General features: G+C 37.4%; 10 protein-coding genes across 36 annotated transcripts in view; 5 read left to right on the forward strand and 5 right to left on the reverse strand.

Moving 5' to 3' along the window:
• The window catches only part of mef2d (myocyte enhancer factor 2d), a 54,613-nt gene extending 54,025 nt beyond the window's left edge, over positions 1–588 (forward strand). For all 21 annotated transcript variants that reach the window (XM_079895616.1, XM_079895603.1, XM_079895608.1 and 18 more), the window contains one exon: positions 1–588. This exon is cut by the window's left edge and continues 3,490 nt beyond it. The gene's annotated coding sequence lies outside the window, so the exon portion shown is untranslated.
• Positions 589–4,969: 4,381 nt separating this feature from the next.
• nes (nestin) lies at positions 4,970–11,721 on the reverse strand. Its single transcript, XM_079893920.1, has 4 exons — positions 10,764–11,721; positions 10,274–10,398; positions 9,264–9,337; positions 4,970–8,279 (listed from the first exon to the last, which is right to left on the reverse strand). The coding sequence occupies exons 1-4, from the start codon at positions 11,574–11,576 to the stop codon at positions 5,431–5,433; spliced, it is 3,861 nt and encodes a 1,286-aa protein (XP_079750046.1). The 5' UTR covers positions 11,577–11,721; the 3' UTR covers positions 4,970–5,430.
• Positions 11,722–13,289: 1,568 nt separating this feature from the next.
• LOC307172026 (C-type lectin domain family 12 member A-like) lies at positions 13,290–17,706 on the forward strand. Of its 3 annotated transcripts, none has more exons than XM_079894032.1 (8): positions 13,290–13,433; positions 13,604–13,678; positions 14,768–14,869; positions 16,182–16,216; positions 16,334–16,508; positions 16,592–16,755; positions 17,067–17,191; positions 17,398–17,705. In XM_079894032.1, exons 1-8 carry the CDS (start codon positions 13,370–13,372, stop codon positions 17,582–17,584), a joined length of 927 nt encoding a protein of 308 aa, XP_079750158.1. In that variant the 5' UTR covers positions 13,290–13,369; the 3' UTR covers positions 17,585–17,705. The 3 variants fall into 3 exon arrangements, with proteins under 3 accessions (XP_079750158.1, XP_079750157.1, XP_079750159.1); XM_079894031.1 differs by having other exon boundaries at positions 14,762–14,869; positions 17,398–17,620; XM_079894033.1 differs by lacking the exon at positions 14,768–14,869 and having other exon boundaries at positions 17,398–17,706.
• On the reverse strand, positions 17,612–22,759 carry gpatch4 (G patch domain containing 4). Of its 2 annotated transcripts, none has more exons than XM_079894028.1 (8): positions 22,681–22,759; positions 22,475–22,575; positions 22,312–22,385; positions 21,721–21,813; positions 21,518–21,628; positions 21,289–21,395; positions 20,122–20,172; positions 17,612–18,927 (listed from the first exon to the last, which is right to left on the reverse strand). In XM_079894028.1, exons 2-8 carry the CDS (start codon positions 22,551–22,553, stop codon positions 18,075–18,077), a joined length of 1,368 nt encoding a protein of 455 aa, XP_079750154.1. In that variant the 5' UTR covers positions 22,554–22,575; positions 22,681–22,759; the 3' UTR covers positions 17,612–18,074. The 2 variants fall into 2 exon arrangements, with proteins under 2 accessions (XP_079750154.1, XP_079750155.1); XM_079894029.1 differs by having other exon boundaries at positions 22,661–22,729.
• Positions 22,760–23,221: 462 nt separating this feature from the next.
• On the reverse strand, positions 23,222–44,172 carry gon4lb (gon-4 like b). 2 transcript variants are annotated; one of them, XM_079894082.1, is made up of 31 exons: positions 44,067–44,172; positions 43,466–43,686; positions 43,281–43,382; positions 42,925–43,166; positions 41,664–41,738; positions 41,523–41,573; positions 41,372–41,422; positions 41,188–41,286; positions 39,261–39,371; positions 38,975–39,151; positions 38,671–38,890; positions 36,953–37,054; positions 36,829–36,869; positions 36,642–36,754; positions 34,517–34,718; positions 34,215–34,301; positions 32,808–32,982; positions 32,546–32,696; positions 31,773–31,923; positions 31,461–31,577; positions 29,459–31,273; positions 28,333–28,627; positions 28,044–28,207; positions 27,751–27,948; positions 27,476–27,619; positions 25,705–26,016; positions 25,513–25,623; positions 25,197–25,353; positions 24,209–24,482; positions 24,017–24,119; positions 23,222–23,921 (listed from the first exon to the last, which is right to left on the reverse strand). In XM_079894082.1, the coding sequence occupies exons 2-31, from the start codon at positions 43,665–43,667 to the stop codon at positions 23,808–23,810; spliced, it is 6,156 nt and encodes a 2,051-aa protein (XP_079750208.1). In that variant the 5' UTR covers positions 43,668–43,686; positions 44,067–44,172; the 3' UTR covers positions 23,222–23,807. The 2 variants fall into 2 exon arrangements, with proteins under 2 accessions (XP_079750208.1, XP_079750207.1); XM_079894081.1 differs by having other exon boundaries at positions 25,197–25,371.
• Positions 44,173–48,022: 3,850 nt separating this feature from the next.
• npr1b (natriuretic peptide receptor 1b) lies at positions 48,023–92,733 on the reverse strand. Of its 2 annotated transcripts, none has more exons than XM_079894741.1 (22): positions 92,517–92,733; positions 89,890–90,685; positions 78,609–78,796; positions 76,856–76,969; positions 74,370–74,505; positions 63,384–63,478; positions 60,023–60,158; positions 59,859–59,943; positions 59,618–59,738; positions 59,396–59,470; positions 58,962–59,039; positions 58,334–58,438; positions 57,539–57,610; positions 56,486–56,645; positions 56,169–56,324; positions 52,593–52,761; positions 52,294–52,440; positions 52,059–52,182; positions 51,915–51,983; positions 50,899–51,073; positions 50,589–50,687; positions 48,023–49,092 (listed from the first exon to the last, which is right to left on the reverse strand). In XM_079894741.1, the coding sequence occupies exons 2-22, from the start codon at positions 90,647–90,649 to the stop codon at positions 48,944–48,946; spliced, it is 3,213 nt and encodes a 1,070-aa protein (XP_079750867.1). In that variant the 5' UTR covers positions 90,650–90,685; positions 92,517–92,733; the 3' UTR covers positions 48,023–48,943. The 2 variants fall into 2 exon arrangements, with proteins under 2 accessions (XP_079750867.1, XP_079750868.1); XM_079894742.1 differs by having other exon boundaries at positions 92,512–92,733.
• An 8,138-nt stretch (positions 92,734–100,871) lies between these two features.
• chtopb (chromatin target of PRMT1b) lies at positions 100,872–103,758 on the reverse strand. Of its 2 annotated transcripts, none has more exons than XM_079893967.1 (7): positions 103,640–103,758; positions 103,297–103,411; positions 103,035–103,179; positions 102,780–102,933; positions 102,561–102,707; positions 101,667–101,708; positions 100,872–101,065 (listed from the first exon to the last, which is right to left on the reverse strand). In XM_079893967.1, exons 2-7 carry the CDS (start codon positions 103,371–103,373, stop codon positions 100,878–100,880), a joined length of 753 nt encoding a protein of 250 aa, XP_079750093.1. In that variant the 5' UTR covers positions 103,374–103,411; positions 103,640–103,758; the 3' UTR covers positions 100,872–100,877. The 2 variants fall into 2 exon arrangements, with proteins under 2 accessions (XP_079750093.1, XP_079750092.1); XM_079893966.1 differs by having other exon boundaries at positions 103,029–103,179.
• Positions 103,759–105,026: 1,268 nt separating this feature from the next.
• On the forward strand, positions 105,027–119,585 carry smad10b (SMAD family member 10b). The gene is made up of 12 exons (XM_079894558.1): positions 105,027–105,138; positions 106,661–106,907; positions 110,285–110,459; positions 110,637–110,660; positions 110,929–111,120; positions 113,194–113,409; positions 113,596–113,700; positions 114,115–114,168; positions 114,251–114,434; positions 114,530–114,698; positions 114,959–115,097; positions 115,957–119,585. Exons 1-12 carry the CDS (start codon positions 105,065–105,067, stop codon positions 116,166–116,168), a joined length of 1,791 nt encoding a protein of 596 aa, XP_079750684.1. The 5' UTR covers positions 105,027–105,064; the 3' UTR covers positions 116,169–119,585.
• Positions 119,586–121,306: 1,721 nt separating this feature from the next.
• syt11b (synaptotagmin XIb) lies at positions 121,307–132,698 on the forward strand. Its single transcript, XM_079895892.1, has 4 exons — positions 121,307–121,618; positions 126,679–127,595; positions 128,867–128,987; positions 129,564–132,698. Exons 1-4 carry the CDS (start codon positions 121,585–121,587, stop codon positions 129,872–129,874), a joined length of 1,383 nt encoding a protein of 460 aa, XP_079752018.1. The 5' UTR covers positions 121,307–121,584; the 3' UTR covers positions 129,875–132,698.
• Positions 132,699–134,042: 1,344 nt separating this feature from the next.
• plin6 (perilipin 6) overlaps positions 134,043–144,179 on the forward strand; it is a 12,226-nt gene continuing 2,089 nt past the window's right edge. The window contains exons 1-8 of the mRNA XM_079895891.1: positions 134,043–134,278; positions 134,949–135,006; positions 135,804–135,839; positions 136,404–136,602; positions 136,748–136,830; positions 138,119–138,356; positions 138,914–139,110; positions 143,871–144,137. Coding sequence (XP_079752017.1) covers positions 135,816–135,839; positions 136,404–136,602; positions 136,748–136,830; positions 138,119–138,356; positions 138,914–139,110; positions 143,871–144,137 — 1,008 coding nt within the window. The 5' untranslated portion in view covers positions 134,043–134,278; positions 134,949–135,006; positions 135,804–135,815. The remainder of the gene's footprint in view (positions 134,279–134,948; positions 135,007–135,803; positions 135,840–136,403; positions 136,603–136,747; positions 136,831–138,118; positions 138,357–138,913; positions 139,111–143,870; positions 144,138–144,179) is intronic.

Below are 144,179 nucleotides of genomic sequence, written 5' to 3' on the forward strand. Positions count from 1 at the left end.
ACGATTTATTAAGTAAAACAAAACCGTTGTAGTAATATTAGTACTTATTGCTAATTGAGGGAAGCGATAAAACAGGTTCGATAGAATGACCAGTTCAATGCTGCAATTTTTAGTCAATTGTACTATAGTATCTACACATAGTTAAGGTGGGACATCCACACATTTAATTTATTCTGATCAGACACAATGCATGGGCGTCAGACAAGCAAAGAATGAGTCATATTATAAATAAACTGAAATGTAATTTCAATAAGAATATACAACACACAAAACTAGAATAGAAATTGAAGAAAAAAGTTTAAAAAAGAAAAATTATAGCTAATATATTGTGTTCGGCTAGTCTGCTTTGAGTTTTGTTGTAAAAAAAAAAAAGGAAAAAAAATATGTTGTTTTCGGAGAATGATATACAGTTTGTGTATATTTTCATAAACAAAGTATGCACTGATATGTTATTACAAATTCTATACTGCTTTTACAAAAGAGTGTTTGTTATTGTACCAAAGTATCCATTGTCCTTTATGACCCTCCCCTTTTGCGTATGTTTTATTGTATTTTATATATTAAATAGACAAGTTGACCTACACACAAGTATGAGTCTGTCTGTATTACAAGTTTCTGTGTGGGTTGCTTTGTTCTGTTGTCAGTGCACTCATTAGACTTCTATTTGCATGTTCATTTAGCAGATGCTATTATCTAAAGTAACTTTCAAATTTGGAAAATGATTTGTAATGATAAAGTAATCAGCAATATTTGCAAATATACATATATTCTCACCGAGGCTGTATTTATTTGATCAGAAATACAGTAACAACAACAATATTGTAGTAAGTAATAAGTAGTTGTAATAAGTAGTTGATTTGGTGCTCAAGAAATATTTCTTGTCAGTTTAACAGTTGTGCTGCTTAATATGTGTAAATTGATTAATAGAAAGTTCAAACAAATAGCATTTATTTGAAATAGTCACATTTTTATCAATGTTAAAGGTCTTTACTTTAAACCAATTTAATGCATCCTTGCTGAAAATAAATATTAATACATCTTAACTTATTGACCCCACATATACAGGTGCTGGTCATAAAATTAGAATATCATCAAAAAGTTGATTTATTTCAGTAATTCCGTTAAAAAAGTGAAACTTGTATATTATATAGACTCATTACATGCAAAGTGAGATATCTCAAGCCTTTATTTGTTATAATTTTGATGATTATGGCTTACAGCTTATGAAAACCACAAAATCAAAATCTCAGAAAATTTGAATATTACATGAAATCACACAGTAATTACACAGTAATACCATGGTCATTGAACCAGGTTTTGGTTATTTTGGCAGTGTGGGCAGGTGCAAATCCTGCTGGAAAATGAAGGAAGCATGAAGTGCTCTGAACATGTCCTGGTAGACGGCTGCGTTGACTCTGGATTTAATAAAGCACAGTGGACCAAAGTCCTCTTTTCTGATGAGAGCAAATTTTGCATCTCATTTGGAAACCAAGGTCCCAGAGTCTGGAGGAAGAATGGAGAGACACACAATCCAAGATGCTTGAAGTCCAGTGTGAAGTTTCCACAGTCTGTGTTGGTTTGGGGAGCCATGTCATCGGCTGGTGTTGGTCCACTGTGCTGTCCACTCAACGCAGCCGTCCACCAGGACATTTCCAGAGCACTTCATGCTTCCTCCAGCAGACAAGCTTTATGGAGATGCTGACTTCATTTTCCAGCAGGATTTGCACCTGCCCACACTGCCAAAATAACCAAAACCTGGTTCAATGACCATGGGATTACTGTGTAATTACTGTGTGATTTCATGTAATATTCTAATTTTCTGAGATTTTGATTTTGTGGTTTTCACAAGCTGTAAGCCATAATCATCAAAATTATAACAAATAAAGGCTTGAGATATCTCACTTTGCATGTAATGAGTCTATATAATATACAAGTTTCACTTTTTTAAAGGAATTACTGAAATAAATCAACTTTTTGATGATATTCTAATTATATGACCAGCACCTGTATATATATATATATATATATATATATATATATATATATATATATATATATATATATATATATATATATATATATATATATATATATATATATATATATACACACTATATATAATATCCTACTTTGTTTGATACTCTAGAGGACAGTAAGGCTTTTTATTATATGATCTTTCCGATTAAATCTTTCTAAGTGTTGCAGCATTAACTTTCAAGTGATTTTCATATCTGGCCACAAGATGTCAGCCTTTCGCTTATCTGATAAGTAGCTATTCTGCTTGTAGCTACTAAAATTGTAAATTTGAAACAACCAGTTGTAATGTTTCTTCCTCAAATTAATTTTATAATCTTGTTCAGAAGAAGTCCAGGTCTTTATTTTAACCCAGTTAACCCAACTGAGGCAGAAAGACCGCTGTGATGTGAATATGTAGCTAAGAATGTTTTTTCCTCAGAGACATCGTGTCTGTTGTTGTTTAGCAACAGATCATGATGATTCAGCCACAATGGCATGACTTTGAGTGTGAGTGTCTTGTGCATGTGTCTTTTGGTGGTGGGGGCATTGAATGCAGACCATTCCTTAATGACATTCTGTTCATCTGAGCTCTGTGTCAGCTGAGTTTGTCAGTTTGCCCGTCTGGTGCAACCATTGAGCTTCTGTTTGTAACAGGTCCACTCCCCACTTATTGTTTGTCTGGATGACAAAGTTGACCTATTTTTCCTAATGCGCTGAGACACAAGGATCATTTCATCCTACAAACACCCCTGCCATCCTTAAAGGGGTTTGATTATGCTTTTTCAACTTTAGTTAGTCTGTAATGTTGCTGTTTGAGCATAAAAAGATCAAAGTCCACTCCAAAGGGAAATATTCCACAGATGTTCAATCAATATCTTTGTCTTTTGCTGGGAATCTCTTCCTTCAGGCAGTGGGATAAATTAAATGTGTTTTGTCTCTTGATATATATAAATTTAGGTTTCAGTTTTAAATTATTATTTTTCTTCTTCATAATTGTATATGGGTCATTCTTGTTATGCAATTCATTTGCATTTACATGTCTTAAATTAGTAAATGAACAGAAAATATTAAACTCACAATTTCTAAACATGGTAATTAATCATATTGTTCAGATTTGTTTTATTGGTAACACTTTACAATAAGATCTCATTTGTTAACATTAGTTAATGCATTAACTAACATTAAAATTAAGCAATATATTTTTACAGCATTTATTAACCTTTGTTAATGTTATTAATAAAAAATGTCATGTTAGTTCACAGTGCATTAACTAATGTTAACAGATGCACTTTTAATCTTAAAAAATGTATTAGTAAATGCTGAGATTAACATTAACTAAGATTAATAAATGCTGTTGAAGAGTTGTTCATTGTTAGTTTGTTAACTAACTAATGAAACCTTATTGTAAAGTGTTACGGTTTTATCACATCACAATAAAGAACATGAACATGGGTAAATTTTACATAATTTTATTAGTTCTACTACTTCCAACATGAATTTTTTATTTTTTTATTTTATTAAGAGCATTTCCAGTTTTTTTCTTAATGATTTTCCTTTCCTCCTCAAAAATGTTTAATGCTTTTTAGCTGTAATTGGTGTAATTTCCTGTGTCTTCAATATCACTTGTCACGTTACATCCTGTTTTGTACTATTCACTGACCTAACCAAAGTTTTTTAATGACATCATTCTCCAGGAAAAGGACATTTTTGAGAAAGAAACAGCATGAACATTACGTAATAGCCATGGTTTGATGACGTTAGCTGGTTTGTTACACATTTGCATTAGATTGTGAAAGTTAAAAGAAAGATGATGAATGTTGGGTCCTGTCTAATTTGAAAAATAATCAGTCACTCAGTATCTGGCATTGATAATCAATAGCAATCAATAACAGCGGCAGATGGTAAAGGGAGCAGAGAGAGCTGAATGTCACTCTGCCCCTGAACACATTTGGGGTTTATCGAGATTTATTTGAAGCACTGTGGTCTCGGGATTCTGTGGTCATTCACTCAAATAGCTCCTACACTTGTGAATGAGGTCGAGATCAGATTGAAATAACCTCTGTCATTTCAACAGGATCAGATCTTCAGTTCAATGGGTTAGTAATAGAGTTGCTTGCTGTTGCATCAGGCGTGATTGTGTGGCATCATCTTACACAGGAAGCAGGTGTTGAAGCATCTGACCACCCAGCTGTTGCCCTGCCTCACTTTTGTTTAAGCTCTCAAAAGACCCTGTAAATCCTGCTTTGAGTATTTGTATGTGTGGGTCATCAGACTAGCTGTTTGATTTGGTCCAAAAATAGAAGCTTGAACCTTTTGGAGAATTATTTTTATTTTATTTATATATATATATATATATATATATATATATATATATATATATATATATATATATATATATATATATATTTATTATTATTATTATTATTATTATTATTATTATTATTATATTTATTTATTTATTTATTTATTTATTTTTTTCTACAGGATATTTATCCACAGGTTTTTATCTGACTATGTCTTCTGGTAAAAGGGTGTTGGCTAAAGTGCAGACTGTGTCCAGTCATTGTCCCCCAACACCCCCATCAGTGGCACCAGAGAGCCAGCATGCATACAGAGGGAAATGAGGCGGTGATGTCATCTATTATTCATTGTTCCTTACTCTTTTTTTCTTCTAGTGTGGCCTCTTTCTCTCAGATCAGTATTGTGTGCTTACCAGAGCCGGGCTCCAAATCAGAGTGTGATTCGCTGCCGTAATGAGTGAATTCAGCGTTCTAAATTCATTGCAAACTGAAATGGTTGGAGAAATAAAACTTAAGAATCATATTTACATTTATCTGAATAAATAAAAAGTGTTACATGTCTATGTTGATGAGGGAAAATATGTTCATGAAATGATTGATCAAAATTGGACGAATAAAAATAACGATAAAAGAAAACACCAACTCAATGTATTCACTGTTGTACTTTTTAGTCTTTATTCTTTTTTCAGAATTTTGAACAAGTTTTATCTATTTTCCATCGTAATAGTGCAAATTCACAAAATTTGTTAACACTGACTTATGAAGGTCATTGGATAGCTGGTCTGATTAGTGCAGAAACAACAAAGATGAAGTAAGGCTTCATAGTAAGTCTTCAAGAATCCTCTCTGCCCGCGGCTGTCATGGAGTACAACACTTTTTATCCTGAGAGGACAGCTGGTACATTATGCCAGGCTGTTGACTCGCATTACAGAAATCACATTGTACCATTATACACACTACGCTCTGCAATCTTGTTTAATTTCTGTGAATGCATGAAGGTGTTTTTTGTGCACTTCGTGTTTAATGTTGCTGTTCATCTATTTATATGGCATCACTACTTTTTTATGTTTTTGGTTTAGTCTTACATGGTCTAAAACATCATTGGACAAAGCTGTTACTCATCACCAGAGGACCAGGAATCCCCTTCATCAACAGAGTCATCAGACGGGACCATCTCGCCTCGCTTTGGCTGTTCATCTTTACGTTTCTCATCCCGGCCTTTGAGGATGTCCATCTCTTCTGTAGGATTTCCATTTGCTGCTGGCATTCCCTCCATATCTTTCCACTCCTCTCCAAAGACCATGGCCTGGTTGAAGTCTACATTCTTGGCAGTGTTATAGGTAGCTGCCATCTCAACTTTCCCTTTGCTCCAGAAATCCTCCTTCAAACTAGTGCTGAATAAGCTATGAATCTCACTTTTCTTTTCCTTTGACTGAAATTCCTCCTCCTCTCCTGAATTGTTGCTCTCAAAGTCCATCACAGGCATCACTTTTTCAGAAAAGCTCTCTTCTGTCATCCTCTGATGTTCCTCAAATTTTCCAAAGATATTTTCCGCTACACTTGGCATTTTGTTTGGACTTCCCAAATTCTCAATCTCATTCACCGGGAAAACGCCTGCATTTTCATCCATATTTGCTGCTTCTGGAATACTCATGCTTTTGCCCCAGATGTTAGAATTGTCCCAGTCATAAATCTGAGAGGCTTTAGCTTCTTCAGTGCTCTTCTCCTTGCTGAGCACTTCTTCAGGCACATCGTTGTTGACAGAGACAGAATCAGCCTTAAAGACTCCATTAGTAAAGGTTAATGGCTGCTCAGTGAGAGTAGCAGCTGCTGAAAGGCTTGTATTCTGAAAGCACTGGCTGGCATTTGGAGATTCATCTTCTGAGCTATTGCACTCTTCCTGGTCAGAGTTTGGCATGTCTGATGTCATGATATTTGGCTGACTGTTTATCTCGCTTTCCAAAGAATGACTGTCCATCAGATCTATGTTGGTGTGCATGGAAACATCCAGAAGATTTTCTGGTTCTTTGGTTGTAGCTGCATCTTGGAACATGGTCAGAGTTGGTGAAGTTTCAAATGAGCTTTCAAGCTGTTCGACCTGAGATGTTTCGGAAAATGAGGGTGGATGGTCTACGTCGACATGTTCTTGACTTTCATATGAATGGACTGTTTCATACTCAAGCTGTTCAGTGTGTATATGCTGGTTTTCAGTCAGTTGTGGATTCTCATTTTGCTCATAAACCTTGACATCATGATCTTCATCTCTCCTCATCTCTCTAATATCATCATCAGTATCTTCTTTCGGGTTTCCCCTGGGCTCAATTCTTGGCCTTTCTTTCTCCAAATCCAAACTTTCATGGACTTCAGAGCCACTCTGTAGCATCATGCATGCCCTATCATCATCTAGTGCATCTTTAGAAACAACGTCTTCTGTCATCATCTCTCCAATGACGTCCATGTCTGGTTCTTCTGTGAGATCCTCCATAGTGTTGAAGCGTTTTGAGGCGCTTTCATTCAAATGGCCTCCGTCCACTCTTTCCTTCTCGTCCTCGCTGTCGCTGGTCTCACCAATGAGGTGTGAGGCTTGCACATTCCCATCTGTTTCCTCATCGCTCTTATACTGGATCAAGGGCCGAGGGTCTGCTAGCGTGTTCTCCTGACTATAGCTGTCACACTCACCAGGATCAGTTCTCCATGAGGCTGATATGTTTGGGGAGTCGTCGTCATCATCACCTTGGTTCTCAGGTAACTCAGATTCCTCAGGTAAAGGACAGCCATCATTTACTGTCTGAACTGAATGGGCTTCAGCTGGCAGTACAGTCTTCTCTATACTCTCCTGATGATCAATGTTCTTGGGAGAATCTACACCTCCATCCTGTACAGAACTGTCTCTCTCAATCACTTCTATCTCTTCTTCTTCTCTTTCAGTCACATTTTCATCTTCTGTTTTATTCTTCAGTTCAGTTCCAATGCTCATTTCACCCTCTTCCTCTACCTCAGACTTAGGGCTTGTCACATTCATCTCATTCTCTGGTTCAATTTCTTCCTGTCTATCCCACTCATTGATTGAATCAATCTCTGCCTCAGTTTCACTGTTCATTTGCTCTGTCACTTCCTCGCTAATATTGCTCACAATGTCCTGTTCATCTACCCTCATCAGATCTTCATTTGCTTCTTCCTGATAGCTAAAATCATGCAAAGCTCCTTGCTTGAGGAACGATGAAGCCAGTATATTGGAGTTTGGACTGATATGGCTGGATGTTAATGTATCATTATCATCTGTATCTCCATATGCAACTGCATAGCTTTCACTAATGTTCTCTGATCTTACATCCATCTCAGAGGCATCCTCTTTTTCATCCTCTGCCACGGTTTTATTTTCTTCCCAAGTAACCTTAGGTGCGTGTGAGATCCGGGCCATTTCGACAGACACTTCCTCATCCTTCCCTTCTTCTGAAACTCCTGCAGGATCTGTGAATGGACCGGCCCAGCTTTCTGTCTCTGGCGTTTGGGACAAGCTACTTGGTTGGTCAGCTGACACACTTATCAATGCAGATTCATCAGTTTTAGACTCAACCATCTGAGCTTTCTGGAACTGTTTTGGTTCGTCCTCCTCCTTGATATCTTCTGGCTTGAACTGTGGTTCTGGTTCTGCAGTTGTTTTGGAGAGAGTTGATGCGATAGCCATGTCTTCACATACATTCTCTCGCTGTAAATAATCCACAGACTCCTCGGCAGCTTTCTTAGACTCCTCTGAGATTTGAACCGCTGTCTTTTCAGGCACTGAGGTTTTGGTTGGTGTTCTCTGTGGAGTCCCTTGAGTCCATGACGGAGTCGCACTGGTCAGCAGAGTGCTAGAGGAGGTGATTGATCTGTGACTTGTAGACACAGTATTGCTGAAATGGCAGGAAGCAGCATTGGTCTGTAAGGTTTGGTGGGTCCCAATGGGCTTTGAGATTGCATCTGTAACAAGAAACAAGAAGATGGTGAGACAGGCTTTGTCACATAGACAGGGAACAAGCTCTTTAAGAAGACTATTTGATTAAGTCTACCTTTGACAGATCATCATATATATTTTCTGAATCCCAAATGTTCTTAATTTAATGTTTTACAACAACAATAAGGTTCCATTTGTTAACATTAGTTAACTGCATTAGTTAACGTGAACTAACAATGAAAAATACTTTTAAAGCACTTAAAAATCTTAATGTTAATTTCAACATTTACTAATTATTATCAACAGTTGTATCTGTTCATATTATTTAATAATATTATTACAGGAAGCACCGTCAAAGTATTTTAGTCATGAATCTGTAGTCGAAGCGCATTGAGCACTACTATTCATTCATCAAACATGAGCAGAAATACAACAGAGTGGCTCATGCCCCTATTATGTCCCATCCCCTGATAACTATGATGCTACTGAAACAAGTGTGGTTGACTGGAACAGATAAAGCTCCAGATGGATGGAGATAGTCTGAAACAGACATAGACCCTTGATCTGCCTCTCAGGGGAGTTATCAGACTACACACTAGTCCTGAACTGTGAGTGAGTCGTAATGGAGAGGTATTGATCTTCATTATGCTTTTCCAGGCCTGCATTACTGGAAAGTGGAGCCATCTGTTACAGTGACCTATGGGACTAACACAGGAAGCTAGTTTTACTGGCTTCAACAGATACCCCACTATGCAATCAGTACTAATCATTTAAACAGCCCAAAGCACAGCAATATTTAGAGAGACGGGATCTGTGTTCCAAAATCCAAAATTTGTATAGGCTGAATTTTATTCACTGTAGTATATAGTATATTGTGTAACCAGTCGTTATACTTAAAACATTTTTTTAAATGACTATTTTTTTTTTTCATTTCAATTGACCATTGCTCAAATAGCCCTCATTATTGAAGAAAAAAAATTCATTTATAAAAAAAAAAAAAAAAAAATTACCTAAAAACACAGCAGAGTTGGTCTTGTTTGTTGTTGGTCTGTCGATTCTCAGGCCCTCGCTGTCCAGCAAAGCTCTGGAAAGAAGCAACAGAACAGCACTTTCTTTAATGTGAGGGGTGGGCTAAATGAGATGGAGTCATGTTCTTGAGCTGCAGTCCTGTGCCTTCTTCCTTTGTTATGCAAATAGTATGTCAGATTTGTCATTGTCAGCCCATCTGCAGGATTCACTCATGCATCGATTCATTTACCTCCTGCACGCAGCATTAAACAATTGCAAGGGTTGGACTTTACTAAATGTAAAGCACACTGTCAGTGTAACAGGTGATCCTGCAACAAAAGCATCAAACAAATGTGGATCTTAAATGTATTCATATGTAAAAACAAACATGTCTCTTAAAGTCTTTTGGGAGATTTGCACAACATATTGTAATAATATACAATAAAAAACTAATGTATACATTTCTCTGTACATATTTCTAATATTTAAAACCCATCCCCATCCTTCCAAAGTATCTGCATGTAATGCAACACACCTTCATTAAATGGAGGACCATAAAATGAGCAACAGCTAAAATGCTGTCAAAATGTATTTCTGGCCGCCCTCAACAGACATAAATCGGACCGATCTGAAGGATGTTTTTGAATGAATTACCCACCCCCCTGTTTCCCTGCCCCTCCTCCAAGCAGATGGATCAGGGTCAGTGCCGGGTGGGAAATGGAGAGGGTCTATTTGGATTGACTGATCTAAAGTTACCCCTCTCAGGGTGCCTCAAATGCTTTTTAGAGCCACTGATGCATGATCATATTAGTTGGGCCTCCATAAACTACAAATCCCACAGTGCATAGGAGAGGCTTTCCACTCTGGCATCCCATTAGGGAGGAAGTGGGACTTCTTTTCAAAAGCTACATGCATATTTTACTTCATGTAAAGATGGTTCTTAAGATGATAATAATAAGGGAAGGTTGTGTGTTTTGGTGTTGATGATGATCTGGATGACATTGACATGTACCTGTATGTGGCCACCTCCAGTCCAAGAGACATCTTCACCTGCAGCAGATTTTGTCTGTCCACCATCATGCTGTCTATCTGCTGCCCCAGGCTGTCTTTCTCCAACTCCAGAGCATCTACTTGAGCCTGCACAAAGTCATGAGACATATTTTCTTAAAAATCTGATTAAAGTGAAGAGATTGTGGAAAATGGCATCATTAATATCATGTTGTTAAAGAAACCCATATAAAATCAGATGGCTCAGCTATACTGTTCCAAACCTGTATGACCTTCTATCTTCGGTGGAACACAAAAGAAGATATTTTTTAAAAAATGTCTTAATGATTTTTGTTCAAACAGTGAAAGCGTAGTTTAGTGTTGTTTAGACTTAAATTGTATGAACAAAAACATTCTTCAAAATATCTTGACAGATTTGAACTATATGAGGGTGAGTAAATGATGACAGAAGTTGAACTGGTTAAGCAACAAAGTCCATAAATTTCTCTTCTTACCTGAAGATGTTGAAGCTCCCGCATCTGTTCTTCTCTCTGCTGCACTACATGTTTCTCCAGCATCTCTCTCTTAGTCTTCGTACTTTCAAGCTCCTTGGCCAGATGCTGAACCTGATGCTGTTTCTCTCTCTTCTCCTGGTGAATCTTTGCCATGTTAGCTTTGGCCTGGTTCAGACTTTCCTCCAGACGTCCAAGCTGTCTCTGATAGTTGCTGGTTGCCTCCTGCCAGGCTTGAGCTGCTCTGTGGCTGTACTCCTGTCCCAGGTCTGGGATGCTGGTAGTTTGAGTGTGCTGTGGGGCAATTAGGACTGGCTTTGTCTGTTTCAGAGATGCCTGTAAGGTTTCCATGTTCTCCTGGTGGACTTGCATCTGTAGCAAGAGGTCTTTCTCAAGTTGTCCAACCTTCTCTCTAAGCCAAATCTGAGCCCTACGCTCCTCTTCCAGCTCCTTCTTGCTCTCCATGAGTTTTCTCTGTGCTTCAGCCTGTGTGGTCTTCGCCTTCTGCCTTTGAATACTCACCATCTCCATATCCTCCATCAAGTTCTCCACTTCCAGCTTCACATGGTCTTTCTTCCTCCAGGCCTCCTCCATCATCCTCCTGGCCTGGCTGAGAGCCTCCTCTTGAGCTTTGCGCTGGCCTGGTGGGTCCCTGCTGCTCTTGAGAGTGTGGATCTCATCTCGCAGTAGCTTGTTCTCCTCCTCCAGAAGCTTCACACGGCCCAAGTACGATTCGAGACGCTGGTTCAGCTCCAGCATCTGGTACTTTTCCTCCTGAAAATGTGTGAAGGGCTGTCGGACACCCAGAAGCTCCATCTCAGAGTGGGGTAAAGTGTTAAATCACACTAGAACTGTGCACAGAGGCTGTGAAGGGATGCAGGTCTTTGTGGCTGCTAAGTGATTCTAATGACAGGCTCGAGGGTGAGGTCTGGACCACAGTCCCAGTGCCCAGCGGCTGAATGGACAGGGGAGGGTAAGACCCTCCTTTCATAGACAATGAGAAGGGGGAGGGTGAAGGAATAGAGGAGGAGGGGTGGATGGACAGAATGTGCAAAAGCAGTGATGTAATTTGAGGAGTTAACTCTCCCACTGCTGGATTACATCCAAACCAGTACAACTTTCTTTCTCCTGTGGAACGCAAAAAAGAGATGTTATAGAGACTTGATAATCTGAGTCAACATGCAGTGCATCTTTTTTTTTCCATACAATGAAAATGAATGATGACTAAGACTGTCAGCATGAAGGTAAATAATGACAGAATTTTTATTTTGCTGAACAATACCTATAAATCTTGTAGTTTCAGATATGATCATTCATTTGCTGCCCCCTCTTGTGGCAAAATGATCACAATACATCAGACCAAAGTAGTCCTTTTTTGCATCTTAAAGGGATAGTTCAACCAAAAATGAAAATTCTGTCATCATTTACTCACCCTCAACTGTATCAATTTCAAAGGAAGATATTTTGAAGAATGTTTGTAACTAAACAGTTGTGGGGCACCATTTAACAGACATTCTTTTGATTTAAAAAAATATTTTCAACTAAAGATACAATCCTCATTCTTTCATGTTTACATTTTATTTTCAAAGCCAACATGAAATAAGCAATATTTGCTTCTTAAAACTAGTGGCAGACACGTTACCCTGTCATTATAAATTAAATCCAACAGCTTTGAGATGCACATATGCCTCTACACACAAATCTCAAACACAGTGATGAAATCTGTCTGAACCATATGACAGCTAACTAACATATTTTATTCATGCTGGAATGCCTGCTGAGGACTTGCACAACATTGTAAACTTTTTCAGATGACTCAATTTGATAAGTTGGGACAACATGCATTTTGGACCAGTTTTGAACACATATTTGAGCATCTAATTAAGGTCATCAAAGCAACTTTTGTTAGAAATATGGTTAGAGTACTCTTGATCAATAAACTGATTAAAAAAGTTCAAGCTACTTATTTACATTTGTTAGAGGAACTTTTGGCAAGCTGGATTTTGACAGTGTAAATTTATAGTTTAGACATTTGTAAAAGATTAACCTCAAAACATGCGCAAAATTCATGACATTTCTGACAGAATAAATTCCTTTAAAAAGGCAACCCTGAGATTAATTGAATAATTGTTTAATAGTTTAAAACACAACGGTGTGCTTCATGTAAAATAATTCATTATTGAGTTATAAACAAAAACAATTTTCAAATGTAAATGAATACCACTAAAATTCACATGACCAGACAAAATTCCATTGCCATTTAAATTTAAATGTTTTGTCCAAGACAGAAACCGATTTCCACTGAAATGTTTGAATCTCAACAAGTTACATAAAATTGGTTAGTATCTCATCTTGAATAAAGTCTGGTTAGGCATTTTGTACTTACTGAACTCTAACTCACATTTTTGCATAGTGAAAGTGATGCCATTATAATAATATACCAAACTTCCTCTGACAACTCAAACCACACACCGTTTCTGTTATTTCCTAATTCTGAACATCATATACTTCTCTGTGCAGTCTGGCTGACAGATTTATCATACTGCTGTTTTCTGCCTTAAAGCACTGTGTCCTGATCGAGGAGTAGATTGTGAAGGTGAGCAGGTGCAATGGAAGACGAGTTATGCTATTCATCAGTTATATTCAAGCCATTTGACAAAGAGAAATCTAAAGGTATGTTCAGATGGTTTTTTTTATTTTATTAATTAATTTTTTTTTTTTTTTTTTTTTACATTTAACCATTGTGGTAACAACTTTCCCCCTGTTTACTGGAATACTTTTAAGAGTAGTTGTTCTCTTTTTGGATGATCAGAATATGAGTGAATTAATGCTTGTCTGATTAGTGCGAAAGTCAGAGGAGCCTGTACTGTATGCAGAGGTGAAAAGAAAACAATCGACTTCACATATTGAAACTCCAGGTTAGAGATCATTCCCCCACAAAAAATATATATTTATACAAAACTGATATAAACTGTTGCAGTATATCACAGTTTTCTAATAGTTTTTTTATGTTTTTAACTATAATATTTTTATATATTTACAATAACTATAACTATAACTATATATATATATATATATATATATATATATATATATATAAAATAAAAAATATATATATATATATTAAAAATACAAACAAACAAAAAACAGTAATATTGTCAAATATTATTACAATTTAAAATAACTGTTTTCGGTGTTAATATACTTTAAAATGTAATTTATTCCTGTGATGGCAAACCTGAATTTTCAGCATCATTACTCCAGTCTTCAGTGTCACATGATCCGTCAGAAATCATTCTAATATTCTGATTTGCTGCTCAAGAAACGTTTATTATTATTTTTATCAATTGTAAAGTTATGTAAAAAAAAAAAAAATTCATACGATTCTTTGATGAATGGAAAGTTCAAAAGAAGAGCATTTATCTGAAATAGAAAGCTTAATGTTCAAAGGTTTGGGGTCAGCAAGATTTTTTTTTGGGGGGGGGGGGGTAAAATAAATCAATACTTTTATTCATTAAGGATGCATTAAATTGATCAAAAGTTACAGTAAAGAAATGTATAATGTTACAAAAGATTATATTTCAAATAAATGAAATTGTCTGTTTTCTGTTTTCAACATTGATAATAATAATGAATGTTTTTTGAGCAACAAATCAGCATTTCTGAAGGATCATGTGACACTGAAAACCGGAGTAATGATGCTGAAAATTCAGCTTTGCATCACAGGAAAACATTATTTTTATTAAATATATTCAAATAGAATTTTTTTTTTTTTTTTGGTGAGCAGAAGAGACTTCTTTTAAAACCATAAAAAATCGTACCAATACCACACTTTTCTCATTATAAAATAAAAGTTTTTCTCCAAAACAGATTGGCCACAATAATTATTATTGGCAACCCTAGAAATTCTTATGAGTAAAGTATATTCCCATTCATATTTTAAAAAATGTACTGTCATATGCTCGCACTCTTGGACTCAAACTTTTCTCATTCTGGTACAGAAAAAGGAGCTTCCACCCCAATCTCTCCGGTGTATAGAGGAGCTTCAGTGTTTCTGGGGCTGCTTTGTTTCCTCCTGCTCGCTGCATTAACAGCTGTCAGCATTTTCTGTAAGCATTAGCACTGTTTCATTCATACACACAATACCAAACATACCATTCTATCTGACTTTTGGATGTCGACATTTCAGTTTAGTTCCAACCCTGTGCAAGAAAGCTCAAAGACCTTAACAGGTCTGATCTCACAGACAGGGTTTAGATTAAGCCAGGATTAGGCCTTAGGTCAATTAGGGCATTTAAGTAGCTTTTACACGTGGCTTAGAAAACAATATTACAGGTGTGTGTGCACCTTGAGACAAAACAATGGCAATGACATATTTTAAGATATGTCAGTGCAAGTTGCTTTCAGTTAAAACAGCTCAAACATGCAGTTTAGTCTGGGACTAGGTTTAAAGGTATAGTTCACTTTGAAATTAAATTTGATGTAACTAGATGTAGGTGTCTTTGTTTCCGCAGTAGTTTCAATTTTGATATTTTTAGGTCAAACCGTTCTTGTCTGTCAGTCGTATAATGCAGGTCTATGGTCACTATCTGAAAGAGCATGCACAGAGAAGTCCAAATTAAACAATTCCCCATCGTAAGTACACATTGATGGCCTAAGACACGAAACGAGCGGTTTGTGTGAGAAAACAAACAGTATTTATATCGTTTTTACCTCTTGTACACTTTCCGGCGCTTGCGCAGACTAAGCCAGAACATGCACACCAGGAAGCACGCGCGCCCTCAGATCACTTGGACGTGATTGTGTAGAGGTAAAACCGATATAAATACTGTTCGTTTTCTCACACAAACCGCTCGTTTCGTGTCTTAGGCCATCAATGTGTACTTACGATGGGGAATTGTTTAATTTGGACTTCTCTGTGAATGCTCTTTCAGATAGTGACCATAGACCTGCATTATACGACTGACAGATAAGAACGGTTTGACCTAAATATATAAAAGTTTAAACTACTGCGGAAACAAAGAAACCTACATCTTGGATGCCCTTGAGGTAAGCTAAAACATACCAAAATTTAATTTCAAAGTGAACTATCTCTTTAAGCCAGGTTTGTGAAACTGCCATAAGCGTATTTGTTTAGAACTAGAACTAAAATAAAAAAGGGGAACCTTGAAGAAGTCATTGTCGTAACCTCAAAAATAACCAGGAGGAAAGTACATGTGTCCTGCTGTTGTAAATCAGTTGCATAATTTCATTCTTTCTTACAAAACTGATGAGGTCAATATGAGCCAATGGGGTCAATTAGAATTAAATATGGCATAATGACTAAAATATCATAGAAACATTGCATTGCAGTTGAAAAATTGTCTACAAGTACTGTAGATTTTACTAACAGTTTGCCTTTTTTGTTCATCCGCTTTGCAGACTACATTCACATGTCTAAACACAACAATATTCTGGTAAGAGTGAAGCCTGAAACAACATAAAATACTGAAATACTCAGAAATTGCCCACATCTGCTAAACAAAATGCAGAGCCCGAAGCATATCTCAACCAGAGTAAATCTCTTCATACAGGCCCAGTACACTAAAGAGAGAGCCGCCAACCAGCAGTTACTGGCAGAGAAGGAAGTGCTGGAGCAAGAGAGAGCAAGGCTGGTGACACAGGGTCAACAGATGAACAACACACTGGACTTCATAATTCATAAAAGCAGCTTTTCAGGGGATAAATACTGTCAGTTCACTGAGAATGGTAAGCTGTTTTACTGAATCTGGAGTCTGATGTGTAATATTTGTTTGTTTTATCCAGCTAATCTGAGCTATTCTCCATCACAGGGGTCCAGTGTACATCCTGCCCTCAAAACTGGATTCAAAATGGCTCCAGCTGTTACTATTTCCATAAAGGAAATAGTAATAGCTGGGGTACATGGACAGAGAGTCAAAAATACTGCGAGAAATACGGAGCTAAGCTGGCCATAATAGACAGCGTGGGTGAACAGGTATATAAAACAAAATAATAGTTTTTTCTCTCTTTCCAAAGCTTTATGATCAAACAAATTAAAAAAAGATTTGCAGTGTTGTACACCATTTCTACAGCTAACAAATCAAACTTGAACTGGAAAGTTCTTCAAAGAACTGTTAACAGTGAAAAGTGCACCAAAGTATATACTGTAAACATGTACATTAGGCATAGCTTAAGCTCTTAAACATGAGACCATTGTGATCAACAGCACTGAAAAAGAATGTAAATATGAATGATTTCTGTATGATTATAGCATTGTATTTATCTTATTGTATTATGCAAATTAAGGAATTCATCAATCAGCATACTGAATTTTATTATGATATACATCACGGCTACTGGATTGGACTCTCTGAAAAAAGGGGAAATGTTTGGGTCTGGACCTGGACCAATGGCGCTCAGCTTGAGAAAGGGTGAGTTTAGAAAAAGGCAACAGAAGAGCTTTTGATTTTTCAAACTATTAAGTAAACTTCATTTATTTTTTATGTATTTTATTATTAATGTAAATAATACATTTTAAAAGGAATTTATTTCAAAACAGTTTCCTTTTGATAAATCATAAAAAAGCTATTAAAAATTCAAAAGCAATTACCTGACGCTTTCCATATTTCCCTTTCAGATTCTGGATCAATAGGCCCTATGAAGGATACACGTACTGTGTTTTGTCAATGCCCAGCGAAAGCCCACTGAGAAGCTGGAAAGCAGAACACTGTTACATGAAAAGCAGATGGATCTGCGAAGTGGAAGTTTTAACATGGCCAACCTTCCTTCAAGCCCAACGAAACCACAGTGACCCCTCAACATGAACAGAAGTCAATGCAAAAGACAACTATCTCAGAAATCATTTTATTTTCCAGTTCAGTTTGATTTGTTAGCAATGTTTCAAGGTACTGACAGACTGACATTTCAGCTGGATTAATGACATCTTATTGCACCCTAGCTTTAGTGAGTGAAAAAACCCCACTTCATCCACACACATCATGCCACGCTATTTTTAAAACAATTCATATAATCACAATTTTTATCACTGTGAATAATATTCTATGTAATTATGCATAATACAAATGTATTACAAATCAGACCAGTAAAAAGCTTATTTCATGTCACCCTGTTGGTCTCAAGCTTAAAAGTTTGATCATGATTTATAAAAATAAATATGAGTGCTGTGTAACAAACACACGTCTCACAACTAATAGTCTGAAACTTAACAGCTGCTAGAGAATTGATCCTTGTGTTTCAGCAGCACAGATTCTGATCATCAACTGCCACCCTTGTGTTTGTAGTGTGTTTGTGCGTTCACTTTTTGCTCTTTTTTTTCTTTGGCACAGAAGACTCCTCACATTGAACATTCTCTACCACCTCCTCCTGCTCCTTTTTGCTTCGTTTCTTTTTCTTGTTCCTCTTCTTGTTGTTCTCCTGTCCTTCTGTTATCTGTGCTTCATTGCCAGTGTCCTCTGTCACTGTCATCACACTAGTTGAGTTTTCCACATCTGCGGATGGAGAGGTTTCATAGAGGACCGTGACGGATTTCTTTTTCTTCTTCGAGACACTGTCAGAGGCTTGTTGATGCTCAATACTGCCCTCCTGTGGTTGTTTGCGGTGTGCGTCTGTGGAATCCTCACTGATCTCATCTGTGCCAGCTGTCTCAGCAACTACCTTGGACCGTTTCTTCTTTTTCTTCTTCTTGTGAATGCTGTCATCCATCGGCAGGTGTGTGTCTCGTTCCTCTGATGCGGGTGCGAACGCTTCATTCACGTCTACGCTGCATTCTCCATTAAGACCATCCTCAGGTGCTTCTTTTTCTTTGTGATTTTTCTTTCTCTTCTTCTTTGGCTCAACATCTGTGATAATATCAGAGTCTTTCCTCTTTTTGGGTTTGCTGTCCTCAGTGTCATTACTTGAAACAAGGACCTGTGTTGTCATCTTATCTTCATGGATATTATTCTCTGAAAGTCCATCCTGCCTTTTTGACTTCTTGCGTTTTGTTTTCTCTTTAATATCTGGATGTCCCGCAGGGTTTAGACAATCTGTGCTGCTTGTGGATGTTTCAGCAGTGTGGTTCTTCTTACCATACTTGTTCAAGAACTCCTGCTCCTGCTGCTCAAGCCGAGCCAGTTTGGCACTCATATTAAGTCCATGTCTGGCTCCTCTATTCACACAAACAAACAAATAAACACATATATTAGAGCTGTACGGTTAATTGTTAAAAGGTCGCGATCTCGGTTCAAACACCCATCTCATTCCTAAATTCCCAACGATTCGCTTGCGTCTATTAAATCTGAGACAAAATCACACCAGAACATTTAAATTTGTGTTTGTGCAGCCTCTGCTGACCCACAAAAAGCAGTTATGTATAGGCATGACACAGCTTCAACTCTCTTTACAACCATAAAGTATTGTTATTTCTGTGTTACAAATATTCATATAATCACAGAAGTACTAGGATAAAAGTTTATAGCTAGGATATAAACACTGATGTCTACAGATGAGACAAAAAAAGAGCAAATCACCTTTTAAAAATGTGGCACTTCAAAAAATGATTGAATCGATTACATCGCTACGCCACCAGGTGGCGACAGGTGACTAGTAAAAAAATTATTTGTCATTGAATCATTAATTCAAGAGATTCGTTCATGAAACAATTCAAGTATATATGAGTGAATCATTGGATAAAAGTTCCTTCAAAATTCATTCAAACTTTTTTTTTTAATAAATCATCAAACATTTTAAACAGACTGCAGAAATGTTGTCAGAACATCTAGTAAATTACATGTTTTATTTAGTTGTCTGTTCAGAATTTTGGGAGAATCACAATCTTTGTTTAAAAAAAACAAACAAACAAACATGATTCTACATTTATCCAGAATCGTGCAGCCCTAACGTATAGAAACCAACATATCTGACAGTGTCATTGTTTACTAACACTAAAACTACACTAAAATTTTTTTTAAAGATTTAAATAAAATATAAATATTTGATGAAAAACATAATATTAATTAACAGTTACCAAGGCAAAATTAGGTTAAGATGAATTACTAAAATAACCTGAAAAAAAAAAAAAAAAAAAAAACTAATAAAAATGAAAAAAGCACATATCAACATTACTAAAATTTAAATAAAAACTGAAAATATGAAAAAAAGCTAATTCAAAATATTAGTAGATAAATAATACCACGATAACACTGACACTGTTACGCTATCTATGATTCTTATGACTTGTGTGTCCTGCTCAAATGTGGGGCAATGCTACGAGTTCTTGTATTATTTATATTGGTTTGACTAACAAATTATTGTAAGGATACTGTGGATGCATCAGTGTAAACTTTATGAGATCAGAGCTTACTTGTGTGCTGTTCGTCCTCCACAAGCTTTTAGCAGATCTGCGTCAGATAGCCTTGAAACAGACAGACAAAACCAAGACAATTGAGCCGGCTGAAAGCATAAATGATCTTGAAATCTACCCAGTACCATTGTGGGACATTTTAAATGGATCTTCAGTGCCTCTAAATGCCACATACAGAAACATCTGAAAGGACATGCTTCGTGCAGCAGAATATTATATATAATTATAATATATCACAGAAATTAAAGGGGGGGGTGAAATGCTCATTTTCACTCAATCTCCTGTTAATCTTGAGTACCTATAGAGTAGTATTGCATCCTTCATATCTCCAAAAAGTCTTTAGTTTTATTATATTTATAAAAGAAAGATAGGCTGTACCGAGTCTTTCCGGAAAAAAACGAGCGGCTGAAGGCGGGCCGTGTGGGCAGAGCTAAAGCTGTGCTTACCCGTCGAGCTAACAACACACAGAGACATTTGTTCAACAGTTTTACTCACCGCCTGCGGTTCCAACGCACGACCGCGAACCTTTATCATTGTGACTGCTCGATCCTTAAGCATTAGACGATCTGCAAATCCGTCGATCTGGGCTTTGTTTATAAAACAATCATCGTCGAAATGCAGGGAACAAACAGTCTTTACACAACTCCCTTGATGCTCTGAAAAAACAAACTCCATCCACTGGTCCCTTAACGCTGGGAATCTTTGGGAATCTGTGCAGGGTTGTCTTGCCCTGGCAACCAAAAACCCACTTCTTTGGTGACACTGACTTTCCTAAAGCCGAGCAAAGCGCTTTGATGAGGTACTGCTTTCGCTCTCTCGCTCTGGTCTACGAGTGCGCGCGCGCTATTCATGGAGAAGTGCCCTTAAGGACCCATATAAGGAAATTCCGCCCAAGCTGACGTCACGAAGACCCATACTCGAAAAAAACTTTCCGAAACTTATGACAAACCGGAAGGACAATTTTTGGCACAGAAGTACTCCTTCAAACGTACAATTTAATTTTTTAAACTTTGTCCATGTTTAGCATGGGAATCCAACTCTTTAACAGTGTAAAAAACTCAGTATGCATGAAATAGCATTTCACCCCCCCTTTAAAGTATTTAATGCAAAAGTATTTTTAAAGGAATGCGTCACAAATCATGATTTTGTTCTACTGGCAGCTCATACTTGGTAGTGGTGGAAAGGTCCAGTTTCTGGTCCTCATCTTCAGAACTGCTGCTATCATCTGAATCAGAGGTCTTTTCTGGCTGCTCACCTGACAGCAGTGTAGCTGACTGAGAATGGAGAAAGATGACTTTAAAACAATTACACAATCCAAATACTCAATTATCGCTCCATAAATGCTTGTGGTATTGTGAAAATATATTGATCGTGTGTGCCGTTTATGGTTTTGCACCTTGACAAAGCATCCATAGAGCATGGACTTGGCTTGCTGAGCCTTGCGTGGCTTTTTGTTAGAGATCAATCCATCACTGCTGTCGTCTGACTTCTTCACCACCACACCAGCCTAAACCACAATGACAGCATCAGATGACTAAAACATGCCCTCATTCACTGCTATCATTTTCTTTTATTGAGTTTTTTTTATATATTATTTACCTGCGCTGTTTCCACAACCAGACTGGATGAGGCTTTGTTAAAAACATGGTCCCACCAGTGAAAACTGAACTGCTCACCTTCCTTATGGCCCATCTGAAGACAAATGATCAAATATAAATACAAACATAAGGGCTACAACAGCTAGAGAATTAAAAAAGATAACCTAAAACCACAAGGGTAGTTTACGTGACCTGCAGTAAGATATGCTATACTTTATCTACAACTGTTTTTGACAGCATGTCTAATTTCTGTATAATTATTATACATGTAGATTCTAACTACTGTATAATTATACAATATTATTATATAATCTCATATTAAAAAAACTTGCATTTAAGAGATTGTAAACTGCAAGAGCTAAAGTGTGGGTTAGGATGATATACCAGATGGTAAGGATAGAGCACCATAATCATAATTATTGTTAACAAACACACATATATATATATATATATATATATATATATATATAGCCAGTTCATGATAAACTTTATGCCCATGTTGTCAACTACCCACAATGCTTCATTGTAATTTTCAAAAACAAACAAACAAACAAACAAACAAAAAAAACATAAGAATAAATCTCTCACTCACCCCTCCTTTACCATATTTAATTTTGACTTTAATAGCCTCTGAGATGCCATTCTCTGATCTTCCCAGACCTTTACCTACAACACAACAGTCCAAACATTATACATCAGTCAGGTGTCATTACATGGATATGCCAAAAAAGCCCTAAAATCTGTTCTGAATTCACCTTTTTCCCATCCGTGTCGCAGAAGCTGCTCCTCCGCGAATTTTAGTCCTGTACTCTTTTCTTTGACCATTTCTGCCATTTCCAGAACAACTTCTCAGAATCTGAAAATGTAAACAGATTAGGCAATATTAAATATGCGTTAATACAGTGTAATATTTCAATCGGTCAAAGAACTGTAAACACTACCACTAATTTTAGGCTCGTACCACAAAAATAAGTAAATTAGCAATAATCGCTAGCACGCGTTCAGCAAGGGAGCAGACATGACACCAGCTAAGTAACTATGGAAAGCGAAAAGGGTCATTGCTCTCGATTAACGGAACGCGTTCTCTGAAAAAGGCATTTTGAATGCACACTTTAGAGAGAGATAGTAAGATATATGATAGACCCATAATGACAGACTCATTATAGATTTCAGAAGCAGTTCTGCCCGGCCAAAACAAACAAACTAAACAAAACAACAAAATCGCTGTTTGGTCATAATCCAGGATGACGATGTCAAGATTCATTAGGCTCAAATTGGGAGAATGGTTGGAAGGGAACATGAATAATCATTTTCATACATGAATTGGCACATCTGTGTCCAGACCTTAAATTCATTGAAAGTCTTTGGGGTGTGCTGGCGTAGACTTTACAGAGTGCTCGACTCTTGCATTGTCAATTTCTTATATATATATATATATATATATATATATATATATATATATATACACACACATTTTAATAATTCTGTCTCACACAAAGCTTGGTATAAATAGTCATTTTTATTATTTGTTTGCCAGATTTCCTACAACTTTGTGCATCTTTCTCAAAACATCTGAAGCAAAATAAAAAGAACAAAATCACTCTTATATAAAAATACTGTACATGCCCCCCCCCCCCCACATTTGTTCATATATTCACAGAATATACAGTCAATCTGTCAAAAACAATGTTGGTGAGAATCTGCTGGTTAGTGCTTTACAATGAAAAATTGTTTTCTTTTGACTAATCAAATGTTTCATTTCGTGCTCAGGAAGGCCCGCCAATGGTAATACAATAATCAGGCCATATCAGAACCTGAGGTGTTTTTGTGCTACAATTCTTCAATAATAATGTTGAGTTGGTTTTGTGTGTTTAGCATATGTCTGATAACATCTTCATATTTAATGGATTTAATACTTCATATGTTACAGAGAGACCTTCAGACCCTTTGTCACCATGCTTAAAATACGTCTTTGGCTGGTGTTAGTGCACGACATGGGGTTTCTGTGCATGACTAGGCTCCAACTAGAAGAACTGCATCGGTGTTTTATTGCACAAAGACAACAGTTCATATGGATGAAGTAAAGTCTCAATCCTGCTCCTCATCAGTGGCAGATTGCTGCTCAGCAGCCTCGTCCTCTGAGCTGGCCTGACAAGCTGACGTATGGAAGAGACGCATCAGGTCCCGAAATCTCCTTGAAACCTGCAGAGACAGTGATGTTGAAAAAGGCACAGAAAGGAATGCTAAAATTGCTTTTCAAGGATCAAAAGTCAGAGCAGTGGAAATGGATCTGGTACCTCACTGGCTGTTTTGTTTCCAAGCTGCTCTGCCACAGACTGAAAGGTGCTCTGATTGGCTCCTTGCTGCTGACAGGCAGTAAGGATCACTCGATCAGCCTCTCTATGAACCACATGATAAGAGGGCCATGTAAAACACAAGCACCATTAAACGATCCTCAAAAACAGATCATGATTTGTGGCTGTACTCACCTGGTCCAGAGAATGACCCTCTCTCCACTGGGAGTGAGGGAGATGTTTTTGGCACACACAGGTGTGTCTAAGGCCGGGCTCAGTGTGCTCTGCTGAGTGGCATCTCTCTCTTCTAATTCATCATCTACATCCCTACTGTGCTTCTGTGGAGACGTGTGATGCTTATGCTTATCCTCTTCGGTTTTCTCGTTGCCTTCTTCATTCTGTATTTTTTGCTCCTCTGGGATGGGGGAAGGGGGTCTCTCTCCTCCCTCCCACACAGGCCCATCACCTTCTGCAGGAGCAGGTACAGAATGTAGTTTCAGTTGAACTGTCAGTACAAATTAGATTCAGTAATTTAAATGACATATTTTAGAGTTGTAACAACACCAATACCAACTAATATGTGAATGAACACTCCTGCATTTTAAAAAATATTAATGTAAATATTAGCAAATATAAAAAGTACCGTGAACATGTACAGTGCCATTCAAAAAGTTTAGTCAGTAAGATCTCTAATGCTCTAAGTCTCTAATGCTCACTGTAGGCTGTATTTATTTGATCAAAAATACAACAAGAACTTTTTATTTTATTTTAAAATGTCATTTATTCCTGTGTTGGCAAAGCAGAATTTTCAGCATCATTACTCCTTCAGAAATCATTCTAATATGATTTGGTGCTCAAGAATAATTTCTTATCAATTTTGAAAACAGTTGTGCTGCTTATTTTTGTGGAAGCCATGATTATTTGATTGGAAAGATTTATTTAAAATGGAAATTATTTTGTAGCATTATAATTGTCTTTACTGTAGCTTGTGATCAATTTAATGCATCCTTGCTTTATAAAATCATTATTTTTTTACTGACCCCAAAATTTTGAACAGTAGTGTAAATTATAAGTAATAATTAAAGTAAATGTAGTAATAAAAAGTATCTTTAGAGGCTCTGTAGGAATACATGAAGTTGCGTAAAAACTTGTGTAAATTAATAAGCATTTGAAAAGACTTTACCATGATGTGGACTGTTTTCTCCACTGCCAGTCTCATCTTTAACCTCTTTCTCTGCCTCTCCATCCTCCCCTTGTCCTTTTTCCTCTTCCTTTTCTTCCCCTCCCCTCTCAGATTGCGCATCAGCAGACGGAAACACAGAATCACGACTCTTCAGCACCTTTGAGCCATTAGTGGCCTGTTAACCAAAAAAACAACCGTAGTTGTAGAACTCAATGCGAGAAAATAAAATATGAGTAAACAGTCTCCTTAATAATAATGGTGGCAATTACACATATTTTAAGATATGGTATAGCAAACACACAAATAAAGCGAGCACCTTGTTGCTATGACAACGCAAGCATCCCTTTCTCTTATGCCTGCGATGTTTGGCATCATGGCTGGAGTCATGACAGGGACAGGAGCAATCTTTCTCAGGCCAATCACAGTCCTGAACAAAAGCACGAGATTAAAAACTAAACAAGAATGGGAAAAACAACTGAATTCACTGGGATGTACAACATGAAGACACCTTGTAGTTGTCATGCGTGTGCATTTCTTTCCTCCTCTTGCTCCTGCTGCTGATCTGTCGAACCTTGTGCGACTCTTCATCCTCCTCTAGATCAGGGAGTGTGACCTCCTCAAACCCTCCCCATACACCTCCTCTAGAGTCCACACTCATCCCTGCCTCTCCATCTGTCCCAGTGCACATGTCCTCTGGCCAAACTGCCTCTTCAAACTGGCCAGGACGTGCTGGAGGTGGACGCATCTCATCAAAAAACATCCAGAATTCTCCCTGTAGGTGTGTGTGGCCCTTAAGAAGGGTGACCATCTGTGCTTTGAGCTGAGTTACAAAAGCAGAAATAAAGGGATTTTAGATGACAAGTCTGGACAATAAACAGTCAGTGGTTCCCAAACTTTTTCTGCCAGGCACCCCTCCTGTAAAGAAAAATATTTAGAAGCAGACCCACATAAAGACACTATTAGACATGACCTTCCTTGAAAAATCCTATTGGATTTATTTGAAATATAATTGTAATTAATACTGTACTACAACCAATCAACTTCATCTAGCTTCTCCTTGTTTTTGTGATGTTAAGTCTCTAAGTGGAGTCTTAACTTGTTCAGCTTCATACTGTCAGAATCTAATATTTTGAGGAACACAACACACTGATGTCTCTCTTCATTACCCACCATTGTACTGATGAATCCGAGGGCGAGATACGCCTCGCTATATTTTCTTGTCTTTAAAACAACGTGTCTACACGCACTGCAATAGGTTGGTGAGGCTGTCTACACTGACATTCTACACATTAGTCTACTGTCAAAAATTTGTTGCATCGCATCCTTAGAGAGCATCCCTGATTATTATGGACTCTACATGCTTTTGTTGCATCACATTGCGCTTCTCATCTGGTGTAGACACTGTTATGGCAGTTATGATGTTTGAAGTAGATTCATCTGCTTTACGTTTACCTGACACTGTCAGTCCTTTCACAAACTTGTCTATACTTAGTGCAGAACCATGCTCTGTTCAATGTTCAATTCTGTTATTTCACGACAACCACTACAACAGATTACAGACAGCTCAAGCAGGTACTGATAATCATCTTGAGGTAATAAAATGTAATTTATATTTGATGTTCATTCATTTACTTGCGTGGTAAGTAGCCGCATAAGCGGGATAATTTCACAGTAGGGTCTTGTATCACCCTAAAGAGGTCTCTTTTGCATAAACCGCTGACTGTACACTTTCACTTAGCCTTTCCTTTTTTACAATTCCGCACCGCACTCAGCTACAACTTCAGTGTTTGAGGAAGTGTCAAAGAAGACGTTCGCTGGCAGCCAATGAAAACCATAAGCTGGCATTATGCAAATTTGTTACATTGTTAAGTAAGTATGAAAAGGAAGTGAGACTGAAATTGCTGATGACTCGTTTCAGCAGTTCAGACTCTATCCTTTCAAAAATTTCAGCCATTTTACATTCACAAACAGCTATATTACACACTGCATAAAGGTAATATTCGACAAACCAGAATGGGGCACTTTAATGTTAACAACTGCTGAAAAGTTTGGGGTTGGTAGGATTTTTTTGTTTCTGAAAGAAGACTCATTTTTTTTCAGGAGTCTTTGACGAATACAAAGTTAAAAAAAATAATAGCATTTACTTGAAATATAAATAATGTTACAAATGTTTTACGGTCACTTTTGATAAGTTTAATGCATCCTTGCTGAAAAAAAAACAAACATCTTTCTGACTGCGGAAAACCTTTCAATTTAGTCATCAATCCATCTATCCATACCTCTTCAACACCAGCAGGACTGAGAGGACTTCCACTCTGCAGAGCTCTCACTATCTTCTGGTAATGAGAAGGATTCTCCCCAAAGCTGATCTCCAACTGACGCAGGAACCGACGACTCCTCTCAAAGGCCTGCTGCTCCTCAAACTGGGGATGGGAGAGAGAGGTTGGGAGATATAAATAAAGTTTTGTTCTCTTTTTAGCACTGGCATTTATCAAATGAATAGTTATTTGCCGGGAAAAAATAATTTTTTTGTCTATAAAATGATTGTAAGTACCAGTCCACACTCCAGCGCTTGTTCGGGTAAAAGGAAAGCTGCAAAGTCCTTGAGGAGCTCAGGCCAATCTTTGAGAAGTTGTTTCAGCTGGGAGAACAGCTCTACAACACTGCGGCTCTCTCCTGACTGGTCGAACTCATAAAGCAGTCCTAAAAACTCCTCCACCTTACCAGGGATGTCTTGCAAGACCTCACGCACCTATAACAGCACAAGAAATGGAAAAAGATGACAGTGTTTCTCTAATCATTGGTGTAAAGGAGATACTAGTGCGTCAAAGATACAAGTGGTCTGACCCTGTTGAGATAAGCCTGGGCAAAAGCCATGTCTTTGCTCTCTCTCAATGGATCGTTGTCCAAAATGTGGTCATCATACAGTAGCAGCAGCTTTGAGGCATCTTTACTGCCTCGTTCCTGACGTCGACTACGCTTCAGACTACGAGGGGGTGGGCGACCGCGGCCTGTAAAAGTAAATAAACGATATCCAGTGATACATTTCATATTGGAAAACCAACCAGGACAGTAGGCTCATTTTAACTTGACATCACTCAAAACAACATAATCAGGTATTAACAATTGTACTGACCTCTTCCACGGCCTCCTCCTCTCCCGGTGATCTGTGGGGGGTCGTCGCCCAGTGGCGCATCTCCCTCAGGAAGCTTTTCACCTTCTCCCTCCCCTGCTTCCATCTCATCACCCTTTATCACCCCATCATCCTCATCCTCGGAGTTCTCCTCCTGCGAATTCTGGGAAGCAGGGGAGTTTTGAGAGTTTGGGGAGGTGGGGGATGTTGGGGACGTGGGCGAATTGTCCTCCTCAGAGTCTCCCTCTCTGCACAGTCTCCTCTCTGATGCCAACCAGGTCAACTTTTCCATTGTCTCCTACCGAGGGAACACAGCAGGAACAATTTGATAAAAATTGTTTTGTTAAAATAAATACACATATCGGATAATAGTTGACGTTAGATTTTTCTATTTTTTTATTTATTGGTATCAGCTGTATATAATATAATTGTGCATGCTCATTTAATCTATTTTCTACATTTCAATAATCTTTGCATCCATGCTAAAACTCAATCACTAAAAACTAGGGCTGTCAAACGATTAATCGCATCCAAAATAAAAGTTTGTTTTTACATAATATATGTGTGTATTATTTTCTATATATAAATACACACACATGCATGTATATATTTAAGAAATATTTGCATGTATACACTGTGTATATATATTTATATTATATATAATTTAAATTATATATAAATATTTTATATATAAATAACATTTTTCTTAAATATATATGCATGTGTGTGTATTTATATATAGAAAATAATTATACTCCATACACACACATATATTATGTAAACACAAACTTTTATTTTGGATGCGATTAATCGTTTGACAGCCCTACTAAAAACACAAATTTAATAACACAGTTAAATGTAATCTTGCAAATCTCAAAATGAGAATACAATGTTTTTCATACGGCACATAATGCTGTGATGCCTAAATTTCCTGACTAAAGACTGACTTTAGTTTTAGGGTTTTGTTCTTAATTTATTTAGACAATAATATCGAATTTCAATATCTGCTATAACATTTAACATTAAAATCTAAAACCTATGCCTGGTCGGCGTGTGCCTAATATTTTAAATATCATAAACAGATTCATTTGCAATTTTTTTGTGTGACATTTTCTAAAAACAAACAAACCTGAAGTTCTGGAACAGACAGCACAGATTCCTCTGATGCCGAAGACATCACTTCCTCCTCATCTTCATCCTGTGTGAGGTCATCAAAATCCTCCTCTTCCTCATCCCGCTCTCCATCTCCATCTTTTTCTCCATCTCCATCCTTCTCTTCTCTTCCTTTATCGCCACTTCCACCCCCATCTCTTTTTCTGCCATCTTCTCCATCACCGTTCTTCTCTCCTTCTTTATCTTCATCACGCTCTCCATCTCCCCCACTCTCCCTCTCCTCGGCCGGTCCAACATCCTCATTCCCACTGCTCTGTTTCTCTCCCCCACCGGACTGTTGCTCCTTCCCATCTCCAGTGCTGTGTTTGTGCACTCCGTGTGTTTCCTGACTGCCAGAGCCCGACCGGACAGGAGGACAATCTCCAGTATCCGTCTTCACCCTCACGGAGGCTTCAGCATCACTGTCCGTGCTTGCATCCATGCTGGTCAAACTGGAGTCAGGGCTGCAAGAGGACTCTGAGAGTGCCAGGAGAGGACTACCAAACAGAGCACCAGCCATTTCCTCTTCCCAGCTGTCTCCAGTCATTTCCTCACCTTCTTCCTTTCTTTCTTTATCTTCTGTGGATGGTGTTATGATGTTTAAAGGCACCTCAGTCCTCTCTGTGTTCTTTATTACCATGGAGCCAGCAGGAATGTCAGAGCAGGCAGTCTGCTGGGGTAAACTCCCTGGTGCATCTTCAGCATGAAGTGGAGCAGGTTGGTTCAGAATGAATGGGTCTTGGGGTAAAAGTAGGAACTGAGGAACTCCAGTAGGTGAAATGGTCTGAACCAGTACAAACTGAGAACTGTCTGCTGCTGGTGATGTCATAGGAGAAAAAACAGTCCTTTGACCATTTTGAACACTATCGTGAGAAGGAGTGATGTCCTTCATGGTTTGCAAAAAGTCACATTCTGACCTCTGTGTCGTCTTTTCAAAATAGGGACTTGAGGCGTTTTCCATGGCCTGTGTACCAGGGACTAACTGTATGACAAGATCCTGAGAGGGAGATGTGACCAATCTCTGTGTGGTGCTAGTCAGGTGAGGAGCATTTTCATGGGCTTTGATAACAACGTTATCTAATGGAAAATTCTGTGTAACATTTAAGGATATTGGCTGGTCCATTACAACAGCAGGATTGCTTACGTTTCCCATTGTCCTAGAGGACAGGGGAAATAGCTGGGGGGCTGGTTTCAAAGGAGCAAGTTTTCTAGGCATGGTCCGTTTCTTGTGCTTATCGGACATCTGCTGCATGCCACACGTCCTGACTGTCCCAGTACTATGTAGAGGCATGTCATCTTGGGGTATCTGAACTACAGTGGGGGGCAAGTTGGCAGAAGGGTGTGCCGGATTACAAGCCCCCAATTCTGGAGTAACATACTGGAAATTAATAGGATAAGATGCGCTCAGTGGGATGGTCCCATGTGCAGGAGTCAAAAAGGGCTGACCCAATGGGAACACCCCATTTATAGGAGTGCTAGGTGTTTGGGCCAATAATATTACACCATGTGCTGGAAGTGGTGTGGAGACATTGGATAGTGCATTTCCTGCACCTGTGGGACACGGAGGAGCTTTCGCCAATGGTGTGAGAGTAGGGTGGGCAAAACCGAACCGACGCTGAGATTTGGGCTGTGGAGGGCGACTTACACTTGGATGTAGACGAAGAGAAACACCTTTAGGGAGGAATTGTGGGTAGCGTGTTCCTTTTGGGAAGGACAGGGTAAGAGATTTGGTGGTGGAGGTCACCTGTAAACTGCTCTGACAAACTCCCCTATGGATGTATGGCAAGCTTTTCTGTAAAGGCACATTTTAAACCATTAGGATTTTACTTGATATCAGATTGACTTTTTTCTTTTTAATGTAGAATTTCTCTTCAATAGGTTTTAGTGAAAAAGTCTAGGGTAGTTGTTCTGAACTAAGGTAAACTTTCAGGTGGCCTGGTGGGGAGGTTGAGAACCACTGGTCTACGGGGTTGTAATACCTTCAGCCAGACTGGCATGATGTCCTGCTCTCTCTCCACAGGAGGGCGCTCCTCTCCAGGTACCACAGGTCTGCACATCACCGGCAAAGGAGGAACCACACTATTCTGGCAGTAAAACTAAGACATACATAACATTAGATTGTCATAATAAACTTGAACCCACATTAAACATGACAGAATATTATGATTTCAATTTTCGGCTTCAGAAAGTGTAGAAATTAATTGAGGAAACTGGGGAGCAAATGTGCACCACAACAAATAACAGTGTATATGAAGATGGGCAGATGAACCAATAGATGATCGACGAATTACCTTGATTATGTTGTGTGGGGCTTTGGCGGACGCCATTTCCTTCACACGTGCACGCAGCTGCTCTTGAGCCTTGGGGCGGATCAGGTAGCGGCTCATCAGGTGGTATGGAAACTCTGTTTGAGCGAAGTGCTTTAACCCCAATACTAACAGTCTATAGAGAGGTGAGAGCAGGGGAAGAGAGAAAGGCAGAGGGTAAACTGGGTGAAGGTATGGCTCACTGCTTCTTCAAGTGTTTGCTAGCTGGTGTCAGTTGTGCAGACTGAATGAGGTGCTTGTTTTGATACATGCTGCAAAAAGCCCATATTGACGTTTCTTCCTTCACGGACCAATTGCATTATGAATTTGACATTTGCAGTCAAAAGGTGAACTGTAACTTCTCAAAAAAGGTACTTATTTCCACCTTAGAAACAGACGTTAACAGGTATTAGTATACCTTGTGAAATTCAGAGAATGTATATTTCTTTCCCACATTAATGAGGTTTTCTCTTTAATTCTCACATTTTTTTAAAGTACTTGTATGACTATATATAAGCAATGCAATTTCCTTAAATATGGATTTATAGCACCACTATACAGCAAAATATAGATCTAAATGAACTAATTAAAAGTGGTTCTTTAGTAATTGCTTCATTTTTCCATGGCAAGGATGAAATATGCATGTAAATGCCCCACTACATTCACAGACTGTTAAAGGGTGAATAAAAAACATTTCTATAAAACATTCATTCCCATGACTGAAACTAGATGGAATAGACAGTCAGAGCCATTTGTACCCGTCTTCTCCTTTGGTGTAATAATATTTGCTGCGTGTGCGATGCAGGACTGGATCCAGACTGCACTGTGGTAGAAGCTCTGGGTACAGAAACACAGAGCGTGTGGCGAACAACCATGCAAGACCAGCTGGGAGCAATGGGTACGAAAAAACTACAGAAACACAAAAAACATACTGCCATCAGATATATACACACACACATCCATGCATGTGCTCTTCACTTGATTTATTGGATCATATGAATTCATTATGAGATGCCTGACCTGAGTGACGGCGAATGGGTTTGGGAGGAAGATACAGAGGAGACGGACATTGTTTTAACTCCTCCAGCAGCTTGAGGGAGGACTGCAAGTTACACACCCTAAACATGCTTCTAAACCCAGAATTAACTGCTGACCTCCCCTCCTCAGCCCGCTCAGCAAATGACAGCAACTCCCCCTACCAACACAGGACAGGAAACAGTTTGTAGTATCATTGTAATGTCACTATAATTATCTTTTTTGTTGAAAAAGTACTAAAATTTGCTGACTCAAATTTCTTTGATTTTGAGATATACAAAAATAAAATGTAGCATTCTGAACAACATTTTGGCATAAAGCTATGTATATATATATATTTTTTTTTTCCCTAGATCTGTGGCTTTTAAAATGCTGTGTTAAAAGTGTTAAATCTCCTCTTTCTTATCACACTGTCTGTAAAAAATATTTTTTTAAACAAGATAAGGGTAAAATGGCATTTAGGGATAAAGGAGGGGGAAAATTAGCTTGGAAATCCAGACCCAAATCTGAAAATCCAGACCCAAGTCTGGCATCGAGTAATGAAAATCGCGGGCGGCACCGAGCATGCATTTGAAAATCTCAGTGCACGCAATTGGACAACACGACGACCAATCACAACAATAAGCCCCATATTTTAGTTACCATCAGCTAACTGGTAGATTAGACTCTTGCCGTATCCGGTCGGCAAAACAGCAAAAACGTCCTTCTTGCAAAGGAACTATTCGACCGCCTTCTTCTGTTCCTCTTTTAGATAAAAAGCCAAGTCTAACTCGTTCATTGTAGCGGCCAAATCTGTTTCAAACAACTGGTGTTCATCCATAGCATTAGCCATCTTGCAATGTTTACTAATGACTTCGACGTCACAGCGCTGTCGTCATCTATTTAGCTCACCTCTGTCCCGCCTATATCAGATAACCTGATGTGATTGGTGCAGCTCGGATACAAGGGCATATTTAATGAGCATCATTACTCGACGCCAGAGTAAACTCGCTGAGCAAATTCAATTTGTGCTCTCGCGAGAACTCTGGATTTCCAGGGTAGGGGAAAATAACATTTTAATACACAAAGGGAAGCAAGCAGGAAAGGGGGGAGTAGAAGAAAATGCATTTGTACTTATTGCAATAATACTGGTTTTCTTGTAATTTTCCTAGTTATAAAAAATAATTTGTCAAACAACAAAAGCAGAAGAGAATTATTTCTTCACTTTAAGATTGAAAAAATAATAAATTGAACAATCTAGGTTTATCACACAGGAGAAGCAACAGGCTTTTCAACCATGCAAAGCACTTTTCCTTTACATTGGTCACTTTTGAACCATGTTCATTCATTTTTTCATTCAGTCTTTTCTTAAAGCCTTAAAGAAAATGTGTGTTTAATCCCCAATTTTCTTACCAGGAAATGTTTGGTGGTTTGAGCTTCACTCTGTAGCGCCTCCACTGGGTTGCACAGCATATTGACCTGTGTTAGTAACTGGACATGCTGCAAGAAAAAAGAAAAAGTTAAATCATAAATCAAATTTAAATCATATCAGCATAAAACAAGAACTTTGAAAAGATGTTTTGCCAGTGCATTACATGAATCACATTCAACAAACAGCTCTGTGGTAAAAGATTAGATCCTTGTGACCAGGTAACCCTTTCAGGGTAAATTAAGTGTGTTTAGTGTGTAAGGTGGTGTTTAAAACAGTCTCTTACTTGCTGTATTTGCTGCTGCAGCTGTATTCTCTGAGGAGACGTGACCACCAGAGGACAGCTGGGCTGCAAAAGAACCAAGCCAGGCCCAGGTGCATGCTGGGTGGTCCGAACCTGGTTTTCCCGTCGCTGCTGCAAAGCATCCAGCTGCTCTCTAACGGTCCGCCTGCATGCTGTCAACATGTGAGCCAGTGGCTCCTCAAACCTGATGACAGACAAACTGAAACATACTGAATCTGAAGAGAGTGAGGGATGTTTTAAAATGTGTACTAGAAGCACTAATTATTGCAAAGCAAATATGCCATCTTGATAAGACATAATTTGAATTGTCATCATAATTTGAAACTAGTGATACATGACATATCAGTACCTTATTTATTATTAAAGATTTCTTTTAATTTACCATATGAGGCAACATTGGATATTGAATTGTATATGCTAATTGTATCCTCAATGTATCCATTTTAAAAACATTTGTAGTCATTGAATACTAACTAATCAAATTTCAAAATGAACAGCCATTTTCCATGCATTATCATGTTGTGATGCCTACATTCACTTTTAGCATGTAATACAATTTAGAAAAAACAGAATAGAATTTTAATATAAGCCATTTATTGCTTATATGCCATAAAATGACAATTATCAGCTTAGTCATCCAGACTTTAATAATAAATAAATAAATAAACAAACAATTAGCAAACCAGTTTAATTCCATATTGTAATGTTTTTCCAAGAGAAACTGAAAAAGTGAGTGTGGGAGTTGTCTACTAGGAATTTACGGAATCTAGAAAAATCGGCATTCCACACCAAATGGAGTTAGACCTAAATGAAAATGGGAAATGTTGACAGTTGCATACATATTAATGGTATAATAAAAACAGCATTATCAATAGGCAATATAATTATTTTGTATATTTTCATTAAAATGCAAAAATGCTGATGCTTATGTTCCTCTGATCTAGTGGCATAATGTTTAGTAAAATCATTAAGTTACGGTCACTAATTAAGCAGACCGACTTATACTCTCTGTAGCCTAGTTACTGAACATTACAGGCACAAGTCCTTGGCATTTATACACACACACACACACTCACAGTGTGGAAGAGACAGCACAGACGTCAATGTACCTCGTTAACATTTAAAAAAAAACATCAGCCACATCTCTGTCTGTACCCAGAACACAGTGACGCACAGAAGTCACATTCACACAGTGCAAGCTGTAATGACCCCTTCACTAGGCAAATAATAAGCTGTAACACTGTGTGACATGTCCATCTCTTGACAGTTTTGTGCTGATTGACACTATCCTATTTCCGTAACAAAGTTAATTACACGTATCCTTAAAGAACAAAGATGTGACAAGCCTGATGTGACGGGTTTTAAATAAGGGCTCAGACAGGGACAGCTGATGACTGTTATACATCAGAAAAAGGGCCATATGTTTTAAGGGAAGCCCTTTGAGTAGATGTCAGAGGTTTGTTTGTGTGTGCGCGAACGTGCATGTAGCGGTTATCTGTTCCAGTAAAAGAGCTCTATTTAAAGCCTCTGTGCCTGGATTCTGCACGTAGCACAGGCATACAGTGAAATCTTTTCAGCACGTTCGCAGTGACGTATAGACCTGCACCTGTATAGCACTCAGCAGTGGGGGATGCGATTTGTGTGCATGTGTTCAGTCTATACTGAATGTTTACATGTAGCTCCGCAGTGTCCATACTTTGTCCCGGGTCAACAGCGAAACAATCGGACACATTAGAGCATTTCTCTACCTCCCTACCCAAACAGATACAGCACTCCTCTGCTGCTCTGTCCCATAGGGAGGACGCATCTTGAGGGTGTTTTAACATGTCCCCTTGCTTTGTACTGTTAGAAATACCGTTTTACATGTTAGAAAGCGAATGCATTTAGTTTTCTTTACTGCAAAAAGGACATAAACACACATTATATATATTTTATATATATATATATATATATATATATATATATGTTATAAATATAAAATTGTTTATTTGGGCCAGTTGAAATGTGAAAAGGCCACAGAAATCTACTGACATGACTGGGGAAGCAGGAAAAAAATCATTGTTGAGCCTTGGACTAGGTGGTGTGTGCGTCTGCGTGTGTGTGTTACCTAATGGCTTGAGGAACATTAAATTGTGGAGTGTCATTGGCCTCCTCATCACGTTCCTCATCTTCTTCATGACCTTCCTCGTCTTGTTCATTGGCTGCCAACTCATCATGGAACTGGAGAAGAGTAGAGAAAATGAGTGAGGAATGACTGGCTTTAGTTTATTCCTGTTAGTGTTAAGTCCTTTTACCGTCTCAAACAGCTCTTCCATGAGCTCATTCACTTCCTTCTCTGCAAGAGAGAGAGAAAAAATTACTAAAAGCAAACACTTTAAACTGAGGGGTTTATTCAATCTAAAACTCATAAAAACCCACTTGTGATTCGAACAGCACGATCATTTCGATAATCCTCCAAATCTGGCTCATCTAGATCATCTAAAAAGTTATATTCAGGGTCGTCATCTTCATCAGCCTCTTCTAAAATACAGAGAGAATCATCAGAAGAACTGTATTTTTCACGTGTGAGAACACACACAGAGCAGTGATGCTGAAAAGGACTTGGGGAAAAGGTCAGGGGAAGAAAAACATGAGTGGAAAAAAACAGAGGTAGGTACTTAATCGCTGACGCGCACACACATTAAACTAGTCACACACAGAGAAAGCCATTTAAACATTTAAGAAAAGTGCTTTGACAGCATCTATCTGAGTGCAACGGGCATGACAGTGATTTGTTTAAAAGACATGATTACATTTGCGGGTTCACTGGTTCAGCCAAGGCCAGGAAACAAATGATAGAAGTCAAAAAGAGCCCTAAATAATATCAACAGTTTGGGGTAAGATTTTTTTTTGATGTTTTTGAAAGTCTCTTATGTTCTGCAAGACTGCATTTATTTTAATAAAAAAAAAAAAATACAGTAAAAACAGTTACATGTGAAATATTATTACAATTTAAAGTTTTTTCTAATTCTTTGTTATGCATTTTAAAATGTAATTTAATCCTGTGTTTAAGTCAAATCTGAATTTCCATCAGCCATCACTCCAGTCTTCAGTGTCACATGAATGTTCTAAAATTTATTCTAATATTCTGATTTGGTGCTCAAGAAACATTTTTTGTTATGATAAATGTTGAGAGCACCGGTGGTGGTACGCCAAAACACATTTTTTTGAATGTGAATGCTGTTTTACATGAATATTATGACACGAGTGAACCACAAAGCTTTGTTTACAAAAGACATAATAAGTGGAAATATTTGAACTCATGACGAACAAGAGAGTTGTGCGTGAGCTCATAAATTTAAGCTTTGTCTGCTTTGTATTCTGTTTTGCGATCTGGTCACCCCCGATTATCAGCGAATTTAACAATATTCCATTAGTTATTCCACTTGACATGGGATGTCGTTTCTTTTCCCAAATCTTCACTCACGTCTCACCCATTTTTGCAGGGGATTATAAATGTTTCTTCCTTTGGTTCGCTGTTAATAAGGCCTATTATATTCGCATTCTTTACTGTGGTAAAGTAGAAAAACGCTGTAGGACAGATAGCCTACCTTTATAGTTGCACGTCAAATTCTTTTTAACACAAAATCAAAAATCTAATCAAACACAGCCTAAATGTCTTGCACTTGTGGAAGATAAAATTCGCTCTTCAGACCTTTAACAAGTAGAAAACATGAAGATATTAGAAAAGCGATAGGCGTAGGCTATATCACGCATCTTTGTGTGGAAATATTAAACGAATGTTTTGTAAATATTAAACTTTATTATGTTTTTTAAGTTACCATTTTTTACTGATATTTATTTCAATGCTTTACAGGCTTTAGTGTCGTTTCATTGACAGAAGTGCTCAAATAAACACGCATTTATGTTACGAAATGGATGTTTGAGCCTCGTTTATTATAATTTTTTATTTCAAAATGTATTTAATTGAGGTGTGTGTATGTGCATATATTATATTATATTATATTATATTATATTATATATATATATATATATATATATATATATATATATATATATAGTTGGTCCAGTAGGTGGGCCATTACCACCGCGGTGTAAAAAACTGCCACCGTCACAGCTCTACATTACACACTGACCATCATTGTCCAGGTGAGAGGTCATGAGTCCCTGCAGCCACTGGGTCCATTCACGGTCCTCCGGTGTGGAGACATTATCGTACATATCTGGTGTGATGTCTGGTGCACGGAGCTCTGCCTCCAGCTGATCCAGAGGGACGTCCCTCAGTGGACGCTTTGACCGAGTACGGCAGGCTACCAGACTGCCATTCGGCTCCCCTCCACTGCCATTGCTCAGAGCCTTTCAACAGACAGACACACTAAATTTAGAGAGAACCATATATAGTAGGCAGAGAGATTTTTTTGTGTGTATGTGATGCAGTACCTGGTAAGGCTCCATGCAGAGAGGACTGAGTTCAAGTTCTTTATCCACAGCATGGAGTTTCTCAATGAAGGGGTCAGGGGCCCTGAGGGATCGTGAGGGGCCACAGGACTGAGGAGGTGGGGCAGGCGGACCCATCGGCACTGCCTCAACACTCAAGTGCCTGGAGAGCCTGGGCTTCTGTGATAGAGTTGGAGGGGGACAAAGAGAGACAAAGAGACTTAAAACCTTGAAAAATGTGCAGAAAGAATGAAATATGTGTATGTGATCATAATACTGTGTAAAGTACCAGTCTGGGGCTTTTGCTGGCATCATCACAATGGGAGGGCGTATGAGAGGAAGAACGTCTGCTGCCACGTGGTGAGGAGGCCGTACTCTCCACATCACTCTCCAAAAATGTCTGAGATAAAATTTAAATATTGCAAAAGCATTTAAATGCACAATTGAATCTGACTGACAGTGATAACCATAGCAATAGCAAAAGATGGAACAAAACTGTCAATTGATCTGTGCATTAAGTCTTGGAGTGTAAATGCAAAATAATAGACCTGCCCCTTTTTACGTGTTACTTTGTTGTTCATTTTATTATTAACTTTACAAAACAGTCACTCAGTAGATATGTTTCCATTCAAAGTTGTGAACTTAAAGCTGCAGTCTGCAGTTTTTCCTCTTTGTCGCCATCTCTGTTCGAAATCTGCAATTGCAGTTATTCGCGGAATTATCAACTTTACGTGCGCCTCGGCATGGCACAGCGTGGATGAATCCAATGTTTTGAGGAGAATGTACGGCTGTCAATCACCACGCTGGTGGTGTGGATACTGTCATTCGCAATCACAGATTCTACTTTTTGGAAGTATGACCAACATAAAAATTTTCCCCGGAAAATGTCGTCTGAACAAGTAACATCCACTTTTGATCTGACCAAGTAAGGGGAAAAAAGCATTGCAGTATATCACGCAGATTATATCTAACGATCGCTTATATCACATCAAACTGTGCAAATTATACTTTGTTCTCAAATTGTTAATGTTAACAACATCAGCATTACGTGACTACATTTAATGCCCATCCGATATTTGTCCTTGTTTTCGCATGGGCCCGGTTGCAGTCTCTTTTTTCTCCCAAGCCCCTTAGTCTTTCGCGTTTTACAACGGGTGAATCTCCAGTTGTCACTCCACCACCAACATCCTCACACTCAATATAGCCTAAGAGCCGGGACACCTTCTTTATGTGTACAAATGTGACTTAATGACGCAAAGACATGCTCGAATTTCTTGCGGAAATCCACCAGTACCACTGGAATTAAAAACATTATTACAAGCTTACCATTTTGAATCGAGCTACGGCAAGCAGATAGTTTTGAACACTGGCTGGTTATGTACTTGCTCAAAAAATTATTTTGGATCATTTTTAACCCCAAAAAGCTACGGACTGCAGCTTTAACTTAAGTGCAAAATTGGAATCAGAACTTTCTAGGACTGAACTTTCTTTCTCTCCTATACACACACATATTGGAGAGAGGGACAGAGAGAGAGGGAGCTTTATGAGCAATTGACTCAACTTGATACTTTCATTTACAAATTTCAATTCATTCTTCCATTATTTTGACTTCTATAGAAATGATTCACTCCTTTCTTCCTTTGATTTCTGCTCCAAGAAACAGGTACCGTCCAATAATTTGCATTTGGAGTGGCATTCTGCACTTTTCTTCTAGTGAAGATTATTCTAAAAAGGCACACTTCCTATTCTTCTATGTGATTGCTGACATCTCACTAGATTATTGGTCCAGATAGCCTTGTTCTTCTGTAAGGTAGTATCACTTATCTTGTGTGACATTATATATTGCTACTGAAATAAATATCAAAAAGTATAAAGTTGAGTTGTTTACTCATAAAGCTTCCTCTCTCTCTCTCTCTCTCTCTCTCTGTCCCTCTCGCCCATGTATATGTATACCAAGATTTGGATTGTTGTAGAAAAACAGTTCTAGAAAATTCCAGAAAGTTCTCAACAGTCCTAGAAAGTTCCAGAAAATTCTAAACAGTTCTAGAATGTTTTAGAAAGTGCAGTAACATTTGTTATTGTTTTTGAACAGTTCAAAAGAACCAAATTTATTTGAAATATAAGTCTTTTGTCAAAACCCCAACATTTTGTACCATAGTATTTGAATAATATATTTTTTTAAAAAGTCAAGTATGATGTGAGTGTGGTATATGCACCTCCTCAGCTGTTTCATCTTCCTCATCTTCATCAGGACAATACTCTTCATCAGAGGAGTCCTCCTCCTCTTGCAGGGGAATGTCCACAAACTGGGGTGGCTAAGAAAAGAGTCCAAATAGCAAGGAACATCAACCAAAAAACAAAACGAACTCTCACAGGTGATACATCACAACCATTTTATACCTTAATCTCACATGGCCTTTTTATTGGAGAGATGTTCCAGTTGCACATTCCCTAAAATATATAAAAATAAAAAAAAATCAGCAATTATTTCAACACTCACATAAAAGAGCTAACATTCTCAAAGCTTCCTGATAAGAAAAACAACACTCACCACCCCTTTCTCAACAACTTCTTTGAGCTTAGAACGGGTCATTTTAGGCTCCTACATTAAACAGAAAATAAATATAATCAACTAAAATGATCATGTTCAAATAGACATCCACTGTAAGAGTTAAATAAAGGAGGAACTTACAAACATGGGCATATCTTGTGTGTCTCTTATAGCTGCTTTCATCATGGCCACAACATGCTCATTGGTTATCACCTCCTGAGGTCAAACACACAAAAAATATGTTGTTAAATAGTTTGTAATTGATTTTCAAATTACTACCGATTTGATGGTAGCGTTTCCTTACAATTATGTTATTTTCTTAAAGATTCAGAGAATAAGATCAGATCATAGTGATTTAGTGACAGGGCAGGGAGAAAAAAAAACTATTCACCTAGCTATCGTGATTTAAACTTTTTTTTTAACAATTTTAAAATAGATTTTTTTATTTATTACAGAATCGATATTAATTCAAATTAAATTGCTTTATTTTTGTCCTTGTTTATATATGAGGTTGACAGAAGTTAACCACTTTTGTTCCAACAGAGGATGAAATGTGTTATTATCTATGAGTGTTAAGTGTCGTGTCATAATGTCAAGTGGACGCATGGAAGCGACGTGAGACTGAATGCACTGAAAAGCCCTCACGCAACTCATATGCTGAGAGAGAGATAAGACAATAGAGCTGCACGATTCATCTTTAAAAGACTGTGATCTTGGTTCAAAGTTCAAACACCTACACGATCTTCTTCCATTTCGTCTGTCTATTAAACCTTTGACAAAATTATAACGCAACATTCAAATCTGTGTTGGTGCTCCCGCTGACCCGGAAAGAGTAGTCATGAAACAGCAGTCTTTTCAACCTCAGTGTCATTGTGTATGTGATACAATAGTTCACATTATAATAGAAGTACTTGGATAAAAGTTTAAAGTTCAAATATAAATACTGATATCATCATAGCGATCAAAATAGAGTAAATCAGCTTTTGAAAGAAACTTGGCGCTTGTTACATTGTTTCGCCACTAGGTGGCGACAAGTGACTTAAATAATTTATTTGTTATTGAATAATTTATTCAAGACAATGTAGTACTGTATGATGCTTCTGAAATAAAAGTCAGAAAGATGTGATGAATTGTTTTTGTAAATATGACTCATCTTATACATCATGTACAGTCTGTACAAGTGTATGATTTAGCTTTTCCAAATAGTCTAGTGTTAAAAAAAATCTCAATATTTTGCAATATCGAATCGCAATACTTGTAGAATCGCAATTCTTAAAAGAAAAATCACAATAAATATCGTATCAGCACTCAAGTATTATGATAGTATTGAATCGGGAGATAGGTGTATAGTCCCAGCCCTATTTTGTAATGTGACAGCATTTGTTAAAAATATCAGACTCACATGAATGATGTTACGAACGTTGACAGAGGAGAGCTTGAGTTTTTTAGATTTGAGCGTTAAATCTCTGTCCAGCTTCCTCAACTCTTCCTCACTCTCATCCTCTTCCTCAAGCTCTTCTGAGGACGTATCCATCTCTCCATTCTTCTCAGGGAACTCTCCTTCCACCCGAGTCATTCCACTCTTCTTTACATTCAATCTATTTAGTTTCTTCAGCCACTCCTCTCCTTCACACCTGTCCTCATCTAAGGATTGGCAAGCAATGAGACTTTATTCAGATTTTGGAAAACTCCTTGACTTGACAAGTAACATTACAAAGTCAAGTGTGGTTAATAACAAGGCCAAATGTGCTGACTCACCCGCAGTGATGACCAGATCCAGCTCTGCATCCACCTCCGACTGCAGGGGGGATGAAACTGGAGTGGAGTCATGGACACTGTCAGCATCATCCTCACCATGGTCTGCCCACACACAGAAAAAAAAATATATATCGCAAGTTCTGCTATTAACTTCCCTCAAGGAATACTGCTAATTTCTGCATTACCTGGGCTGGAGTTCTGCTCCTGGCAATTGAATTGAACTGGAGTCTGTATTGACCTCGTCTTAGTGGGGGTGGAGACCTTCCATCTCAAGGAACTAGGAGACAGTTTGAGAGAGAAAGGAGATCTGCTGATAGATTCCCTCTTAGGTGCTTTGGCAGGATTAGGTTGTAGTTCTGGAGATGACGACTTGCGTTTCCACCCCATGTTCAATCAATCTCTGAGCCTGAAATCACAGGATAAGAAAAAGATCCAAACCGATGTCTTCCAGCTAACCATTAACAGTCTTTATTCAAGCAATTATATATATATAAAAAAAGTATCAGTCAGATAAGGAAGACTATAACAGGACAACATTATTTCTGGTTGTGTATCAAAACCCAGTGAGTCGCCTACCTAGACAGCTCACTAGTATGAAACACAGAGCAATAAATTATAAAGACAGTGAATCTGTAGGATTGTATCTTCTGCTGCTAGCTTATTTGCTAACTGAAGTTAGCATTGCGCCTCTAAGCAAAACACGGCACTCGTAAATAGTTTATATTTGTGCCACGCAAGGATGATATTATTTCTGTTCACATTTCATAATGTAAAAATCTATCTTACCCACGAACAAGTGTTTGCAGCCATCGGTAGATTTATACACACTAGCCCGCCGCTTCACAACAAACGGCGGGTGTTGCGGTCATTTCCTTCCCTCACAAACAGAGGCGATGACAAACCGTTCCCACACCTCATTAGCGCTGACTGCCACTGTACAAAACCACGAGTCTTTCAACAATATTTTTAAATATTTTTTAATAAAAACTTTTTTTTTTTTTAAATATCGTTTTGCAACAAAATAATATTAAAATTGTGACACTTTGGAAACAAAAATAGAGCACTCCTGCAGCAGACTAGGAGTCTATTATAAATTTTTAAACGTATTAATATTATTATTATTATTATTATTATTATTCAACTAATAGTGTATAAATAAAGCAAGGGAGGTGAAAGAGCCATACAAATAAAAAATAAATACATACATACATACATACATACAAATTCAGATTTTTTTTAACAGATCTTAAAAAGAGAACATGCAGTGGGTCTTCCCTACTGGAAAAAAAAAAATCATATTGGGAGGAGTCAATTATAGTTGGGACTGTATATTTACCTTCAGTTGCCACTTGAGTTTTATGTTTTTGTTCTGCACTGCAGCAGAGCAAGACTTCACCTAGACTTACATAAGCTGTTAAAAGTTTTATGAAAGTTGCAGAGAAAATACCACCAACAACCAGAAAGCTCAGATAGGGGGGAAAATATTTAGCTCAACGTAAAATATTCTTTACAAACAATTACTCTGAAAGTTATGCCATATGTGAACAATGGGCAGAAATCGACCAGTTCGTGATTTTGCACCTCCTAAGCGAGAAAAATCGTGGCAATCAAGTTCTCGGGAGATTCAACCGGCCGCAACGAGGCAGATGCCTCTTAGGAACATGGTGGTGACACCTGCAAGTGTACCGGAGTTCACCATCCCCTCACTATGCCCGGCTAGGCTGCAGGGATGCGGCAGGGAGAAGGCTGGAGTCGGGCACGGACGGCGGCACACATTCCCTCGGTCCACGCACCCATCATCATTAGTCCGAGCACTCGCGCGCTGCTGCCCGTTCTCAGAGGAGCGCGACCTGGTCTTCATGGATGATCTCCAGACTTACGTTCTGTCAGACCCGACCACCAGCGCAGCAATGTCCTTACCTCACCTCAGCAAAATCACCACTCCGTATGGCTTTCTGACACTTGCTGAAAGTCCGTGCGTACGCAGAAGGGAATCGTTGTTTTTCGAGGAAAATGGATTTGAGGAATGTCTCAACAATGCAGAACATGCACACGGTCCTGTGAAATCAAAGAATCAATCTTATTATTCTTTCTCACAGGTTAGAAACGTGAAAACTGCTGGTGATGCAGCTCATCTGCAGCTGCTGCATGATTCATGTGACTGTTCAGAACTGAGACCTGCTCGTCACCTCAGCTATGGATTTTTACGTAAAGGATGGATAAAATGTCTACCTAAGTTTCCCTGGTCTCGGTGAAGTCATTTCCTAAAGAAACTGGGCATAGGCTAAATAACAATCACATCTGTGTATCTCAGACGCAGAACCTGAAAGGTCACAGATTGGACAATCCAACACATCTGGTGTGACTTTAAATCTACTATAGCATTTTCCAAAAAAAAAACAAAAAAAAAAACATCTGTTAAAACTGTAAAAGAAACATTGTGGTTGTAAACTATTTTTTTGAATGGACATCAGAAAACAACAATTTTTTGTGCCATAGAATAACATTTCAGTGAACAGTTCTTAAAAAAAAAACTTTTTTTTCTTAGTATGAAGAACATTTTAATAATTTTAAGAACCTTTTGCATTTGAAAGGTTCCATGGATGCCAAAGGCTCTTCATGGATGTCAATAAAGAATCGAATTATTTTTAAGAGTGTTGGTCTTGTCTGGTCTAATTTAATAAATGCTTCATTTTAAATGCTGCCCAATATGTTTATGAATGACCAATACACTATTATCATATTCAAATACATAAATGAGTAGCCTATATTGATGTATAGGCTATGTATTCAATAACACACAACTCATTATGTATACTGTTATGTATTGAGGAATAAATATTGTTCCCTTATCATTCTTGTGTCATATGATTTTAGTGCAAACTGATGAGAAATGATTCATTAAAATATATAGCTAATGTTTATTTTTTTCTTCTTCTATGTCTGCAGTTTATATGTGCTAAAATGAAATAAATAAATAAATAATCTCATATGTGGGCTAACCATGGAATGCTGAATATAGCACAGCAGTGGGAATCAGAGGAAAAACATTAAGCAGAAATCGAACTTGAGTCTTTCCTTCCATAACAGTGCTTCTTAATATCAACAATGAAGTTTTTAATATCATTAGTGCTTCTAAAAGTATAATGAAATCACTGGGTTTTATATGGGGTTTACAGGGGTGGTATAATGCCCCTTTTTACAAGATGTAAAATAAGTCTATGATGTCCCCAGAGTGTGTATGAGAAATTTTAGCTCAAAATACACCACAGATAACAAAAAAAAAAAAAAAAAAAACATGTTAAAATTGTCCCTTTTTGAGGGTAAGCAAAACGCATCATTTTGTGTGTGAGCTGGCACAGAGGGCGGAGCAACAACAGCTCATCTTAGCAGCTTGCAGACACGCACTAAAATGTCAGAAACTGTTCTGCCTTTTATGTTCATACCGGAATCAGACAATGATGGAGAGACTCAAGAAGAAGTGACATGTAGAATGCAACAGGACGTTTCTGAATGGTTAGTTGATGAATTTATAGCTGATGTTGAGTTAACTATCTTCAAGTCATTGATTAGCTGCATATTCTGTCATGATAACCTATAAAATCGCTCCTGTGGGAATTCTGTTAAGATGCATACAGAGTGATGCTATTGTGTTTATGTTGCGTACTGTATTGCATGTGCGACAGCTTGAGCAGACTCACAAATGTGCTGTACTACAACAACTCTTCCTCTTCTCAACACTGTCTCTCCCCCTTTTTTGCGTGTTTCCGGGGGCGGGGTTTATGTACATTTACGGTTTGTGATGTCACTAACCCGGGAGGAAGCTCGTGTAGTCCCTATCAGTCATTTGTTGTAGTCCTTAAAAAGCGATTTCTATAAAAGAAAATATCTCCCTTTGCTTTGAACTTTGAGCGTCGTAGCTTTGCAGATGTTGTAAACAGAACAGCAACAATACACACTAACTAAAGTTAGAAAAGTGAAATCATAATCATCAACCAATTTAAAGTACATGATGTGGAAATATTTGTTGTTATAATATGTGTTCAAAGACTTCAAAAATACCACATTCTGTCATGAAACTATAGATGGCGCAGGCTGAAAGGTCCTTAACTCAATAGCAGTCACAACATTATCTAGATAGCACAGCTGATTGGTTGCTGCTGCATCAGCTGCGACTCAACATTCAAATACTGGTAGTGTTTGCTGTTAGCAGTCTGCAGCGTGCTTTCAGAAGCCCTCCACCTTCCCCAGCTCCACCTGTGTAGATCTGCTACAGGGTTATTTCATGGATTTGTGCGGCAACAGAATGTCTGTAAATATATTGGCAGTAGCAAGTCTTTGTACTTGCTCTGCAGCAGCAGCAGATCTATTCCGCCAAGACAGAATACATTAGCATTGCCATATCAATTACCATGCCAATCTCTCCGAGAATTCTCATGACTGAACTGAGATGTTAAAGGAGCAGTTATTAAGAGTCTCTCTGCACTCTCAAAAGTGTCACCTTTAAGTGCCCATGGGAATGACAATCTGAAATTAAATAAGTGAGAGAATCCACTCAAGTTGGTTGTAAGTAATTGCAGTTTCAGGCAGGTACTTATATAGACTCAAGAGAATATAAGAAATTAAAAGATGATTTTAAAATGATACAGATCTTGATTGCAGTCAGAAATGAATGTCAGCCTTCTATATGAATGTGGTGCATTATAATCACGACCTTAAGATCATTTGGAGATAGACTCTATGCCATTAGAACCATTTCACTTTACTGACTATGAAACAAATATAAAGGCATAAAAAGTAAGTAAACATTCAAGCATGCAAAATAATACAAAGGCAAAGTGCTTCTCATAGATGATATTTGATAAAGAATAAATTCTGTTTCAATCTCCAAGTCTCCCATGTAGACTCTGCATGTATAATGAAAAAGCTGGGAAAATGATCTAAAATCAAACTGAGTGATGTTACGGATCTGTTAGCAGGTTGATTCTATTTATGCTTTATTTAAGCTGCTGTAGCTCTGCTTGGCTCACGAAATTGCATCAATTACACCAAAAACTCTCAAAACGAGGACCATAAACCAGAGAGCAATGCGTCTAAATGGCTTAAGGAAGAATGTTTATGTGCGCAAGAGTCCGACTGGGTGATACAAATTATTTGGAATATAAGAATCTAGAAATATTACTTCAATGAAATAAATGACAAAATAGTAAATTATTTGTCTTCAAAAGATTTGAATTATGAAAGCCAAGTGATTTTTTGGGGGTGGGGGTGGGTGAGTTAAATTATGAGTAATAACATCATCATCTTTAATATTTTCATGTTTTTTCTCACACACACCCTGGCTGGAAGTAATCATATTTATTTAGCCTACTATATTTTAAGCCAGCAGTGCTGCTACTTATCCACCAGGGGGCGATATTCAATCACACTCAAACTTCACTCCATTTACAGCTGCAGCTGGTGCTCTTACAAAAGAAACATCTTAAAGTACATATATACAAGGTCAGACATCATCTAGTGCTGTACAGGATTACATGCGTGTGCATTTGGCCAACAGAACCGGCGCCCAACAGTCTTGGCTTGGTTCCCCTGGGTGCATTTGACTATAGTCAGTGTGTCTCTGCTGATCCCGTTGGGGCTTTACACTCTCACTCCCCACCATCTCAATCACTGTCCTTCATTTCCCCCAGAAGCCAGTAGGTCGTCATCTTCCCTTTTCCCTTCATCTCCACTTCTCCTCTCAGCTCCAGCTGGAAACAGTTGAACTCCTGCAGCACATCTCGAGTGGCTGACGACACATGAATCTTCAGTGCTGCGGGATAACAGCGTGTAAATGATTACAGTGTTACTGTATATACACTGATTAGTTGAGTTTACACAGCTCACTTCATCGTGTTGACTTAAGTGTGTTGGCAAACATTATTTACTCATGTAATTTCCAGCAGCAGGTAATTAAAAGAGCCAATTATTTTTGATTGGCTTATTTATTTTTGTATTATTTATATAATATTACTATATTTATGAATATTTTGAATTAGCTTTTATTTTAATTTTAGTTAAAATTTTCGTTGCTTGCTTGTCATTTTTATAATTTTTTTAGTTTTAGTCAATTTACTACTTCACTTTAAAATTATTTAAATTCAGTTCAGGAACATGTGGAATCGGGTTTGTTGGGTCTTGGAATGTCTAAGTTCATCTGGTGACTGTCATCATTGGTCGATACCTGTCGGTGCAGTGTAAATTAGCCTTTAGATACCAAGGAAACATTTTTAATTTTCATAGTATTTTCATGTTAAGTTTGTCATTTAATATTTATATATCAGCTTTATTTCAATTAACAATAATAATAATAAAAAAGTTTAAGTTAACAATAGTTTTTTTTTTTAATTAGGGACATGCTAAACAGTTGAGCACGTCCTGATACTGGAAATGCACATAAATGGCGTAAAACCCCCAGTAAAACCCAGTGTGCAGTAAAACCCCCACAGTAAAAAGTATCAATCAGGATTATGATGATCGAGGCAGGCGTGATGTATGGATTGTGATATATGCCAATCTACTCAAAATTAATGTCTTTCCTGATTGCAATTTGTTTTGCTTTTGTCAAGTGTTATCTAAAGCCGGCTGATATTTCTCATTTATCTGGCAGCGTTTATGTGGGGAAACAGGTGGTGGGGGAAATAATTAAATCGGAATTACAATCAAATCTTTTCATCAACTTTTTTTGTTTAGGCTTCTTGAATGATTGATAATTTCATTATGGAATATTGGTGTTGAAAATTAAATACGTCTGGTAACCTAAGGCTAATACTAAAAATGCTAATTTTTAATGTCTTGGTTACACAAACAGGGCTTAGATTAAGCCAGGATTAGGGCATTTAAGTAGCTTTTATAAATGTTCCTTAGAAAAAAAACATTACTGGTGTGCATCTTGAGACAAAACAATGCCGCTGCCATATTTGAAGATATATCAGTGCAAATTGCTTTCAGTTAAAACAGCTCAAACATGGATTTTAATCTGGGACTAGGTTAAAGCCTTGTCTCTGAAACCAGGGGAATATGTAGTTATCTCAACCTCAGTGTGGTCTGCAGAAATGAATTGAACAGATTCTATACAATTTACAATCCTATACTTCAAATCTATTATAGAAATTAAACACACTCAATATGTCTTCAGTTCTTGTCTCATACCCTTCGTATAAAGTCATGGCTCAAACCACTAACCCTGACCTAACTGACCTGAACTCTTGCTCTTGCTACTCTTGCACAAGTTGCTATTTGGTGGGAATGGGAACAGTAAGTCCTTACGTTCTCCATTTGACTCCATGCGAGAGGATGTGTTTACTGTGTCTCCAAAGAGACAGTACCGAGGCATCTTCAGCCCAACTACTCCTGCACAGACAGGGCCTGAAACACACATACACATGGAAATGCTGTTCAAAACTATGCATGCTAAAGTAAAAGTTCTCTAGTCTATGGGTGAATTTGAGAAATATGTCTGTAATAGATAGCAATTATATGTTAACAAAACTTATTACAACCAGAAGAATCCCTGTCAGTTTTCTGCTAATTTAAAAGACTAGTTCAACCTAATTGAGAGTGATGCATTCATTCTAACCACTGTGAAGGCCGATTCGTAATTTGAGCTGCTCATCAGGTCGGTGGCGAATCTTAAATGTTTTAACAGCCTCCAGCAGAGCAAGCGACATGCGTGCGATCTCATGACCGTGCAGTTTCCCGTTCCGTACTGGCAATCCTGAAACCACCATGTAGGCATCTCCTATTGTCTCCACCTAAGGAACAATTAGAAACAAAACCACCACATCAGACAGAGATCCACATCAGCACAAAACACAAGACTAATACACGTAGGCCCGGTTTTACAGACAGGGTTTAGATTAAGCCAGGATTAGGTGAATAGACATTAGTAAGAGTAGCACCATATTTAATTTTTGACAGGAATGAAAATAAGGCTGTGAGGGATAGAAGTATAGTGTGTTCAATAAATTATAGTGTTGTTGATCAAATAATTGCAGCATTGGTGAGCATAAGAAACTTCTTTCAAAAACCAACAGCAAACATTTGAACGACAGTGTACCCTGACTAAGGTCTACAGGCTATATTTTTTATTTATTTTAATGACAAACTTTGCAATATGAAAATACACACATTTTCTATTAGGATGCATCCAATATTTATTTAAAATATGCTAATTAAGTATTGTCTCCCTTTTCAAAGAAAAAATATCCCTTAAGATTTTAATACAAAAAGAATGAAATAAAACCCTTTTAAAATGACCAGATATATATATTTTTTAAAGCAAAAGGTAAAATGAATTCATATTTCCATATGAACAAAATGTCACTTCAATAAAATGGCCATTAAAAGATTATTTATTTACTTGATTATTTATTTACTCATTTAGTTGCCAAAAAAGTGATAAACAGTCAACAAACATTTAATTTTTTATGATTTTACGTTTTTATTTTGTTATTAAGCTTGGAAAGATAAAATTGTTAAATGCAAGAAGAAAATGAAAATGAGGAATAAATAAAGACATTATTTGTTGACAAAAGTTACAGATGTATACAGCTGTTTAGGGCAAATATGTGGTCAGGTATGAGGTGGTGATACCTTGTAAACATCAAAATTGTCTATAATGGCATCAAAGCAGGTGTAAAGGTCATTGAGGAGGGTGACGATCTATGAGAGAAACACAATTAAAATCTTAAACGGGTCAAATACTAAAAAAAACAGGATTGTTTTAGTGTAAGATACCTGCAAAGGTGTGCTCTCTGCTGACAGGGCCGTGAAACCCACAATATCACTAAAGTAAATGGTGACAGAGTCAAAAGCTTCAGCCTGCACTGTCTCACCCTTCTTCAGCTGGTCTGCCACTGAACTACCACACACAACAGAAATCAGAAATCAAGTCCTATGAGAGTCAACCAAGTGTGTATAGGATTATTTTATAGTTGATTTATTATTTGTGCAGTATGTCAAGTGAACTGACTGAGGGAGGATTTGGTACAGTAAAGCTTCAGCCTTGCGTTTCTCCTCCAGGTAGGCTTGAGTCCTCTCCTCTACCAGCTCCTCCAGATTATTAGCATACTGCTCCATTCGAGACAAAAGATTATCCAAGATATTACTTCTGTGCTCCCTGAGAAAGAGAATGCGAGACAAAGAAAGAGACAGAATCGGGTGAGCAATAAGACGCATTTTATAAAATTGTTCAGAACGAAATGTTACAGAAATAAGTAAACAAGTGAGGCAGTATAGATGGCGATAACTAGAGGGTAAAAAGGGACAGACCTATTCTGTTTGCGGAGTAACACACTAATATGGTTGAACTCTGGTCTGTCTGATGATTCTTCAGCCCAACAGCGCTGCATCAGCTGACCCAGCTCTTCACTGTGGGCCTGAGGGTTCACTGATGGCCGTAGATACGGCCATTCACCCAGAGCTAGGCGGTCCACAATCTCTATACACAACCAAAGAAAGCGGGAGAGCAAGAAAAATAGAGAGAGGGGAACGTTTGAGCACAGAAAACCCCCAAAACAATTATACAGTAATCATTTACTCACCCTCAAAATCATATTTTTACATTTATATTACCTTTGTCGTCATCTCTCACACAAAGTTAATCTTTAAAAACACTAATAATTTAACCCTGTAAATGTTATCTTTAGCAAATATCAAAATGAATATTCATTTTTCATACTGTACAACATTATAATTTGTGAAATTCACTTGTATCAATTAAAACAGCTGATTTTAGTTTTTAGTAATTAAGACAAAATAAAACAGAATTTAAATATGAGGCCATTTTATTGGTTATGAGTCCTGATTTTAAATTTAGAAATTTACCCTGTTTATTTTCTAAATACATGTTTTTGATCTTATTATGAACGATTGATCCATGCAAGCAATTACATTTTTTTTTGTACCTTATCATTTTTAATTAAAATGTGATAATTTGCATTCAGATCTGCCTCCATCCAATTAACAACTGTGAGATTGAACCCATGAACCCAAGCCCTAATGTTTTTTTATTTTCGATCTTTTTCACTTGTATGTCCTTCAAAAATATGGAAGAAATGATTGGTCATATCACATCTTCCATTACGTTGTAACTTCAATAAGGCGTACATAAAATGATTGTGTTTTTTGGGGGGATGAACTGTTCCTTTAACTTCAACAGTATCAGTAGTCTTTAGACATTTTGCCTGTCAATGCGCCTTCCTTCCTTTTCTCTCTATTATCTGTTGCATCATGGCATTTTCCATCTGCCTTATTCCCACAAACTCCCACAATGTTTTATCTCCGTTTTCCATCCTCTGCCTGATCTCTCTCAGCTCTATTCATCAGGCTCTTACAGCTCTGAAAGCCTGGCAGAAACGGCTGTGGGTTGTAGCACTCTAGTAAAAACACCATTTCTCAGCTCCGTCTGAGAGGCTTTTCACGGACAATCTGTCCTGATAAGAAACAGCTCTTCAGAGCTCAGGTCATCTTTACTGCTGCACAATTTCTTTGTGTTTGTGTTTTGTATTTATGTGTGCTGGTGGTGCCAGGTTGATTGGTTGGCCAAGTATACACTAGGTTGATTGATTCACCAGTCTACAACCATAATCTTTGCCAACAGTAATCTCATTACCAAGGTGCCCAAGTGCATATGTGTGCCGCCCGGTGAAGATTGATATGATCTCCTCTTCTATGTCAGTTCTGATTATAGTGCTGAGATCACGAGCTCCAGATATGCTGACAGCACATTATCTCTGTTTGTATGTGTACCAGAAGTCTGTTCTTCACATAAAACACACATACATACATCGCTTTGTGGGCTGTAATCTGAATCACATGATTAAATCCATAAATTAGATAAGAGAGGGAAAGAGAGTGAAAGAGACAAGTGTGGATGGATATGCGTGTATGTGTTTGTGTGACAAAGAACAAACAAACCTTTGAGTGTCTCTGAAAGTGATATAAAAAGACAGTGATTTATACAGCTTTTCTTTCATTCAGTGTGGATTGAAATTATAGATGCAATGGAGACGATTCGGAACGTTACTTTAGCAACATTTTAGTACGTCGTGATTTTTATATTTTATGGCAATTAGCAACTCTGTAAAATCATACAAATGCAAAAGTCTGACACTATGACTGACTTCTATGTACGAATGAGAGAGCTCTTCACCACCTAAGGGTTGTTCTCTGCAGAAAAAAAAGAGAACTATATACAGGGGATGCAATTTGTGAGTATTTTGGCGAAATGACAAGATAATGTCAAGTGTCTTCCTCTTCAGACAAACTCACTGACAGCGGACTGAGAGGGGTAGTGGACTGCCAAATTAAGAGCTTGTGAGGGTGTTCTTATGCATACATACAGTACGTGTAAAAGATCATCTTTGATGTGTCTGTTGTAAAGTGAGAATATGCATATGTGTGTGTGTGAGCACAATTGTGAATGCCGTCTGGTTGTGTATTTGTTGACCTCTCTGAAGAACCTGGTTCATTAGCGTCTTTCATTCCTGTCACTGTGAAGGCTCTCGAGAGTAATTTGCGTGAGTGCAGAGCCGTGCATCAATATTTTGAAGCGTTTTAGAAAGAGGCAGAAAACCATGTTTTTCATCCTCCTCAAATTGTTCTCATGCCCCAAGTATTTCAGACCCCAAATCTCATGGAGAATCAAAATGAATGATATTAAAGGAATAAAAATGAATGACATTAATTTATTAATTAAAAGGAGAAGACATAAAACCAGACTTTTACCATTGGCAATTGAATGGGAACTAAGGCTTTCAAGCTTCAAAAAGAACATGAAAGTACTACAAAATCATCAGTCCAGTTCGACTTGTGAGCAATATTTCAGATGTTCTGAAGCCATATGAAACAGAAACGTAATGTGAAATTAAACTCTAAACTTAATTATATAAAAATTATAATGCTAGACATCATACACTTGCAGACTGGGCAAAACTGGGCATCATATAAACGACTGAGGATCACACACTACTTTCAAGCTTTTCCAAACTCAACAAACAGGCATCTTGTTGCTAGGATACGCATGACAAATGAAAACAATCTGTTCTAAAAATTGGCTCAAAAATCAAACATTTTTAAATTCCCTCCGACTGGATGGAATCATATTCTAAATGCTGAAACCAAAGTGGGTGCACTAATACACTATGCAATTTTCTGTCAAATCAGTCAACTCTGACTGGCCATTATCTGTAACTGGCTCTGACTTTTGGCAAATAGTGTTGACTCCTCTACTATAAATCTAGGCAAAAAATTTATAAAAAACTGACATTTGCTCTAGATCTCCTTGGCATGTTCATGAGAAAAGCACTAATGCCTGATTCATTAACAAAATGTTCTTTTAAATCAGATGTTTTCAATGAATCGCTTCATCCAGTTCACAAAAATTCATTCATGAATCGGTCTGATCTGGTGTACTGACTTAATTATCTGGTTAACAGTTTACAGGAGGGAAGAATTATCAGTGAATAACAATTAAAATTTCAGTCTATTCTTCACATAAAACTATAAAATGACCAGAGGACTTGGAATATAGTCATATGGATGAGTCAAATTGATTGCTTTTATGATGCTTTTATGATTACATCCTATATGAAGCTTTAAAGAATTGTTCCAGACCTGTATGACTTTCTTCTGTGAGGAAAACAACACTGACTTTCATTTTATGGGTTAAAAAAAAACATTTTTCAAAATGTCTCCTTTTTTGCTCCACTGAAAGTCATAAAGGTTTGAAACAAAATGAGAGTACATACATGTTTAAGGTTTAGGATTTAATATCAAAAACAGGATAGAGACTTAGGCTAATTGTGAAATTTATGACACGTGTATTGGCAAGATTTGATCTCTGACCTTTGGGGCTTAGCGAGTCTCCCTCCAGGTAAAAGACTCCTCTGCGCAGAGCCACTTCCTGAAGTATGATGCCAAAACTGTAGACGTCGCCCTTTTGCGTGCCTCCTGGAGGAAAGCACTCCAATCTCAACAGCTCTGGAGCCGTCCACAGCTTACCTACACACAGGCATATGCAAATGCACACAGACAGACAGGGGACTGACAGTGAACAACAGAGACCGTGACTGAGGTTTGCATGCATGCGTGTCGTGGAAATTGTAGGCATGTGAGTAAATTTGACACATGAATTGACAAAGAAGAAAGGTCACATGACTGACGTGCATAATAAGAGTGGGCATCCTCCGTGTCTGACTCTTTCCTGATGCTGGACAGCCCATAGTCAGTGATCTTTAGCACAAAACGATTGTCAACCACACAGTTGGATGACTTCAGGTTGCCATGGGATACAATCACACTGTTATGGAGGAAAGCCATGCCCTGAGGGGAGAGGAAGATTGGATAGCATGAAAGAAAGCAAGAGGGCAGGAACGGAGTAAAATGAGAGAAAATAGAAAGTTATCATGGAAAATAAATGCATGAACACTTAAAGGGATAGTTCCTCCAAAAATGAAAATTCTGTCATTTACTTAACTTCATGTCGTTCCAAACCTGTAAGACTTTCGTTCATCTTCGAAACACAAATGAAGATATTTTAAATGAAATCTGTCATTTTTCCACACAACTACAACTTTGTCGCTTCAAAAAGTTCATAAAAAGATCGTAAAACTAATCCGTATGGATTTAGTCAGAATTTTCTGAAGAGATTTGATCGCTTTATATGATGAACAGATTGAATTTTGGCTTTTATTCACATATAAACATTTATCAACCCAAACATCAGTTATGATGAACGGTAGCTCAAGCATGCTTGCTTGACGTGCGGGAACCAATGAGGTTCATTCTTGTGTGAACGTTTGAGCTTCCGCAAGAGCTTTATTGTCGTGCATCAAGCAAGTACGGTTGAGCTTCTCTTTATGTTCGCTGATCAATGTTTGTATGTGAAAAAAACTAAAAAATAATCTGTTCATCATATAAAGTGATCGAGTCTCTTCAGAAAATTTGGACTAAACCACTCAATTGATATGGATTAGTTTTACAATCTCTTTATGAACTTTTTGAAGCTACAAGGTTCTAGTTGCGTGGACTGTCAATGGAGGGATAGAAAGCTCTCAGATTTCATCAAAATATCTTCATTTGTGTTTCGAAGATGAACAAAAGTCTTATGGCTTTGGAACAACATGAGGATGAGTAATTGATGACAATTTTTTCATTTCTGGGTAAACTAACCTTTTATGGTAAATTTCACTTTAAGTAAAGAGAAGGGTCTCTACCTTTACTATGTCACTGACTAGAGAATATTTGAACATCCAGTCAAGTGTGATGCTTTCGTTCTCCAAAATGTCCTGTGCGTAGATGCAGAAAAAACTGAGGCAAGTACATATACATACATATACGGCCCAAAAAGTATTTGGACTTGAGGCAAACTTAATAATGCAGTGGTTCTCAACTGGGAGCCAGGGACCACTAGGGAACAAAGGGGGCCACAATATGACTTAAAATTATTTAAAATAAGACCAAACAAGTATGAAAATATAATTAAAACAACTAAAAATCAAGATATTGGGGGGGCTGACTTAATACATTTTTCTTACAAAAAGGATCTGACATGTTTGCAAATGTAATTTGGTTCGATATTTAGAACATAATTAAATTATTTGTTTAGAGTGTCCAAACATATCACTACACCATTGATATAGACAATGGACCTTTTTTGATTGTGAATTTTCACTAATGTGACCACAGCTTTAGGCTGGCAATTCCACATTTGGTACATTTAAACATTTCCTTCATAACCTGCCAACCTGAGATCTTCTACAGCCATTAGAAACAGTGTGTGTACATGCACATTTTCATATTGATGTATGAGTGTGGCTCTGCATGTCATCAAAAAGATCTGAAATAATCTAAATTGATAAGCCAATGGCCCACACAAGGAATTTTAATTAAAACAAAAATGCAGAATTGTTTCTGTAAAGGTTGAGTTTAGGGTTAGAGGATAGAAAACATCATTAGCACAGTAAGTCAATGAGAAGTCCCTACAATGACAGAATCCTGTGTGTCAGTACCTGCAGGCTGCCTCGAGGGCAGTATTCTGTGACGATGCAGATATTGGGCGGGTCGATGCAGGCGCCGATAAAACGAGTCAAATGCTCATTCTGCACATCTCTCATCTGGAGAACAAACATGCACTATTGTTCACAATTCACAGTATATCTTTACAAACATTTATAAACAAAACACTTCACTTGTTGGTATTTTGTGAACCTACAGTACCATTTCAATTTTTTAGGGTCGATAAGATTACTCCATTACTCCAGTTTTCAGTGTCACATGATCCTTCAGAAATCATTCCAATATGATGATTCGGTGCTCAAGAGCCTTTTCTTATTATTATCAATGTTGAAAATGGTTCTGCTGCTTAATGTTTTTATGGAAACTGTGATACACCTTTTCAGGATTCTTTGATCAATTGAAAGTTCAAAAGAACAACATTTATTTGAAATAGAAATCTTTTGAATTATACAATCAATTCGATCCATTTAATGCATCCTTACTAAAAAGAAGTATTAATTTCTTTAAAAAGAAAAAAAATCAAACTGACCCCAAAACTTTGAATGGTATTGTATTTGTAATGATTATAATCAGATTAGCAAAATAATCCTCGTTTAGAGCAAAAAACAGCATGACACTCACATGCTTCAGTTCAAACAACACTTTCCTCGTTAACTCGATGCGTTTTCTGTTGATGTATTTAATGGCTACAATGTTTCCCTGGGGAAAAAATAAGCGCGCACACACGTTATGTTTGCAGTGGGTAGCATGTGTGCATTTTGAGGTTCTAACAAACATTTAAATGGTAAAATTTTGAATTATAAATAGTTAATGCATAAATTACTACTCATACATTTTTAACATTTCAACTTGTATAAATTAACATTATTGAACATATGAACAAACATAAACTGGCAATGACTAAATATTTCTAAATTATCCTTAACCTATTACAAAATAATAAATGCTGTGAATAATGTTGATCATTGTTAGTTCATAATACACAATTACCAAATTGAACCTTATTGTGAAGGGTTACCATGTAAATGGTTAAACAGAGCTTGTCAGAAAGATACCTTAAAGTAGCCAGTCTTAGCGAACATCTGGAAATTACCCTCAGCTGTCAGCAGTGATCCATAGTTTGAACCTCTCTGTAGAGAATGAGAGAGAACAAGTGATATAATAATGATAGTAATTATAATAAATAATCAAATCAAATTAATATTAAAATGGAAAACCAGAGAGCTGTTAATATGAGTGTGCACTAGTATGTAGTATGTACTGTATCTGTGTTTTACTAGAGAGAGTGTGAGTTTGCTGCCGGTGCTTTTCAGGGCCTTTTCCAGATTGCTCATCTGAATGTCCTCCCAAGCGATCCTCCATAACTGAGCGACCAACTCCTTCTCCAGCTTCAGCTTTCTGTGTGTACATACAGTAGGTATTTAAGACGTACCCATATTTGTAGAACAGAACCAGAATCACATTTAGAAATGATTGATTAGATCTCAGGTATCAAAATCATCTTGCTTGATCTCTCACCTGTATACAAACACAGTCACAGTGAAGATGATGACAAGGATGAGGAAAAGAACAATGGAAATCATCTGGTGCATTCCGATTGTTCCTAAAAGGAAAGAGGGAAAGTGACAGAGATTGTGAGGTGGGTAAGCAGTTGGACTGCAGAACTAGTGTAAGATACCTACGTTCATGACAGTCAGGGTTGTCGTTCTTAAAGCCGCAGTAGGGAACATCCAAGGGAATGTCGCCACCTGGCCACTGGATGGCCATCCCAGGAAGAATCTTCATCTGCTTCTGAGTGCCGTTATACACTGCCACAATCTGCAGCACAACATGAAGTAATAAGAGAACAAACGGTCATAATGGAGATAGATAATTCTATTTATATGATTTAATAAATTCAAAATCTAAAATGGAAGAAAAACAGCAGTGTTCAATGTTAGACTTGTTGCAATACCTTAAAGCCCCAAAATCCAATCAAAATTGCATTTATTTGGGGGGGGGGGGGTTCAATGTCTAACACCTGTCTAACTGTCTAACAGTCTAAAGTAGTCTTTACAACTTAGTGTCTAAATTTCCACTGAGGTAAGACAGATCAGACCACAACCTGAGAAAGTTACTATGTCAGATTACGAAGAAATTAATGGTAACATTTTGGAAGAAACAGTATAGCACCTTAAAACATCAACCTGCGCCCTTGACACACTCCCAACCTTCTTTTTCAAAAGTGTGTTAAACTGCTTAGAGGCAGATCTCCTAGAAGTTGTAAACTCCTCACTCTCCAAACTCCTCCTTTTCCAAAGTCCCTTAAAACTGTTCTTTTTCAGGAGGGGCTTGACAACTGCAATCTGGATAGCAACATATTGAGCAATTACAGACCAATCTCAAATCTTCCTTTCATAGGCAAAATCATTGAAAAAGTTGTCTTCAATCAGCTGAACAATTTCCTAATCTCAAATGGATACTTTTGACAATTTTCAATCTGGTTTCCGACCACATCAAAGCACAGAGACAGCGCTCATAAAGATAATAAATGATATTCGGTTAAATAGTGATGCAGGCAAAACATCAATTCTGGTACTACTTGACCTCAGTGCTGCATTTGACACTGTCGATCATAACATACTTCTTGACAGGCTGGAAAACTGGGTCGGGCTTTCTGGGATAGGCCTAAAATGGTTCAGGTCACACTTAGGAGGGAGAGGTAATTATGTGAGTATAGGTGACCATAAGTCTGAATGGACATCCATGATATGCGGAGTCCCTCAAGGCTCAATTCTTGCGCCATTCCTGTTCAACCTGTACATGCTCCTACTGAGCCAAATAATGAAAAAGAACCAAATCTCTTACCACAGCTATGCAGACGACACACAGATCTACTTAGCCCTATCGCCTAACAATTACAGCCCCATTGACTCCTTGTGCCAATACCTTGATGAAGTCAACAGTTGGATGTGGCAAAACTTTCTTCAGTTAAACAAAGACAAAACTGAAGTCATTGCGTTTAGAATACTCAAGATGAGTATGTAGTAAAGTACTCAAGATGAACGCATACCTTGGGCTCAAACAACTATAAATCAAGTCAGGAATCTTGGTGTGATTCCGGAGTCAGACCTTAGTTTCAGTAGTCATGTCAAAGCAATAACTAAATCAGCATACTATCATCTCAAAAATATTGCAAGAATTAGATGCTTTGTTTCCAGACAAGACTTAGAAAAACGTATTCATGCTTTCATCACCAGCAGGGTGGATTATTGTAATGGACTCCTCACTGGCATTCCCAAAAAGACCATAAGACAGTTGCAGCTCATTCAGAACGCTGCTGCCAGGATTCTGAGCGGAACCACAAAATATGAACATATCACACAAGTCCTCAGGTCTTTATATTGGCTCCCAGTTACATTTAGGATTGATTAGAATAGAAGTATTACTGGTATATAAATCACTCAGTGGCCTAGGACCTCAATACATTACAGATATGCTCACTAAATATAAACCCAACAGATCACTCAGATCATTAGGATCACATCTACTAGAAATACCAAGGGTTCACTCTAAGCAAGGTGAGTCCGCTTTTAGCTATTATGCCAGCCGCAGCTGGAAACAGCTTCCAGAAGAGATCAGATGTGCTCCTACAGTAGTCACATTCAAATCCAAACTCAAAACACATCTGTTTATCTGTGCATTTACTGAATGAGTACTGTGCCACTGTACGTCCAACTGATTACACTGTCTTTTATTTTGCATCCTCTTTTTTATTCTAAACTGAACTGAAATGGCACTGAGAATTTGGTAAGAGAGATGAAACCATTCTGATGACCTGGGTCTGTGGTGGAGTAGTGAGTTTGACGTGATTAAACTTGAGGTTCTGTGGGGTGCAGACTGGATTGATTCCATTCCTAGAGCTTCCGAACAAATGAGTTTTTGGGGTGCAGACTGATGGGGCAAGTGAACCCGAGGTTACCCCGTGAGTCAGTCCAAGAGCTCCTCCTGTCCGTTTTTAGGGAAAATCGGGTCCATCGGAGACGTCCAATAGATTTCTTAGGCGTGCCGAAAGAACACCACAGACACAGTGTAATCACCATGGGAAAATCTCAGAGTAAAACTGGGAGTTGTGAAAAATATGATACACCGGTGTTTTGTCAGATGAGAAGTTAATCCATGTATCATCTTTTTACTCTTAATTCATTTTATAACTGTACCATATAACTCTTTTAATTTCTTTTAGAACTGTTTTAATTTTCCTTGCTTTTATTTTGTGATTATTTTAATTCTTTTCTCTACAGCACTTTGAATTGTGTGAATCTATTGAATTCATAGTGTATGAAATGTGCTATATAAATAAACTTGCCTTGCCTTGCCTATTTCACACTTCTAAGAGCCTGCAATGGGCACTAGTATTGTGTAATATAATGTATAAAAAAATAATTACTTGCACAAAGTAATTATTACATCAGAATATCAGAAAGATGCTTTTTTGTGTCCAGATAGTTTAGTTATGGCATCCACCAGCCAGGGCTAACTGAACTTTGACCCCTTGACGTCAACACAGGAGAACAAAAACTGCACTAGTCATGTGAATTCTATAGCTCTCACAGATAGCAAAAGCAAAATGTTAAAATGAAAAATTACTGAATTTATATTCAGAGAGCAGTTGAGATCTTTAATATCTATTCTGCATCTATCCGGTACACGTTCACACAAACAAAAAACATTCCCCTGACTGAATATGTATCCTATAATTAACCTCCCTACAGCCTGGCCTCCTAATTACCAATCAAGTGTCTTTCAGAAAGGAGGGTGCGTATGTGTTTGTCCTCTGGTTTTAAATTTATGACACCAATTGTCCCTTGTTTTTTGAGATTCAGGTGTTATATTCTAATTCATTAGCCTGTAACAAAGGCAAAACTGTTTAGATGACACACACACACATATCTGCTGTAAGAAAAATGTGATTGCATTACATCCATCTATTACTAACAGAAGCATCATTGCTAGAAACAGACAAATGAGAAAGCTGTGAGACAAAGTGAGATTATAACTAACCTGAAAGTTGCCACTGTTCGTGTCAGTCATGTCCCACAGGGCGAAATCAGTCTCTCTGTCTCCATTCTCATCAATCTGCACCAGACCAGTGACACCTGGGAAAACCAAGAGACCGAGTGTGTGTTATAGAGACGACTGCAAAAAATTAACATCAGAACACTAAAACATTAGCTTTGACAAAGTGAAGTGTAAACTTCGACCTACTCAAGGTTCATGACCTGCCTGGCCATCATTTGCAGCTGAATTTAAAGTTCAGCAGTACTCCCAGCAGTAAAATGTCAATCTAAACAAAATGATCCCCTCAAATGATCTACATCTTTTATGGACAAGTTCATGTACTTGCTTTAACAAAACAAAAACATGAGCTTAACATTTCAGCTATTAAATTCTTTGGAACTTTACTCCATTATAAGTGCCTAATATAACCTAGTATAACCTAATATACCATTATTTTCCAATAAAAACATACCTTTAACTGATCTCTTTAACTGATACATATAAACACCACAGAGACATCAGTTAAACATACAATAATGTCCAAACTTTAAAGGGATAGTCCACCCTTTCTTCAAAATATCTTTTCAATATCTTGTCATGTTTGGGTGGACTATATCCCTTTAAAGGTGCAACAAGTGATTTCTATGAAACACGGTTGATATTTGCAATCAACCCATACAAACACACCCCACAATTCATTGCTCCGCCCCCAAAATTTAACAACACGAAATGCAAGAGTAGATGTCTCTTTATTATAGCTGAAGCGAAGCAAAATAATGCTTTGCGAAAAATAAAGCAAAGCAACCTTGCCGTCTGTTTTCACACCTTTCCGCTTAAGTCTCACCAGTACTGAAAAGCTTTTCTAACATTAATATGGGTCCTAAAGCTCTTACTTGATCATAATTCTTCTTTTTCCAGTGATATTCCTCTGACCTTTTCTCTTTTGTAATGTCTCTCAGCCATCTCTCTTTCTACAGTCTTTCTTCAAATCTCCCTCTTGCTCAATCTCTCTTTTCCCCCCTCATGAGGGTATATGCCCCCTACTGCTGTGTTGTGGTGCTTGGTCCGATCCACTTTCAACAGCATTTCTCAGAAATCGCTTACTGCACCTTTAAGTGAACTATAATTATGCAAACACATTAACAATGAGTACCAACCACGTTATGAGTAATCTTAATGGTTATGATCACACATAGTAAATCAATCCATACACAGTGTGTGTGCATGTGAGCGTTCAATCAAATGTAATTGAGTCTCTTGAAAAGCTTCCGGTTATGCAAGATGGCCCCATCTTCCGATGAGGGTCAGGTGCGGGCTGTAATTTCCTGTGGAGGCCACTCACCTCTTTAAATGGGCTACAGATAGACGCAGAGTCCAGCTCAGAGGAAACACACAGTGACATTTAGACTGATATGAAAAGCTTAAACATTATCAGACTGGAAATGTCAAAGCCACTGGCGAGAGGGAGAGGAGAGAGAGAGATGTCCTCACATTGGTTGATGATAAGAATAGCTTTAACAGGCCTACATGAGCTATAAAAGGAATGGATGCTCACAGACAGTGAACAGTGACTGCTTGTGCAAACTGTATTCAGACTGTGAGGAATGTTTTGCCACATATTTCTCTTTGGAGGACAAAGGGAAATATCCCTGAACACTGCCACTCTTGCCAACGTGCTCTCAGAGGACATACAGACTTAATTCTGATCAATTTTTAGAATTTAGAAACACTAAATTCTAAATTAAATTTTTAGAAACACTGGGAAGAACATGGAGAGAGAGAGAGAGAGAGAGAGAGAGAGAGAGAGAGAGAGAGAGAGAGAGAGAGAGAGAGAGAGAGAGAGAGAGAGAGAGAGAGAGAGAGAGAGAGAGAGAGAGAGAGAGAGAGTGAGAGAGAGAGAGAGAGTGAGAGAGAGAGAGAGAGAGAGAGAGATTGTGTGTGTTTGTGTGCACCAAAAAATCAACTTAAGAGTGCAATGAGTGGACGTATAATGATAGTCGGAGTCATCTGAAGACAGGTAATTTATGTAGTGTAATGACTTAATCAGCAGGAAGTACAGGAAACTACTTGAGTACGACATGCCAGCATGACAGTGTAAATGGCAGATTGGTGCTGAATAAAGTCTTGAATAAAGTCAAAGTGAAAACACATCTTTCATATCTCCTATGATGTTGACATCTGTTTGCCTTGGAAAATTAGTTATCTACCTCAATAATATAGATAAGGTTTGTATAAATTGTGAGAATGATTTGTGACAGAACTGGAAGAATCAGTAAGAACAGACTAAAAATTAAGTATATGCCATAATTTTTCAGCTTATGACTATAGTTGCTTTGGAGCTGTTTTATAGTTTTATAGCTGTACAATTTTTGGTTATTACTACAAATGAATGAAATAAAAAAAACATTTTTAACAACATTTAGGCTAATGAAATATATGTGATATGTAAATGTTTTGAATTACAAAATGGAAATTAGAAATGGTCTTGTGGTAATACATACATTTTTAAAAGAACAAATTCTCTCTATTCATAGTATAGGTCATAAAAAACTGCATGAACTACAAAACAAGAATTACAAAACAACTAGCAAAATGTTTTTACAAAGAGTTTTAGATGTAACAGTATAATAATTACGTCACAGTGAAACTATTTCACATCAACTACCGATTTATCTCATATCACTAAATTAAAATTATGGTAGCCTACCTCAACAACACAAGGATAATATATGCATTAATCTATACATTAATATCTATACATTAATATCACAGATTAAAAATAATAACAACAAATAGTAAAACATTAATAGAGAATTAGTTGTGAGAAACTAATAAAGGTGCATGAAATGATGGGCAATGGGCAGATTGTACCCCATTTTGAGTCTGTCCCTTTCTGAGCCAGCTATAACAGGCACAATGTAACAGAACTGCACTCAATCAATAGATCTGAAAAGATTTCATTATCTTTACAATAAAGATGAATGATTTTATAAATCAAGAGAATCAACTCCCCCTTTCAAATGTCATATAAAAAGGCAGAACAAGCATGTAGAACATTCTGTGCTTCCTGTCTATTCAGCGACTTTATACTGAATACAGGATATAACTGTACTAGCTGGATCCAATTTAGTCATTTCAATTTTGGAGGGCGGCTGCTGTTAAAGATGTCTAAATGAGAGTCTTTATTTTTACAGAGATCTAATTGCAATCAGCAGCCAAATTAGTCATTGTAATACATATGAATGTCATACATTCTGTACATCATAAATAGCTCATCTGTGAGTGATGTTTTGCTATTACAGCACGAATGAGACTATTATCTTTAGTTTTGAAACAATGTCTTAAGTTTAAGAAATATTTTAAAGGGGATCTATTACCTTGAAGGGGACCTTGTTTTGGGGGTCAATTACAATAGGGTTTCATGCTTGAATGGTCAAACAACACACTGTTTTTCACATGTTGCAGCACCTCTCTTCCCAGTTTGTCAGTAACGCTCTGTTTAGTTTCTGTCTCTATGAAGCCCCTCCTTCCAAAAAGCACAATGTGCTCTGATTGGTCAGATGGACCAGTGTGTTGTGATTGGTAAACCACTTTGAGCATGTTTCGGAAATGCCACGCCCCTTACCATAACCGTGAGTTTCAACACACTACTTAACTTAAGTAGTTACGGAACTTAACCAGGCCTCGTCCCATTTTTCATATGCCTTGAGCAGGAATTATTTAAATAAGGAATATTGTAATGTATACGTTCACGGAACAAAACTCAAACGAGGGATTTCAGAGAGTTTACTGATAAAGAGAATAACTCCCTTTGGAGAGGACTTTGGGCTTTGTAGACTTTTTAATGTTCAAACAGCAACATTATACATTAAATAAAGTTGAAAATGTAAAAGAAGGTCCTCTTTAAATGTGAAAAGAAACATTTTTATTTAATTGATAACTATACTTGTGGCGGGGGAGGCGTGGTTCAGCGAGGTCTGCGACGAGAGAGAGAGTGGAGAGACGAGCGGCGGTAAGTGGGTCAAGTGCAAAATGACTTACACCTGTGTCTCGTTGCAGTAATTGGCGTGGGGAGACCGTATATAAGCCGGACTGGAACTAGCGATCGGAGAGAGAGGGTTGAGGACTCGTGGGACCGTGAACAGAGGACTCTGAACGAGAAAGACGAATGCCGACGAGTATTTTGAACTGTGGAATGAGATTTATGTTTGACGCGCATGTTGCGCGATTGTGATCTGAGTTTATTTAATAAATTACCCACGAGCCTCAGCCAGCCGACCCCGGTCTCCTTCATTCTCACACTCAGAAACAAGGGGAAATACAACAATACTGTTTTGCTTTTTATTCCCCAAACTGTTTTAAACCAAATGTATTCCAGAAAAGACATCTACAGGAAAAGCTACCATGTATGAAAGAGTCTGGGTTTGGCCCATGTGGTAGTCTATCAAATTTAGGCCACTAGCTTAGGTCAAACATCTCCAGAAACACACCTGGCTGTGTGTGGGTGGGCAAAACAACCAAATGTAACCACCTTTTCCTTGAAGCAGATCCCATGGCAACAGGACACCTGCTGATTTTAGAATAATGTGAGGGAAGTCAAATACTGTAGATTCATTGGGATCAAATAAAATGGAAAGGTGGAATAAGGCATGAGTGAATGGATGGGTGATAACAGGAGAAATCTCTTAAATCCTTGTGCAACGTTAGCTTCTAAAAGAGAGGACAACTTCCAAGGTTGTTTGTCCCTGGAAACCAAAATGTTTCATTTAAGATTTTCGACTAAGACATAGACAGACCCTCAGCGCATAACACATGAAAAGACAAGCTCTGAACATCAACAAATGACAAGAAACTAACAGTGAGGACAAAAACAACAGCAACAGCATAATAAGCAAGCAGTAAAACAATAATAACAGTAACTATAATTCATTTGTATCTCAATGCATGCTGGGAAGTGGGAACAAGCCAAAGCATTCATTGGAATGACCAAAAGATCATTTTGTGCTTTAAATGGAAGCAAACAACAACAAAAAAATCTTTCTTTTACAGTTATACAAGTACATTATGATAAATTCCAAAATTTCAGCCATAAATAAATTATAAATATTAGCCAGATTATGTTCATTACCTGTCTGATGTGTGCTTATGCTGAAATATAATTAAATAATGGTATGTAAATTAAAAAAACTTATATCGCGTGTCATTATGTGTAGGGAGTTGGCTCATGTGATTTATTTTCCACGCTTCAAAACTTCTAATGTTTTGGCACTAATTTTATGCCCTTTCTCTCTCTAACTTCCCTCAGTCTCGTTCACTCGGATGTACGTGCTTACGTTGCACGAGTAGCCCTTGATCACTTGGAATCCGATATGGAGTCGATTTTTTATTTATAGTTTTTTCCTTATAAATTTGTTTACACACCAAGGACTGTATGTATGCTTGGGCTGTTAAAAAATTCTATATAAACAAATATTAAATATTAATATATTAATTAAGTATAAAAAAAAATAAAAAATACACAAACGAAAATTATAACAATACAATAAACTGTGTAAAAACACAGTCAGCTTAAGGTAGCTACAAGTATTAAAAGTCAAAATAACTAATATCATTGTAGAGTTGGGTGGGGGTAAATTTAGCGCGACCTGGTGTGACGTCACAATCAGGTTGCAGTGTGGTCTATGGAGTGTACATATTAAGTAGACTCACTCCCTCTCTAAAACTCGAGTGGTCAAGGGTCTGACCAATAAACTTCCCTCGTCCACTTGACAAAGTTGAACGCACAAAATGGCGGGAAAGTGCTTGCTTAGTGATTGTGATTGGCCATAGTGAGCATTGATGATTCCTGGTTTTCACGGTGCACTGTGGGACTTTTGAATTTGAATATCTATATTGTCCACCAGAGTGGAAATTTGTCTTTGGCAACACATACACCAACTACTGAGAAACTAACAAGCTATTATAAAACAATATACAGACAAGGTCACATTACATAGAAAAGTACAGTTCATGTCACTTTCTGTTACTTTATCAATCACTTGCAGAATTAAGGACTTCTTGAACACATTTTTAATACCAGAGGGACTCTTTAGCACCTCCCAGATTTCAGGGGCTCAAACTGGCTGAAGAGAGGATGGGAGCTATCTGCCATAATACTCCTCGCCGCCTTCCTTGCCCTTTCAGTGAAAAGTTGTGTTAAGGACATCTAGGGTTTACCAATATATGACTTGCCATTAACACAATTCTAGAAAGTTTATTTATCTACATTTTAAGTGACCAAACCAGGCAGGGAGACGAAAGGTTAGAACACACTCAACAATAGATTTATACAATCTAGATATGAATCTAAGATATGCTGACAAACACCAAGGCCAGCAGTTGTCTGAGAAAAATAGAGTCGCTGCGAGCATCTATTGAAAACATACTCTGTACTCCCAAAGAAGCTCACCTGGGAGTCCAGAACTGTACCAAGATATTTAAATTTTTTCTATAATTTCAACATGTTAGTCATCAATGGAAACTGCCTCAATTATCATATCTTGTTTTGTGCAAATTCCTTTGTCTTGGCAAAATTAATTTCTAACTGGCTAGAGCGAAACCATGTTACAAGGGTGAGCCAGATAGGCAGCACCACCTGAGGGGTTTGTTTTCGCAACTAGGCCCAGTATGATGTCATCAGCATATTTAAATAATCTAAAGTGTTTCTCATTTATCATAAACTAGTAAAAAGAGAAAAAAAGAACATGGGAGAGAACACAGCCTTGTGGACAGCCAGTCCATCTATGGATCGCAAGAAACAAAGTTTGTGATCCAGAAAACTAACCCTGTGATATTGAGATCAATCAGAAACTTCAGGAGAGTATGTGTCTTCATTGAATTAAAAGCTGAGCTAAAATCTGTAAATAAAACCCTATATCATTTAGGATGCATAAGATGATTTGTAACTGTATTAAGCAGTGAAATTGTATTTAGCAGTAAAAATTAAGCAGAGCCACGACTCTGGAACACCCTGCCTCTAGAGATTAGAACGGCCCCTACCCTGTCTGTCTTCAAGTCTCTGTTAAAAACCTACCTGTTTTCTTTAGCATATTGATCTCTATTCTTAGGTTGGTTTTACTATTTTATATTTAGGGGTCAAGGCACCTATTGTATCTGTTCCCGTTCTTATTATTCTTCTTCTTCCGATTCTTCCGTCATGGAAGTTTGCGGGAAAGTTGTAATGATTTGACATTCTGATAGAGGACAGTCCCAACATTAAATACACCAATTTTGGTGTGTCTAACTCATTCCCTCTAGCGCCACCACCTGTCCAAAGTTTCACTCATATTTATGCTAATAACTTTTGAACTGTAAGGCCAATCAAAACAATTATTTTTTCCTCTGATTCCTGAGCTCATGACAATTCGATTGTACGATGTCCCTATGACGTCATTTTCCGTCAATAAAATATGGCCGCCATTTTGAATTGTCCAAAAAAACTACTTTTTCGAACTCGTCCTAGACGGTTTGTCCGATTTGCACGAACATTGAACCAGATCATCCTCAGGCAGTGGTGACAAAAAGTTATGGAATTCAAATTGATTCATCAAACGTTTTCAATAAATGCATGAACAAATTTTACGTAGCGCTTGCGAAAACAGACGTAAGGCTGTATCTCTGCAACACTTTTTCGTATTCAGACCAAACTTGGTACATGTCATCACAAGCATGATCTGAGGCTACATGCTGCGTTTCGGCGCAGCGCCACCTACTGGTCCGAAGATACGAAAAATGGCTATTTTTGCCTATAACTTCTGAACGGTTTGTCCAAAAATCATAAAAGTGGTCTCGTTAGATTCAGGACTGATATCCAATTTGTCCATATTACCGTTTTAGGCGTCAGCCATTTTGAATTTTGCACCATAATGCTGTATTTTAAGAACACATGAACGGATTGTTATGAAACTTGGTATGGGTCATCAGCACGATGCCCTGAAGGAGCCTGAGAAGTTTCAAACAAGCGCCACCTAGTGGTAAAATTAAATTTTCAAATGCTTATAACTCTGGCTGTGGTTGATTTTCAAGGGAGTCATCTCATTAGATTCCTGAATCCTTGCCGAGTCCAACAATACCAAACATGCTAGGTTTCGCCTTACAGTTTGTGTAGTATTGTGATTTAACGCTTAAAAAACATTTGCCAATATCTTCGAAACCAATCGAGACGAAACCACCGTCAGAAGTTTGGAAACATAGGTCGTTGGCTAAATGTTCATGCCCAAATGCGAAAATATTGATAGTAAGGGGTAGTAAAATCCAATCAAAGTCAGGTGTCAGTAATTTGTTACGTGTTTTTTCATATAAATGCCTATAACTCCGAAGCGAATTGAGATATTTTCACCAAAATTGACACACAGATGTATGGACTCACTCTGAGGACACATAAAAAAATGGTGGGACTGAGCCTCTTGTTGGCACTATAATAGAACAAAACATGAAATTCCCATTGACTTCAATACAGTACTGTGATATAAAATGCTATACTTTATGAACACATTAGTGTATCGTTACAAAACTCGAGTCTCGGCACCATGCCTTGATGGTACTCAAATGCCTTGATGGTACGCCATCTTGATTTTCATTCAATACCTACTTTTTCGAACTCCTAGACGGTTTGTCCGATCGAAATGTATCATCTCCAGACTGTGCCGACTAAAAGTTATGGATTTCGTGTCGATAGACGAAACCGTTTTCGTATACCGCAGCAGCAAAGTTGAGGCATGATGCCAAAATGACTATTCCGGCTTTATTTCTCTGCAATGCCTTGACATATTGACACCAAACTTTGTATGTGTCATTGTCACTTCACTTCACTTGACCACATAACATCAATTTTGTAATTGCGCCACTTATTGGTCAAAAGTGATAATCCATTAAATCATTTTTTCCATTACTGTTTAAATGATTTTTCAGCCATTTCGCCTAAAATCCTCTTTAAATGTCTTTCATTGCTCATTGTTGCAGTTGGTCTGACACTTTCAGCCATGTTGGCATGTCTTGTCGTCTTCTTGCGCTTGGCCCAGAGCATGCTTGCAGCTATATTTGAGTCTGATACTGTTTTGCCACTCCTGTTTTTCCATTCTATATTTGAGTCTGATACTGCTTTGCCACTTCTGTTTGACTATTTTATAATTTAGTCTGATACTGTTTTGCTACTCCGGTTTTAAGGTTGCTCTTAGCTTTGCTGCTTTTATTTGTGTTGTATGTGTTGTTTTGCAGATATTATTTTCTTATTATTTATCTGGTTGTTCTGTAAAGCACTTTGGTCAGCCTAGTGGTTGTTGTTAATGTGCTATATAAACAAAGCGAACTTGAACTTAAACTTGAACTAAACATCAGTCTATCAATAGTCCACAGGATGCCTTCAACAGAATTTGTCGATCTGTCGGAAGCAGACTTTGGGGCCATTCAACCAGGTTGATTGATTGCAGAATATTTTACCCTGTTATTTTTACTTCATAATTAATCACACTGAATTAACATATTTAATTGACAGCCCTACTATGTACACATGCAGACGGACCTAAGGGCCTACACTCACATAAGGACTGTATATACACAATAACCTTAAAAGGTAACACACTCTGTATACACAATAAATATATGCAAAGGCAAACAACACAACACTGCTGAAATAAATTCAGTATATCAGCTCTAGAAAGAAACCGTACCGTAGGATACCACATGAAGGTTTTGCATAAACCATCATATTAAGATTGTGATTAATTAATATGTATTTTTAAATAGGCAGCTGAGTGTCATCTGCTACAGTAAATGTTCGTCTGTGTGGGTGTCTGCACACATGTGCGACCGCTTTTCTTTTTCTGAACCTTAGAATTTATAGAAGTCACATCATAATTCTGGAAAGTACATCATCAGATCCATCTCTGCAGGGAGCTTCTGTTTGTAAGAAGGGTATGTAATGCCAGACTTTTTGCTGCAGGGCAGATTCATACATAATCTGTTTAATTGATAGAAATCAAACGGGACCTGGCACAGACCAAAGCCTGTTTCTCTTTCTTAATGATTAATTAAGCTGGGCAAGGCTTTTTTAAGAGGCTCCCTGAAATAAAGTCGTTATTGTTTGTTTCTATTGTATTCTTTTTTTCTTTGGCATACTTACACCACACTGGAAAAGCAACACATAAAACATTGCATTCAATGTCAATACAAAACTAGCATTTTGTTGTTGTTAAAGACCAGAAAATGTAAATGTAGCAAAGTCATGGAAGCACTTAAAAATAAAAAATCACTTTTGAGTTACTGTAGTGATGGAGCAATGTTTCTTTGTTTAGAAGATCATTGAGCTGAAGACACAAAATATTGCAAACAGAAGAAAAAAAATGTCTCAACCAACCTCAATTCAACCCACACAATACAACCTAACCACCATGAGAAGATAAAAAGAATCTGTTTTCTTTTTCAAAACGCCTGACCTTCAGCCAGAGACGTTAACATAACTCTTTTCTCAGTAATCCAAATTTGACCAAAGTGTTAGACAAGAAAGACATTTCTGCAGGATGTGACCTCTACAGAAGAGAGGAGAAAAGGCCAGAGATATGCTTCAGTATTTGGTGGACATTATTCGCTTTTGAAAGCTTCTCAAACATTATTAAAATGAATCAGCATCATATGACACTATGTGGAAAAATAGATGCCAAAAAAAATTACGCAGAAAGATACATGGTCTGCCAGTGATAAAAGATTAGCATCATGATGTTTTCATATTTATATATCACCCAATTTCATATTTATTAAAAAAATTATATATTTTTTTATTTATTCATTATAAAGATATACTATTATTTTTATTAAGATTAATAATATATATTTTTTTTAATTATTATTTATTAAATTTATTTTAAATTATATCAAAGTTTAATGATCTGTCTTTTATAGTTTGGTTGCAATGAAAGAAAAAATCCTTAGCTCATAACTGGATTATGTGCTCACCATAATATGTCCGATTCCACATTCTCTTTGTGACAGATTCTCCTGAAGGTCGATCCTGTCCCTCTGAAAGACTCTCATTTAGAGCATTGCAGTACAACATCAGACCGTCATAGAAACCACCTGAGATGATGTTCATCTGAAAGAATCAAATATCCAAATAAGTGAATGCACATATGTGAAAAATTCATATTCATCACTATGAGGCTACTCAAAGATTTATACAACTATTTATTTACCTTTATTTTCAATTTACAAGTCAAGTTGCCTTTACACAATATACCTTTGCAATTTATACAATACAGATTTTCAAAGCAGTTCTGGGGATAAACAGGAAAATAATGATTCAATGATGCAAACAGAGTTCAGTTCTGCTGCAAAGCAGCTCTAAAGAGAAAATAGTGTCATTGTTCAGCTGAGGTCAATTTAGTGTTGATTCAGTTCTGTTCAATAACTGTGTAAAGACCATCAAATAATAACTTAGTTTAATTCAGCTATAAAGCTGCTCTGGAGAAAACAGTGATGTCATCGTCCAGCTCAGTTCAGTTCTCATCCAATAGTGTCAGTACAGTCAAAATCAATAATATTGCAATGTATGTATATGTATATATATGTATGTGTATGTGTATTTACATAAAAACCATGCGCATTACAAATCAGTCCAGCATCCAGAGTAAATCGTGCTGGTATTGATGGACATGTTAGATTGATTTTCTTGACACACATCCTACCTGGAGCATGCTATTATGCTGTTGGTTTTTTTAATACACCTGATCTGAATCCTTTACCAAATATTTGTCAGAAATGAAAAAATAAAGTCAGACTATGTGAGGCACAGGGTAAAGTGCTTCATCTCTTAATCTTTTGTCCCAATCCATTCAGACCATTTTACCCTTGCAGAGATTCATTTGCATGTAAATGAACAGAACTGATGAGAGAGTTGCTTTTTTAAGGCACAGTCGCTGGGTAAAGAGTTTTTTCTTTTCATATTTCATCTCACTCAAGCCCTGTCACTTTCTGTATGTGAACTGGGACACAGAAAAACACTTGAATATGGTCTCCGAAGCAAACCTCTCAATTAGAATCCACACTGAGTGGAAAATCATACAAATTAAGACAGATGTGCTCATACAGCTTGTTCGACTAGGAGAGAACAGAGATAAACATAGAGTTCCTCTCAGGAGCACACCCTGGTGTTCAATACCCTGTTAAAAATACCTGTTTTCTCTACTGTGTCTGTGTGAATGTGTCTGTATGCATGTTGTTTTGAGATGCACTGTGAAAAAAAGATCAGACAAAAAGATCAGACAGTTGAATTTGCTGAATTGAACTAAATTACCTGTCTACACGCCAATTATATGCACCATACTCTCTAATAACCAGCAGACCCATTAAAAGGCAAATACTCAAACACAGCTAACTAGACACATTTTTTTTTCTTGCATTAAAATACATTCTCCTGATGGATGCAGAGCAGCTTAAACCATTTGACCTGAAAATTGCAGGTGTACGTCACATTAATTCCATAACCTGGGCCTCAAACATAGCCTAGAAATCTAGACGCACCCTAGCGGCAGCAAATGTAATTTGCAGCCAGGGTCGTTTAGTAACTCTCCGTTGGCTTGCGAGCTGGAAAAACCAAATCTAGGCATCTAGTCAGGCCAATCACATCATGTATAGAGTCGGTGGGCGGGCTTAACATAATGATGGCAGAGTTGTGACGGTTTCGCGTGAATTCCCTGCTACTTGAAAACAAAGAAGATTGCTGCTGCTGCTGCTGGCGAACAGCGGTCTTTCGAATCGGCTTTGGCCATGACTCTGGAAGACTTGGAGTTAAGCTTTTCTTTGAGAAAAGAACAAAGAATGGCACTGAAGTCATTCTTAAAAAAGGAAGAATTGTTCGGAGTTTTGTATCCGACCGGATACAGCAAAAGTTCAATCTATCAACTAGCTCCGCTTGTGGTTGGTTGTAGCGCTATCCTATTGCGTGCAGAGGGAATTTGAAAGACAACCGTTTATCCCGCCCCTCGGATTGAGCCCTGCCAATGATGTGTTCCCAGACCCAACATCTTGATGTGGGTCTGGCTTGTAAGGCTAACACACACACACAGATATATAATTATGTTCAACCTTTACCATTTGGAGAGAAAGAGAATAAAACTGCATTGCATCCTGTTCCTTTGTGCATTATTTAGTGAATAGATAACTATAGATAATAGGTAAACGCACATAAATGCACTTGGCTGAAAAACATGAATTTATTCATTTTGAGGAAGAAGGTCCCTTCAATCTCTTTATGAGAGAAGACTGGCTGTAATGGGGGCACACAGAAGTTTTAACGAGATAAGAGAATAAAGAAATAAATAGTAATTGCAACGGAAGATAGAAAAGATGGAGAGCACAGTAGAGTCTTGACAGAATAGGCGTAATAATAAAATAATGAAAAATGAAAAGGTAAAGATAAATCAGTTCATAATGATCTCTCTTACCAAAGAATCATCCACTGTGAAGTTGAACATCCGTTTGGCATCCGATTTTAGATGAGTGATAAATTCTTTGTACTCCTGATTCTGTGGCTCTAGGTAGGTCAGAATCTTCACACTCTGAAAAATATACAAAATATATACAAATTTACTCTAAGAGGCAAATATCTATTCTAAAAAAAAGATATCAAATATATAAGCAACTACTGTGTGTTTGTGAGTGGGAGTATATATATATATATAACTGTATATAAGACCATGTATCTTTCTGCAATTTATAAGCAACATAAATATTTAGGTTATTAGTTAATTATTAGTTATTAGTTAATTATCAAAGTTAATTGTATACTAATAAATACAAAGGTTATTAAATGCTGAAAAAAATATATTGATAACTGTTAGTTAATGCATTAACTAATGCTAACAAATGAGACCTTATTGTATAGTGTTACCCACATTTTTAGACTGAAGAACTTCTCTTATGAAGTTACATACATGTATGAATAGTTTGGTCAGGTTGGTCTGTTTTTATATTGTGTGCAATCATAATCTACCAAAGCTAAGCTCCATTGAGCATCAGCATGTCCTGAATCTGCTGTGCGAGGGTTCATCAGCGGGTACGTAGTGTTGGAGTTCAGACATTTCTCACGCTCTGCACAGAAACCCTTCCACTATCAAAACAGGCGGCTGTTATCACAGTAGGGGCTGCTGACTGCGGTTCTGTGACACCGACCAAAGCTAGAGTGAACTGCATAGCTTTTGATAAGAATATGGCTCAGATGTTGAGCCCCCTGAAGTATAGCAGGGATTGTTTTGTGTAATAGGGGGTTTAAATAAAATGCATTGTTATTATGTCACCATACAGACTAAAAGCCAGGCTCTGGCAACAGTTCTGATGAAAAAGCTTCATAACTGTCTCTCTTCTCCTTTATCATGATCATAATTATTATTATCTAAAATTTTATAATATCAGTTATATTTCTGGTAGCAAAACTTAACAGACCATGAAACTAAGGATGTTGAGTGTGTGTGTGTGTGTGTGTGTGTGTGTGTGTGTGTGTGTGTGTGTGTGTGTGTGTGTGTGTGTGTGTGTGTGTGTGTGTGTGTGTGTGTGTGTGTGTGTGTGTGTGTGTGTGTGTGTGTGTGTGTGTGTGTGTGTGTGTGTGTCCAGACATAGGGCTGACTGGACAGATTTAAAAAAAGACAGCTGATTACAACAACCTGCGACACCTCCTTAGAGAGCAATACAGACAAACTGACTAAATTCAGAGAAAATACCTTGAATTAAGTTTATTTGGTAAGACTTAATTTGATGGTCCCCTCACAGACATTCAATTGACTATAAAGTAACTTTACAACTACATGTCAAGTTGTCAACTTATTCTACTAAACCCAACCCTAACCTTAACCTAACAGTCTTCTAGTCTACAAACCAGAGTAACCATTTATTTTATAAGAGAATATATTGAATTAAAATGTTCCTCTGTTAAGCATAAACCGCTTTAAATATTGTTTTATTTCTGCTTTAAACAAGAAAAAAAATGTCAGTGGAGTAAGAAAAAACAAAAATAATTTCTCAGAAAATAAATTAATATTTTATAAATATTATCATATTTATAGTAATAATTAAATATTAAAGATTATTATTGATATTTAAAAATACAAAATGAATGAAACTGAAAATGATTATTGGCAGTGTATCTCCTCATCACTATTTGTCCATCCCTCTCTCTCATGTTTTATGAAAGGCTTTAGTTACCTGGAAGGCCTCCTTAGCAAAGACATCATCTGGGTCTCCTCTGGCCCATGGCTGTGAAGGCCTGGACTCCAAACTGCGTCCAAAGATGTCAATGTAGAAGAAGACATACTCCTCCTTAGGGAGACCTGCCCTGTGGAAGTGCACCATCAACTGCCGGAAAATATCCGGAGAACAGCATACAAACACCACTGCAATGAGAAAGAGAAAGAGAACATATCGACATGAGAAAAAAACTTTAGCCTCCTTATAATTCCCTTCCCTTCACACACAAACACATATTCTGGTTCTATGGAGCATTGAGGATATCAGGAGCTCAAATGTAGCTTTTTTGTACTCCCATTAGCATTTTTACCAGAAATGACTTCGTAATCAATATCATAATGTCATTACTTCAGCATGACGTGCCAGTATAATGCATCCAGACAGGAATTAGCGTGTGCACGTTCATTTTAGTTCATGTGTGTGTAAGTGTGTCTGTATGGTGCATTAATGCATTTATGGCTCTGAGTGAATCTGGACTGTCTGTTCTATGCTTTTAGCATCGCACGTCATACATTAAAAAATGACTTTGATGATTCATTCACAATGCATAATATAATTTTCCTAATCAGTATTTTTGTCTTTTCCAGTAATATAAATATCTTAAAAAATATAAAATGTATTTATATGTATGTAAATAAATATACATTTATTTGTAAAATAAGTTCACTTTTATCCACATGCAAAATTGCATAAGATATTAAGATATTTTCATAGAATCAATCCATCCATTCATTCATTCTCAAACCTTCTTGCTGTGAGGAAACAGTGCTAACCACTGAGCCACGAGCCGCCCACAGAGAATGTACATATTAAAGGTAATTTTTTATAGTTTTTTTTTTTTTTTTTTTTTGTAAATGTTATAGGTCAATAAAGTTACTTATATATACATATATACATACACATATATACATATATATATATATATATATATATATATATACACATACATACATACATACATAATATATATATATATATATATATATATATATATATATATATATATATATATATATATATATATGCATACACACACAATATAAGATATACAATATAAAAGTATACAAAACATTCTCTGAAAATAGGTCTTAATATCTTATGCAGTTTTGCTTCTCAAATAAATAAATCATGTTTAAAATATGTTTAGATATTTTTATTGGAAAAGAAGTTAAAAAAACTGATAAAGAAAATTATTCTCACAGTGTAAATATAACCAGTAGAAACATTTTCTATTTCCATTATTCATGTGATATTGTGCTGAACAGGATGTTTCATAAAAATGATAAGGGATATATTTTATATGAAAAGGATGTTAAGCTTCTCCTCAACATTTCAGATAAGAAAAACACATTCAGGCTAGAGAAGGAACCACAAATAGGGAAAGAAAGCAAAATGCTTCATTAACTCTGATCAAATGAGTGAAGTGATCACAGAGACGGGGAGAGAGAGAGTGTTAGAACTTGACTCCAGACAGTCATTTGCAGAAGGAGGGTAATTACAGGAGACATAAGCTAATAGCTAGTTATGTGTGTGTGTGTGTGTGTGTGTGTGTGTGTGTGTGTGTGTGTGTGTGTGTGTGTGTGTGTGTGTGTGTGTGTGTGTGTGTGTGTGTGTGTGTGTGTTGCTCAGTAACAATGTGATTTCAGTTTGAGGATAATAACGAACAAGGTGAAAGATGGATTTAGAATTTTAGAAGAATTCTAAATGAACAACTATCTTTAAGCCTATCTGCCAATAAAATGATGGAATACAAGTGAAGGATCATGGGGAATATCAATCAATCAATCAATCCATCCATCCATCTATTTATCCATTTATCTATCTATGAGACTTCAGAGGCAAGATAACATAAATAGGCAGAGGCTATAATTCAACATGTACACAGAAATTTTCTGCTTAAATGGACAAATCAAACAAAATTAGTAAGTATTTTAAACAAAATACTTTTTAAGAACCTGAAACAAAAGTATTAACCTGTAAACGTAGCCTGAGAACAAACAGATCAGTGTCAACCAGTAAAGGTCAGAATAGAGGGACAGGATCTAGATGGAGACAGACAAGCCAGTCAGTCTGTCTCAGTCTATCTTTGTATTGGCAGATCTAGGTAGATGTGGGTAATGAGAGAGTCCAATGACAACGACAGGCAAAGCTTGTTGAGTTGGGCAAATGTGTGTATATTTCAAAATCTAACATAGCATCTGTATGCTCAACAACCAAATTTGAAAGCTTCGTAATTTTCTCAAAAGGACTTAAAAAAACATCTCTATACCTCAGTACACAAAGGAAACACACTGGTTTCTAACTGGTCTAAACTGGTCATTAGCTGGTAGAATTTTATTTATGGATCAGCAACAAATCTTCTTCAACATTCTCTGTTAAGTCATACAGGTTTGGAACGACATGTAGGTGAATAAACATACATTTTATTTTTGTGTTAATTCTCCCTTTAAGGTGCAACTTCGGCAATTTTCAACCAGCTTTGAATTGTTACGATGTCGGTAGTATAAGTAAATGAACAATGTGATGTAAAACGCGTCATCTGGCGGACTTTTGACAGCTCCAGGGCTTTCGTGAAAACTACAGATTATACTTTCAAATATTTTTTAATCCTTGCCCATGGACAGTCGGATCAACAGAGGGTTATTAAAAGAACATTTATAGTAAGGGTAGGTTTAATCACTGAAAACTGTATCGTACAACAGTATGTCTACTGGTAAAAATGGAACATTGTGGCAAATGCTTTTTTTATCTGTATGTGTATGTGCGGTACTAATAGAATGGCAGTTTCTTTCCGTTTTTCCCCTCCGTTTGGCATAAAACAGTGTTTGTGGTCATCCAGTTTGAAATCTGAAAAAAACTATTTTGTAACATTTTCTGTTTCTTGCACCCAGGAAGAATATTTTTCTACCTATTTGGCAATTTTCCTACCTATTTGGCAAAAGCCAAAGGTTTCCTACCTTTTTGAACAATATCAGTCTGCAGGCTACTAAAGTAACACATGCATGTGAAAAGGGGGAATATAAGAGGGTAAAGTCATACTGTGAGTGAGTCAGAGGTTCAGTTCTTTGTGTCTCAATTCAATACTGAACCACAGAACAAGACCTTTACATTTGCCCAACATGTCTTTTGCCATATACCTACACTGTCTATCAGAAAGAAAGAAAGAAAGAAAGAAAGAAAGACCTTTCATGACAGATCAGGACAAGAGCGACTGCACTAACTACATTTGCTATGATTACGAAGGCACGTCCATAGTATAAATGCAATTCTGTTTGGGAAAGGAGAATGTCAGGTGTGAGAAGCAACCCGTCAGAGAGATAAAGCAGTCCATTACACACTCAAATGCACATCATTATCAGATGAAGCCCTTGAGAGGGACTGCTGGTAGATATCCAACCTAACGGGGAGAATTGCTATTTTCAATGCTGTTAAACATTAACTAGCACTGAGCAAATGAGTTCAGGCACTTCGCTTTCCTCAGACGCACAGGTAAAAACATTCCTAAACATGTTTTCCCTGGACAGGAGTGACAGACCATGAGTGGGTGTTTTTGTGGGCCATGGAGTTTAACTTTTGCATATACTCAACAGAGTTCAGTTTACAAAATAGCACTAGCTGGTTGCTTAGGTACTGTAAGAAGGCATCTAATAAGAACATACTGTGAATCGTTAAGTCAACATGGCATCTGAAGCAGTGACATATTATACTTTATCTAAAATGACGAGCAACAAAACAACTGACCTCACATTGAGAATGTATTTTAAATATTTATGTCACACCACAACTATTTAAAGCGACACTCAGTATTTTCAGCTGGTCATGTCATGTGATGTCAGTATGTCCACCCCAATGAGACGACCCACTTCATGTAACATAAAAAAGGCCTTTTTTAGGCAAATGATACAATTTGTCTCATGTGAGCAAACTTGATTTTAAGCACCTTACCTTTTCTTTCACCTTAAAGTATTATTCATTCCTTTAATAAACAAAGCTGACCAAAAATTCTACCAAAAGTAATTGTTGAATTATTTTTAACTGAATAACTGAAGTAATTGTTGAATTATATCATTAAAATTCACAATTGTCAATTCATTTATATTGTACACATTTCAATGAAAAATAAAAACAAAACAAAATGTTAAAACAAGAAGATAAATTGTCTTGTGATATGATATTGCTGGCCAAATCAAAGGTAATCATGGGCCAACCTTAAATTTTCTAATTAAACTTTATAAACATAGCAGGCTCCTATTCTTCTGAATAGAATGGGCTGAGAAAAAAATCTTATTTTTTTTATATAGACAAGAGAATTGTCCATTATTTCAAAACTGTGCACTCCATTATATCATCACACCAAGTAGACCATGAGTAAGAAAGAGTCTGTCCTCCCAACAAGGAGCTTGCATGCAATCAGATGAGGAGGTACGTTGTAATTGAAATCGAGAAAAATGGCCGCACACAGCGCAGGAATAATAATAATGGGCTCAGCTCAGAAAATGCAATGCCATTCTCTAAAAGAAACTTGCTACAACTACACTGACAGCCAGAATCAGTGTACAAGTGTACATTTTTATGTGTATTGAGTTTAAAGTATACAAGACCGCTTGTGTTCTCTGAAAATAACATAATAGGAAACAACTTCATGTTCACAACATCAACGTGTGCTCTGCTTTTACTGTTTGTTTTATTCTGTTTATTCTGTCCGCTTTTTTTGAGTGAATAGTTGAAACGACTGTAGCTCTATGATCTGAGAATTTATGAAAATGTTCAATGATCAATCAGAGCAGACTGTTACAGCTTCATTCCTGCACTGACTCTAATCTATCCCATTTAAATGCAGGACTTGATCTGTTATGTTTAAGCTGTGCCACCCTTCCCTTTACCCAGTGATTAGGGTTCTTCAGTCCGTTTTTTCTAAAGAATACCGATACTAAAAAGCAGACACAACACTCACAAAACGATCAGATAATTACAACAGGAAATAGCAGTTCTATTGATCTGGATGGAATCCTTGAAGCCCATTTTCTCATGTGCATGTTGACCATGATAGGGGAGCAGACAGCGACACAGACGGGCTTTATGCGTGCTTATTTATTCAGCCTGATGGGGTTTAAAGGGACTGCATCAGCATTTATTTTACATTTATGGATGTGAATGAATGTTTATGTATTATTTATTCATATGAAATGGCGCACCAGTAGTACATCTTCCCCCGGTTTCACAGACAAGGCTTCAGATTAGTCCCAGACTAAAATGCATGTTTAAGCTGTTTTAACTGAAAGCAACTTGCTCTAAAAATATGTCAGTGCCATTGCTTTGTCTCAAAATATAAAAAATGTCTAAGGCGCGTTCCCCCTGCAGTCAATAATTTTTTCCCATAAAACTCATCTTTAATCACCAAAACTACATATTTAAACGTTTTTTTCTTTGAATTTTTTTTTCTTCATGCCTTAAAATAGCTTGAATGTAACTCTACACTCTTGCCTCATTTAGTATACCCGTTCTATGAATATGCAAATGAGCCCCGCCTCCACTCACTCATACCAGCCCAGAGATCCAATCATTGACAATCACACGTTGATGTGATGAGTTACAAGGTAGTTTGTGACGTCAGAAACACTGTCGATTTCAAAACGCGTTTTTGAGACTGTCTTTGGTTCAGTGCAGTTTTAAGGAGAAAATACTCAGCAATGGTATTGACTGGTGAATTTGCACATGGATTGTCTTAAAGCATATTAAAAACACCACATCAAACAACATTAAAAACTTGATTTTCACCACAGGGGGTCTTTAAAAGGTACTTTTATCCTAATTGAACTAAGGCCTAATCCTGGCTTAATCTAAGCCCTGTCAGTGAAACTGGGCTATTATGACCCAGACTCTTTAATATCTTAAAGAGATGGTTCTTTAAGAAATGCAAAATATTAGTGCATTCCTGGAACTGGGTGTCATTACACTACATCCTTATGCATAGCTTTCTGCCAGGACTTTTACAGGCTTTTCCCAAATCACGGAAGTGACCTCGACGTCCGGGTTAGCGGTAGCATAAGCCATCAGGCAAGTGTTATTTAAATAAACTCCTGATGTACTTACAAACTTTCCAATGCCTCGTTTTATGAGTACAGAACCTATTTGTACTACTGTAGAAGTTTGGTACCATTCTGGGCATTATTAGTGGGGTAATTTACGAGATACAACCTTGGATCCACTAGCGCCTGCACTAAGCTATTCGGCAGACATCTTTAAATAAGCTCTAACTTTAAAGGGATAGTTCACTTTGAAATTAAATTTTGGTATGTTTTAGCTTACCTCAAGGGCATCCAAGATGTAGGTGTCTTTTTTTCCGCAGTAGTTTCAATTTTGATATTTCTAGGTCAAACCGTTCTTGTCTGTCAGTTATATCATGCAGGTCTATGGTCACTGTCTCAAAGAGCATGCACAGAGTCCAAATTAAAACAATTCCATTCAAGAACTGCCGTAGCCAAGGCGACATCTAGTGTATATATCTATGCACCAGTCTGCGCACACGTCACACACCAGGATGCGCGCGCGCCCTCAGATCACTTGGACGTGGCTGTGTTACAAGAGGTAAAAACGATATAAATACTGTTCGTTTTCTCACACAAACTGCTCGATTCGTGTCTTAGGCCATCAGTGTGTACTTACGATGGGGAATTGTTTAATTTGGACGATGGGGAATTGTTTTAATTTCGACTCCGTGCATGCTCTTTGAGACAGTGACCACAGACCTGCATGAAATGACTGACAGACAAGAACGGTTTGACCTAAAAATATCAAAATTGAAACTACTGCGGAAAAAAAGACACCTACATCTTGGATGCCCTTGAGGTAAGCTAAAACATATCAGAATTTAATTTCAAAGTGAACTATCCCTTTAATAATGTTCGACCAAGGGGGAAAAAGCTTCGGGGGGGGGGTGGGGGTGGGGGTGTTTGGCTCGAGGTCATGGTGCAAAGGAGCCTAGGTTGATTTTACTCCGAACCATCCCTTTAAACACAACATTATTTTAACATTGTAAAAGAGTTTTGTGGATTTCAGTCAATGTTTGAGGCGTAGTGTAATTAAAAAAAATTGAATTTCACTTTTAGAATTTAAACACAAATTTAGTCTCTCAATATAGAAGACTCATATTGCACTACACTGATTTTTGTCCAATCAAGTGGTCTCTAGAACAAGAGAGTCCCACCCCCAAATACCACCTGCAACCGACAAGTAGCAAATCATGATTCATGAATGTGACTTAACAAAAGATGATCCCCTAATATTTGCCACCTAAACTTCCTGTTTAAAAAAGAAATGCATCATCAACATAGAAGGAAAATTGCTCTCAGTATTTAAAATGGTGATTTTGCATAAAAATGGAGATTTCCAATCATGCTCACAAGTGGACACAAGGAAGTTAATAAATCTTAAAACAAAAACAGAGTTTGGGGGGAAAAACTGAGCACATTTAGAGAGGACTGCTTAACGGAAATCTAAAGTTTGACTACAAGCAACTAAAAATGCAGGCTCTGGCACCATTTTTTGTCTGTCATGTCCAGCCTGTCATGTTTCTCTTCTAATGCTGTTTAACATAAGCCAGTATAGGGTTACAAATTATATTAGCGCAGGAATCTGTGTGATGTAAGGGAGGTCTGCCTAACATTACCTCATTCTAGACTAGAGGATGTGAGGTCATGGTTGTATTAAACTGAACCCAATGTTCTGCGGTCACAAAGAGAACATTATGATTTGAGTATTCTGTTCACAGGGGGGCAGATTCAAGACCAGAATAAAGACAAGCCTTCATCTCTACGAATGATAAATGAAGATATGTTTGGGTTTAGGTCTGGAGGTGTTCAGTTACACTGCATTACATCCAAAGGTCATAAACAATGGGAAATATTGACCTGTAATATCAGAATACAGCATTCCTCAAGCAGAGAAGCAGTTATAGGCTTATAAAAGTGTGCGATATGATTATACAATTTTTTCTTTCTCTACCTCTCAGTTCAGATAAATTTTTAAGCTGATCCAGATGGATGGAAATGCAGAGAGAAGCAGAGCACGGCCTTGTGGGTAGTTTAGTTCAGCATGGCCGCTCTTGCGCTCGGCAACCATGACGACAAGAGGCCATGAAGCTGTAGACACAAAGATTGGCATTTTAAAGATGATTACAGGGTAGACTGATGCTACCGCTCCATCAGAAGAGGAATCTGGGAGGAATTATTTCAAACAATTCCATAAAATGAGCTCTACTAATTTTGAAGAGCTCATATAGTTCTGTTTGCCCTTGTTCAGAAATCAGAATTTGAAAACCAGACCTTCCTGTAGGCACTCTTGAGTCAAGGTCCTCTTCCTCTTTGATGCAGGTGTAATTGAAGTGATTGGGTACATGGAAAAATGAAACCAGAAGAGCACAGTGTGTTTGTGTGTGTATGACAGAGAGAGAGAGAGAGAGAGAGAGAGAGAGAGAGAGAGAGAGAGAGAGAGAGAGAGAGAGAGAGAGAGAGAGAGAGAGAGATTGATGTTGAAGCACCTGCTGACTTCTGGCCATTAACAGCTTTGCTATGCTGGAGATTTTATCCAAGAGCAAAGCAGCAGCTAAGTGCACATCACTTCAGCACTACAGAGAGAATGAGAAGTGTTATGAATATGCGTGCATTTGTCAATGTGTTTGTGTAATGATGTGACTAAATAATAATCTGAATGGACGTGCAGATGTAATTATGAATTAGCTGCACGTCGGACTTTGCAATCTCCAGCTAAAGCTCTTTAAATGCCTCAAAGTCCAGGAAGAAAGTTCAAGTCCACTTTCATCTGCATTTATGAGCTGGGTGTTTTCCTGTCCCGTCCAGATAACATAGTTTGGTTCAAATAAAATGCACTTAATGATCTCAGTTTTACAAATCTAGTACTGCACTTTAAAGAGACAAACATTCTGAATCTCCAAACGAAAGAGCACTCGCATGGAAAACTCCAGGAGAAGAGCAGGAATACATCAGAGATTCCAATCTCACAGGAGGCGGTGTTGTCTCCATGTGTTGTCTTCCTGTCGCTGATGATGTGAGGGTGTTTTTAGAGAGTTGAGAGGAAAGAGGCAGGAGGTGAGGAAGAGCATTTCAGCTCTTCCGAGATCTACGTAAAAGGTTACGGCTCCACAGGTATTCGCTACATGTTAATCAGTTAGAGATACCCCAAAACATTTCTGCATCCACAAAACATTCCCTATGTCATCTGTCGCCAAATCCTCATTTAGGAAGGCACCGAAATTACAATTCTGTCCGAAACGAAGTCAAAAATTATTTTTATGTTATGGCTGATAACCAATAAATGGCTAATAGGGTTAGGGTTATCTATTTAAAAAATATAAAAAAATTAACTACAAGTGAATTTAGGCAACACTAACTGTACAGTATGAGAAATAGATAAAAATATATATATATTTGCTTGAGATTATTGAACTATTAAGTGTTTTATAGATTCATTTAAGTGAGAATTAGATGAGGATATAGGCCTATATAAAGGCAATAAGGGGGAAAAAAGGAAAAATGAAAAGAAAAAACAAATAAAACAAATAATGCAAAAAAAGGGCAAAACACATACATACACACACACACACACACACATACATATATATATATATATATATATATATATATATATATATATATATAATAAATAGATAACTATCTATTATTTAATAATAAAACTGATAACTCATAACAGACTGTACCAGTGGATGATGCTATTAAGAGTTTGTACTTAATACTCACTGAAATACAAAATTGATTCTGACACTGACTCTGAACTGACCCCTTTTGCGATCGCCCAGGCTTTTGTCTGTCAAAGACTTCAAAGGTTTTTAAACCATACACGCAGCCGCAGCCCCCACCTGAGACATCATCCATTGCTTCATTCATCTGACTTTTTATGTGTTAGTACAACATTACATTTCTCACCAGCTGTTCATTGAGTGACTCAAAAGAGCATCCAGTGACTAATGACGAACCATTACAATCTTCCAGTTAGAAAGACTGAATGAACACACAATGAATACAAACTCTGTTTTTGCAGGAAATGCCAACAGATCAGATAGTGTGTGCTAAAATTTATTGCATGCTCACAGGGGTCATAACCTCTGTTAATAAATGTTGTTCAGTTGACATTTTTTTTACCCCTTTGGGACCTGAAAAAAGGTTTAAAGTACATTTTACCCATTAAAAACTTATAGATACAGGTTTCCTGAGTTCCCCTTTCCGGAAGAACTAATCTGATGCCAAAGTCAAAACATTGACTATATGAGCTACATTTTGTGATGCACTACATCACTGTTACTATAAAACGGATTCTCCTGTTGTTGACATATTGAGCTGTGGCGCTCATAGGAGACTTAGGTTTGAGTCTGGCCCGAATCAAGCATATTGTTAGGGAGAATGGAAAAAACAATTCAGTAGATTACTGTTACATACATCATTCTGAGTAGTTTAATCATGGTTGAGAAAAGCATGGAGAATCAGCAAATTAACAATGACAGAGGCTGAACTCTAAACTTTTCCTGCTGTCCCTCATCTCTCTATCCTTCGCCTTCACTCATTCTTAGTCATGCGTTCTGTGTAATATGCTGAATGTGTTAGTCTGTACACATTTCAATCTGGATCACGGAGTGCAGCTCAAATCAAGCTCAGGGGACAAAATATGCCATCAAATATACCACAAAGTCACTCATTAGAACCTTCACACTCACTCTCAATGTTCATTGGTGGTAAAAGAATGACATTCTGAGACCATCACAACATTTCTGTAAGCATTTAAAGGAACATTACCTCACCCTCATGTCATTAAAAACCTGTATGACCTATAATGCAGATTCTGCCTGGGCCTACCAAAATAATAAATTAAACCCACACATTTTACCAGAAAACATATTTTTTCCCCTGCTATTTTGCAATTATATCCTGTAATGGCTTCTGTGTGACTCTTGTTGCACTCTTGAAATTCAGTATTGTGGCACTGCAATTATTATGGGCTCATTTGTAAGTCACAAATTTGACTTCTAACCTTAATGTCACATCTAGGAAATCAGTTGGTATGGAAACAGCATGGCAGTCGAGGTTAAGTGGATTTTTAAAATGACCTCATCTAGAACATCTCAGAAGCACTGGGAATGTATTAACACAAGGACAGATGCCCAATTAGATGCAGACTGTTCAAGCAAAACAAATAACACGCCACTCACCTCTTCCATCATCCTTGATCTTGTGTAGGAGTTCGGAATAGTTAACAGGCCCTTTGTTCTCCTCGAATACCAGGTCCATGGTTGTGATGTTTTCTTCATGCATCTCCGTGTAAAGCCCCTCCAGGGCGAAGTAGCATGCCCTTTCGCCCATTTTGGTGTCACTGAACATCAGCAGGGCGTGTTGGTGCCACCCGAAATGCCTGTAGAGGTGGAGGGCGTACTCACCCAGTTTCTTGTGTGTGGGGCCCGTGTTTGTGATGGAGGTGTACATTTCCATGAGGAGGAAAGCTACAGCAGGGGCCCCTGCCGTGATCATGGGGACGCCCCAATGAGCAGTGAACAGCCCAACTGGGGAGGAGGTATAGTCACACCCAGGTCCTATGAAGGCCCACGGGTTGTACTCGAATTTCAGGTCCACGGCCATGAGCGGGGCAATGGACTCGGAGCAGATACCATCCCTATTCTCGCTGTTTGCGAAGATGTGGCGGAGGTGGTGCCGGGGCAGCAAAGTGGGGTCGGCATTGACGCGAGCAATGGCGCGGTCCAGAGCGGGTCCCACGCGGGGCCATGCCCAGGGGTAGGATGTATTGTGTTGAGGCAGAATGACAGCCAGTATGATGTCATCAGTGTGGATGTGTGCGGGTGTGTGGGACCCTTGGTGTCTCCTGGTCTTGGCACAGGTCAGCAGTGTCCCACAGCACAGCAGCAGCAAAAGCAGCAGAACCATTCTGCCTTCACCGAACCAGAGCAACAGACTCATATCACTGCAGCTCACGCTTCCAACTGATCAGGAACACTACACACACACACACAGACACGTTTATCATATGAGATTAAATTTTATATTTATATATATATTATAAATAATAGTTGAGTATTGATAGGTGTTTTTTTGGAGATTCTACAGTTTCACTGACCCATACTATCTATATTTGGGTCAGAAAAGCTGCTAACCTAAATTTACTAATCTTATTTTTCACATCTGAGAAGAAAACTTTATTCTTTCACCTTAGTTTCCAATGATGATTTTTGTACTTTGACACACTTCAAAAACTTTTGAAAAAAAAAAAAAAAAAAAGAGTGAGAAAAAGGAAAGAACGGTACTTAAGTGTATTGAAAAGGTATATCTGGAGATTTTGCTGTTTCACTCTATATTTGGGTCTGAAAGGCACATGGGTCTATAACCTATATTTCCAAATGTACTTATCTTATTTTAAAGAAAACTTTATCATTTCACCCAAGTCTTTCACCTCAGTTTTCAAGGATGAAATGAGAGCATATCACGCAACCTGTCTGTGTTGCTGTTTGGTTAATCTGGCTAGCTTCTACCTAGTAAGAGATTCATTTTAGCCAATATATGCCATTTTGTTACATTCTGTACAGTTTAGGTGATTGGCTCATAAAAACCTGGTTGCAAAACTGAGCTGCTCTTCTGATGATTTGTGATACTCGCTCAGATTGTGCTACCTCCAGTTAAAACAGTAGGTAGCACAATTTGACAGCAAAAAATTTTTACCTATCAGATTGTGCTACCATCATCATATTCATGTGGTTTGAGGCTTTATTAACATCCATACCCACCCCTACCATAAACCTAACCTTAAAACAATGAAAATATAGTGTTGGCAGCACAATCTGATAGGTAGCATTATTTGCCAGAACATCGCCATGAGCAAAGATGACAGATTTCAAATAATGTACTTCAGGGGGTCTTGTGCCAACCAAGCAACTGTCATTGAAAAGAATGTGAATGCTAAAAGATAGCTAGAAACACTTTTCAATAAGGTTCCAATAAATTAAATTTTCAACAACAATTTTGACATAATTTATTAATATATGTAAATTTAATATATATATATATTATATATGTTTGTTTAAAACATATTCATGTTAATTTAATTTATAAAATAATTGTTCAAAATGTAATAGCATATATAGAAATTAACAACAGATACTGTAAAAAATTCACAAAGCAGTACAAAGAGCTAAAAAACATCACAAACTCTAAATATGATAAACACCTGAATGCATCCTGAATCACAGCTAAAAACACACGTCATGCCTTCATTTGTAAAGAACAGATTAAAATCAGCCCCCATAGAAAATCTGTAGCAGTTGTTCTCAAATGGTTGGTTGCAAAAAATCAGAGAAAATCACCACTGAAGGGCAATAATACATGTAAGTAACCATGTAATCATGCATTTCGGAATGGATAGCTTCAAATTTCTATTGTTCACAGCATAGGTTGTGCATCTAACTTCATGATATTTTGGCACAAATTCATCTGTCACTTGGTAGAAACTAACCAAAAGAATCAGATGCCAACACGGGACAGGTTGAGTGACTTGCCCTCATCCTTGAAAACTAACTAAGACGAAAGGCTAGGGTATAAGAAAATACAACCCAACCACATTAAATTCTGGTTCCAGATTTTGCACTGTGGTGGGTCACATGTCCAAAGTTGAAGGAAAATCAGTCAGGTAAAATCTGAGCCCTGAAGCAAAACCAGTTGAGAACCACTGATCTAAATTTTATGACGAATCATATTTTGTGGAAAAAAAATGTCAACTAAACACAATTCTAACACAATAGAACTCCAAACAAGCTGAACAGAAAACTTACCTTACCTTTTATACATGATGTCTTCTAGTCTCCTCAACATGAGTCGGTACAAACCCGTGACAGTCCACTCAGCACAGCACAAAACACATCCTTGCCTCTGTGAAACTCATCCCCGCTGCCTGACTGTGTGTCATTCAGAGTGCCAAGAGCAGCTGTGATTTTCTCAAATCACATTACCTCACAGAGAGCTCCACCTCATCTCTGTGTCGAGCTGCATTCTCTGCCATGCTCCAGGGTTCTGAGGGTATTAATGCCTCTCAGCTGCAGTTACTGCCGGAAGAAAGAGAGAGAGTGAGTGAAAGAGTATGTGTATGTGTGTGTGGGGATGTGCTTCTATGCTTCAGCAGGGTAAAGGTTCACCCTTTGGTCAGAAAGCACTTCCAAATGCTCCTAGCTATTAAAAAATAACCATGTAAACACTCCTCTAATTTCGAGTCAGAGGAAATCAATGGCATCAAAATCCATTAGCTTCTACCGTGCATTAAGTAACCATAGCTGAATATTACCAATAAGAAACAAGAGGTCAAGGTTTGGCAAGTTAGCATGATATCCTGCTGGTATCGAAATGTAGGCAAAAAACTCTTTTTCCATTAGCGAATGTTAATTAGTGACTGACGATGTTTAAAAAGTAGATTTAACATTAAACACAGAGTAAACATTTTAAAAGAGAAGTTTGGAATAAGAATTTTTTTTTTTTTATGTTTTTGAAAGAAGTATCTTCATGCTCACCAACGCTGCATTTGTTTGATCAAAAATACAGTAAAAACAGTAATATTTCAAAACATTATTAAAATTTAAAATAACTGTTTTATGTTAATATATTTTAAAATGTTTATTCCTGTGATGACAAAGCTATATTTTCAGCTTCATTATTCCAGTCTTCAGTGTCAATGATCCTTCAGAAATCATTCAAATATGATGATTGTACTATTGAAAATGAATCTCTGCTATCACAGGAATACGTTTTAAAATAGAAAAATAGTTCCTTTAAATTGCAATAATATTTCACAATACTATATTTTTGACCAAATAAATGCAGCCTTGATGAGATAAAAGACCTCTTTCAAAAACATTTAAAGATCTTAGTAGTGTATATAGTTAATAATTCATTAAAGTGAAGTAGTTTTTTTTTACCAGTGCCCAATTTTGTTTTGGTGTGAAATCTGCACGAATGAAATGTGTATGTCCTTGTGGTGCCATCAGCCAATCAGCATCTCATGATGACAATTACATAAAATTAGATTCAATGGCCGACAACCATTTTTAACAATTTATTATAGGTTAATATTCATTTTTAAATATACTATTGTACATTGTTTGTCCAAACAGTTTGTACAAATGTTAATTTACACATACTGTTAACAGATTTATTGAGAAATAGTGTGGAAATATCTTTACTCAGTAAAGATATACCTTACTCGGCTGAATACTGGGCTGAAAGTGATGGTGGATATGGCCACAGAAGTGATGTTGCAAAGGTTTAAACACTGTTGTGAACTGATATCCCCTCACTGTCATTTGCTGAAGAGGAATCAATAACCCTCACGAGAGGCAGGTCAGAGCAGTTCCCAGCCGCCCAGCAAGATCTGACCCTATGGGTCAGGACAAGCTCTATCTGCTCGCCACACATTTTGAGTTCAACCTCCACTAACCGCCTTCAGTGGTTTGTGTCTGTGGAGCTTCTAGTGTTTCCTTTATTTCTATAAGCTGCAGTGTGTGTGTGTGTGTGTGTGTGTGTGTGTGTGTGTGTGTGTGTGTGTGAGAGAGAGAAACATATGAGAGATTCATTTTTGAGCTTTCAGTCACCATGGTGTTCCAGCACGATTCTGACATTTATATTCAAATCCAATTTTTTCAAGGAATGCCTAAATTATAGTCATAAGCACTGAGGTATGATATGCCTGTTGCAGACAGTTAAGTTGTTATAAATCACATCTCTTTCTTTTCTTGTTGTAATTCGTTTTACATTGTGGCACATAAATAAATTAAAGGGTGGTATAATTCTTTTTGGCAGTGATTCCCAACCAGAAGTAAACATACTTCAGCAGGTTTAAAACACTAATTGGAAGGACTGCAGTTTTGCTATGTTAAACCTATAGAGAAATATATATATTTATCAAGATTAATATGATTCAGTTTCTATATAAGCTGGAAAGCACTCAAATCAATGAATGGCAGAAAAAAATCTAAATAAAAGACTAGAACCAGAATTAATCATCTAAAATGCTACAAGTGAATTTAGCCATCACAACATTAAAACATACAACATGAAAAAATGAGATATTAATTTTTCAGATTTGATAAAAATCACATTTTGCGGTGTTATTAAATTATTAGTGTTCTTAAAGATTAACTTAAATTCATTTCATTTTTCCAAATGAAAAAATAAATAAAATAGGAGAAATGAGCGTGCACAATTATCCAATAATTTATTGTAAATAATATTTACAACATTTTAAAGAAAACAATAGAGGGTTAGTTTTATATATTGGGTGACACACATACTACAATACATGTGCTACTTGAGTTTCACTTACAGTATAATTTGTTTTATGTTTAAATGTGACTTTAATTAAATGAATGATATTGCTAATTGATATCAAGTATAATATGAGTTAAAGAGAAACAATTCTGGTTAAAGTTGATGAAGAGGTACGTAAGCATTACAGATGGGGCTACATAAAATGAAAAAGGTTAGGAAACACTGCTTTAGATTCAGGAGATGTTTAAAAAGAAAGATACAAACTGAACTCAGCTCATTATTCAGTCAGTTCTAGATTTGTCCTTTTCCCCCCTTCAGAGAGCCCCGGGACGGTCAGATGGATAGAATTACCAAAACAGGATGCAACACAATAGCGTCTCCATCTCTTTCTCTCTCCCAACATTCCCGTTTCCAACCTCTATCTCCATATTTATAGCCAACCCTTATTTAAGAAAAGCAGAAAGAAAAACAGAAAAAGGAAGGGAAAGTGAGATTGTTCAGTCTAGCACAGCGCAGATAGGATTCAGTAATTGACCGAAAATGAAGCTGTCAAATGTTTCAAACACATTCACCAGAGATCTGTTCTTGTGCTATTTGCCATTGTGTAAACTCACCTTAAAATGCAACCATTGCTGGTTCTAAAGCAGGACACTGGCTCCCGGCTTTCTTTCTTTCTTTCTTTCTTTCTTTCTCTCTCTCTCTTTGGGGAGCAGCAGGAGACAACAGTAGCTGGACAAGCTAGTGGGACTTTGGAGCAGAGCTGCATGTAGGAAAATATAAAAAGTATAAACACTGTGCAAGTGTGCATAAACACACACACACACACATGTGTGTTTTACATGCAGTGGTGTAAACCAAATAGATCTAGTACTGTTTATTTTATTTCATCAGCACAAAGTCTGAACCCTAATCAGATCCGCCACACAAAAAAAGGCCAATTAATGATATTCCTTTTTCCACACAGCATGACTTGTGTGTGCTAATTTAATTAGTAAAAACGGTCTTTAGCACAAACATATGAAAGACTCTACAGCATGTCAGTCATCAAGAAGTACAGTACAATTTAATTAGTCTATTCTGTTACCATGGAATTACACTCCCAAGTCTGTGCTAGAGGGGGCTTTGTGATCAACTGCTATCAGAGTACTGTGTGTTTAGACTTACGCACAGGAACAACTAAGTTATTTCTGGTCTTACAATTATAGCATGATGGAGGAGGAGATTCAGGTACATAGAGAGCAAGACAATGTGTCACTTATTTTCCTAAGTTTATTCAGCACATTATGCACATCTTATATCCACTTACTCTTTGTCTTGGAAAAAAAAAAGAAAAAAGGTCAAACAACCGTTATAATAATCATCAGTTGACACTGCAAGCACTATTTCAATTTAGGCAATGGAAATGTGCCTCATTCACTTATAATTCCGTACGGTTTCAGTATTTATGCGTGCAGAAAAAGTTCTCGCGCAAAATGTCAGCTAGATTCAAAAGATGAACTCTTGTTCTAAACCCAGTTCTATTGATGTTTTTGAAGTCTGATTTATTTAAAAAAAAAATTGTGTGCCACTTGCCCGCAAATACTATTATATATATATATATATATATATATATATATATATATATATATATAACAAAACTACACATAAAATCATGTTGAACCTCTGATTTTGACAAAACTTGCTCCTAGGGCCACCAGGACCATGTAATTTTTTTTTTGTGTCCATGTGATTTCAGTTGGTTCTAAATATTATGCGAACCACTGATCTGTAGTGTGAACTTATTGATGAATTATGACTTCTTGGCATTCTAGCATACCCCACTCACTATTTTCTGCCATATAAAGAAAAAAATAGTATGTGTAGCAATAGCATGCTTTTTCGAATTCAGCCCCAGTAAAGCTAAAAGCCAGGAAGCATTGGCAACCTTTCTGAGGTGGAGAAAATTGGCAATTTTACCTGTAGGTGTTCCCAAAAAGGTTGAGTTTACAGTGGATTGCAAGCTCTCACATCTTTCTCCCAGCAGCACTGATATGGTCAGCACAGTTTTGACTGTCTTAGAGAGCCATTCTGAAAAACGAACCTACTTAAGATGTGCTGCCCACACCAATTGTTCACATCCATTGTGTTCCACACTGTTTCTGAAGCCACTGCCATAAGTCGACATACCTTGTGCATGGCATTTCTAAAAATGTAATATTGTAAAACGTAATAATTTTACAGAATAAAAAAAAAAACATGATTACTGTTGCATAAATGATTGTTATCATTGCTACACAATATAGCCAATTTGTCATCTTATTGGTTAGGTTTTAAGGTAGGATTGTGGTGTGTCCTGAGAAAGAGGTGCATTTTGTTTCACAAGCACAGCTTAAACTAGCAGTCATGTTAAGTGGGCAAATCAGACTTTCGGACGCCATATGAAAACATTTAGATGTTGCAAACTGAAGAGAATAAGTCAAGCAATGACATGACATCATCATCTTGATATGTGCTCATCTGTATGTGGGGAGGGGGGGGGGGGGGGGGGAGTCCCACATCATTAATTTTTTATTCTAATTCAGAAAGTCTGTCAAAATAATGTGGTCGTGGATGAACCTCAGCCCTCTCCTCTTTGTGCGTCAGTACATTATAATGAAACTCAGATGAGACAGCTGTCTCAAACTTCATAAAACACTTAAACGAACAATGAAATCTGTGCTCAGTGAGCAGCACAAAAATATTACAGATGTTGTTTTATTAACAACAGCATGGAACAAGGGGTTATAAATGACCTACCCACCATGGAGATGATGATAGCAATCAAGCTAAAGTGATGCCCCTGATCATGTAATCTTAGTCCTGATTATTTGTCTTCACTCACCTTGCACAGCACAGGGGCCAAAAGTGAGATAGCTAGCGTCATTCTGCCAAGCCACTTTCATCTCTGACATCATCTCCTGCTGAATGTAGCACTGTTGGCAGGAATGCCATGGCAACCCTCCTCCGGTCTTCAGAGTGGCATATTACAGATGAAGTGTCTGGACATAAGAGATCAGGGAAGAAGGGATATGGGTGGCAGCTCACCAGCCAAACCGACTCCTGCTAAGAGCCAACGCATGATGGTGCCAAAAAAAAATGCATGTCACAGCACACGATACAGGTTTGACATGATAGCTTTTACCTGTTTCCAACTGAGAACTGGCTGAATTGGTAAACAGGGTCATAAATGCAGCAAGTGGGATTTATGCACAGAAGTTGTTGTCATCTGAAACGGTTGACTTTTCATGATCCATCCATGATCCACAGAGTGGCAATGAAAAACATGTGTGCTTAATAATTCAAGAAAACAATTAATATTGTAGAACCATGAGTCTGTAAACAAACAACAAATGAAGCTTTGAAACCTTCAACTCTGCACAATTGCAGCATAAATCACACAAAAGTACATTTACTCTTAATCCATGAATGAACACCGACAGCCTCCCCAGGGTGAGCTTGGGTTTGAAGAAGAAGATCTGGCTTGACAAAGAAAATTGGATTTGGACCACAGTGTGTCTGGATGTTTAAACAATGCCTAACAGATAAGGAGAGATATAGAAAACAGTGTTATCTGACATGCACTTCAAATAGTCAATGTTTCTGCTAACAGCTTGAAGCATTAAAACCATTTAGAAGGTGTGAGGGGGGCAAAGACAAAACCAGAGGTATGGGGTGATGGCTCAAAAATACAGATTGGTTTAAATTCCTATTGAAGCAGGAAAATAAAAGCGTTGTAGTGTTGTCCTAATTTTGAAGGAAAGTGAAGGTCTGGCCACCTGCGAACATTCAGAGCCTGACTCTTGACAGTGATGCGAGTAGAGGCAGATCCTTCACTTATCGATTTCTATATAATAACTGTAATACATAACTCATTCTGTTTGCTCTAGTATCTCATAAATTGCAGTTACACATGTGATTCTGATATATGATGTTGCTGGAGACACCAGTGTGGACCATGGTAACATGTAATAGCTACTGAAATACTAATTTCCCACACTGTGGGATGTTTCTTCTTAAATCAAACCTTCTGGACTTTAAACTACAGAAGACTACAAACACCTAGCACCCCCTGCTGGGCAAACATCTAGCATTTACCAAGATTATCTTCAAGCACCAATTTCTTTATTTAAATGTCATAAATAAATAAATGAATTAATTAATAATAAAAAAAAAGAATACACATACACACACACACACACACACAAACACACACATATACATATATATATATATTTTTTTTTTATATATATATACTTTTTTATTTTAAGAATGTGAAACAGAACTGATCATTCATTAAAATTAATTTATGGTTTTTTTTTTTTTTTTTTTTTTTTTTTTTTTACATTTCCTGGCCATTACAAAACTTAAAACTTAACTTAAAAATTTAGTTCATGCAACATAGAGTTTTTTTTCCCCCCTCACCAGTATATTGTCACTTGAGATCAAATATAAGGGCTGCCATTTATCTGGACCTGTGAGAAGTCGAAAGAGTACTAAAGAACACCCTTATCCTCCTGTGACAGACAGAAACTCTGGATACTGGTTCGAGTGCAGTGGGATTCAGAGGTTGAGTCATCTGATGCTTCTATAATCTAGGGTACCACACACTATGAGGAAAAGGATAAACATAATCCAACTGAAGCATTCTAAAAACATCTTTCTCCGGGTTCTCTTATTTAAAAGCACTGATCTATGAAATGACAGCATGAAAGGACACAGTTTGGCAAAAATGGTTTTGCAAAAAGGGCCAACTCATTTGTTTCCACAGCTACCGGAGACTGCACAAACAAATCTATGGTCATTGGTCCATCACTACTCAACAGCATATGTCAGGAAAGAACTACAGAATCTTGGGAGAGATATTGAAATTGTTTTATATTAGTGATAACAGCAGATGTGTTTTAATGAATGACTTACCCGTGGTCTGGGATTTTCAAAATAATCAGCTTTGGCTCATTTAGCTGCGAAAGAACAAGAAAAATCACTAAGCAAATTGTTATACATGGACATGCGAGTGGAGGGTTGCTATTTTCCTTTTTAGAGAATTTTGTACACTAGCAATTATAATAATTAAAATAAACAAATTAATCAAAGAAAAACGAAGCCCGAGACAAAGACAGCAATTTCCAAACATCTTTTATTAAAGAACAGGAAAACCAACTATCACCACAGGGTGAAGGTTTAAACAGTTCCACGTTAACTTTTCTCTTTTTAATCACCAAATGTAACAAATTATCCAATATTACATATCTATACGTGTACAATTTTGCATATGGTGATCAAATTGTAATGATACAAAAAAATTGTGAAAAACAAAAGATGGCTGACATGTATCTCCTTCAGACCAGTTATAACTCAAATAAGTCTATCATAGTAATTGTCTCATATGAATCGTGATACAGTTTACAACCAAAATGGAAAAACGGATGTCGGCGATTAAACAAATCTGTTTCTCATTACAAACCGCTAATAAAATATGAATTAGCAAAGTTTTAACTGAGAGTTGATTCATGTCCATCCAATGCAAGTATTCAATGGAACTGTTTACCAAATAAAGTGCTATTGAAACGATTTTCTCAGAAACAAGATTTTCTTGAAAGCAGCTCAAGCCTTTGGAAAGCTTTCAATTCTTTCTTGCTCAGTAGGACTACAGGAAATATAATGATTGTTGAATTAGAGTAACAAACTTGAAGTCAGGGGTTTCGAAGCAGCAGAGCTCTGAGGGACGCAGTAACTATGTACAAGTTCAGGTCTACTGGAGTCAATCAATAAGGACAGAAAACCCTGTAACAGAACAGTCTATCTGCAAGTTAGATTACATGCTCCATTAGTTAGGGTTAAACTAAAAAAAATAAGTCTCAGGTCATCAAGCCATGTCCTCCATATCAACCTGAGCCATATATGCATCCAGCTCTGCGTCCAGACGGCTCTTGGACATGGACATGTACTCATCCAGTTGTTCATCCAACAGTTCCCGAGAAGGAACCTGATGGATGTTGAATCTGGCCCGGCTGCACCCTGAATGCCCTCTGTTAGATGTCAAACTGACAACACCTGTGCACACAGGATGAGAGTTTATAGCCATGGGAAGGTTATGAATGAAAACATTAAACATGAATGAAGCATGTACTGAATCTAACTGCACCACTTCAGTGAGGTGAAGAAGAATGTCTTTTTGAGAGTAACATCAGCCATCTGGCAGCTTTTTAGTACTTCAAGCTATTGAGCAGAGCAAAAATTATTAATCAAGAAATGAATTTATCTGCAACAGTTGAAAAGAAATGGAACAGAGCCCATTTGTCCTAAGTGTTTCCATAACCAGGTAAATTGCTGCAATATTTTCTGTTTATCTGATGTTCGTTGCTAACTGAACGCACTGAACGTGTAAACAGCAAAAAGCAGATGGAGTTACAGGCATATATTCAATCAAATATGCAGGCAATATTAATGAACAGTGAATGTTGTCGGCTTTCACCTGCAGGAAATTGCTTCTGACATCTTTATGGAAATCAGAAGAATTTGCTTAAGATTTAGGCTACAGTACACATCAACAACGCTTGATTAGCTGATCAGAAACTTGGCCTAACCAGTTACAGAGAGGTTATGCTGGATAGACATTATCTAAACAACCAAAGAACTAGTAAGTTTGCCAAACCTTGTGGTGTTCCTGGATGTGGCACCTGTTGCTCTGCATTTCCTGAAGAATCCAAACATTAGGAAAGAGTTGCTGAAGTTCATTCTATAACAAATTCCCTAATAATAATTTCAGTCTGATATAAACAATTCTAGCACAAAATGAAGCAATTAATCACATAACAGACACAAAAAAGGTGCAATTCAGTACTTTCAAAGCCAAGCATTGAGATGAATAGGAATGCTAATAGATACAGTATTATTATCCACCTTATATTCAATGTAAAAGCAGGCATGGCCATTTGTAACTTGAATTTGAAATATTTGTTATATTATTTGAATGTATTTTTGTCATTATAATCACACTAGTTTGTAGTGCAAACAGTTTTACAATTTACTGCACTTTGTTTTTCTTCTAGTTAATTACCTATAGCAGCTAATGAATCAGAAGTCTCACACGTCCACAGAAAATAGCTTACTTTCGTGTAGCAAAATAAGGTGGATAGACATCACTGGCTCAAAGTACGTCCGATTTCAATGTTCATGTTACATCCTGTCTATTGAGATACCTTGATTATTGAAGGTGTATCTTTCGCTGCCTATGATATTCCGTGACACTTGAGCAAAAAATAAATATGGCATCTGGCAAGTTGCAGTTGGGGGTCAGTTTAGGTATACATTTTACACTAACTTTTCCACTTTTGATGTCATTTCTAGCTAGAAATTACTATTATAGTAATTAAATATTTGCTTAATTATCATCGCTCTCTATTTCGTTGTACATAATTAAACCTTTACAATGCCTCAGAAGCCTGTCCATTTTTTGGGAGGTACCTTCGTGTGCAAATGCTGCCTGAGAGGGAAGCGAGGCAACAAGTCAGCTACCTAAGCTTTCGGACACAGCCCTTGTTCTCACCTGTCCTTCTAATGGCTCCTCCTCCTCTGGTTCTCATTGCTCCAGTCAAATTAATTATGCCTCCACGCTGCTGCTGTTGCTGCTGCTGCTGGCCACAACCCCTCTGAACACCTAGAGTGTTGACTACACCTTGCTGTCTACTCATGCCTGCACACACATGCATGTACATGAGATATAACGTCATGCTGGTGTGTCTCTCTCACTTACGCTGTCACTCACTTCTCCTTGTATAAAATCCTTTGACTAGTCCTCTTCTGTCGTCGCCTCCTCCTCCTCCTCTCATTTGCCCCCGCAATCCCACCATGCACCCTCTCCCCAAGGGATGGCCGAGCCTTGCCTTCGCACTCACTTTGCAGAGTTGATTATTTATATTCTGCAGAGAGGAAGAGTAACAGAAACTATTTAGTCTAGCATCAGAGATCACCAGCTCCGATATTTTTGTATTTTATCAAACAGAAAGTGTCTGACAGATACATTATGCAGGGCGGCCAGCACAGAAGGTCTGTTGGCCATCTCCATAGCCAGCTGCTGGTTCTTCAGCGAGGCTGCAGTCTGCTGTTTCACTGCGGAGGTGATGTCCATCACATCTGCTGGCTGAAGCTTCAGCAAACTAGTGAAACTACAAGGAGGAGCAAAACAAGACCGAGAATTAAAGCACACCATACAGTGACTCTCAAGTTGAACTGTAAACAAATGTATTTCTTGACAATAGGATTTTTGCTAAACTAAATCTCACCGGTCATGCAGAGAGACGGTGCATGTGCTGTCCAGAATAATCTTTTGGGGATCCCTAGGATTCATTTTCACATCCATCTTGCAGTGTAAACGTCAGACTTTCAGTCAAACAAACGCTAAAATAGTAGAATGAGAAGTCAAAATAGTGTTGACATCTAACTTTATACATATGCCTAATTCTAAGTGTACTTCGCCAAATTGTCTGTGCTTGTTTTGCACAACTGATTTGCATGAAACTAAACTTAGCAAACATTTGAATGTGCAAAACAGAAATGTATCGTTTTAATATTTAAGCTATATATAAATATTAATCATAAAAAAATCGAGGTTTATTGATTTCCCACCATTGAAGATAGCATCGAAACACGCGCTGTTATGTTGTTAGAATAGCTTTAGTCGGATGTTTTCTGCCAGGTGTGCGGAGTTTGGTACAGTGATTCACACGCTGTTGCGGTCCGGCTGATTCTGAATATTCTACCGCCCTCTACCGGACATATCAGCACATGGACACCACAATATCTGTGCCAGAGAATATACATTAAAATTTACATTTTCTCATCCTCATGTTGTTTTAAAACTGTATGAGTTTCTTTGTTCTGTTGAACACAAAAGAAGATAAAAAAAAAAATTGGTTTCTGGTCCCCATAGTATTTTGTTTTCCTACTATGGATGTCAATGGGGATCATCAACTGTCTGGTTACCAACATTCTTCAAAATATATTATTTTGTGTTCAAACAGAAGAAAGAAACTCATATCGATTTAAAACAACTTGAGGCTGAGTAAATGATGACAGAATTTTCATTTTTGGGAAGATCAAAGATTATTAAAATATAATCTGGATAATATTTTTTATACCTTGTATAAAGTTATCCGTTTTCTATTTTTCTATCCACCATTAGAGTAATATTAGATGTATAAACATTTATTTATTTATATTTAATTTACATCAATTTGTATTTTACAATAAATAAGTAATTTTGATTTTCCAAGACGATAATATAAAAAATAAACCCTGATTTTTTTTTTCTTTGGTTTTGTTTCTTACAGTAAAAAACAAAAACAAAAAAAAACTATATGGCTTTCGATTTAATAAAATAAACCGAATCCATCTCTCGTGGTTTCCAAACATAAAACAGAATGAAAAACGAAACATGCATGGCCTATATCAATATCTAACATTAATAATTGACTTTTTTTTAATTAACGTTAATAAATTAATGAATTAATAGCTTAGGTCAACCGTCCTATAGAATTTGATTACATTTTATAAACATTTTAGGAGTCCTTTTTTGAAAATATGTAGTAGTATTGCATGCTTTCTTCAAACTAATGGCCTCCTAGCCTATGATCAACTTAGCTCACGATGCTTTTGAGAAACGCAGCCCAGGTAAACCAGCTGAGCTCCAGCTTGACCAGTCTAGTGTGGGATCATCAAGACCAGCAAACCATCTGAAGCAGATTTAAAGTTTTTGTTTGTTAACATGATTAATCTACTTACTTATTGCACCTACACTTGCGCTCTGTAGGAACTAGAATGATTTAAATCCGCGAAAAAAATAAAAAAAATTCTCGTTAATGAAACACACACACACAAATTTTGTCTTGTGGCGTAGGTGTCTGTTTCATATTCAGATTTTAGTTTTATTATAACTCTACGTTTGTATCGCCAGGGGAGTTACCTCTCTCTCTCTCTCTCTCTCTCTCTCTCTCTCACACACACACACACACACACACACACACACACACACTACTCACTCACTCACTGGATATGCGCGCGAGCGAGTCAGATTCAGACGGGCGCAGACATACACAGAAGAGTAAAGCACATGTGACACATAACATGTAAGTAGTCTTTATGTTAACTTGCCGTTTATGTTTTATGTATTTAGTTATTAATAGTTGTGGAAGTAACTATACTGTCTCAGAAAGAGTGAAACCGAACAAACTAGTGTCTGATTCAGGAAGTAACTCTTCGGTGTTTCCCTTACTGAAGTTCAGAATGATATAGCTGCTACACATATCATGGAATATGATATACATTTATTTGTTTAGTTAATAAATGTAGTTACATCGAACTGGAATTTTCTATATATCTTCAAACTAAAACATTAGTGTTTTTTGTGCTACTGCCTATCAGGCTACTTGAAATTAAATCCCACATCACCTGTGTAGCACTGTCAGTCTAAATGCCCAGTTCTGAGACCTGTGGTACATTCTTCTATTTGTATGATTTTCCATTATTGCTGTGAAAACTTTAGACATTTTATTCACACTTGAAATGTTTGAATTGTATTGCCTTAGATCAGTGGTTCTACACTCACTGGCTTTGCTTCAGAATCTTATTGGACATCAAGTGGGCTGGTGACCCAACATAGTTTTAAAATAGTAACAAAAGTAACAAAAATGTCTTTAATACCAAATATTAATGTAACAGTGAACTGCATAAGGCCAACAATATTTAGCATTTTATACACAAATACAGTACACTATGACATAATACAGTATAGGTTGACTGGAGACATAGCCATGGAAGTCAAAAATAAAAGGTTTCATTTTGAAAGTTCATAAGCCTATATGTATTCTGACTATCAACCTATATACAATTATACTAAATAGATACAATGAGCATAACATTTAAATTAGGGCTGCACAATATATTGAAACTATCGAAATATAGCAAATGTATCGCGATATGCATATCGCTACGGCTTGACTGGGGTCATGAACAAAAGACAGAGAAAATCTTTTGTAGCTTTATTAAGAATCAGTATACTATATATATTTAATTAATAGAGTGAAAACTAAGCCGTGTTTTATTTTTACATTTGATTATTCCGTTTCTGTTGTTAAATAAACCTAATGTAGGCCTACCTGAAACCCTAAACCCCGTGGTTTACACTGATGTAAAAATAACACTTACTTCTTATGCTACAGTAAACACTGCTGTTCACTTTCAGAAGTTACTGTATAGAGATGTTTTCTTGTCACAAAAACAATGTGAAATACGTATGTAGGTTATATAATTTTTAAATATATTTTAAAGGTAATTTAAGTTTATTTTACACACTTTCAAAATGATTGTATCGCGTATCGAATATCACATTATTTTATGAGTTATCGCATATCACATTTTTCTTCAATATCGCAGCCCTAATTTAAATAATTGTATTATTTGTATTTGCATTGTTTTTTCCCTGCTGTCCACAGACCAGGTTTGCAACTCACCAGATGGGAACCATTGCATTAGATAACAAACCTTTCTCAGAATTTTATGTTTTAATATCCAATGCAATCATACATTTTTAAGTGTTGGTAAAGTGTCCAAGCCACATGCATAACTATTTATTTTTCTCTTCTAAAATAGTGGGAGCAGAATGTCTGTGAATGCCCCCAGCAGCAGTGATGCGTGTTTAAGCATCGTTCACAGCCTGATGTGCCACCGCCAGGGAGGAGAGAATGAGAGCTTCGCCAAACGTGCCATTGAAAGCCTGGTAAAGAAACTCAAAGAGAAAAGAGATGAGCTTGACTCCCTCATCACGGCTATCACCACAAATGGAGTCCATCCAAGCAAGTGTGTCACCATACAAAGAACGCTGGACGGACGTTTGCAGGTAAGAGCATTAACAGCCAACATCATTGGTTTTTAACACAAATTAATCACACGTGTGACAATCAGACAAATGCATGATCTGGTGAAACTACAACTGGTCAGTGACTTCTGATGAAGCTGCTTGACCAAGGAAGCAAGTTCTATTTTAAGAATTCTGATGGGGAAACAAGCATACCAACATAGGCACCAGCATCCAAAACACAACATATACTAGCCAGTTTTTGGTAATTGAAATAAAAATAAAATAAAATGTAAATATTAGATGAACAACTTAAACTTAAAAAAAAAATGTATACGAAACTTGTAAATATTGCATTAACAACTAACTGAAATTGAACTGAAGTTAAAGTACTAAAATGACTAAAACTAAATTTTTTAAATTAAATCTATGTAGATAAAATTATATACATAGTTAAAATTAAACCTGATAATCTAACAATAAAAGTCAATGCAAAGTATTAATTATTAACAAATACTCTATTATATATATATATATATATATATATATATATATATATATATATATATATATATATATATATATATATATAATATATATTGTTAGATTTTGCTGTATTTGGCCGAGTGGTCGTTTGGGTGGCTCGCCAATGTATTCGATTTCTCTAATACATAAAATAAGTACGTTTGACCAGAGTTTGTGTGGGGAGAAGAATTTATTGAAGATTTGTCGTGTAGCAGTTCTTCAGCAGCAATGTTAGCGTGTCGTCCTTCATTAATCTTAACCCAAAGTTCGTGTATGAAGACAAAAGGGCTACATACAATAGAAAACTGTTTGGACCTCCCACAGGAGATTGATCTACACTGCAATCTACTCTGAGCAACGTTGTTTCTTTGTCATTCACACCCATCAGTTTCTACAGGCCATACATCTGTATGGGCCATTTGGTTCACACCTTTACAGACACAGATAGTAATCTTGCATCTGAGGCACAGTCACAATTTAAATGCATCTGACTAAAGTTAAATGAAATACACATAATCTTTCAATATATATATGTGTGTATTTATACTAAAATAACACAAATATTAGCATGCTAAGCAATGTTGGTCTTTTCAGCAGGGTAATATATTGTATACCAGGCTGTTGGTATCATCTTACACATAAATAGGCTGTTATTATGGAAAAGTCTAATCATTTTTCAGTGTTAATTATTTTTCCTCATGCGACTGACACAGTGTAAACAGGGTATGTGGCCAGTTCTCCACTTCAAATGAAATCTGAACATAAACAATATAAAATAAAGCTCCTGCATGTCAGCGTTAATTACATGTCAAAATACAGGAAAAGACACGCACCACATTTTTCCACAACAGAAGTGACTGCACTCTACGTTATAATGAATTTTCACGAACATAGTTAACTGAAAAAGATTCACTTAAAGAGCCAGTTAATCCAAAAAGCATGCATAAACAATTTAACTGACAAATAAACAGTCACATCATATAATAATGGCTGTTAATACAGTATGTCATTTTGTAACGTGATCACTTTTCATGTTTAAGACCAAAAGTCTGGCAGACTTTCACCTCTGCGGCATTTATAACCATCAGAGGAGGAGAATCGAGGTATGAGTGATGTCAACATGGAAGAAATCTTTTCTCCCAAAATAGTCAGCTCATGGTTTTAGAGAGAGAGGAGAGGCCCGTGGAGAATGAGACAGAAAGTTTTCCCTTCCCCCAGCTGTAGACGGGGAGAGAGGCGGGTGGAGGGTGAGGAAGGGTTGTTTTGTCTGAAACACAGGAAAGGGGCATGGCCAAGCTTAAGCCTGTCTGTCTCGTAGTCTGTGTATGTGGAAGAGAGACGACTGTGTCAGTATTTGAAGCATGAGTGCAATGCATTCAAGTGGGACATTTATGCAACAAGTTCTGAATGTATGCGTGCATCCGTAATATCCGTATGCATGTGTGCTGAACTCTGTTTCATGTCACGCACAGCTATTAGGGTTAGTGGAGTTATTGTTAGTGGAGAAATGTTATGTTTATGAAAATGAGAGGGTTCTGAGAGTTTAATATGGTGCTCTGTCTGTGTGTGAGTTTGTAAAACGTAATGGGTTTGGCAGTGAACCAGCTCTCTCAGTCTGTGCGCCGACTGTCTCTGCTTTGACTCGCTCAGGAAGGTCAGTCTCCTGGGTGGAGAATTGTAAGTCATTCCAATAGCAAATGAGGTCACAGTGTGTTGCCACTCACACATGATTTAGAGAAGATGGTCTGACGGCAGAGTCAAATGTTTCTCTGTACTTTTATCTTCTGTTTCTTCTCTTTCTCTGACTTCTGTCCATTTGTAACATCTTTCTATGTGTACTTTTGAATGACCTTGATTGAACCATGAGCTGTAAGAGACTAGATTATATTCTGATTGTGGGTCAGTTCTGCATGGTAGAGCATCCCTGACTTCAGACCTGTCTATCCATCCATTAGAGTTTGACCGTTCTTTACTCATGTCCAGTTGGTATTTAGTGTAATGATTGGATGCGCTGTGAAACAGTAACAACATTTCTTAAAATCTTAAAAATTTTCATGAAACTGAGGTTGCGATAGTTTTTCTTCCCTATTGTGACATACTTTATATCAAAGTGAGACGGCATCTCGAAAGGGGGGGGGGGGGGGGGGATTATATAAATATGCAGCCTTGGCAAACTTAAGATACTTCTTTCAAAAACATAAAAAATATATCTTACCATCCCCAAACTTTTGAATAACCTGACATTCTGAAAATAAATCACGAGATTAAAAGCAATTCATTATTTTTGAGCCCTAATATTCACGTAAAGTCTCATAATTAAGGTCTGTTAAACAAAGATGAGAGACCATGATTGTCAAATTTTCCAGTCGTGTTTTACATCACATTACAGCTACAGTCTTATATTTCATTTGGCAAAAAGTGTAACAAACTCATCTATGTCTAAGCCATTAGTTATGTCTTTCTCGTGAGCCAAAATCATCAAATACATTTTTCTCTGAGAACTGAATAGTTCTTTGGAACGGTGTTAAGACTCGGGACAGGGTAGAGAATGAATATGATACTGAGGACACTCCGATTACCAGTGCATGCAGTCCAGGGAATTTTTCATAATAAATAATACTAAATAGATATAAGAAAAACTAAATTATCAACAAAAAGGTATAACAGAATCCTTCTCTTTGCTAAATGTTCGTAACTCAATTCTATGTAACTTTTAACCTTTAATATTAGGCAATAAATCCCTGTAAAAATGATTTGAGTCAAATACATAATTTTTCAAAATGTATTATTAATATCACACTAAAAGTAAAAAAAAAGTCATAGCTGTGAGAGTGTGAATTAAGCCCTGTTATAATACTGTACTGTTGAAATCAAGTGTTGTCATTGCTTCTTAGGTGGCTGGGCGGAAGGGTTTCCCTCATGTCATATACGCTCGTCTGTGGCGATGGCCGGACCTCCACAAGAATGAACTCAAGCATGTCAAGTTCTGTCAGTATGCATTCGATCTGAAGTACGATAACGTGTGTGTGAACCCTTACCACTATGAGCGAGTGGTGTCCCCTGGGATCGGTGCGTATGTTTCTAAAAACACAAACTGCTATGAAACGAACAAAAAGTTTTTAGCAGGGAAATATTTTGTTATGGAACATGCAGTATACTTGAACGTGATTCAGTGTTGATATTTTTTGTGATTTTATTATATAACGCAGTGTTCTATGTCACTTTTTCTTTCTTCTCGTCTTGCAGTGGGATTCAGTTTGCCAAACACAGGTGAGCGGAGCTCTGACTGAATGGTGGTGGCTATTAGCGCTTGTATTTCTTCTCCACATGTGAAAGAATGTCTCAAACAATCATTTGGGCTAATCGCTGACGGCCCTGATCGCTATGCTGCTGGCAGCCAGCCTTTAATCAGACAGAGACTGCCATAAAATGTGTCAGATCAAGACATGCAAGGACTCGCCTTGCACTGAGATAGACAAATGAACAGGAGTATGGAAAGGAGCTCAAAAATGTTTTGACACTCGTTCTCATCCCTCAGGCAGGCTGATAAAAGAAGAGCACATACATGACTGCATCCAGATGGAGGGTCCGTCGAGTATGACCTTACAGCAAGACCATCATCCTACAGATCACTACAGCCCACAGCAACTGAGACTGATGTCCCCAGAGCCGCCCCAGCGAACCACTTCCTCTGTCACTCTCTACCCCAGCCTGCCCCTCTCTCCACCCTGTAAGTATAGCAAAGCTTGATCAAGGCAGTAATCGTCATATTGCATTATGAGACATATATAATACGTTTATTTTACTTTTTTATTTATTAAAGGTCCCATGACATGCTACTTTTTGTAGGCTTTAATATAGGCCTTAGTGGTCCCTAGTACTGTATCTGAAATCTCTTTCCAAAAATTCAGCCTCGGTGCAGAATTATAGCCACTACAAGCCAGTCCCAGAATGATCTTCCTTCAGACAGGCCGTTTCGGTGTCTGTAGCTTTAAATACTAATAAGGAGGAGAAAGGAGGAGAAAGGCGGCGCAAGGTGGAGGGTGGGTGTGGCCTTGACCATCTTACGCAACGGTACCGTGGCGTGCATGTTTACGTTGGATATAGCAATGGCACGAAGACACGCAGTCTTTCAAGCATTTCAATTTGACCCAGAATCTGATCCGGATGGAGAAGCAACGGATGAATAAGTTGCAACTCAGCGGCTCCAGCAGGACGTTTCCGAATGGTTAGTTTAAAATATTATGTCTGGATACGGTACTTTATTCGGATGGTTTACAGTTATTATCATGTAGCTAACGCGAACCTACTGTTGCCTTTTCATGAGAGATCTGTAACGTCTGTATTTATCTTATTACAATTACATCAAGCTCTGCGATCTTGAAATGCGGATATCGCGCGCGCCATATACCAACAGGAAAACGGTTATCCAAATAACAAAGAAGTGTACAACACTCGCGTTACAGTGTGTGTATTCACACACATAAACTGCATAGCTAATGTTACAGCCACATTCTACTTGTAACAATCTAGGTAACCATAAACAGTAAAGCAACACTTGTATATCATTAGTTGACTTACTTGTCCGAGGTGTGTAGCTGAGCTAAAGAGAGTGATCCAGACTTTAGTTTCAGACGTTCAGCAAGCCCAGCTCTGTATTGACCCTTCGGTGTTCATTTGTACATCCAATTATTGAGCAATTGTTATGCTTCGCTCGCTCAAAAGCCATGTTATCTCTCGTAGACAAACTAAAATCGCGCGCGCGCGTTCCTACTTCCTAGCTTATTTTCTCATGGGCGGAATATTCTCTGGGCGCCTGGGCGGGCAAAGCAGAGAAAGGGGAGGTAACATTCCTCCTTATGACGTCATAAAGAGGAGATTCAAGATCAGCGCGATTGAGCTTCCACTTTCTCAAAGGCAGAGAAAGATAGCAAAAGCTCGATTTACACCGATTGAAATTTCTAGAAAATTGGGGACCATATACAGGCTAGGGGAACTCATATTAATGTTAAAAAACCTCAGAAAGTGAAAATTTCATGTCATGGGACCTTTAAGTTATTTAGCTTAATTTAAATGTATTTAATTTATTGATAGATTGATTATAATAGGGATGTGAGGGTGATTTTAGGTTTACCTGACCCTGATTGGTTTTAGAAGGTATTTGCATAAGACCAAAAAATACTATTTTTAACTTGACTCTATAAATATAGTAGGTAACACTTTACAATAAGGTCTTATTTATTAACATTAATTAATTTATTAATTAACATGAACCAACAATGAGCAATACATTTTATTACAGTATTTATTAATCTTTGTTAACATTAGTTAATAAAACTACAGCTGTTCATTGTTTGTTCATGTTAGTTCACAGTGCATTAACTAATGTTAACAAATACGTTTTGTTTTAAATATTTACTAGTAAATTAACTGAGATTAATAAATGCTGTAGACATTCTTAGTTCATGTCAACTAATGAAACCTTATTGTAAAGTGTTACCGTATAATATGAATAATATTTTATACACTGGCATAAGAGACTTCTTTCCAAAACATTAAAAAAAAATCATAATTATTCCAAACTTTTGACTGCTAGTGTTTATAATTTAAAAATACATAAAATGTGGTTTTGGAACAAATCGATAGTAAAATGAATTTTCTTGTTTTGTGTGACAGTTCATGCTTTAGCTGTCACATTGGTGGTTTCACCTTACTAGCTGTGACTACCAAACAAGTGGAATCATGGCCTCTTTGTTGTATTAACACAACTGATCTCATTCTCTCTGTCTAACTCTTTTTAAAGCGAGTGCTTCCAGGTTGTCCATGCAGGTAGAACGACCTGAAGGACTGTTGCAGATCGCCTCCCCAGCGGGACGGGCATTGACCTCCAGCTCTCCACCTTCCACCCCAACACACAGTCACGCACCCACACACAGCCAGCCCTCGTCCCAGCAGCCCTCTATCAGTCAGAATGAATACAGCACCTCCAAACACACACAGACACAGGGATCTTACCACAGTAAGTGCATGCAGTAATCATGTACAGTCTTGTGTACGCCAATTGACTGTATTTAATTTTATCATTGAGACTTAATTTAGAAGTTGTATATGTTTGTAAGGCAGTTTATTTGTATGATATTATCAGTGAAAGACTCATATATGAAATCAGTATCAAGTCGTGTTAAATCTGTTTATTATGTCTCAGCAACAACCTGGACAGGGACCAGCACAGCCTCTTATACTCCAACTGGACCACAACAGAATGGGCGGAGTCATCAGCAAGCCCCTCCCCCTCATACCAGCCACTTCTGTATGTAAATACTGATCATGTCAACAGTTTTTGTAAAATATAAATAATGATAACTGTAAAATAATTGAACAATCTCATATACAATAAATGATAAAAAATTATTACTGTTGAAAACGGGGGTGCTGTTTAATATTTTGATACATTTTTTTCAGGATTTTTTGATGAATAGAAAACTCAAAAGGAGAGCATTTATTTGAAATAGAATTTTTTGTAACATTATAAATGTTTTTACTTTCATCATAATGTTTATTGATAGATGTTTAATGTTGCATAATGTTTAATGTTGATTATATAAGGATAGTTTGCTATTTAATGATATACTTCTGTTATTTACAGTATATACTTCTCTCTATTGTCTTATCATCATTGTATTCTTAATTGTGTTTCGTTGTAAAAAAAAAAATTTTTTATCAGGGTCTCAGCATCACACACCAGCCTCATACCCTCAACCGGTCTCTAACCATCCAGGTACATCATGCAAACACACACACACACTTACATCTACATGAACACTGTAATGAGCCTGTGTGTCATTGTGTGTACACTACAGGCCCAGAGTTCTGGTGCTCAATCTCTTATTTCGAGATGGACGTGCAGGTCGGGGAGATGTTTAAGGTTCTAGCAAACTGTCCTGTGGTGACAGTGGATGGATATGTGGACCCTTCGGGTGGGGACCGCTTTTGTCTGGGTCAGCTTAGCAATGTTCACCGAACTGATACCAGTGAGAGGGCACGGTCAGCGATCATTCAACATAATAGATATACACATTCATTCATATACGGAATCGACAAAGATGCAAACTTATGAACACCTGACATCCACCCAACAGGCTTCACATTGGTAAAGGTGTTCAGCTGGAGTGCCGTGGGGAGGGGGACGTGTGGATGCGTTGCCTTAGTGACCATGCTGTCTTCGTGCAAAGTTACTACCTGGACAGGGAGGCAGGGAGAGCACCAGGGGATGCTGTTCACAAGATCTACCCAGGAGCCCTCATTAAGGTTCAACACACCTTTGCACTGCTTTATTCTTTGCAATTAAATCCAATCAGACATCAAATCCAGAAAGGTACAGCCTTGTGCCAGAGCACTATAGACGAATACTACAGATGTTTTTGGCATTGTAAATCTGTTTTTTTTCCATGAAACAAGCATAAATTAAATTAAGCAGTAAAATTAAACATTAATGTGTGAACAAGGACTGAAATATTTGGATCAATTGTCCCAAGTGCTGGTGAAATTATTCCATTTTATTCCTCCAGGTGTTTGATCTTCGTCAGTGTCACAGGCAGATGCAGCAGCAAGCGGCGACTGCACAGGCAGCTGCAGCTGCGCAGGCTGCAGCGGTAGCAGGAAACATCCCTGGGCCTGGCAGTGTTGGAGGAATTGCTCCTGCCATCAGTGAGTCACTGGTCCCACAAATATTGATTTTCCAGTTCTGAACAATCTCGGTAACGATTCTTAACATCCCAAATGCCTGAACCGCTTTTCATCAGTAGTGTGTTGAATCTACAGCCCCATAGCAAAAGAAGTAAATTTTTTTCAGAATTGAACGTCATGAGACGAAAAGCATGGGTACAGCAAAATTATGCCAAGAAAATACAGCTTTCTGTTCAGTTGTCATCACAAGCTGCATGCAATAACTTACAGCATGACAAGTTTAGCCCGATTGCAAAACAAATGACTCCTATGAACTAGTTTTAGTGAATCGAAAACATACAGTGTGACCAAGTGACCAGTGTAGTCTAATTCACAAGTAAATAACTCAAATGAACAAATTATTTTTAGTAAATCAAAAACAAACAGTGCAACCAATGTAGCCTGATTCACGAGCAATTGACTCTAATAAACTGGTTCTTTTTAGTGAATCAAAAACAAACAGTGCAACCAATGTAGTCTGATTCACGAGCAATTGACTCTAATAAACTGGTTCAAACCGCATGACCAGTGTAGTCCAGTTCAAGAACAAATTACTCTTTTGAGCTAGTCCTATTAATAAATCTTAAAAAAAGACTCTATTATCCTATTATCCTCTATTAAATAAAGAGCAATGTTACAACTTATAGCTGAGAGAGAATTTCCTTAGATGTCAGCAAAATGGGCACTATAACTGTAATATTCCCAAATGAATCAGAATCGAACCATGAGCTAGTGAATTAGAATCAAATCACGACATGTCCAGCCCTAGTTTTCAAATTATGCCTTTCAAAAAACTAGATTACTTTCTGTAATACACACTCTCCCTTATACATTTTTATAGGTCTGTCAGCGGCAGCTGGAATAGGTGTTGATGACCTGCGTCGTTTGTGTATCCTGCGTCTGAGTTTTGTAAAGGGTTGGGGACCTGACTACCCTCGACAGACCATCAAACAGACACCATGCTGGGTGGAAGTTCACCTACACCGTGCCCTGCAGCTGCTGGACGAGGTCCTGCACACCATGCCCCTGGCTGACCCCGGACCTGCCAACTGACCCACAGACTGCAAAATATACAAGTCCTGTCACAAAAACAGGGAAGATGACTGACAGAGAGACACACACACCTGCACAGGCAAACAGTGACTCATAGTACCACATACACGCATAAGCTGTCATGCCTTCACACACACACACACAGTTTTTCCACAGCCTTGGCCAGCAAAGTGCCTCTGAACTGACCAGTGTTTAGTCCACTCTTGGGTGCTGTTGACATGGTTGTCATGGTAACACAGACCAAAGGCCCCACTGATGAGTTCACACTAAAAGAGGTGGAAGTACTGTAGATGAGGTAAAGAGGGAGAGAAAGATCCATATAGCTGAACATTTGATGACATGGTTAGTGATAGTTTACCTAAAAATGAAAATTCTGTCATCATTTTCTCACCCTTACATTGTTCCGAACCCGTAAGACTTTCGTTCATTTTCTAAACACAAATGAAGATATTTTATCGAAATCTGAGAGATTTCTGTCCCTTCATTGACAGTTACGCAGCTACCACTTTGACGCTTCAAAAAGTTTATAAAGAGATTGTAACTAATCCATATGAATTTAGTCCAAATTTTCTGAAGAGACTCGATCGCTTTATATGATGAACATATTTAATTTAGGCTTTTATTCACATAAACATTAATCAACGCACACATCAGATATGGCAAACGGAGGCTCAAGCATGCTTGCTTGACGTGCGAGAACCAATGAGGTTCATTTTTGTGTGTTATCTGCAACATGTTTGAACTTCCTCAAGAACCAATGAGGTTTGTTCTCGCACGTCAAGCAAGTACAGTTAAAATTAGGTTTATGTTCGCTGATCAATGTTTATATGTGAATAAAATCCTAAATTCAATCTGTTCGTCACATAAAGCGATTGTTTCTCTTCAGAAAATTTGTATTAAACCGCTTAATTTATATGGATTAGTTACAATCTCTTTATGAACTTTTTGAAGCGTCAAAGTGGTAGTTGCATAGACTGTCGATAAAGGGACAGAAATCTCTCTGATTTCATTAAAATATTCATTTGTGTTCCGAAGATGAACGACATGAGATTGAGTCACTGCTGACAATTTTTTCATTTTTGGGTAAACCAACCCTTGGAATTTATATTTATATTTACCCTTTAAAGGGGTCCCTTTTACAAAGTCTGGATTTTGTTTTTGGAGTGTACTAAAATATGTTTTCATGCTTGATTGTTCAAAAAACGCATTATTTTTCACATATTATTTCAGCTCCTCTCTCCCCAGTCTGGCTAGAACATGCCTATTTCGATGAAGCCCCTCCTTCCGAAATACAAAATGTCCTGTGATTGGTTAGCTGGCCCAGTGTGTTGTGATTAGCAAATGTCCCACCCCTCCATAACTGCAAGTTCATCTCTAGTGTAAATATGAATAAGCATGGCGTCAATTTTCAAAACAATTCGAGCCCGATTCAGACCCTGACGATGTTAATGAACAAGAAGACAGTGCAGAATGGATTTCATGCACAGATTTTGCAAGCACGGAATTCACAGGACATTTCAGAGTGGTATGTTTGTAATTTTCTTATACATTATAGATGTTATCCACCATTTAATTGTGATATTTGTCGGAAAACTAAGGTAATACAAACAGTAATCGATCACAAAATCATGGCTAATTTTACTAAGGAGCGGTGAACCATCTTACAAAAGCGAGAGCTTACAAAAGCTGCAGAAAACAAATGTGCAGTGCACAGATAAACGGTTTTAATGTTCAGGAACAGTGTTTAAAATAAATTGTAACTACTCTAAGTTCGTCAGCCAGGAAGGTCAAACAAATGAGTTTTGGAAATGTTGTTGAAAAAACAGTATCTCTTTGACATAGCGACAACACTGTCTTCTCTAATGCAGCTCAGCCAGGCCTCGTCCCTTTTTTGCATCTTCTGTGGGCAGGGGTTATTTAAATGAGCACCATTATGACTTCATAAGATCCTGAAAAATCGCATTGTAGTCCAAACGAGGCATTCGTTGTAGTTCTTGAAAAGAGGATTCTGTTAAGTAAAATATCTCTTTTTGGAGTAAACTTTGAGCTTTGTAACCTTACAGATCTTTTTTATGCTCAAACAGCAACATTACACACTAACTTTAGTTGAAAAAGTGAAAAAGCATAAAAGGACCCCTTTAAAAGGTCTTTAGGAAGCCATTAGTTATAAAACATCTATTTTGGCAAAATTACATTGGAGTTGAATTTGAAAAATTGCAGGGCTGGGCATTTAGGGTTGCAAAATTTCCCTACTATTTTTCAGAACACTAAATAAAAGTTTTGAATTCATAACACAAATGTATTTCAAAAATAATATATACAACCAGTAAGGATAGTCATTAAAAAAATTAAGAAATGTCAATATTTCATCATTTTAAGTGTAAATATTTTAAATGTATTACCGGTAATTTTAATACCACTTCATTAAAAATGTTATATATAGAATTTAATTATGAAACTCCATTGTGTGAGAACAATAGAAACATGTTTGACCCCTAATGCCCAGTGTTGCATTCTTTTATCAATTTCTGAGTGTCATCTATTCTACTGCTACATCACGTGTAGTATTTATCCACATTTAGTGAAAATTAGGTAATTAATTGCTTTATACAAATGTTGCAATTCTGCTACACTAGGTCTCTTAAGGGTTAAAGCTCTGACTCAATCTGATTTATCATAGTTCTTAAAGTGGCAGCTGACCTCTATACTGAGTGCAGGCAGGACATCCATGAACAAATGCATTTAAAACCAGCTAATAGAAAGGAAAAAAAATGTGCTGTATTATACAAACCAGTTATTTAATCTGGCAAATCTTGAAATGAGACCAAAAACAAGTGATATCAAGTGAGATCAAAGAATCTGCAGTTTTAAAGACAATCAACTTGTTATGAATACCATAATAGTTTATAATTCAGTGATACAGAGATAAAGTTTTGTTAACAGTAGGATTTTCGTCTGCTAGGCTATACATGAGTGATGCCATAACAATGTGCCATAACAGTCTGACACGTTCAAGCCTTTATAAGCCATGACACTGAGACAGGAGTGAGGACACCTAGTGGTTATTTTTTAAAGTATTACATTCCTTCATACACGGCCCTGCATTAGACTTGAGTTAACTTGCATGACTCTTGTTTAAGCTTTATATATTACGAATTGTATTTAATTAAAAGATTTTGCTAGAGGCTCTGCTATATTGTGAATATATTCATGGCAAAACACCTCCAAGATATGTGCTTGCTAAAATTTTTTTTTTTCAAATCCCACTTGCTGATTGTAGGATAATATATAAGGGGTCTGCCACTGAGGGGGGCCCTCCAAACATGTGTTCCGGGACCATGGTTCAGCCCTACTTCAGCCGTGACTATATTCAGAATACAGCGCACACTCAAGTGTCTTATTCCATACAATGGTCCCTACATTAAAAAAATAAAAAAAATAAACATTAAGAAAAGTAAACTCGGGTAATATCTGTCTGCTAGAAGATATATGACACCTGGCATAATGCACTAACAACAATCATAAAGAACAACGTTCTTGGTACTTATAGCACCCCTCTAGCCTCATGGGATAGGAAACCCATGGTCTGGGTTGCAAAGTACACAACAGATGAGCAGATGCAGAAGGTCACGGATTACCAAACTTTTTAATCTGAATCTATCTGAAATATTTACTGGATGTAGGGGAGACCGGGGACAGTTGCAACACTTTTTGCATTTCTCTCAATTACTCAGAGACTATTTGGACTAGACCAACCAAATTTTTATATATTAAACTTGCATCTGTCTGCTAATTACCCATACCATTTAAAGATGATTATATATGACATATCGTTCACAGTATTTATTTGAATGGAAGAAGTCAGATGTTGCAACTGACCCCGACCCAGGGGACAGTTGCAACACAACCCAGGGACGGTTGCAACATGATTAAAAATACCTTAAATTTCATTAATTAACTTAAGCTTTTTGTCTCAATGAGCATATAATTCTGAAAATATTAATTGTTTTAGGCCTACTATAATATTATAGTATTGTTTATTTCAATAATATTATTGTAGCCTATTATTTATTTATTTAGTCATATTTATCAAATAACGGTTATTGAGTTTTGTTTGTTCATGTGTAGAACATAGTCCTACATAGATTCAGTGTGCAGGTGTTACAGATGCTATTCAATCTCTCCATATTTCAGTGTCAGACAGGAAGTATTGAACAATTTGCAATGCAACAAACTTTTATTAAACATGCAATTTATAATTTGTTGCAACCGTCCCCGACCCTATCAGCCATGACAGAACATCATATTCCTGCTAGACACACTGACTTTGACACATGCTAACCATGTCACTTAGAAGTCAACAAAACAATAATTCAAACTAAGTAAGTTTTGATTATTTCATACAAAATTTCAGGACAGTATGACAAAAATATATCTAATGAAAAAATTTACTTTCATACCTCCAAAACAAGTTTTGTTCAATAAATGCAGCAGCAGATGTTGAATATGTCTACTGTTTTCTTGGTGGGGGGAGGGTCTAACTGTGCATGTTCAGTATGAGTGTCATCACTCTAGATTGTTTCTGATTGGAGAAAAATGGCATGTTGCAACCATCCCCTGTTGCAACTGTCCCCGGTCTCCCCTACCTCGTTAAGATTTTAACACATTTGCATGTTCATGGTTCTCTAATGACAGTTAATGGTCTCATGACCTGCAGATAAACAAAGAATATGTAATATTTTTTAGTAAGCATTTTATTTAGATTGTTTTTATTTAATTTTATGTTTTGTTTCATCAATCACAAACCACCTGAAGTTCCCTTATTGGTGAACCCGTTTGGGAAACCCTTCCACAAGTCATATGGGAACTGCCTACTGTCAACTCCATTTTTGCACATTCTACTCATTTAACATACTGCATGGAAGTATGGATATTCGAACATGGGTTTTTAGTATTCTAATTTCATGTCATATATATATATATAAAAAAACATTATCTTGACGTATTTTTGCAAAGTGCATAACCATAACTACCACGTTAAACCAAGCTGCTGCATGGTCTTAAAGTAAAAAAAAAAACTGTTAAAGAGGTTAGAGATCTTATTCCCCCCTTTTTTATTTAAATGTACCTCTACGGATAAGAAAACACTGGAAAATACGGGACGGTGCGATCCTTGGATGCTCGCTGCTGGTGGGCGGTACTTACGGTCAGACTCTCAATCTGACGCAGTGCATCCTGACGCTCAGCATCCTTCAGGGCGCAGCATCCCACAACGGCCTGGACCGGACCAGACTAGAAGACCCCACGTACTGTAGAGATGTAGACACCCACATTATATCAGCTAAACGAAGGACCGTCGACATCTATTGTTTATTCCACGGCTGTTATCCGGATCACAGCGCGCCCAACCCTCAAAATGGCTGAAATCACTGAAATAAGCGCAGTGTACGGTGAGTAGCCTATAGCGCAGGCCTGAGGAGCCATCCCAACACGCCTGTGATATGAATACTACGTGTTATGGATACACCTGACCTGGTTAAGATATCATTAATTTCGGGTTTTATTTTGGAGAGTGCTTCTAGAAAGGGAAGTCAGACTATTTAACCGACATCAGTAGGCTATCTGTTGTTCAGGTAGTGATTTATTATATAGCGAGCGTTTGTGAACGTTGAATGCATGATGATTAAGTGTTTTAATGGAGTGATGCGCACATTGCGCAGTGAGATTGAAGCAGGAATGACGTGATGTCTATTCCGGACTGGACCCGAGGGCTCTTTGTTTGTTAATAACGCGCACCACTGAGATTACAGTCTCCACCCATGTGTCCTCAAAATCACCAGCTATATGGGCTGGAATTGAGCATACGAGCTCTATATCAGTAACTGAAAGATTTTGAGTCAGAAGTACTATTATACAAATGTGTGTTGTCTTTTGGAGTTGAATGCTGGTTTCAGTCATTTTGTTCAAAACCCTCTTATAGAACAATTTCTAATACCCCAAATTTTGTCATCATTTACACACCCTCATGTCCCAGACTTTCATTTGTATCATGGACAAAAAAAAAAGACCCTTTATTTTTTTTTCTTCAAAACATCTTTTGCTCAGCTGCTCTTTGGCTGGTACCATTTTTTTTACTCCAAGGCCCCACAATATCCGCAAAATTCAAAGCCACAATGACTTTTCCTGTCGTTCATGATTTACTGGATAAATTTTTTTTTTTACTTACAAAAAGAAAAACAGTTGTTGAGGCAGTGAATTATAATCTTAAGTTGTTTTAGGTTATTTTAATGCCCCTATGGGTATTTGTAAATACAGTAATTTTAGTATAAATCAAAATAATACAGAATTGATTTTCTCTATGCATCTGAATGAAGACAAATTTGATTATGTTATATTTTATGTTTTCACTTGAATTACAAGACCGATTTATGAAGCATTATCTTTTAAGATATATATTTTTTATAAGAGTGTCGTGTCTGAGGGTGTGAGATAGCATGACGGAAAGGAGTGTCCTCGTATCTGATGCCAGCACCAGCTGGCACCACAGTGCCCACCTCCATCTGGCATCAGTCTCCGAGAGACATTTATGCTCCAGACACCGTTTCTTCACCCACCCTCACTGTGGGCTGAGCACGATTTACACAAGGACCTCTTTTAGAATCTTGTAAGACAGTATTGTGCATATAAAATCATTTTTTTGCCATGTTTTACGATAACAGATCTTATCTTATATGGGATACAACCAGTTAACCTGTTGTTAATTTTTAAATTAAAATCGACAGGAAAAATGGAATTTAACCCTATTTTCTAAATGCATCTTAATGATTTTATTGTCAACAATATCCATGCATGTTTTATTTTTTTAACATCGTAATTTTATTTAGCGGTCATCACTTGATCTTCTAGTAAAACCAGACTTCTCTCTGGTGACTTCTCCAATCATTTAGTCTGCTTAAACACCGCCTCTTTCTTACAAACGACTGCAAGCTCGCATTCGCATCTTCCTCCATCCGATCAAGTTCCAGCCCTGCAAATTTTTCTTTTACGATAATCCATTACACGTCACATTACAGAAAAAAAGAGCTTTTACTACTTGTTACATTGTGACTTTAAATGGGTCAAGATTGAGGTTTTTCTGTTTTGCTGCATCATTCTGGTTTGACATCCACACTGAGACCATAGTGCTGGAATAACTGGCAGTACTAATTTTAGTCAGGGTTAGTAAATTGGCCTGAATTGATTCCACTGCTGAAGACAGTATTGCTGTTGTAGATGTGAATGGCCATTACCTGGTATTGGAAAGTCAGAGCACATAACATTGAACCCGTCATTTTCACCCACATAGCTTGTTTGTCATTTAGTGGATGCTTTTTATATGAAGGATCTTACAGTTCACTGATTGCTGTAACATAGATAGGGCTCTTTTAGCAATCCTCTCAGGTCTCCCCATCCTTCAATCCAATCTGTAATGTTTTATCTAGCAATGAGTTAATCTTGCAATGGTCATCTCTGATGTTTGATATTTGATCACTCTACCGTGTCCACAGTCTAGACACACCTATCAGGGCTCTAAAGGGATGTTACTTTGATTTATATCCTGAGAAATACACCAAGAATTTAATCATAGAGATGTCTTGGTTTGGTGGTCAGAGACTTTTCTACTCTCACTGCATTGATTAAAAAACTCTAACAAAACTGTTTAAGTGTGCGTGAGGTGGGTATTTCGTACTTCGGATGAGACGTAAAACCGAGGTCCTGACTCTCTGTGGTTATAAAAATCCCATGGCACTTCTCGTAAACAGTAGGGGTGTAAAAATTCCCTCTATTGGCCCTTGCCAATCAAGCCCTCTTAATAATCCCCATCAACTGAATTGGCTCGATCACTCTCTCTCCTCTCCACCTATAGCTGGTGTGTACTGTGGCTGCCGTTGTACTGTGGCTACCAACAACACATCATCCAAGTGGATGCAGCACACTGGTGGTGGCTGAGGAGAGAAACCTGTCATTGATTGTAAAGCAATTTCGGTGTACAGTAGTAGGATATACGCTATATAAATATCTCATTCATTCATCTATCCTCTTTGTTTGCGTGTGTTTTTGGTTCATGCGCATCTATGGCCCATGGGATTTTTCCAGGTAATTGGAGCAGCTGTTTTTTTGGAGCCTACCCAAGTCTTGCGTCATCTAGCAAGTGGGGTGAGGGTCTTTGTCTGAGGTTTGGTGAGAGTAATAGAGCAAAGAACAACATGCTGGGTGGAGCACTGGCAAATATCTCTTTCTGTCTGCCTTGTGCTGTTAATTTTGGCTGTAGCTCCATCGTGCTATTATTGTTTTTGGCTGTAATGACTATTCTCTTCTTATTTGATGTTTTGTTGCCTTCATCTTCACATTCTCTTCTGAATCTTTGTCTTCCTCCATCACAAAAAAAAAAAAAAAAAATTAAAAAAGGCATCCAGTAAACCTGCTGATCTCACATCTGATCTCATAAGTTTGGTCACTGTGACCTTATAAAATGGCATTGTGGGGTGGATAGAGCGTGGATTTCAGCATAAAGATTCATTGTTAATCAAACCATGTTTGAGCAGCTCATCTTACAATCGCCATATATCAGCAACATACACAAACACACTCTCCCGCAGGGAGTGTTTCTGTTCTGCTGTCATCTTCGTCTTAATTTATGTCACTGTGTCCTGACAACACAAGGACAGAAAGCTCTAGTAATAACTGTCCTTCAGATTTTTTATCAATGTTGAAAACAGTTGAGCTTCTTAATATTTTTCGATCCTTTTTTTGATGAATAGAAAGAGAAATATAACAGCAAATCTTCTGTAAAATAGTTTACTGACTTTTGATCAGATCAAAATTTTATTTCTTAAAAAAAAAGTCTCACAAGCATATGTATACATATATATATTAGGGGTGTAACGGTTCTCAAATCGAACCGTACCATCTCAAATCTGAAAACGCATAGGCCTACATGGTTTGTTGAAAATAACGTGTAAAACAGACGAGTTCCTAATGTATGTTTCTGTCGATGGATATGCATTCTGGCTTCCCGATATGTCACAACAGCGATGATCAAAAAATATGGACAAAACAGTCACTCTTTGTACACTTTGTTCAATGCGAGTGCTGTATGCTCATTGCTCAAACATGACCAGTCATTTACGCCGTCATCACCAGAGTGTTGTTGCGCGTGAGCGCTGGTGAGACCTGAGCAGCACACGTTATCTGTGTTTAAACTAAACTCATTTTCGCATGTTTGAAGCCATGGAAATTTTAAAATTCAAGAGCAAGAAGATACGAATGAGAACTTGAGAAACACACGGAAAGCCGTGTCTGCGCACAAATATTGAGTTCTCTTTCAACTCTTGCGCTTGAACGGGCAAATTCACTGTCTTGGTGAGTATCCTAGCAAACATTAACATAGTCAATATGTCTTAAGTTAGGGCTGCACGATTTATCGCAATGGACTATATGCACGGCCACTTCTTGGTTTTAGATAAGCCAGCTCAGTCAATTCTGGTCACCTGTCAAAAATCAAATCAATCAAATCAATCGTAAGATCAGCAGCCTAATATTCCTGCTGTTGTATGTGTTTTTAATGTTAATCAAACAACAAAAGACAAGGAAATCACTCACTACTCTTGACTGAAAAGCTTTTTTGTAACATTAATAAGGATTAATCTTTCATTTATTTTACATATGATTATTCAATTTCTGAACCTGAAAACTACTGTTAGACCTACTTGAAAAACATGTAAAGCACTGTTTATTTTATTTGTACCTTTGTTATGTTGTATTTATTTGTGCTGTTGCTTGTGGTTAGATTATTTGTTCTTGTTTTCTTTATTTTTATTTGATTGCAGTCCTTGTTTCTTGAACATTCTGAACCGTACCGAAACAGTGACCCTAAACTTACACCACTAATATGTGTGTGTGTGTATATATACTGTATATATACATATTCTCTCAACTGACATTCTATTCTATCCTATTCTAAAGGCCAACTTTACAGCATATGAGGTGCTTTTAAACAACATTTTTAACATAGCACACCATTAAATGCATTTACAGGGCAGTGACTGACAAACGCTCTGATGCGGCATTACATTTATACAGAACAGAAGCGTAAAGACACCTAGACAGAATGATATGATATGATTTCATGATATTTCATACCTATGTTGCAGAGTGAGACCGGATGCAGTAATTTGTTATAGAGTGGTTTGTCTCTGTGTGGGATTGTGTTCCTCTGCATCATGCGGGTGGAGTGGGCATGAAGTAGATATTAGAGCAAGTCTTCCGTGGGTTTGTCAGTCTGCATTTTCAGAGCTGTTGTGCTTTAACCATCTAGATTCTAGAACGAGAAAGACTGTTTTATTTTTTAAGATTCAAGCCTGTGAACATCTTCAGGTATGTTTAGACTGTTGGTGAATGTAGAAAAATGCATGTGATCAAGTTGTTTTTCAGTCTGTTTACTTTTCCGTCTCTGTTTTTTCTCTTTTAGATATGTCCCCAGTGCTGGCGGGGTTTATCGGTGCTGGTGTGTTGGTTGTTGCAGTTTTTGCGTTAATCTTTATGTGGACTTGCTGTCAGAAACATTACAACAGGAGGAACTACAAGCTCCATGGCATCCAATCGGAACACAGCGACCCTCTCACAGACCCGCCGTACAAGTTTATTCACATGCTGAAAGGAATGAGCATCTACCCTGACACGCTGACCAACAGCAAGAGGATCATTAGGGTGGCACGCCAGGCAAGGTCCCAGACCACTGATGGGGCTCAGGGCAGCAAGGGCCGCCCAGTGGTGCTGGTAGATATGGATTCGGCAGCAGAACGCGGAATGCTGGGAGAGAAACAAATGCAGATGAGGCTCGGGGAAAGTGGCCACGAGGTTCCCAGGCTGGAGAGGGAGCTTCCCGTGCGTGCGGATTACTGCTGTCTGGACAGTAGCTCTGCAAGCAGCAGTCAGACCTCCAGTACTACGGTTTCCAGCACGGCTACCCCCTTCACCCCTGCCGATGAGCCCAGCAGGGGGGACCTCAGCATTGCAATCGACTATAACTTCCCTAAGAAGGCCTTGGTGGTCACCATCCTGGAAGCTCGGGGGCTACCGGCAGTGGAAGGCCAGGTGGGCAGTGCAGACCCCTATGTGAAGATGACCATTCTCCCAGAGAAGAAACATCGTGTTAAGACTCGTGTTCTGAGGAAGACTCTGGAGCCTGCTTTTGATGAGACCTTCACATTTTACGGTGTGCCGTACAGCTCCCTGTCAGATCTCACTTTGCACTTCTTGGTGCTGAGCTTTGACCGGTTCTCACGAGACGATGTGATTGGGGAGGCGATTGTTCCTCTGGCAGGTGTGGACCCGAGTACAGGCCGGGTCCATATTACACAACAGATCACGAAGAGAAGTATGCAGGTGAGAGCGAGCATAACACAAACAATACAAATGTTCATATATATATATATATATATATACATACACAAGGAACCCAGATACATAGCATAACATTTCAAGCTAATATTTAAAAAAAGTAACAATAACTACGCTGACTTAAGTCTAATTCCTCTGAAGGTTTTTGTTTAATTGTTTGTATTATTATAATTAATATTATTTGAGATATTGGTAGATTTTGCAGATTTTTTTATCCAAAATGACTGACACTGAATTCACGGTACACATTTGATCAGTTCTTACTTTCCCTGGGAATCAAACCATAACCTTGGCACTGCTAGTGCCATGCTCTACTGTTTAAGCTACAGGAAGGTATTTATTTAGAGCCCATTTCAGATTTAATTAAACAGTTTTCATTTAATTCAGATTTAATTCAACAGTTATTTCCTGAAATTAATTTGTACTGCATGAAAAAAGCATGTGAACCACATGAAGGGAAATTTAAGTAAAGAAAATATTTTATATTTTTATTACATTAAATATCATAACATTACATGTATAATATTTTTACATTATGTATAATATATTATATTTCATGCTAATATTAACAACCACACAGTAGAACATTGCTGTAAGTTTAGTTTATACCCATCAATAACAATAACTAATGTGACTAAAGTCCTTAAACACATGTTTCAGTTTAATTTTAACAATTAGTTTATGCATTTTATTCATGCTGCCACTGTGTGACTAATTCATCTGGGTTCTTTTTATAAGTCTGACACTTATATGAGCTCAGCACTGAATCATCACTCCCATCCTCCTACTGTAGTTTGCAGTCATTGATAAATGTGCTTATCCTCCTGCTCACTGAGTGGGTTTAGATGATGCGTAGACAATCCTGTTGGCACATACATGAAAGCCTCCTCGTGCCTCCGCACAGAAACGAACCGAAACTCAACAAGTTGAGCTGCCAAGATAAATGGAAAACAAGTTATAAATGAGTTATCAGCCCAGTCATTTTGCACTTATCATTAATGCATCTGTTACTTTGCTAATACACCATGCGTAGAAGAGCTGCTATGACATTTTCACTTACCTGCTTATGCTGCAGTTCTTCCAGTGCTGTGGAGGTACACAGAGGACCCATGGTCTTATTCTTACATGTACAGCTGATTTAAGACCTCAGTATTAAACCTAGTCTAAAAAATAAACAAAATGGTTGTCTTGCAATTAAGAATGTATGAGAGAAGCAATTTATTTGACTTTTGTGTCTGTGTATTTGATTTCTCCAGTGTGTAAGCCATGGAGAGCTGCTGGTCTCTCTGTCCTATCAACCTGTTTCTCACAGACTCAGCGTGGTGGTGTTAAAAGCGAAACACCTTCCAAAACTGGACATCACTGGGCAATCTGGAAGTATGCATATATTTTTTTCTTGTGTACATTTTTGTTCAAATGTTTTGGGGTCAGTAAGATTTTATCAGTCAGTAAGTCTTAAATGACCACCAAGGCTGCATTTATTAGATCAAAAGTCAGCAATATTGTGAAATTACAATTTTCAATTTAAATATATTTTAAAATGTAATTTATTCCTGTGATGGTAAAGCTGAATTTTCAGCATCATTACTCCAGTCTTCAGTGTCACATGATCCTTCAGAAATCATTCTAATATGCTGATTTGGAGCACAAGAAGTATTTCTTAAATTATTATCGCTGCTGAAAACAGTTGTACTGCTTACATTTTTGTGGAAACCGTAATACATTTCAGGATTTTTTGATAAATGGAAAGTTCAAAAGAACAGTATTCAATTGAAATAGAATTATTTTCTAACATTATAAATGTCTTGCTGAATAAAAGTATTTTTGTAATCTTACAGACCCTAAACTTTTTACAGATAGTGTATAATTAAATGCAATATTTTCAAATATGAAATGTAAATATTTTTTCTTCTAAATATCTAATCAAATGGCCTGTCTTATCTTGTGTCCCAGATCCATATGTGAAGTTAAACGTGTTCTATGGCCACAAGCGCATTGCCAAAAAGAAAACGCATGTGAAGAAGAGCACACTCAACCCTGTCTTTAATGAATCCTTCATCTATGATGTACCGGCTGAGTTGCTGCCAGACATCTCTATCGAGTTCCTGGTCATGGACTTTGACCGCACTACTAAAAACCAGGCCTTAGGACGGCTGGTGCTCGGCGCAAACAGCCCCTGCCCCTCGGGTGCCGCCCACTGGCAGGAGGTCTGCCAAAACCCACGGCGCCAAATCTCAAAATGGCACACACTCAATGAATATTAGAGCTTCACCACACTCTCTCCTTGCACACACTCAAACACAGGCACACAGGAATAACAGAGACAGAGAGAGTTTGGGAAAATATGCCTTTGTTACCGTCACTTGGAAGGTAACTGATCTTCAGGAGGACTAAAAAAAAAAAGAAAGACTTAAGCCAACATTTACGTCATTGCTGATGCGATGACTGGCCTCGGAAATGAATCTTTAAAAAAAAAAAAACAAGTACACTCTTACTTTCTCGCTCAGATGTTCATACACACACACACACACACAGCCAGAACATAAACATACATGATAAATAATAAACGAGACCAAAATATTGAAAGACTGTTAGGGGTTTGAGGTTTAGGATTCTGTAATTGTCCTAATGAAACTTATCGCATGTCTTAACACTCCATGTTTCACTCCAGAATGGGACATTGTGTGGATTTGTGATGCCGACACACATAAAACAAGCTCTGTTTTTAGGCATCTGATTATTGGAACTTACATCAAGGGGAGCTTGTGATAAGTGGATTCTGATATGTACTGGTTCTCCAGTGTTTGAGCAATGCACTGAAGTGACGCATAGGTTGTATGATCTACGCTAAAGATTTGTTCTGTTTCGCTTTGGCTGGAGATGTTTCAGAGATTCCTGCTGTGTCACATTCTCCACAGCTATAAGTTGAGTCATGTGATTGTACAACAATAACATCTTTTGCCAGCACTCTCGGCCTGATTTATTGCTAGTGCAACAATTTATCACGCACTTTGGATAAATCTGGCCCTGAAAACCTTAATCTGCACTGCTATGCTACAAACAAACTCTGAATGTCACTGTCTGTATGAATTTCATACATCAGAGCTTCACTTCACCATAAAACAGAGGTTCACTGTTTCGTAGACTACTAGCCCATGTCATCAGATGCTCTTTTTAAGGTGGATTGGATCCGCTGTCATTTTAAATCCTGTGTGATATAGAGATAGACAAAGCGGTGTGTTCGTAGTTCAGAGCTGGAAAGCACTGGCATATTAAGGGGGCATTCTGAGCCCTCTGGTGTTATGTTTGGGAAATGGAAAGATATGTAGCGGTATATCATTTGTAGTTCATAAAGTCAAGAGGGAATGTATTCATGTAATTCTATCAGTCTGTCTATTCTTCTAGCATATCTTGTTCACCTCAGTTCCCCCTTTTCTGTCTTATACCACTTTTCCACATCTCTCTTTTATGCTGAAAATTGGTACAGTCATTTATTTGATTTAGAGTGTGCGTACCCTCAAGATCTAGATGGTTTGCCAGTGTGCCTGCTGATAGCCTGGGCCTTTATCTCTGATTGGTGCTCCTCACTGCTAACAAAGAACTGTCTGTATTTCATATGGATGCAGAATTAAGGTTGGGAACTGAGAATCAGAAATTATTCCATTAGAAAGAAATACTGGAACCAAATGACGTTCGACTCCATTAACAATTCTCGCACATGCATTTTTTCGCTGATGCAGACGAAACGTATTAAAAAACTGTTTCCTGTTTTCTCAGTTTCCTGCACAATTTATTCAGCAGCGCCACAAAAACACTATTGAATCTACAGCGTTAAACAGATAGCAAGCCCAGTGTATTACAATTACAGAACAAGTTACTAATTTATTTTTAGTGAATTGAAACCTGTGCAACCAGTGTAGTATGCTTCCTGAACGAATGACTCTAATGAGCCGGTTCTTTTTAATGAATGAAAAATGTACAATGCACTTTAGTACAATTCTCTAAAAACAAAAGGACTCTTAATGAGTCGGTTCTATTTAATGTATCAAACCCACAAAACAACTACATCAATAGTTGTAGACATACTGTCAAACACAACTACAGTAAATACATTTAAAAAAATACATTATGTATTTTTTTCATTGGGATTTTATAAATATTAATAAATAAATAGTTGTCACATTTTTGTTTGAGTATATTTAGGTATTTTTAGTATATATACTTAAGAACAATTATTGGTCTGCATTTATGCGGCCTCTAAAAAAACACGTCAAGAATTGTTTTAAATGTATTTATTACTGAAATTATTTAATCATTTGGCAATGCAATTGCATTTTTCCCTTAAAAATGTATTCCTTCAAAATACTAAAAAATAATTGTTAATTGACCGTTCAGGAATCAGAACAGGAAGCAAATCCTTTACATTCCTGATCCCCATGCCAAGTAGGAAATCTGCCCAGGATTCAACAGACCCAGCAGAGCAGGGACCATCACTGATCTGGGAAGCACAAAACACGGTGTCATTTCTCAAAAATACATAGCAAACATTCCCACTTAATTCCCCACAAATTAGCCACTAGCAGTCAGCTGGTCGTATGGCACATGGTTTCTCTATCATAGAGGTGTAAGATTCTAAACTGTAATTCTAGATGGAAAAAATGCCTCCTTTCCATTCAAGCTTCTAACATGCTAAATTCACACTCCCTGTATAAAAGTGCACTCTATCCACCCAGTAATGGCTTTCATGTAGAAGATACTTCTTTGTGTCGGATCACTGTCATGGCAAAATGGAAAGATATTAAAAGATTCAACCCATGTGAGAAACAACACACAGGAGAGAAAAAAACAATACATTTTTAAAAAAGTAATTTGTGACCTAAGCACAAACGCTTTGGTGTTCAAAATTAAATTGGCAGGAAACTGTGAAAAATGTTGTATTAGTGCAAACTAAAAAAAAAAATATCTTGTGAATATTTGACGTATAATGTACTACAAAATGCTGTGAGATCTCTGCTAATGTTACACACCCACCTGTATGTTAGTGTTCTTAACACCCCACTGAATGTGCAAAATAAACGTGATACACAAGTGAATTCTCTCTAGTATATTTTCACTCCAATATTTAACGTGTTTGGATATTTTCATATGACGTCTGCTTGAGATGGGTGATATAAAATTAAACAAGGCCCTTTTGTAAATCAAAATATGTTAATATTAAAGGGATAGTTCGTTAAAAAATAAATTATGTCATCGCCCTCAAATAGTTTTAAACCTGTAAGAGTTTCTTTCTTCTGTTGAACACAAAAGATGGTATTTTGAAGAATAATGTAACCAGACAGTTGACAGCCTGGTTATGGGGCCCACTGTTTGCACCTGTTTGGTTACCAAAATATCTTCTTTTTGGTTCAACAGAAGAAAGATACTCATAAAGGTTTGGAACAACATAAGGGTGTAAATGATGACAGAATTTTCATTTTTGGGTGAACTATCCCTTAAAATCCCTTAAAGAAAATGAATGGCATTAAAGCTAGACCAAAGCAAATATCTGCGGTGTGAGCAGTGACGTCAATTAAAATTAAATTATTTACCAATTACTAAATGAAACCATGAAGGTTTCTTGTGTCTCACAAGAACATTATTGATAGTAAACAATTCTGATATGTAAATGTTACCAGACATGTTTGACTGTGTAATGAAATAATGTCCTCTTTTGCTACAAAACCTTAATGGAAAGTCTGAGAAATTTCCCAGGCTCAAATTGTCAAACGATTGTTTACACTTATTAAAAGGTCCAGTTTACAGAGTAACTTTTTTAGTTGGGAATTGAGACAAACGGATATGAGACTACATTACTCTCCAAAGAGAGCCTTTATGAAGGATTTCAATTATGACATGGCAACATGAGATGACCTTAATGTACCTCATCTCCAATGAAAGATTGATTTTCTCAGAAGAAACCTCAAGCTTCTGGTAGTCCATTCTTCCTCATTCAATTTCTGAATCAGAACAGGAATGCTGATATAAAGGGGACTGAACACCCATTAAACTTTTGAACTGTGACATTAAAATCATAACTGACTAGACATATCTGACTAGACTCTCTGTACACAGCAGACGTATTCATACATCACAACCTAGTTTAGGTAACCTAATTTAATACATTTACACAACTCTACTTGTCTGTTGATTACAATAATGATTTGCACTGATGTACGTTGTCTTTCCACTTGTTTTAGGGAACAAAGGTCATTCTGGTATAAACGTGATACTGGTATAAACTTGTGTGGGACATGTCCTAGACTATTTTTCATCTGCATTAATGTAAGTAAATCAAAGAGCTGATGTGAGGAATGTCAGAGAAACATAAAATCACACACTCTTAAGACTGTCTTTGTCACTGTTAGGTAAACCAATAAACTGGCAAACAACACCTTAGAAACGTCTCGACATGCGTGGACTGGCCGCACCCTAAATGAGGGGCATCACATGCACCAACCATGAAAAATTACAAAACCATCCAACCAAACCCTCATTTCAGACACAGCAGACAAGGACTGAGACCTAATAGAAAGGACAAGTCTAGTGGGTTTGTGACAAATATCTATAAAAGATATTTACCATTTCTACATTTTACCATCTCAAAGGACTCAACACTCAATCATTTAAAGGTAAGAACTGTTTCTGATTTGACGTTTTTTGCTGTCTGCTTACCGTCTACTTGAAAATAACTAAAACATGACAAACACACAATTTGTAGTCAAACAAATACTCTCAGAAATGGGTTAATTTGTTGTGAAACAGTGTAAATATAGCAGATGGTCATGTGTATTTTAAAATGTAATCTTAATAAACAAATGTGTCTATTGTATATCATCTATCCATAATGGCCCAAAATAATATATTTATTATTTTTTTATAACATAATTTGTGGAACATTTTAAATGTATTTTATCATAACTATTGCTGATGTCCAAAAAGTATCTGAGAGAAGTTGATTATTTTGGTTTACTGTAATTGTCAGCATAGACAGGTGTCTAACCAGGGATCAGCTACCCATATTTATATTTGCAACATATTTATTAGATAATGCAAGGCAAACATGGCCTGGAGCACTGGAGACTTTATCAGAATGATCACTGGTCTGTTTCAAATTCACACAAGCTTTACATGTCTGGTTTTGATCTTTAAAAAAAAAGAAAGAAATTCTACGTTTTTCACTCACTAAACAATTGAATCCAGCACAGAAGACCCATTTTATTAAGGCAGATTATAAACATGTTTTTGCTGTGATTATTGTCATTAATGTAATTTTTAATTCAGATTATTTTCTTTTTGCAGCAGCAGCAGCAGCATCGCTGACTTACACTGGGATCTGTAAGAGCGGCCCCTCTGTGCAGTAAGTGAATCTGATTATAAACAGGCCTGTGAGAATGCTTTGATCACATTTGACACAGTTGGATATTATTCCATGAGATACCATTCTGAAAATGTTCATTTGATCTGAAGATATGTTTGAAAGACTTCAAAAACATTTTAAAAATGCCTGTTTTTGGATGATTCCATTGGTTTTGGTCGGAGGGCTTGGGCCATTACCTGAAATGACATTTCAGGGGCATCATGATCAAATGACAGCTTCTAAACCACTAAAACTATTTAATGTCACAACATTATTCACTGCAGGAATGTTTCTCAAATATACATCTAAATATAATATAAAATAAACGAGTCTTTTGGCCATTATTTTTTAATAAAAAAAATCTTAAAAAAACAAACAGTATTTAACCATAATAATTTCTGATGTTGCATGACACTGTTTCACTGTTTGAATGCTAGGTCATTTTTGGCCTGTGTGGTTTAAACGCTTAATAAAATTTCCACAGCGAGGTTGTGTCAAACATAGGCTAGTATTGTCATGTGACATCATCTGACTTGGCATGGGCAGGTCAAATTAATTTATACAGATCAGTATTGACGTAGTTGAAATTGAATGACGTTGTCAGATGTCAGAAGAATATGCCTACTGTTTGGTATTAATATGCTGATATTTGAATCTATATTCACCCATCTACTTTACTCTTACACAAAACATAAGTAAAAATGTAGAAACTAATAATAAAATAATAAAAATAATAAAATAATAGAAACTCTAATAGGACACTTGAATGTATTATGTTCTCTGCTTTGCCTCAACAGCGCAAAGCAGACATGTCCAGAACAACAAACAGTGAGGTAAGCTTTCTTGCATTGTCAGCGTTTTACTTAAATAGTTAAACAGGACGAATCAACTGTTAGGTATGTCATATGTAATGGGCTGTGAAGCGGTCTTTACGACAAACCAATAAAGCCTATATCCAGCCTTTACTTGGGCTGTACGTATTTAATTTTTGTGTGTGTGATCGGGAAGTTGCAGTGACGGAAACAGTGACATTCCAATTTAAGTTTGAAAGGAGTAACGCCTGTGTTTAGGCTATTAAGGAAATGCAATTTTGCCAAAGAAGAACTTTAAAAGCAGCCTACTTCAGTGTAATATGATGTTAATATGATATGAGTATATTACCATAATATTATCATCATATCCATTAATAAGATAATATAACCATATCATCACTCTTAACACGGATCATTTGAATAATTGTAATCTGTCGATTGGGTGAGGGTCGGGTGTGGATATCTAAATCAGAGAAAATCGTAGGTGCGGGTGGATGGTTTTTTTTTAGCAGCAGATTCAGGTGATGTTAATAATTAGTAATTCATCATTACCATGTTCAATAAGACACTGACTTGCCTCTGCAGGGGAATGTGCTGAAGCGTGTGGCAAAACTGCCTCTCATCAGATCAGCGCTGCAGCAGGCCTCTTCTGTCTACATGGGCGTGAAAGGTCGTTATCCGCTGCTCGGGTTTGTGGGACGAGTAGCAGAGCTGGGTGTCCGCAGTGCATCCACAGCAGCTCTGCAACAAGCAGCACCTTTGCTACAGAACCTAGAACTAGAAAGTGAGTCTGGTTAAAAAAAGGAGATCAAATGCTTATAGTAAAGACAAAATTGGACTAAAGACACAGATATACTGCTAAAACATCATTTAACATGCAAGTCTTTAAGGGTAATAAAAGTGAATCAATTGTATGTGGGCCTTTGCAGTTGAGGCGGTGAACAGTTTTGCACTGGTGGGTTTGGAGCAACTTGAGAAGTTTTTCCCTATCCTCCAACAGCCCACAGATGAGGTGAGTGCGTGAGAGTGCAAGACAGAAGAGTGTCAATATCCATGTGGCAGTTACCATATCTTGACTGTCTGGTAAAACCCAACAAACTTTATTTTTAATAACAAATTTAATAGAGTTTTAAATTATTTATTATAAATGTATTATATATATTTAGAATTATTACATTATTTTAATAATTTGCAGTTTTTAAACCTAAATAAAATAATAAACAAAATAAACAAAAGTACATTTGCACATAAACAAAATTAAATACTTTAACATTATTTTATTGCTTTAACATGTCCTTTAGTAATATAGTAAGTTTGTAGTAAGTTTTACATTTTACCTTAAAGGGGTAGTTGCATCATCGTTGCAACTTTCAAGGCCCAGAAAGGTAGTAAAAGCATCGTTAAAATAGTCCATCTGACTACACTGGTTCAAATGTAATGTTATGAAGCAACAAGAAAAAAAATTGTGTGCAAAAAAAAATGAAAAACACGACATGAAGGTGACTTAATTAATTACAGAATTTTCATTTTTAGGTGAACTTTAATTGTAACAGAGAGGCAGGGACGAAGCGGAGAGAGAATCCACATGCAAGCACTAACGTTACTTTAATAATAATACAAACAGGTAAACCAGGGCAAACAAAGAAACTCAGGACAGGAACCTTTTTTTTTCTGCAACATCTTGGCTTGCTGACTGAATTATATCGAGCAGCCCTTTAAATAAAGTGATTTAAGGTACTGAACAGAAGAAAGGTATATCGACTATGAGCTGTCAGAATATCTACTAACTTACTGATATTGAAAGAAAGGATTACAAATATGCAGAACTTGACCACATTTCGTTTTTTGTTAAGAAAGTCTTAAATGATTTTTGTAAACAAAATACTTCTTTGTAATATATTTGATATATGTAAATAAATATGGATAAACAATGACAACAGGCCTACTTTCGTCAATGTTCAGCTGTTATGGTTAACGTAACGTACTAGTTCAGATATCTTTTCGCGCACTTTTTTTGGTTAACGTTAACGTTACTGAAAGACCATTTGAAACGGCGTAATATGTCAAAAGAAAACCGTTTAATGTAGTATATATATTAACTCTTTACCTAACTTACTAAGATAAAGTAGGATAAAAGTAACTTTAGGTATGTACTTGTGGCTGTTTCTGTTGTAACGTTAACTTAGGTGCGTTTTTGTTTTACTTCTGTGAACATATATGATAACCGAACCTGTAATCTCGATGTTTTTTCTGCCCCATTCCTCTCTTGGTGCACTCCTGCCTGTCTTCTCTCCTCTCAGGTGGTTGCTAATCTGAAGGACGCTTTCTTCTCGAGGCTGGATGGTGCGCAGTCTCGAGTAAACGATGAGCTGGACAGGGCCGTGAACAGGTGGGGTGAGGTGGTGGAGCTCAGCTGGCGCCTCCTGGCGGAAGCTCAGGATTCAGCACCAGGGCGCGTGATCACCGCTGGCCTGGACGAGCTCATCACTCAGTCAGAGGCGGCAGTGGCGTACTATCTACCTCTGCCACCCACGCTGCGTAAGAAAGTGTGACACGGAGTCATCGGAACTGAGACAGGGAGACACATTTTTACCTGAAATAATCATGAAATAACACTTTAGAGAAGGTTTACCATTTATTTCATGCGTACACAAAACGTAACCACAAGGGGGCGCAACTGGTCTTCTGTTTTGCAAGTACTTTAGCACAACTAAAGAGCCATTAATCTCGTCATTAAAGACCAGTCGTTAGAAATCAGAATAAAACTGCAATCATGTCAAATTCTGTAACTTATTTATATTGTTTATTTATATCTATTATTATATTAAAACATTTTTACAACATTTTTCCCTGAATTTTTTCATGGACCCCATAGCATCCCCTTGAGGCACCCTGGCGGTCCCTGGACCACAATTTGAAAACCCCTGCTTTAGCACCATCTCACTTTCAGAGGGATACAGAGAAATGTATAACATAATATTTCATCAAATCAGCTTTCTTTTTATTTAGCTCAGAGCTGAAATCTGCCTCTTTCAGTTGAAATCTGAATATTGGTGGTTGTATTGAAATTATAAGCAATTTGTCTCATCTTGCAGGTAGTGAGTGGGAGAGAATAGTGCAAAGCTATGAAGATGAGGATGAGGATGAGGATGATGAAGAAGAAGAGCCTCGGATGTGGACGCGGATCCGTAGCCTGTTGTTGTGCCTGTACCTTCAGCTGTATGACAGACTGCTGAAGCTGAGAGAAAGAGTGGACCGTGTTTTGCAGATGCTGAGGGCAGCTGCTGAAACGGTAGGCCCATGTACAGAAACAATTCATCACTAAATCTTTGACCTTATCTTAACTAAAAGTTCTGTTCAGTGACTCTTTAGAATGGGACAAATACTCTCTCGCCAAACTAACTGCTTCTCAGTGGCTCCGAACAACATTCATGTAGGTATCAGTTTCTGAAATATGTCACACTGATAATGGGGAACCAAGCTCGTTGTATTCATATTCCAATTTAACAATTTTCTAAATGTTTTCAGTTGGCTATCCAACACAGAAGAATTAAAAAAGACTTTGGCGAGACCAGGTTTATTACAGTTAACTAAAACCATAAAACCATTTTCGTTTCTTGAAATAAAATAACATTAACTGAAATAAAATAAAATGTACAGAAATGTATTTTATTTCAGCCAGTTGCCAAGAAAACATAGTTTAGTTTACCTTGATGTACTGAAATAACTAAAACTAAACTGAAAAACTAAACTAAAATAAAAATTAATAAATAGATTTATAGAAAACAGAAATTTAGACTTTTTTTTAAATGCTAAAACTTTAATTAAAATTAAAATGAAAACAGAAAAGAAAAACTAATTCAAATTATTAATAAAAAACTATAATAGCATCTCAATGATACTAAAATAAGACTGAAAGAGACCCAAGATGTGAGTCAAGACTAAGATTAACTCACAAAATAAGTATAGATGCAGACATGTCTTGGTGAGAGTCTCAACAATAAACACTGACAAGATGATATCAACAGGGAGTGCCTCATCAAAATGTCCTCAAACTATAGCCTATCCCCTCTTCTTTGAGTACGAAGTTAAAATAGACGCTCTACGTGCCGCTTCACCATGCTGCAGTCATTCACGCTGCCCTGCCACCCTCAGGGCTTCCTGTCTAGTCTGCAGACTCACCCTCACTCGCATAAAATAAAATCACGGCAATTACTTGTTCTAAATTATGACCCCTGAGACACATTCAAGCAGGAAAGGACATGGGGAAGACGAGAGAAGCTGTATTACAACATGAGCTGAAAGCACTATATATGAGATTTTTCACACTGTACGACACTGTACCAACCTGATTACACAGAATTTATTTACAATGTATTATTTTACATTTATGCTTCTAGTCACTTGGTAGTGGAGTAGATTCATTACCTCAGATTTTGTCAGTCACTCACTTCTTCTTGTCTGTACACTTCTTCATATTAAAGTTAGTGTTTAGGCTAGATAGAGACTTTATCATCAGACTTCATCATTTTATAGTCTAGCATATTAGTCAGTCTATTAGTGAGTCATAATGGCTATAAAAATAAATGATGGAACGTTTCTGTTTGCGTAAAAGGAAAGCAGTTTTTTTGTTTCCTAGAAATCAAGGCTGAAATCAAGAAGTCAAGCAGCAGTGCCTTTAATTGGAGTGCTTGTTTAGAGAGAGGATGGTCATGATTGAGCTGAAAACCCAGTGGGACCTAATGCTACGTGCCGTTTGGCGGTCACTGCATGTGACTTGAACACCCACTAACCCATGAGGAGATTTGGAGATTGCATTAGAGAACAAACATACTTCTAGTTTTATATATGCATTAAATTGGTCAAAAGTGGCATTAAAGAATTTTTAAATTGTCTCAAAATTTTAATTTCAAATAAATTCTATTCTATTCATCAAAGAATTCTGAAAACATTTATCACAGTTGCCATAAAAAAATATTAAGCAGCAGCACCACTGTTTTCAACATTAATAAGAAGTAGTGCAAAGTGCCCTTGCAAAATCAGTTTTTGTTTGAGTGCTCATTGTTACAATTACACAGCAAAACTTCAGTGACATTTTTATTTGTGCATGGTAGAAAGCAAATACTGATACTGACATAATGACATGTAAAAAGTGAACAGTTGGATCAACTTTAAAAAATTACTTCAATTGGTAACACCTAAAGAAATTAAGTTTTCTCAACTTAAATTATTTTGAAAAACGTGATAATTTAAGTTGAGTAAACTTCATTTTTTTAGGTGTTACCAATTGAAGTAATTTTTTTAAGTTGATCCAACTATTCACTTTTTACAGTATACAATAAATATGGAAAATTGAACTATACGATTGAGGGAGCATGGCTACACAGTGAACTCTGAGAAAACGCTACGCTTGAGCAGACAGTTTGTGAATAGGCCACTACAAATGATGGCCGTGAAAGAGACTGTGAACGCATTGAATAGGATATGTTTAGTTGGTGAATAGCATAGGCTACTATTACACAGTAGCGATAACGTTAAGCGCACCAGAATAAAATATAATATTCAGAAATAAACAGTGTAGCTGACTTACAGATTCAGTTAACATCCACAAATGAATAAGCGCGACGATTCAGGGAGCAGGCTACACAGTGAACTCCGAAAAAAAGCTACGCTTGAGCAAACAGTTTGTGAATAGGCTACTACAAATGATGGCCATGAATAAAATATAATATTCAGAAGTAAACAGTGTAGCTGACTTAATGTTTAGCTGACAGAGTGTTTATGTCAGAATGTATATTTTTAAACCACAACCTTCTAAGTGCTTCTTTTACTGATATATTTAACGATATCTTTTGCATTTCTCATCCAAACAACGTCAAACTTGGCACTGCACTCGTGCCCGTAGCGAGACACCTGTCAAGTTTGAAATCCATCGGACTAATGGTTCGAGAGATATGCGAATAACAGACACACAGACAGACACGCAGACGTTTCTATAATTTATAGATAGATAAGAAATATTTATTAAGCAGAAAACCAGCATATAAGAATAATTTCTGAAGGATCACGTGACACTAGATTACAATAATGGCTGCTGAAAATTCAGCTTTGCCATCACAGGACTAAATTACATTTTAAAATATAAAACTTTGTAATAATATTTCACAATATTACTGTTTTTTCCTGTATCTTTAATCAAAAGAATCTAACCAGTGGCATTTCTGAAGCATAGAGTGCACCACAGTTCGGCAAAATTGTATTTGTTCTCAGGTCAGTAGAGACACCCTACCTCAACTGACCTGTTAGAGACACATGGCCTATCTCAGACATGTTTTGTATGAGTTGACGAGTTTGTGTGCTGAGGATCAAAGGGCCAAGGTGGAGTATTGTCTGTACAGGGTCCTTCTGTGCTTTCCCAGCAGTAGGGTGGAGGGTAATTGGACCTGAGAGCACGAATGCTCCAGCACACCGTGTTCAAAAGAGTCTTCATTAATAAACTCTAAAAGACGCCCCAGAGAGCCTGGGCTGCAGAAATGTGAGCGACAGACTGTGTTCTACCGGCAGTGATGCTGAGCTGTCAGAGACACAAACAATAGTGAGACTTGGCAGCATAATCTCCTACAGTAAATCACGTGTTGGTCACGGGCTGCGCAGTGGACTGGCAGTGAGGTGGTGGCCCAAAGACAATGGGAATTGAGAACACAGAGTGGACCTTTAAATTTGGCTGACCCACTTTATCCTTCACCTACATTAACCACCAATAGTTGGAGGGTCCTGCTGCCAAATCAGTACTGTTTGTGACTGTGTCTGCTAGCCTGGGCCTGTTCTTTTGCACTGTGTACTCACGCTCACATTGGCTGACGTCAGATGAAGCTCCACGTGAGAGTTTGGCTGCTTGTGGCATGGTGGTCTGTGTTAATAAATCAGACTTCAGTACGTTTTCCCTGTTCAAAATCTTTTTGTTATTCAAAACATGTATGTTGAGTTTATTTGTTACAACTTCAAATGCATTTCGTTTTTACCAAGTTTTAAATGCGTTTAGCAGCACAAACGCTGCCAGACAAACTCAATTATACTCTAGTGGTTTTAATATTAGTGATTCAAATCTTTTGAATCCATTCGCCAAAAGATTTGTTCATTGGTTCATTCAGTGACCCTTTCTGCAAGTTACTTAGGTAGCAACAAGTCACTGAATCATTTACTTAATCTGAGTCATTCATGACAAGTCGTATCATCCTTATTAAGATTAGCATGTCTACAATTCTACTAGATTACAGAAAGAGGTTTTTTTTAATCCATGGTGTCAACTGCTGGTTATGATTTATTATCAAGCTATAGAAGAAAAAAACATCCTTACATCAAGTTAAGTATATATTCATCAATTATTTTTACACATTCATAATTCTTTCTGCCCAACAAATATGATTTGTTCCCTCAAAAGATTCATTCACTTAAAATATTTGTTCGAAACACTGATTTGTTCACAAACTAAACAGCAATTCTATACTAAAGCACTAAACTGTAGTGGATATATGATTGAGTGGCCATGGGAACAGTTAAACAAGGTCAAATGAAATGAGACAAGAAGAATAAAAAGCAAAAAATGGACATTTAGAATTAGGACATGATGAAATGAAATGATTTAGAATAACAGGACTAAAAGAATGTTGGACTGTTTCTTTTGTTAGTCTTATAAAGTTTAATTAACTCCAACTGTGACTGACAATACCAGTTTTCACAGCAATTACAGTTTCTGTTGTTTGTTGATTTATTTGCACAGAGCAGGGAGTGTATCCCGCACGTAAAACCCATTCACGTTCCTGCAGGCATTATGTGAATAGAGCCATTACTGCCACTTGATCAACTAGGCCACTCCAGGCCACTAGGTTCAGCAATAAAAACGTGACTGAATTAAAGTTCTGCGTAATTCCTCAGCCCATGTGGCCAGTTGTTCTGCCACATTCGCTTTTTAATGCCTAACGGTGTCAGTTTCAGGTCTATCATTGTCACTGGGTTCCTAATTAGGTATTGTCTGTAATTTGTCATGCTCAGGTGGGTCTAACGCAGATGATGCAGATGGTGGAGTCCCTGCTGCAGCTGCTTCTGTCTTTGTACACGTCTCAGGTGCATCGTGTGGAGGAGCTGCGTTCTCTGCTTGTAGCTCAGCTCACATCAGGTATACAGGCACTGAAGGTTTTGCCCCCTGTACAACAGATACTGGTTTTACCTACTCAGGTACGCACTATCATGAACGACCTACTGGAACTGGGACAGATTCTCATACAGCTGCTCATCAACACCACCCCACTCTACGACCTGGTGAGAACACACACACACACACACACACACACACACACACAC

This window comes from Squalius cephalus, assembly GCF_949319135.1.
Source record: "Squalius cephalus genome assembly, chromosome: 15".
Lineage (NCBI taxonomy): Eukaryota > Metazoa > Chordata > Actinopteri > Cypriniformes > Leuciscidae > Squalius > Squalius cephalus.

Bases quoted from the DNA above. Each gene is read 5' to 3' on its own strand.
- nes (XM_079893920.1), bottom strand. From the start codon at position 11,576: ATGGAGCTTCTGGGTGTCCGACAGCCCTTCACACATTTTCAGGAGGAA. The intron at 9,338-10,273 runs GTACATGTCAAT...GCTTCTTTCCAG, and splicing joins CTGGAGGTGGCCACATACAG to AGCTTTGCTGGACAGCGAGG. The intron at 8,280-9,263 runs GTAATTTTTTTT...TTCTTGTTACAG, and splicing joins CAACTCTGCTGTGTTTTTAG to ATGCAATCTCAAAGCCCATT.
- LOC307172026 (XM_079894031.1), top strand. From the start codon at position 13,370: ATGGAAGACGAGTTATGCTATTCATCAGTTATATTCAAGCCATTTGAC. The intron at 14,870-16,181 runs GTAAGCATTAGC...TCCGCTTTGCAG, and splicing joins AACAGCTGTCAGCATTTTCT to ACTACATTCACATGTCTAAA. The intron at 17,192-17,397 runs GTGAGTTTAGAA...TTTCCCTTTCAG, and splicing joins GGCGCTCAGCTTGAGAAAGG to ATTCTGGATCAATAGGCCCT.
- gpatch4 (XM_079894028.1), bottom strand. From the start codon at position 22,553: ATGGCAGAAATGGTCAAAGAAAAGAGTACAGGACTAAAATTCGCGGAG. The intron at 22,386-22,474 runs GTGAATTCAGAA...GTTGTGTTGTAG, and splicing joins GCGACACGGATGGGAAAAAG to GTAAAGGTCTGGGAAGATCA. The intron at 21,396-21,517 runs GTGCAAAACCAT...CTCCATTCTCAG, and splicing joins TCTATGGATGCTTTGTCAAG to TCAGCTACACTGCTGTCAGG.
- gon4lb (XM_079894081.1), bottom strand. From the start codon at position 43,667: ATGGGGTGGAAACGCAAGTCGTCATCTCCAGAACTACAACCTAATCCT. The intron at 43,383-43,465 runs GTAATGCAGAAA...GTGTGTGGGCAG, and splicing joins GGAGCAGAACTCCAGCCCAG to ACCATGGTGAGGATGATGCT. The intron at 34,302-34,516 runs GTAAGAGACTGT...TTTTTCTTGCAG, and splicing joins TGCAGCAGCAAATACAGCAA to CATGTCCAGTTACTAACACA.
- npr1b (XM_079894741.1), bottom strand. From the start codon at position 90,649: ATGAGTCTGTTGCTCTGGTTCGGTGAAGGCAGAATGGTTCTGCTGCTT. The intron at 78,797-89,889 runs GTGAGTGGCGTG...TTCTCATTGCAG, and splicing joins GATCAAGGATGATGGAAGAG to TGGTGTTTGTATGCTGTTCT. The intron at 59,471-59,617 runs GTAAAACACAGA...CATTCTCTACAG, and splicing joins GCAAACTCACACTCTCTCTA to AGAGGTTCAAACTATGGATC.
- chtopb (XM_079893966.1), bottom strand. From the start codon at position 103,373: ATGGATGTGAAAATGAATCCTAGGGATCCCCAAAAGATTATTCTGGAC. The intron at 103,180-103,296 runs GTGAGATTTAGT...TCCTCCTTGTAG, and splicing joins ACCGTCTCTCTGCATGACCG to TTTCACTAGTTTGCTGAAGC. The intron at 102,934-103,028 runs GTCAGACACTTT...TCCTCTCTGCAG, and splicing joins CCGCCCTGCATAATGTATCT to AATATAAATAATCAACTCTG.
- smad10b (XM_079894558.1), top strand. From the start codon at position 105,065: ATGCGCGCGAGCGAGTCAGATTCAGACGGGCGCAGACATACACAGAAG. The intron at 111,121-113,193 runs GTAAGTATAGCA...CTCTTTTTAAAG, and splicing joins CCTGCCCCTCTCTCCACCCT to CGAGTGCTTCCAGGTTGTCC. The intron at 113,701-114,114 runs GTATGTAAATAC...ATTTTTTATCAG, and splicing joins CCCTCATACCAGCCACTTCT to GGTCTCAGCATCACACACCA.
- syt11b (XM_079895892.1), top strand. From the start codon at position 121,585: ATGGCTGAAATCACTGAAATAAGCGCAGTGTACG. The intron at 121,619-126,678 runs GTGAGTAGCCTA...TTTCTCTTTTAG, and splicing joins TGAAATAAGCGCAGTGTACG to ATATGTCCCCAGTGCTGGCG. The intron at 128,988-129,563 runs GTATGCATATAT...CTTGTGTCCCAG, and splicing joins CATCACTGGGCAATCTGGAA to ATCCATATGTGAAGTTAAAC.